General features: G+C 36.5%; 1 protein-coding gene across 2 annotated transcripts; it reads right to left on the reverse strand.

The window, feature by feature from the left end:
• Nucleotides 1-1985: 1985 nt before the first annotated feature.
• On the reverse strand, nucleotides 1986-119208 carry mesh (sushi domain containing 2 mesh). 2 transcript variants are annotated; one of them, XM_081737698.1, is made up of 21 exons: nucleotides 118886-119197; nucleotides 100238-100485; nucleotides 97609-97974; nucleotides 92738-92875; nucleotides 90369-90537; nucleotides 85809-85920; nucleotides 82465-82610; nucleotides 74497-74690; nucleotides 72417-72565; nucleotides 68664-68945; nucleotides 66249-66381; nucleotides 61832-61979; nucleotides 59927-60115; nucleotides 57989-58126; nucleotides 56408-56544; nucleotides 53220-53352; nucleotides 50439-50580; nucleotides 45256-45407; nucleotides 40412-40594; nucleotides 14587-14752; nucleotides 1986-3082 (listed from the first exon to the last, which is right to left on the reverse strand). In XM_081737698.1, exons 1-21 carry the CDS (start codon nucleotides 119085-119087, stop codon nucleotides 3004-3006), a joined length of 3606 nt encoding a protein of 1201 aa, XP_081593824.1. In that variant the 5' UTR covers nucleotides 119088-119197; the 3' UTR covers nucleotides 1986-3003. The 2 variants fall into 2 exon arrangements, with proteins under 2 accessions (XP_081593824.1, XP_081593823.1); XM_081737697.1 differs by lacking the exons at nucleotides 1986-3082; nucleotides 14587-14752 and adding an exon at nucleotides 34157-36861 and having other exon boundaries at nucleotides 118886-119208.
• Between the last annotated feature and the right edge of the window lie 24971 nt (nucleotides 119209-144179).

Genomic DNA, 144179 nt, shown 5'->3' on the forward strand with positions numbered 1-144179 from the left:
GTGATTCTGTAGGCTGTGCCTTTATAACAGACGAGGGTGGCTCAGAATTCAATTTGCATCGCCTGTGTTCCGTGTTCACTGCTGAATTGACTGCACTTAAGCTTGCCTTGGACCATGCTCTCACACTTTCATTACGACGGGTGCTCGTTTGCACCGATTCACAGAGCGTGGTTCTGAGTCTACAGAATGTCTTCAGTATGAACTCTCTCGTGCAGGACATTCTTGTGAGATGCCATCAATTGCAGCAACAGGATTGTGTCGTCGTTGTCTGCTGGGTGCCGGGTCATGTCGGCATCCGGGGAAACGAACGTGCTGACACAGCTGCCAAGAACGCCGAGTTGCACTGGAGCATACCCTTCCTTGCTCCGATCTTTGTCGTTATTTTTCCAGCTGGATGCGCTCTCAGTGGCAAGCTGATTGGGACCAGGCTCTTGGGAATAAACTTCACGCTGTTAAGCCGATTCTTGGAACGTGGTATACATCTTCTTCCTCTTGTCGTCGCGATGAAGTTCTCCTGGCGCGTCTGCGTATCGGACACTCTCATCTGACGCATAGTTATTTGTTGCGTGGATAAGACCGTCCGTATTGTGAGGAGTGTATTGTCCCCCTGAGTATTCAGCACATTCTTGTTGAATGTCCTGAATACTCAGATCTCAGAGAACGTTACGGACTGCCTTGTCTCCTTACCCTTGCTTTGGGGGATGATTGTGATGTTGTTAGCCGGGTAGTTAAGTTTGTTTCTGATTGTGGAGTTGCTCACGTTTTCTGAGCTGGTTTAGTCTGTTGTGATTCTTTTATCGCTGCTAAATTTTATATTATCTCTCATCTTTTATCTATTTTTTTCTGTATATTGTTATCGTTATATATTTTAACTTATTTATTCTTTTATCCTCTATTTTTACCTGTGTTACCTTTTGCTTTTCATTTAGCAGCGCTTTCGTTGTTTGCACAATATTTCTTTTAGTTTGTTTTCTTTTTAGGATGCAGTCCTGAGCAACGTTGTTAATCGAGACGGGGACATATAGCCTCGTTGCTGACGTCCCCATTAATCCCGCTACTCACACTTATACTCCTCAATATCTTTATTTGTTCTTCCATATAACCTTCTGTTCAGTATTCGGAGCAGAATTTTAGCTGCATGAGATATAAGACTAATAGTTCCATAATCCTCACATCTCTTTGGGTTCGATTTCTTAGCCATCGGTATCATGATCGTTTTCAGAAAGTCTTTTGGCCATTCTTCTGTTTCATATATTTCATTGCATAGTCGCAACAATTCTTTCTTTCCCTTGTCTCCTATATTTTTAATGCTAGTACGCCCACACTAGTGTGCACGATAGGATTTGTTGGAGTGAACGACCGCTGGGTTTCGTTGAAAAGTTTTGAATATGTATAGGAAAAGGTTCACAAAATTAAAAAAAAGAAAAACGTTGCAGGTTTTGGAAAAGTAACCTTACCGTTGGATTTCCCTTCGAACAAGGATGTTGTTTAATACGTCACACGACCATGTTGCCGTTTAAAATAAGTTGATTCCAATTTGGCGGCCACCAAGATGGTGGATGACAACCTTAACCACATCATAATGTTTCTCCCACACACCAACATTGATCCCAATTGACTTCGGATCGGCTTTTACAGTTTCTCAAATATTTAGCCCGGTACAGACTTTTCGCTACACCCTGGATGACTCTGAAACTTTCCACTTTTGAGCACAAGTCCATATGAATTTTTTTCTTATTTTGGTGTGAGGGAACTGTTCCCAAAATAATATGGTGACACATTTAGTGACCTAAATTTTAGGGATTGAAAGCAAGGTTAAGATAATTAGGAAATGCCTGCCGTGGTTTTGATTCTAATGATATTTTCAAATCGACACATTTTCTGATGAAATTATGGCGGATTTGTTCACAAATCTGGTGGAATTTTGAATTATCTCGTTGGTAACACTGATGGAATAAAAAACATGCATTATAATAAGAAACAAATTTACAAACAAAGAGTAAGATTTATTACAATTTATTTTACTTTCTAATGAAATGAACTGAATGAATGACAAGTCACTTTTCAGAAATCCTGAGTACAATTATGATATTGATAATTGTAAAATGAACACCACAACATAGAAAAAATAGCAACAACTGCAAAGATTAGCAATTCAATTCTACTTACAAAACAAATTAATCTGTAACTATAAATCAAACGTTCAACTTTTAACTTTCTAAAAATTTTATTTAATAATACAAAAATAAGCAATCACTGGAATTTAAGATTTAAAAAAAATACACTGATTCTGTTTCGTTTTGTATTTACATTAAAACTAAAAATAGCTGAGCAAACCGACGTTTTTAAAATAATTGTGTAACAGTTTCGCCAACTAACTAAACATGTTGGCTTCATCAAACACGGTCATCATTTGATGTCTGATTCGAAGACAGTGTCTAATGAAGCCAATATGTTTAGTTAGTTGACGAAACTGTTACACAGTTATTTTATAAATAAATGTTGCCATGCTCAGCAATTTGTATTTTTAGTGTAAGTTACTTAAAATAGCGAAGCTAGTATAAACCTGTTAGTTTTGAACTTACTACGATGGAAGTGATAGTGCATATAAAAATAATTTCAGGTACCTAAAATAGAAATGTAATAATTATTCCATGTAACTAATTCACATAAAATGTTTAATCTAGGACAGAGCAAATGCTTCATTGCTTCCTGATGTACTGTGATCAAAAAAACAGGTTATAATGATTTGAACCACTTAAGCATAGTCACGAAAAAAAAAAATGGAACTTGATTCTACATATTCCTTAACTTTTTCTTCTTTCCACAAACTCTTCAACAGTGCAATTTTCAGAGCAAAACCTCAGTAAAATTTTGTTTTATCTTCAAACACAACATTCATATTCATTTGTTCTTCTACTGCTTTAAATGTTCATTCTCTGCTTAGAATATTTCGGTTTTTCTACGGATTTGAATATCATTTTATCGTTTCTTTCTTTTCTTCTAATTTACTTCAGTCTCCTTTTTCAGTGGAAGTGTTGAATCGTCTTCAGGATGCCTGTGATGATACGTGTCTGTAGGTCTACAAGAAAAGATAAAGATTGTTTAAGTTCCCATGTATTTCTGTATATAACATTGTGTGAAAGTGTAAAAAAGTCTATTCCAGATAAAATTTAAATAAAAATCATTGTTCTTTCTTTTAAATGAAAAACTATACAAAACCGAATCTATCCATTTCAAAGTGGGAAAGTTTCTCAACCAGAGCTGTACTACGTACAACAGGTACAAACTAACTACAAGAAAAAAAACGAGAAGAAAATAACACAAAATAAAATAAGAATTCTATTCGTAATTTTTAAATAAACTTTTCCATTTAGAAACTGGAACGTTTCGTGATGTTTCTTGAACTCTTAAATATTAATAGAGCTTAATTTTATCCTCGACGTCAAGAGTTCTCTAACATCATTATAATAATAATAATAATAATAATAATAATAATAATAATAATAATAATAATAATAATAATAATAAAACTAATTTTGTGTGGCTGTGAAGACTTGGCGTTAAGAGCCTGACATACTAAAAATAATACAAATTTTACCATTTTTTCTTTTGCTTGTTTTTCATAAGTGAAAGGAGATAATGAAATGCAACTTACCACAATCATAAATAATGTTATTCTACAACAGAAAATATGAGCCTGAAGAATTTTCAGTGTTGTCATCCATAGAAATTACAGTGTTGCCAGAATAACATTTTCCCCCAAAATCTAAGTCAAGGCAGCAACTAGAGGAACGAACTCCAACCGCATTTGATTACGTATCATATTGTTTTGGTATCCTGTGAACTACTTTTTAATTAAATTATTATTTAATTTTAATAACTGTATGTTAAAACTATTTTGTTTATTACAAACTAAATACAACTATTATTTAAAAAGTAATTCACAGGATACCAAAACAACATGATACGTAATCAAATGCGGTTGGAGTTCGTTCCTCTAGTCGCTGCCTTAACTTAGATTTTGGGGGAATGTTATTCTGGCAACATTGTCATTTGTGTGGATGGCAACAATGAAAATTCTTCAGGTTCATATTTTCTGTTGTAGAATAACATTATCTATAATTGTGGTAAGTTCCATTTCATTATCTCCTTTCACTTATGAAAAACAAGCAAAAGAAAAAATGGTAAATTTTGTATCATTCTTAGTACGTCAGGTTCTTAAGTCGCAAGAATGCAGACATGATGTAAATTATGTTTTCAATTAAACACTTTTAAGGAACTTACTCTTGTTTATTTCATTATTATTCTGATAATCGTTTCGCTACCTACTCAATTAACATCCTCAGAAGAATAATAATATTAGATTCTCATATTATCCTTTCAGCGATGATGATCAGGGGCAGATACACGGAGTTATCCTGGGTCACATTATACAACCCTAAATTTTGATCGGGGGGCGCGGTGGCTCAGTGGTAGAGCGTTCACGTCCGGTGCTTGGGGTCCCTAGTTCGATCCCAGCTCGCGCCGTGTGGACTTTGTGGTGGACAAACACCGTGCTCGTGGGTTTTACCGGGGTTCTCCCGTTTCCTCCCACTTTCTTCATTCCACCATTTCACTCATCTCTCATCATCACCGTCTCCTTTAGCCTAACCGGCATAACCGTGGGACGTAAAACTTAAAGATTTCATTTTTTCTAAATTTTGATCCAATACATTATACGAGGGCAAATCAGAAAGTTCCCGGAATTTCGCTGTAACTATTCATTACTACAATATAGGCACTCATTCACTTAATGACGTCAAAATTAGCTCCTTGAGAACACACGTTTTTCATTGCTTCTGCAATTGCTGGAAACAACGCTGAAAGTCCTGTTTTGGTACGTTCCAAAGTTCAGCCATTGCGTTAGTTTGGATGTCTTCTACGCTGGCAAAACTGTTACCTTTGAGGCACTTTTTGATCTTGGGACAGAAATCCGCTGGTGCTAAATCCGGTGAGTAGGAAGGTTACTATAGGAGGATTTCTGGCTCTTCCGCAGCAATGGCAAAAGCGGTGAAACAAGCGTGTGTGTTCTCAAGGAGTCTATTTGGAAGACGTGTCTCACGGTCACCCTTGGGAGTAAATTGTATTCTCATACAGATTCTTCAGATAATAAAACACTGGGTAATTTTAGCTAACAGGAAATCCATTGCAAATACACATACAAAAATAAAAATTGCACTAAATTCTCAAAAATTAAATCAATCTCATACTCGCAAATAGAATTAACCAATATTGACTCATTTTAATACAGTACGTCATCAGCGCATAAATATGAAAGTAGACGTAAAGATAAAAATCCCCAGTAAATAACGTTATAAGAAAGAAATCCAGTCAATATGGGTATTATCTTACTTTCTCATTCTATATACAGTGAAACTTCTCCTAACGGACTCCTCTCAATAATGGCTACGTTTCAATTTCCCGGCAAAATATCATTCGGTACAATGGAAAAGTTACTTCTGAATAGCGGACATTCTCAATAACGGAAGCGGACAAGAGAACTATTCTCTAGCGCCTATGTAGAACTACCAAATAACGGACAGCAAGAATAGAACTCTCCTATTTTCTGGAATTTCAAACAATGACAAGCAGGATTTATAACATCATCGCTCACTGTTGAGTAAGGTGTTGTATTTCTTTTGTATTCCGTTCAGTTTTTTTTTATAAGTGCATATTGTTTAGTAGCAATTTTCAGCATAGCTTGAACAATGGAGTGATGTCTCGTGCATTTTATCTTTGTCTGGCTACAAGTGATCCATCACAGCATACATTACATCGAGTACAGTACAAGAGTAGGGAGAACACAATTGATCTTTGACTTGAAAATTAGAAGAACATATTGGGAGTTGAAAGAACAAGCTGAAAATGGGGAAACGTGGAGGAAACATTTCCACGCCCAAACTGGAAAAAAAAAAAAAAAAAAAAAAAAAACTCATTGTCCCAGGACCTGCCAATAGGTAGAATACTTAGTAATAATACAGTACAGTGTAAAGGGAGGACCTGTACTGAAATTTATTTTTGCTGAAGTTAGACAACTGCATTAGTGTACAATACGTATGTAAATAAACATCAAGATAATATTGCCTACATTTGTGTGTACATTTCAGTAATTTTTCTTGTGTTGCAATCTAAGCTTTTCCCCAATAGCGGACACTTCCAAATAATGGACAGTTTTACGTTCCCCGTTACTGTACGCTGTACAGAAGTTTCACTTTCACGGTGTTCGTAGAGGAGGGGGAGGGGAGAATATATAAAAGTACATAAATGTGAAGAATACTTTTATGTGAAAATACTATAAATGTGAATACATGAAAGTGAATACTTTTGTGACCGCACCGTTTGAACCACCCGACCAATCTCGACCTGTGATTTCTTTTTTCCTCTTTTTTTTCACTTCACTTTGATGGTGCAACTTAGCCGAAATTGATTAATATTAGTATCGAATCCATAGTTTCCGGGATCGCTGAGATGGAGAGTGACATTTCCGATGCTGTTTAAAACCAAATTGAGCCCGTAATAGTAATATTTAATTTTTACTATCATTTTTACTAAACACATGGCATATGGAGTTGTGCATTTATAAAGTCTTCATTTCAGCCCAGCGAAGGGTAATCAACGCTTGTATATGAGAATTCAATATGTCATTGAATATCAAAGTATGAATAAAGTATCAAAATATGAAGTTAAGAAGTCAAGGCGTGACATGAGATTAAAGACTAAAATTAGAAATTAGATTTCTGAGGTTTCAGCATCTATGGCTATGTTAGCCCGTCCTGGAAAATTGGTGAGAAAGAAAGGAAGGAAGCTACCATTATGGGACCATTATGTTAGGTATTTGCCTGGCATGAATGAGGAATACCTCACTTAGGATGACTAGCCTGTAAAAGGTGTTACACCTTTCCAACCGAGTGTCTCCATCGGGAATCGAATCTGGGACCACTCGCATCAAATGCGAGAGTTAGAGACTACACTGCGTAGTCCCGCTGATACGAGATTAAGATTTATATGATATGAACCAAAAACAGTGGCGCAATCAATTATGAGCTGGGGTGGCCCAGGCCCCTCCCTAAACTAACCTGGCCTATCTTATACAGCAGCACTGCAGACAAATTTTGGTGAAATTTCCACAAAAAAATCATTATTGCTTGTCATTTTTCCAGTATCTTTTAAAATATGCAAACTCACACACACGCACTGCGTGAACAGTGCTCTTAATCTTCATTCAGCCATGAGATATCACGTCCGAAATATCGTCTTGCGATAGTTCACTTATGTCCTTTTCGAATAACTGGACTTGCAGAAAAGCCAAGGAGGTTGGATATCAAACTGTAAATATGGGATACTTCTCGAATTGTGAATTAATTGTAAAATATTGTACAGAATAGCTTTAGTGATCATTTAATAAGGTATATTTAATTGATTAACAAGAACCCCCTCCATGTAGCGGACCGTCATCGTCGGGGAGGGGGTGGAGCTGAGAGGGCGGCTTCATAAGTCATTCATTTATCACCCCTCATCATCATCATCTCCTTGCATGCCCTCTCAGCCGCGAATACCGCTGCCGGACTCGCGGGTGGTTGGTGGGAGTCGGGAAGAGGCAGGTCTAGTGGACGTCTTCCTCCCCTTGGGGAGGACGTGCACCCACCCGGCCTAATGTTGTGTACGTCCAGTGTTTGTGTTGTCCGAGGTGTTGAGTCTTTGAACATAAACAAAAAACAAAAAAAATCGCAAAATATAAAATAGTTAAAAAAAACAAAAAATTTAAAAATACAAAAAAATCCGCACCTTTTTGTTTTGTTTTCTTTTTTCTGGGCTGGTGGGGTCTATCTTTTTGTTGGTCAGGTCTCTTTTGTTTTGTTCTACTTCTTCCTTTTCCGGGGCCACGCGTTTTTGTCGACGGGAATGGTCTTGTTGCACTCCCATTCCCCTTGACCGCGTCGGCCCCACGCTGATCCTAAGGTGTCGGGCGTGCTGAAGGGATGGCCAGGGGGTAGCGTTAGTTCCCCTATTAACGCCCCGGTGTGACCTCACACCCTTTTTTCCTTTTTCAATGTTCATTCCAACAAAACTTTTATGGGTACAAAAACATTACAATCGAATCCGGGCTCTCCCTCACGGAAGAAGCCCAAACAAACTGAAACTGAGATAGTGGAAAAGACAAGTATCGCGACCCCTGTTGTCCGATATCTTGTAATAAAAGATAAAGACGTAGATAGTGCCAATTCTGATGCCAACCGTCCGAGTGCTATTAAGGGCTTGTCCCCTTTTGTTATTCATAAAGTTATCACTTACCATGCCGGACAGGTTAAAGATATGAAGAAGCTGCGTAATGGCACTTTATTGGTGGAAACGACAGACGAGAGGCAAACGGCGAAGCTACTCAAGTTAACATCTATTGGTCCGGTGAACGTGTCAGTCGAACCACATCGTATGCTGAACGTTTCTAAAGGGGTAATATCGTGTTGGGATCTCCTCAATGCAACCGAGGAGGAAATCAAATCGGAGTTAGCGGACCAACACGTTATCGACGTAGCTCGAATCAAAAGTAAGAAGTCAGGCGAACTTGTCGCCACCCAGTCCCTGATTCTTACTTTCAGTTTGCCCACGCTTCCGGAGTACGTCAAGGCTGGATACTATCGTTTGAAAGTTCGGCCCTATATCCCTAGTCCCTTGCGCTGCTTTAAATGTCAACATTATGGGCACACCAGCACCTCGTGTAATGCGAGTGCTGCTCTTTGTGCGATTTGTGGCCAGGGTAGTCATGGTGCGGAACCCTGCAAAGCGGCCAAGCCCTTCTGTGTCAACTGCAAGGGTGAGCATTCAGCTTGGTCTCGGGACTGTCCAGCCTTTCAACGCGAGAAGCGTATTCGGGAACTCATGGTTGTTGAGAAGATCTCTGCTGCTGATGCTAAGCGTCGTCTGAAAGAAAGCGTCCCTTCTTCGCTTTCTGTTCCCTTCGCTACTGTTGCAGCAAGTTCCCGAAAATCTGTAGCCACCCAGACTTCCGACGTTTCCACCCAGACAGACTCGGTCCGAGAGAATAGTTGTGACACGAAGACCCCAGTTGCAACGACAAGCGAAATTCCCAGAACCCCACGTGTTTCTGTTAGTGGTGCTCTTCGGCGTACTCCAGCCCATCGCCGATCACCTTATATCGCCGGACTGAAACTTAGCCAACATATTCGTCGGCTGAACGAGACTGTTCTCACTCCCAAGAGAACAAAATCTACGCCAGTTCGTAAGCCTCCTGCCGTTTCTCTGAAATCTGACATGGTGGAGGACGAACTCATGGATTCCGAGTGGGCTGTTATTGGACCCCGTGGGAAAGTTCGCCTCAAACGTTAATCCTTTCCAGTATGGCGCTTCTTCAGTGGAACCTCAATGGCTTCTGTGGTCACCGTGAGGAATTGACCCAACTGATCACTGACCACTCGCCTGTACTTCTCTGCTTGCAGGAAACCCATTTTAAGCCTACCCAGTCCTTTCTTCTTTCTGGGTATACTATGTATCGATGTGATAAGCCAGACGCTAACCACGCTGCTGGCGGCGTGGCAGTCTGTGCCTCCGATTCTGTGTATTCTCAACCAGTTCACATTGTATCCCGACTGCAAGCCGTTGCGGTGCGAGTACACTTTTCTCGCCCGCTTACAGTTTGCTCATTGTACGTTCCTCACTCAGAAGCCTTTACAACCGCCGATCTGCTTCAGCTCTTCCATCAACTTGAGCCGCCAGTCTTACTTGTAGGAGACCTCAATGCCTACCACCGTCTGTGGGGTTCTGTCCGTACTGACGGTCGTGGCCGCGAGGTCACCGACTTTCTTGAGGAGAGTGGCTTGCTCATCCTTAACGATGGCAGTCCTACTCATTTCTCCACTGCCCATGGCACATATTCTTGTATCGACCTCTCCATGTGCAGTGCTGGTCTCTTGACCTCATTGACATGGAGAGTGCATCCTGATCTTTGTGGCAGTGATCACTTCCCGTTGTTTGTTGAAGGTCTCCCTGTTACTCCTCCTTTTCCTCTCCGCCGCTTCAATCTGAAGCGTGCTGACTGGCGTAAATTCCGTGAGCTCAGTGAGTTTCATTGTCGTGATGATCTCCCTGTAGCTGTTGTGGCTGAGGCTTTTGAGCAGACTGTTCTCGATGCTGCTCATGGTTCCATTCCAGAATGCGGTGGCGACGTTTCCCGTCGGCGTGTTCCATGGTGGTCTGCGGAACTCCGTGAGGCTATCCAGGCTCGTCGGCGCGCTCTTGCCACTTTTAATCATCATCCTACAGAAGACAATCTTCAGGAGTTCCGCATTCTACGTGCTCGTGCTCGACGTCTGGTAAAGCTCTCGAAGCGCCAAAGCTGGAAGAATTACGTTTCGTCCATCAGTAGTCGCACACCTATGTCAACTGTGTGGCGTCGGGTTCGCTCCCTAAACGGATCCGCTTCTTTACTTCTAGTTCCAGCCTTAAACGTGAATGGTGTTCTAGAGACCAATCCCTCAGAGATCGCCAATATATTGGGCCACCATTTTGCCACTATCTCTGAGTCAGATCACTACCCACCAGCCTTTGCTCGTTCCCGTCCTCAGCTGGAGCGACACCCGTTAAATTTCCGTACCGCCAACAGTGAGGACTATAACGCTCCTTTCACGCTCGTTGAGTTCGATTCTGCTCTCCGCGAATCGTCCAATACTGCTCCCGGGCTTGACCGTGTTTCGTATGATATGTTGCGCAACCTCTCCCGCGATTCTCAGCTTGCATTATTGCAACTGTATAATCGCCTCTGGGTTGAGGAGTTTTTTCCACCTGCTTGGTGCGAGGCCCTGGTTCTTCCCATCTTAAAGCCAGGGAAAGCCGCAACTAGCCCCACGAGCTACCGACCCATTGCTCTCACGAGCTGTGTCTGTAAGCTGCTAGAGCGAATGGTCAACAACCGCCTGGTGTGGTATTTGGAATCGCATTCCCTTTTGAGCACATTTCAAAGTGGATTTCGTCGTTTCCGCTCCACTACAGACAATCTCGCTTATCTTGAGGGTGAAATTCAAGACGCCTTTCTCCACGGCGAACATCTTGTAGCTATATTTTTCGACTTAGAGAAGGCGTATGACACTACATGGCGTTACGGAATCCTAAAACAATTATATGACTGGGGTCTTCGTGGGCATATGGCCCACTTTATTTCGAATTTTCTTCACGAGCGACACTTTCGAGTGCGTGTGGGCTCTACTCTTTCAGAGCGCTTTGTACAAGAAAATGGTGTTCCACAAGGCAGTGTTCTTAGTGTCACGTTGTTTGCTGTCGCAGTCAACAGCGTTCTTTCGCAGATCCAGCCTCCTGTGTCTGGTCTGCTTTATGTTGACGATCTTGTCATTTTCTGTCGCTCCCGCCACCTTCGCGGCATTACTCGACAGCTTCAACTGACTCTGAATCGTCTCGTTCGCTGGTCGAATGAGACTGGATTTCGCTTTTCCACCGAGAAATCCCAATGTGTTCACTTCTGCCGGCAGCGTACGTGCGTTGTTGACCCGGACTTGTACCTCGATGGCACCCGTTTGTCATTCGTTGATACAGTCCGTTTCTTGGGTCTGGTGTTTGACCGTCGCTTGTCGTGGGCACCACATTTACGGAATCTTAAATACTCTTGTCTTCGAGCTCTGAATCTCCTTCGTGTCCTTTCCCACCGCACGTGGGGTGCTGATCGTACTGTTCTACTTCGTTTGTACCGTAGTCTAATTCGGTCCAAGTTAGACTATGGCTGTATTGCCTACGGCTCTGCTCGTGATTCTTTGTTGCGCCAACTCGATACAGTGCATCACCTGGGTATTCGTATTGCTCTTGGCGCCTACCGTACTAGTCCTGTTGCAAGCCTGTACGTTGAAGCCAATGAACCTTCCCTAGCGTATCGTCGCAGGAGGCTCCTTCTTAATTATTCTGCACATGTGCGCTGTATTCCAGACCACCCTTGTAGACCACGTGTCCGTGGTGGTCGGAATTACGAGCGCTATGCTGCACGTCCTCTTTCTACACGTCCATGGTACATCCGGGCGTGTGGGAGTTTCCTTGCTGATGATTTCGTGTGGCCCTCTCTTTCTTTGGTTCAGTTTTGTTCTCTTCCACCATGGCTGCTTCGTATCCCTCGCTATGATACCAGTTTGTCTCTGCATTCGAAACAAGCTACTAGTTCCCAGGTGTACCAGCAGATGTTTGCCGCACTGTTAGATCAGTACCCCGATTTTAGTGTGTTCTATACGGACGGTTCTAAGGATGGGGATTCTGTAGGCTGTGCCTTTGTCACCGACGAGGGCAGCTCAGAATTCACTTTGCATCGCCTGTGTTCCGTGTTCACTGCCGAATTGACTGCACTTAAGCTTGCCTTGGACCATGCTCTCATGCTTTCATTACGTCGTGTGCTTATTTGCACCGATTCTCAGAGCGTGGTTCTGAGTCTACAGAATGTCTTCAGTATGCACTCTCTCACTCAGGACATTCTTCTGAGATGCCATCAGTTGCAGCAACAGGGTTGTGTCGTCGTTGTCTGCTGGGTGCCGGGTCATGTCGGCATCCGGGGAAACGAACTTGCTGATACAGCCGCCAAGAACGCCGCCTTGGCCGGGGTTGCACTGGAGCATAGCCTTCCTTGCTCCGATCTTCGTTCCTATTTTCACATCTTGATGCGCTCTCACTGGCAAGCCGATTGGGACCAGGCCATTGAAAATAAATTGCATGCAGTCAAACCACTCCTCGGTGAGTGGCGTACGTCCACGTCCGCTCGTCGTCGAGATGAAGTGCTCCTGGCGCGTTTGCGTATCGGACACTCTCATCTGACGCATAGTTACTTGCTACGGAGGCTGCACCGTCCGTATTGTGAAGAGTGTATAGTTCCCCTGAGTATTCAGCACATTCTTGTGGAATGTCCTGAATACTCAGATCTCAGAGAACGTTATGGACTGCCTTCTGTTCTCACCCGTGCTTTGGGGGATGATAGTGATGTTGTTTGCCGGGTACTTGAGTTTGTTCATGTTATTGGCGTTGCTCACGTTCTCTGAGCTATTTTTAGTCTGTTGTCCTTGTTTTATTGCTGCTATATTTTTATATTTTGTCATTTGTTTTAAGTTTATTTTTGTATATTGTTATTGTTATCTTTTTATCTTATTTATTCTTTTATCTTACACTTTTGCTTTTTTTCCATTTATTCATTTAGCGGCACTCTCGTTCCTTTGCACTGTCTTCGTTTTAACGTGTAATTCAATTTTAATTTTGCAGTCCTGAGCAACGTTGTTGATCGTGACGGGGACATATAGCCTCGTTGCTGACGTCCCCATTAACCCCCATTCATTCATTCATTCATTGATTAACAAGAATGTGCTATGTATGAAATTGTTGATCTGTCGAGGTTTATGTGCCAAATGATAGTACATTTATTTAACCTTTCTTACGTAATTTTGTGAAATTATGTACTTGAACAATAACTAAAATTGATAGCCTATATGTTGTTCATAATATTGTAGCATTTAACCGAATTTTCCTCGCTATTAAAGTGTTTGATCTTGGAAAGCACCTGCACCTATATAATAAGGTTTGAAAATTTCGATTAGTTCACGATTACATTTCAAGGTCCGTCGTTGTAAATTATAAAGTGTACTTTTTGTACATTTTATTCAGAAATAGTGTAAAGTTTGTAATGTGCCAATATACGTAAAATATATGAATGTATAAATGAATGTTGAATTTAGTCAAAGCACTGTACAGAAGGAAAAACCCAGTGAAAACCCTAAATTAATTTCTTAAGAGAAATAAATATTAATAAAGAGTGCATATTCACATACAAAATAATAATTAGAATGCAAGTTTTAAAATTTGTAACCGTTAAAATAATAGGGAATTTGTGGATTTAGATTTTTCTTTTAGGAGTCTTCATCCCGGCGAAATTAAAATACCGCTAATTTTACAGTAATTATGTGATATCTTCATATAGATAAAAGATAATCGAAATGTGGAACAAGAGCGTCCTAGACAATATTATTTTACATGAGAAACCGTTATCACGACTCACTTATCTGCTTTCTATTTCGAGCCATTTTGAAAATCGGCATTTATTTTCGCGTTTCTAAACAGCTGAAAACGGAAAGCCACTAGGTGACTTGTGATAACGGTACCTCACGCAAAATAATATTGTCTAGGACGCTCTTGTTCCATATTTCAATTATCTTTTATCTATTTGAAGATATCACATAATTACTGTAAAATTGTCGGTATTTTAATTTCGACGGGATGAAGACTCTTAAGGCCTTTCAGCATGTTAATAATAGGGTTAACTAAATTTCTTGTGGTACGGAGAGTTCAAACTTCCAATTTTTTTCCATATCAGATGGTGCGGCATGTCCTTTGCAGACTACTGTACTAGGTAGTGTTGGCCCCTCCCGAAATAAAATCCTGGTTGCGCCACTGGGTACAAGGTATAATGTAAATTTGAGAAAAATATGTCCACCTCTGTAAAGGTGTACACTCGAAAGTCTTGATATTAATAGCATACATATTTTGCTGTATACTTACTCTGAGTAAATTGGTTTCGGTGAAAAAGAAGTGGCGTCTTCATCTCCACCATTCTTGAAGATGATATGCCAACCGATGCACAAAAGAACCAAAAGGATTGGAACTATCACTGCCATTGCAATTCCTGTTGCGACGCCTGCCTGTCTTGCATTGTATTCCTGAACACCTATTAAAAGAACACACATAAACCAAACGATTAATTCAATCTATAGATGATTTAAATAAAAATTGTAGCCGTCGAACCGTCGTATTCTTATGATAACACCTGCCTCAATAGTTATCACAAGCATTTGCGCAAACTATTTCATCACATAATTGCCAGGATCATCATCAGGGCAAAAGGAAAAAATATTGTGATGAGAAACATTTATATGAAATAATGTTATCAGAACAAAATAGTATTTGGAATATAAAATAAAATACAAGGAACTAAGGTCTTTAAACACTTTTTACAGTTCTGCCATGAAGTTATTGTTGCTATAGTTTAGTCTTAGGTGTTCTATTCGTCTTCATTAATGACGGATTCTACTTATCTTCACTAACTTTGTCTCCACACAGAGTTCTTCCATTTCTAGTTTTCCGCTGCTGGCACTGGTGTCGTTGTGTTTTCCCGTACCTCTCGAAAGAGGAGGGACATGTTGCTGTGACCGAGATCCTTCAATAGTTGGCTGCGGACAGGAATGTCACATTGAATTATTTCACGGACTTCGCTGTGCTCTGTCTTGTTATCCATTCTAAGTAACCTACGATCTTCACTCGTCGAGAGCAAACGACTAAATGACAAATTGCCAACACAGCTGAGGTCATTCACTTCTTTTCCCTAAGCAAAGGGAGAGTTTCTCCGTAAGAGCGAGGCGGGGTGGCGCCGAAGTATGTTTCACATATTTTAAAAGAGCATACTTGAAATAGAAAAGCTCTATCTGTTACTTAACACTTGTGCCCACTAGATCTTTACTGCTAGAAGAACACCATATAAAAGAGAGTTCTGTTGGGTTTCTGAAAGAACATACTAATCTTTTGTGCTACCGATTGGTGATTACTGCTGCAATTCACCTAATTGACGAACGCAATCCGAAGTCTCCGGCCTCTGCCTTGTCGACCACAAAATGTTCTTATTTTTGTTTATAAAGTATATGGACAGGGCTCAAGAATGCGAAAGGGAAATCATTTAGTTAATACTGACTATTAACATTTTCGCAGAAATGCAGAAGTTCTCTTTATCCTTATTTTCATCTTCTACTCTTGAAAAGATCTGCCTAGTTTCGGTTCTAGTACTAGTGTTTCGAGCTCACATTTTGCATTTGGAGTTCGCTCACTTCAACTTCTTCTCCAGGAAGACTGTGTTATTCGTAAAGTTTTTTTTTTTTTTTTAATGTATTATTTCCAGAGTTGCATGACACATGCTTTTTCTGTCCTCCTTTTCTTGAATAATGAGATATCAAACCAATGCAAAAGAATTGACCAATAACACTTTTAAACTATAAGGTTGCCTCCACACTAGGATCTTGTGAGTCGCTCATGTGAACCTATAGCGTGAAGACATTGCATACTTCCAAGCCGCTTAAAACTTCATGATACCAAACTGGCAGCCATACTAGACCCAGAAGAAGCTGCAGCTTTAATCTTGGCGATAAATTGCAACAGAAAAAGAAAAAAAGGCAAAGGAAAAGAAGTTATAGAATAATCTGGATTCATCCTATAAATTGATCAAGACTGGAAGAACGTTCATTTTGCAGCCTGTTTCCTGAACTGAGAGAAAATGAAACAAATTTTTTCAATCACTTCAGCATGTCTATATCCTAACTCTATAATAGTACAAAGTGTGCACTTCGTCAGAGTAACACCAAAATGAGAAAATTTTCAACATCAAATAAATATTATATGTGCACTTTTTTCCATTCGAACTGAGTTCAAGCTCACGTGTGAAGGGCTCTCATAAGATTGCGTGTTTTTTTCTTCCCTACCAGCAGCCCGCTCGAGCCAGCTATTGGCGGGGTAATCTTCATAGTAGCTCAGAGATGTGGCTCACTTGCACCGAAGCGCATGTGTGAAGGCGTACATTTAAGACAATGTAAAGCTAGCAGCTGCAGCTCACGCGAACGACTCACATGATCCTAGTGTGAAGGCTACCTAAGGTGAACACAATGCTGGACAAGCACCTATTTTACAGTACTGGTGAATGTTTAAAGGGAGCTTGTATATTCATTCATCACATATTCGTAGCTGGTCTTAAAGCTATTGAGGCTTTACTGTATAACGAAGCTATTGTGTACAACACCCATCAGGCGAGCAAACGCGATCAAGCAATCAATCAATATTTCTATCTTGAGTTTGTCGAGTTTTTTGTCCTTCCACGAAACTATTTTCTTATTACCATACATGCTTTCTCCACATTCTTTGAGCACGTATTCCTCTCTTTCACTACTCCTATTCATTCTTACCTTCGATTTCCTTATTTGTTTCTTGCTTTATCAGGTTTCTTTTCTGCCTTCTACGTTCTTTCTGATTATCTAGATTTTTCATGTTTTATTTTGTTTTTGTTTTTATTGTACGTTTCAAAATTTCATCTGTTATCTATGGCTTCTATTCTACCTTTCAATTCGTGTGCTGTAGCATTACTTTTCTATTGTTCTCCACTTGGAACTGCTGTCACCTCCGCTGAAGCAAATTTTCTTTATTGTTCCTTTTTGGAATTCATTTTTAGTATCGTTGCCTTTTCCTTAATGCTTTGTTAAGCTCCATCTTCTATACAGCGCGCTTCAAAAAGAATTTCACAACTTTGTAAATTCATATAAGTTTAGAAAGATATGTAAGAAAAAAGCTAGTACTAAAAAAAATCTGTCAAAGTAGCGCTTTCGGAACATCCTCCTTCCATATTCAGCTTAAATCCAATTCGAAGAGGATTCAAAACATGGAGGAAAATGTGGATAGGTAATAAAAAAAATAAATAAATAAAAGAATTTTAAAATGTAAACCACAAGTCTTTCGTCATTATTTATTATTTTTATTTTATTTTATTTTATTTTATTTTATTTTAATTTTTTTTTTTTTTTTTTTTTTTGTACTAGCCTTTTGCTTACATTTCTTTCTAAACGTTATCACCGCTCGGAATATTGTGATATCATATAAATTTATTCAAACTACTTGCAGAGCTGAATTTTGTGTCTTTCTTTTTTAAAATATATAGCAAAGTGGGTCAACTTTTGATTGACGTAGCGCGCGCATAGTAACGAATAACCCCACCGCAAACGATAGTGTAGTAGTCCAGAGCTCGCTGTGTGTTTTGGTTTAAAGAATTTAAGTCTGTAACAATTGTCCAGCGTAATTTTCATACTGAATATGGCAAAGATGCTCCCAGTAGGTTTACAACAATTTATGAGGGGCGTAAGTATTTTGCTGCGAGTGTTCAGGATAGCATAAGAAATCTTCAGGGCGTCCCCGTTTATTTGGCAAGAAATAGATTTCGATAAGATACATGCAAAATCACCAATGGAAGTCATATTGAACTTTACTGACTAAAGTAAAGAACTTGATATATATTGCTACAGAATGCGCCAAACCGGCTCTGTAGTCTGAATAAATTTATTCGAATTTACAAAGTTGTAAAGCACTTTCTGAATTATCCTGTATATAATCAGTATGTCTATTTCACTTTACTGCTTTAGAAGTAGAAAACTCTTTCACACTAGGACTGAGTAGTAATGTGAACCAACGCCTGGGTCACGTTTACTCCTCTTCATTATCCTTCTATCATGGTTTCTGAAGTTTGTCTACACTAGTCAATCTGGCACCTAGTTTTGTCTCCCAATTCTTCTCTTCAAAGCCCTGTACAACTGGTTCGGTGGAAAAAGATTTGCATCTAATGAGCAGGTTATATTTCACGCAAACGCCTATTTTGCAGCACCGAATTTGGAAAGTTAAAAAAAAAAAAAAAAATGGACAAACTGTATGAGCTAAAAGAAGAATTTGTCGAAAAATAAATTGATTTTCAGAACAATACACAATCCTTTTCTTTCAAACTCACGGACTTACCAAGAGCCCTCGTAAACATTTTTTTTTAAAGTCAAGTTTTAAAATGAGTTCGAAAAATCTGGTTATTGTATCTTTGACCAATGTAAATATACCTTTTTTATATATATATATATATATATTATGCTTCATGAAAAGCGAATAATATATATAAGATGTAGTTTATTTAAATGTGTACACAGTGTAAAAATTACATATTTATCATATCACATTAGTAACCAAAATAGGTCAAATGAATGTCAATACTAGTGAAAGTACAAGTTAATTCGTAATAAATTGAACTGAATATGTCCAAGATAATATCTTCCACCCTTTCCGAGCCTGAGATCCACTTGAAAGGAGATTAAACTTCTTGGAACCATGGGCGTCATTTAGGGAAGGCAGGAGGGGGGCAACTTTCTCCCCCCCCCCCAAGAGTTTGAGGAATACATACTTTAGTCGATTGTCTACTAAAGTACAGAACGTCTAGTACAGAACGTAGAAGTTTTATGTCCGTGGTGCTGCCCCTTCCCCCAAGCAAAGTCTGAAATGACAAATCTGGAACTCAGAAACAGAACGTCTAGTACAGAACGTAGAAGTTTTATGTCCGTGGTGCTGCCCCTTCCCCCAAGCAAAGTCTGAAATGACACTCCTGGAACTCAGAAACATAAAGAATATGCTTATTATTTTCTAGCAACTTCACGAAATAAGTGTGACCATTGCGCGCTTTTTTTCTTTTTTTAAATAAGTTTGGTATGTAGTTCTAAAGATCGACAAAGGCAGTTTGGGTATCGATGTATATCCTTCAAATATATGATAGAATTGCCCTCCAGATGCCATTACTGTACAAGCAAATCGACAGGGATATGAACTGACAGAATGTGTATTTATTCTTCAAGAGTTAATTGTTAAACTATTTTTAAAAGCGTGTTTACAAAACCTAAAATTTTCTATTTCTCAAACCGCAGATCTATGAAATAGTAGAATCCCTGTCCAAATTAACGGTTGTGCATCTGGACTGTGTGGTAAGTAAATAATTAAATAGTTTCCTTTCTCGTTGCGTGATGGTTTGTTTGATTTCCTATTTTTTCGATCATCCATCTTTCTGTGATCATCATCAGAGGAAAGTATTTTTGGGTTTAAATCTTGAATTTTCTACCCTTCTGGGTGTTTTTTTTTTTTTTTTAACTTTTGTGTATGCAGGTAGCCAACGTCCTAGCTGCGCTAGTCAGAAAAAAGATTTGGTGACCGTTGGCATTTAGTAGACAGTGTTGGCATTGCGGCGTCTACCCAGCGTCGTGAGGACAAATGAGGAGCTACTTGAAAGAAGTAGCGAACTTCGGTCCAGAAAGCCAGGATTAACGGCAAGTGGGACGATGTACTGACCACACATCACGCGGATCGCACGAGTACCATAAACCGGCTGGTAAGCCCTGACCTCCTTAAGACTGCTGTGCAGATATGCAAGGGCTCGAAAAAAACCGGCTTTTTTTGGAAAAAAAAACTCGGTTTTTTCTGCTTCGCTTTTTTGCTTGGGAAATTTTGGGCTTTTTTGAAAATTCTGCTTTAAGTTGATAAACCAGATTTTGTTTCGCTTCTCTATAACACAAAAAGTCATTTAATTAGTGGTTGATGCCGATAATAATACAAAACCTCGAAAATGAACCATGAATTTCGAAAAGATATTTCAAACAGTTTTACTTCTCAACATATTTACATTATGAATTCCAAAGGATTAACCAATGTATATAATAAGATTTTTTTAACCTCCTACATACAAAAGTAAGCAGGGTTGGCAAGAATCTTGGTTGTTTTTGAAAATGCCAAAAACCCGTTTTTTGGGGGGGAGAGTTTAAACTAGTTTTTTTTTTTGTTTAAACCAGGTTTTTTGGATTTAGATATTTTGCTTTATGTATTTATATTACATATTGACAGAAATAAGTTTGTTTCGCCTTGGTGTTATTATGCAACAACGGGGTTATGCTGGAAGAGGTCACATAAGCTTAAAGAAGTCCGGTCAGTAAATTTCTTAAATTGAGAAACTCCCGCCCTGGCCATCGGGAAAATCCCGTCATTATTCTAAATGTAAAACAATAACGGGAAAATCCTGTTATTGCTTTGCATGTAAAATTTAAAGGTCAACGTATCAGTACGCTAAAACTGAGGTATTAAATTACAAATTTAGTACGTACATATCATTGAAAGTACAATCCAAGCTAGTGTTGGAAGCTACGTAGGCAATCGATAAATTTTGCCAATTTATATCAATATATTTAAGCAACCTTGGCTTCTTTATAAAACAACAGGCATTCAGGCATGCAGAAATATACAATTTAGTTTCGTTTCGTATGTTCAGGCTTAACATCCTTACGTAATACCGAGGTTATCAAGGAGAAGACTTTCGCTTAAAGCTACATCCGAACCGCTACTTCGTTTACGCATGAAAGAAGGGTTGTGGTTCGACCGAGAATTGAACATGGGACACCTTCATTAAAAGGTGAAAAGGAAATAAAACTAATGCAGATGGTTTGATGTGTGGAAACGTCACCATGAAGTTCACACGATTCGTATTTTTCGTTCTTCTTCTTCTTCTTCTTCTTCTTCTTCTTATTATTATTATTATTATTATTATTATTATTATTATTATTATTATTATTATTATTATTATTTGTTTAAACCAGTTGTTTATTTAAAAAAAGAAAAAAACAGCTGGTGTAAACCAGCCAACCCTAAAAGTAAATACTTCTTTTAAAAAAATACTCAAATAAGTAGCAAAATTCTAAGTAGTATTTTTACTTCAAAATATTCCATATCCTCTTTTGGAACAAAATAAAATTAAAATAAAACTTAAGAAAAATACTTAGATTTATATGACACTTAAAGGCTGCACATCTAGAGCTTTTGGTTTTGTATATTCTTGAAATTCTACAGTTTTATATAAGCACCATCACGGTTTACTCAGTCCTCAAGTTTTCTGTATTTTTAACAAGAGGGATTCAACATATGAAGGGTGTGAGGTAAGAACATGGTAACCCACAATTTTACTATTTTAAGAAATTAGAAATTTTTTGCTGCACAATCCATTTTGAAAGTCAGAAAGCTGATTTTTCAGATAAGACTATACATGAAGGATTAAACAAAGCGGTATGCGTTGCTGTCTATCTGGTGCTGCATAACTCAGCAATTGAAAATTTGTTAGTTACCATGTTCTTGGCTCACACCCTTCATATCATTATAGAACTCTCCCCACCCCACCATCACAAAAAAAAGAAAAAAAAGAACTACGGAATATATTTAAGTTAAGATAAATACAACTGCACAACAAACATGACTGAGTGGAGCTTTTGCGCTTCTATCGGGAAGTCCGGGATTCAACTCATTATTCGACCATTCTGACAAAACTTTTCTTCATTCCATCTATGAAGTAGAAATAGTGCGTGTACTGTGAGTTGGCCGACTTCATTTCTTATTGTTTTTAAATCGTTATTATTACTAATTACCAGCAATGACGGTTTTGCAAAGGTTAGAGGGACGGTCTTTCGGACTGAAGCCTGTTCCCCAAAATTACGGAATGTCTAAAACAAACGAAATATCTATTAGTTATGCCTTTACTTATAAACTTTAAGCTCCCGTCAAATAAAAATTACGAATGTTTAGAAAAACTAAACATTAGTAAGAAAAAAAAAACCCTCCCAAAATACTTTTCTAAATCCGCCACTGATTCTCAGTATAAAATGATCTTCAAGGTTGTATCCGGAAGATTATCTCTAAATATATAAACGAAACGAAATACAGTATTAGTTATGCCTGTACTCATAAACTTCAAGCTCCTCCCAAATAAAATTAGGACATTTTAGAAAGCGAAACAATCAGAGAAACCCGTCCCAAAGTACGTTTCTAAATCCGTTACTGATTATTTGTATAAATTAGTATTCAAGGTTGTATCCGGAAAATTATTGCTAAATCGTTGCACAGCTACAGTATAACAGAAATGTGGAAGTACGGTTAGACGGATATATTGAAAAACGTACGCTTTGACGGATATATAGAAAAACGTAAGTTTAACTTTTGCGCTAGAAGCTAGAGTACTAAGCTCTTAGAAATGAAACAAAGATGACAAACTGAAATGATCCCGAGAAGAAAAAAATGTCGATAACTCAAAAGTTAAAATAAAGTTAAATAGCTTCTAAAATTGCCCTCAAATACTACATTCTTCATCTTAGCTTTAATTCGTAAAACATGTGTTCCATCCATCTTGATGCTGAATTTTAGAGCGAAATATGGCATTTAGGTCATGGAATTCTTATCTAACTATAGAATATACTATAAGAAAGCTATTTAGATAGAAAAATCATGAAAATGAAAAAAGCCAAAATTTCCAAAATTCTCGTTTTTTTTCCCCAAAAAGCTCTTTATGTGAAAAAAACCATCGATTCAAAAAAGCCGGCTTTTTTGCATCTCTACTGCTGTGCCAGTTTTTTCCTTCTTCTTTAAACTTTTCTTCATCTTTCCAAGATAAACTGGAATTTTCAATGCCATTTTTAAAATGTATTTTGTCATTTTGGCTGCCATTTTCAATGATATATTTTGCCAAACTGCTAGTCTTTAGTCATAATGAAGGGCTGAATCAAAACAAGATTCCATTTTGGTCACATTGAAAGTTTATTTTATGCTCATTTCTCAAATGCGTGTTGCAATGCAATTGTAATAATAAAATATAACTTGTATATCTACAATTCAGACCTTTTTGTATGTGTGTTTTGGTATTATTCGTCCGTACGAACTGTAAAATATGAACTGTAAAGGTCCATAGCTCCTAAACTATGGGACCTACCGTAGTCGTGTCAAGAGTTTATTTAGTAACTAGTATGTGCTCTATCCAAATACCCATGATCCAGAATCCTGCAGTACTTCCGCAACAATTTTTATAGAGGTAGTTGGCGAGTAATTCAAATTATACACATATGTCTGTAGCCAAACTCCCTCTATAAAAATTGCTGCGTGAGTACCTTAGGATTATGAAACACGTATTTTTGGATAGGGCACATATTAGTTCCTAGGTGAAGTCTTCACTCGACTACGATATGTCCCATATATATATATATATATATATATATATATATATATATATATATATATATATATATATATATATATATATATATTATAAATATTTTTTCATAATATTTTGCTCAAGGACATATGTTGCCCAACCTGAAACCTCTTTTGCGTACGCCACTGATAAACATACTTCTATAAAATAATTGTACGTATATATATCTTACTATGGTATATATATATATATATATTACGCGTGTCCTGTAGATTGTGTCCTTGAACCTCCCCCATCGGTGAAATTCTGTATACGCTACAATCAGCACTATTTCATTATACTATTGTCGAAGATCGCCAATAAAAGATCTACGAGTGCGGGTATTATAGATATAAGATATTTCAATGACATCGTTGGTATATTCTGGTATTCGTGCTTTTTTTTCACTAATTCTTGAAAAAACAGATCGGCCAATTTTACCTTTATCTTTACTTTTACGCCTTTTCCAAGTGAATGAACTATTCTTCTCTAGTTTGCACCTGTTTTATTCCATACTCGAGAGTCCCTATTAATTGTCGATTTATCTTCAGACTCGACTGGAATATGTTTCAATCTTTCAGTTTTACGTTTCACGATTATGCCGGCTAGGCTAAAGGAGACGCTGACGATGCGAAATGAATGAAATGGTGGAATGAAGAAAGTACGAGAACCCCAAGAAAACTCACGCACACGGTGTTTGTCCACCACAAAGTTCACTTGGTGCGAGCTGAGATGGAACAAGGGACGACACTATGCACCAGAGGTGAAGCTCTAAAATTGAGCCACCGTAGCCCTTTCGTTTTAAGAAATTCGAATGTTTGAAAGAGCATTTTATATATATACATATATATATATATATATACACATTGATGCTAACATCTTAGGATAGGTTAGAATTACAGTGGTGTAAGTTAGTCTTTCAAAGAAAAAGACTTAGGCACAGAAACCAGATATAGATATGTCAATCTGTTAACAAAAAACGTAAGTCAGAGCTTCATTCAGCTGCCAAGAAATGGTAGTGGAAGTTCTAGTAATAAATGAAACAGCTGTTTTGTTCCTGAATTTATAACAGTAATGATGGAAACAGCTGTTTTGTTCCTGAATTTATTACAGTAATAAAGGAAACAGCTGTTTTGTTCCTGAATTTATAACAGTAATAAAGGAAACAGCTGTTTTGTTCCTGAATTTATAACAGTAATAAAGGAAACAGCTGTTTTGTTCCTGAATTTATAACAGTAATAAAGGAAACAGCTGTTTTGTTCCTGAATTTATTAAAGTAATAAAGGAAACAGCTGTTTTGTTCCTGAATTCCCCCTCCATGTAGCGGACCGTCATCGTCGGGGAGGGGGTGGAGCTGAGAGGGCGGCTTCATCTTTCATTCATGTATCACCCCTCATCTTCATATCATATCATTGCACGCCCTCTCAGCCGCTAATACCGCTACCGGACTCGCGGGTGGTTGGTGGGAGTCGGGAAGAGGCAGGTCTAGTGGACGTCTTCCTCCACTTGGGGAGGACGTGCACCCACCCGGCCTAATGTTGTCTGCGTCCAGTGTTTGTGATGTCCGGCGTGTTGAGTCTTTGAAAATATAAAAACAAACAAAAAAAATGCAAAACTCAAAATAATATAAAAAACAAAAAAAATCAAAACCCAAAAAAATCCGCACCTTTTGTTTTGTTTTTCCTGGGCTGGTGGGGGCCTATCTTTTTGTTTGCCAGGTTTCTTTTGTTTTGTTTCACTCCTTCTTTTTTCCGGGGCCACGCGTTTTTGTCGACGGGAATGGTTTTTGCACTTCCATTCCCCTTGACCGCGTCGGCCCCACGCTGATCCTAAGGTGTTGGGCGTGCTGAAGGGATGGCCAGGGGGTAGCGTTAGTTCCCCTATTAACGCCCCGGTGTGACCTCACACCCTTTTTTCCCTTTCTAAATGTTATTTAAAATACAAACTTTTATGGGTACTAAAACTATAAAATCAGATCCGGCCTCTCCCTCACGGAAGAAGCCCAAACAATGTGAAACTGAAGTAGTGGAAAAGACAAGTATCGCGACCCCTGTTGTCCGATACCTTGTAATTAAAGATAAAGACGTTGATAGTGCCAATTCTGATGCAAACCGTCCGAGTGCTATTAAGGGCTTGTCCCCTTTTGTTATTCATAAAGTTATCACCTACCACGCCGGACAGGTTAAAGATTTGAAGAAGTTGCGTAATGGCACTTTATTGGTGGAAACGACAGATGAGAGGCAAACGGCGAAGCTACTTAAGTTAACATCTATTGGACCGGTGAACGTGTCAGTTGAACCACATCGTATGCTGAACGTTTCTAAAGGGGTAATATCGTGTTGGGATCTCCTCAATGCAACCGAAGAGGAAATTAAGTCAGAGTTAGCGGACCAACACGTTATCGACGTAGCTCGAATCAAAAGTAAGAAGTCAGGTGAACTCGTCGCCACGCAGTCCCTGATTCTTACTTTCAGTTTGCCCACGCTTCCGGAGTACGTCACGGCTGGATACTATCGTTTGAAAGTTCGGCCCTATATTCCTAGTCCCTTGCGCTGCTTTAAATGTCAACATTTTGGGCACACCAGCACCTCGTGTAATGCGAGTGCTGCTCTTTGTGCGATTTGTGGCCAGGGTAGTCATGGTGCGGATCCCTGCAACGCAGCCAAGCCCTTCTGTGTCAACTGCAAGGGTGAGCATTCAGCTTGGTCTCGGGACTGTCCAGCCTTTCAGCGCGAGAAGCGTATTCGAGAACTCATGGTTGTTGAGAAGATTTCTGCTGCTGACGCTAAGCGTCGTCTGAAAGAAAGCGTCCCTTCTTCGCTTTCTGTTCCATTCGCTACTGTTGCAGCTAGTTCTCGAAAATCTGTAGCCACCCAGACATCTGACGTTTCCACCCAGACAGACTCGGTCCCAGAGAATAGTTGTGACTTGAAGACCCCAGTTGCAACGACAAGCGAACTTCCCAGAACCCCACGTGTTTCTGTTAGTGGTGCTCTTCGGCGTACTCCGGCCCATCGCCGATCACCTTATATCGGCGGACTGAAACTTAGCCAACATATTCGTCGGCTAAACGAGACTGTTCTCAGTCCCAAGAGAACAAAATCTACGCCAGTTCGTAAGCCTCCTGCCGTTTCGCTCAAGTCTGATATGGTGGAGGACGAACTTATGGACTCCGAGTGGGCTGTTATTGGACCCCGTGGGAAAGTTCGCCTCAAACGTTAATCTTTTCCAGTCTGGCGCTTCTTCAATGGAACCTCAATGGCTTCTGTGGTCACCGTGAGGAATTAACCCGACTGATCACTGACCACTCGCCTGTACTTATCTGCTTGCAGGAAACCCATTTTAAGTCTACCCAGTCTTTTCTTCTTTCTGGGTATACAATGTATCGATGTGATAAGCCAGACGCTGCCCACGCTGCTGGCGGCGTGGCAGTCTGTGCCTCCGATTCTGTTCATTCCCAGCAAATTCACATTGTATCTAAACTGCAAGCCGTTGCGGTGCGAGTACACTTTTCTCGCCCGCTTACAGTTTGTTCATTGTACGTTCCTCAATCTGAAGTCTTTACAGCCGCCGATCTGCTTCGGCTCTTCCATCAGCTTGAGCCGCCAGTCTTGCTTGTTGGAGACCTTAATGCCTATCACCGTCTATGGGGTTCTGTCCGTACTGACGGTCGTGGCCGCGAAGTCACCGAATTTCTTGAGGAGAGTGGCTTGCTTATCCTTAATGATGGCAGTCCTACTCATTTCTCCACTGCCCATGGCACATATTCTTGTATCGACCTCTCCATGTGCAGTGCTGGTCTCTTGACCTCATTGACATGGAGAGTGCATCCTGATCTTTGTGGCAGTGATCACTTCCCGTTGTTTATTGAAGGTCTCCCTGTTACTCCTTCTTTTCCTCTCCGCCGCTTCAATCTGAAGCGTGCTGACTGGCGTAAATTCCGTGAGCTCAGTGAGTTTCATTGTCGTGATGATCTCCCTGTCGCTGTTGTGGCTGAGGCTTTTGAGCAGACTGTTCTTGATGCTGCTCATGGTTCCATTCCAGAATGCGGTGGCGACGTTTCCCGCCGGCGTGTTCCATGGTGGTCTGCGGAAATCCGTGAGGCTATCCTGGCTCGTCGACACGCTCTTGCCACTTTCAATCGTCATCCAACTGACGACAATCTGCAGCGTTTCCGCATTCTACGTGCTCGAGCTAGACGTCTTATCAAGCTTTCGAAGCGCCAAAGCTGGATGAACTACGTTTCGTCCATCAATAGTCGCACAGCAATGTCCACTGTGTGGCGTCGGGTCCGCTCTCTTAATGGTAACACTCCTACTGTTGATGTTCCTGCTTTGTCTGAGAATGGTGTCTTAGTTACTCACCCTTTGGAGATAGCACACAATTTGGGCCAGTATTTTGCATCTATCTCTGAGTCTGATCATTATCCTCCAGCATTCGTTCCCATTAGGGCGCGTTTAGAGCGGAACCCGTTAAACTTCCGTACCGCCAACAGCGAAGATTACAATGCTCCTTTCACCCTCGTTGAATTTGATTCTGCTCTTCGTGAATCATCCAATACTGCTCCAGGGCTTGATCGTATACCCTACGAGATGTTGCGCAACCTCCCCCGCGATACACAGCTTGCTCTCTTGCAACTGTATAATCGCCTCTGGGTCGAGGAGTTTTTTCCACCGGCTTGGCGTGAGGCTCTCGTTCTTCCTATCTTGAAGCCAGGCAAAGTCGCAACTAGCCCCACGAGCTACAGACCCATTGCTCTCACGAGCTGCGTCTGTAAGCTGTTTGAACGCATGGTCAACAAGCGCCTGGTGTGGTATTTGGAATCCAATTCACTTCTGAGCAAGCATCAAAGTGGATTCCGTCGTTTCCGATCCACTACAGACAATCTCGCTTATCTTGAGGGTGAAATTCAAGACGCCTTTCTCAGCGGCGAACATCTTGTAGCTATCTTTTTCGACTTAGAGAAGGCGTATGACACCACATGGCGTTACGGAATCTTAAAACAATTATATGACTGGGGTCTTCGTGGGCATATGGCCCAATTTATTTCGAATTTTCTTCACGAGCGACACTTTAGAGTGCGTGTGGGCTCTACTCTCTCAGAGCGCTTTGTACAAGAAAATGGTGTTCCACAAGGCAGTGTTCTTAGTGTCACGTTGTTTGCTGTCGCCGTCAACAGCGTTCTTACGCAGATCCAGGCTCCTGTGTCTGGTCTGCTTTATGTTGACGATCTTGTCATTTTCTGTCGCTCCCGCCACCTTCGCGGCATTACTCGACAGCTTCAACTGACTCTCAATCGTCTCGTTCGCTGGTCGAATGAGACTGGATTTCGCTTTTCCACCGAGAAATCCCAATGTGTTCACTTCTGCCGGCAGCGTACGTGCGTTGTTGACCCGGACTTGTACCTCGATGGCACCCGTTTGTCATTCGTTGATACAGTCCGTTTCTTGGGTCTGGTGTTTGACCGTCGCTTGTCGTGGGCACCACATATACGGAATCTTAAATATTCTTGTCTTCGAGCTCTGAATCTCCTTCGTGTCCTTTCCCACCGCACGTGGGGTGCTGATCGTACTGTTCTACTTCGTTTGTACCGTAGTCTAATTCGGTCCAAGTTAGACTATGGCTGTATTGTCTATGGTTCTGCTCGTGCTTCTCTGTTACGACAACTTGACACAGTGCATCACCTGGGTATTCGTCTTGCTACTGGCGCCTACCGAACAAGTCCCGTCACCAGCCTGTATGCTGAAGCCAATGAACCTTCGTTAGTATATCGTCGGAGTAGACTACTCCTTAATTATTCTGCGCATGTGCGTTGTATTCCAGACCACCCGTGTAGACCATGTCTCCGTGGTGGTCGGATATACGAGCGCTATGCTGCACGTCCTCGCTCTACACGTCCATGGTACATCCGTGCGTGCGAGAGCTTTCTTTCCGACGATTTCGTGTGGCCCTCTCTTTCGTTGGTTCGCTTTTGTGCTATTCCACCATGGCTGCTCCGTCTACCTCGGCATGATTTACGTTTGTCTCTGCATTCCAAACAGCAAACTAGTTCCCAGGTGTACCAGCAAGAGTTTGCCGCACTGTTAGATCAGTACCCCGATTTTAGTGTGTTCTATACGGACGGTTCTAAGGATGGGGATTCTGTAGGCTGTGCCTTTGTCACCGACGAGGGCAGCTCAGAATTCAATTTGCATCGCCTGTGTTCCGTGTTCACTGCCGAATTGACTGCACTTAAGCTTGCCTTGGACCATGCTCTCACGCTTTCATTACGTCGTGTGCTTGTTTGCACCGACTCTCAGAGCGTGGTTCTGAGTATACAGAATGCCTTTAGTATGCACTCTCTCGTGCAGGACATTCTTCTGAGATGCCATCAATTGCAGCAACAGGGTTGTGTCGTCGTTGTCTGCTGGGTGCCGGGTCATGTCGGCATCCGGGGAAACGAACTTGCTGATACAGCCGCCAAGAACGCCGCCTTGGCCGGGGTTGCACTGGAGCATAGCCTTCCTTGCTCCGATCTTCGTTCCTATTTTCACATCTTGATGCGCTCTCACTGGCAAGCCGATTGGGACCAGGCCATTGAGAATAAATTGCATGCAGTCAAACCACTCCTAGGTGAGTGGCGTACGTCCTCGTCCGCTCGTCGTCGAGATGAAGTGCTCCTGGCGCGTTTGCGTATCGGACACTCTCATCTGACGCATAGTTACTTGCTACGGAGGTTGAACCGTCCGTATTGTGAAGAGTGTATAGTCCCGCTGAGTATTCGGCACATTCTTGTTGAGTGTCCTGAATACTCAGCTCTCAGAGAACGTTTCGGATTGCCTTCTGTTCTTACCCGCGCTTTGGGGGATTCAAGAGATATAGTTTGCCGGGTACTTGACTTTGTTAAAGCTTGTGGGGTTGCTCACGTTCTCTGAGATGTTTTAGTGTGTTTTCGCTTTTTATTGCTGCTAATTTTTACTTTTTGCTAGCTTTTATTGTTTTCTATATATTGTTATTGTTATCTGTTTTAGCTTATTTATTCTTTTATTTTCTCTTTTTCGTTTTCTCTTATTATTTAGCAGCACTTGTTTATTGTGCTTTGGTATTTTAAGCTTTTTCTGTTTACGTTTTTAGTCCAGAGCAACCGTGTCAGTCGTGACGGGGACATATAGCCTCGTTGCTGACGTCCCCATTAACCCGCCAATCATTCATTCATTCATTGTTCCTGAATTTATAACAGTAATAAAGGAAACAGCTGTTTTGTTCCTGAATTTATTAAAGTAATAAAGGAAACAGCTGTTTTGTTCCTGAATTTATTAAGGTAATAAAGGAAACAGCTGTTTTGTTCCTGAATTTATTACAGTAATAAAGGAAACAGCTGTTTCGATCCTGAATTTATTACAGTACCTTTTGCGTTAGTTTCTGGAAAGCAAAGAAAATGTTAAGTAGATCACTGTAACTTTAGCCCGCCCATTTAAGAAAGCCCAGAAGGAATTCATATATCTTACCCAGAGATGGCACAAAAATAAATAAAATAAAAAGACCCCACCATTACGTCCGTGGAACATATTGATTACGTTATACATGGGGTTCAGATACATACAATGCTTAGCATATGTAAGCAACCACTTCTAGAGATCACGTAAGCAACTGTTTGGACAGCAGCCGATCGTACAGATAATAAATACCCGTTTACGACATAGTGCCCCACGCTTATTGTGCATCTTAGCTGCTTCAAGCTCGTTGCGGTAGCCCAGCTGCCATTCGGTCGCCGTCCAACATTCTCAATAGCATTTAAATTTGGAGACCTTGCAGGCCATATATATATATATATATATATATATATATATCAATGAACAAGTAACAAAACCGTTTAAATGTGGAATAGAAAGTTTCCTTGGTAATAAGTGTGGAATGATGGGAAAATTTCCATTCCACATCCAATTGGTAAGTCAATATATCTTCTATTTAAACAGAAGTAGGAAATAAGCTATTGGAAATTCTTTCTTTTTTAAAAAAAAATAATAAAATATGCCGAACATCCTGGAAAGCCACGTAAAATATACCTCTTGAACTGAATGTGGAATAGAAACTTTACCTATTTAAAATAAAAAAGAAAATCTAATTTTAGTTTTATGTTTCTTATTTTTATTAAAAACTTTTGTTTGTAAGAAAAACATTTACTTAATTAAACAGAAATAAATGCAGTAACAGCAATGATAATGAAACGACAGAAGTATATTAATGCTTATAAAAGGGAATACACTTAAATTATGCATTGTAACACTTAATTAATAATTGTACATTGTTTCTTTGATATAGTTTACAATAAACCATAAACGTACTGCATTCCACACTAAATCATATTTTACCTAAAACAATACAGTAATTTCTAGCTGTTTTTACTTATTAATGAAAGTTACTTGAATTACATGTTGTGTTATCTTTGGTATTCTTCTTGCTTGTTTCCTGTTAATACGAGGGCTGCGCAGAAAGTAGCAGGCGTTTTGAAATAATTTTAAAAAGTAACAGAATGAACTAACCAAACTGTATTATATATATATTAAAGGTACATTCCTAAGCTATTTTCCCACATAATCGCCATGCAAATTGAGGCACTTATCATACCGTGGTACAAGTTTTTCATACTGTCGCGGTAAAAATGTACCGCCTGCGATTTCAACCACTGGCTTACACCGGCATGCACTTCGGCGTTATTATCAAAGTGTTGCGTTGCGAGCCATGTCTTCACCCAGGGTGTCTATCGGTCACGAAAGTCACGAATGTCACGAAAAAGTCACGAAATCAGAAAACGGTCATGAAAGTCACGAAAAAGTCACGAAATTTAGCTTTTGGGTCACGATTATTTTTAAACTGTACAAATGTAAGGACAGATCGAAATATTTTGTTCTATAAAACGTCAAAGTTCAATACCAAAAATGTCTATCGTCAGCTTTAGACGCTACTAAATCGCAAGCAAAGTACGTTTCTATCGCATGGATAAAAATTCGGCCTAATTCGCACCCAAATTCGCTCTTGAAAATATTAGGAAATTTTATGATTTGGTAAAGAAAAGGTCACGAAAAAGTCACGAAATTTCATTTTGGAATTTTAGTAGACACCCTGTCATCCCTAATTAGAGTTTATAGTCGCTCGACGCGAAATCCACACTGTATGGTGGGTGATAGAACACCTCCCATCCAAGAGCTCTTGGGTACGCTTGGCCATGTGGACGTGCGTTGTCGTGAAGAAACAACACCTTCGCGCTAAGTTTGCGATGGATTTCAATTGTGTTTTTTTTTCTTTCTTTTTTTTTTACCAACAAAAATCTAATCACAGAACGCGCCTCACAAGAGGCAGAATTTTGTATTGCAGCGTATATTGTAACACATCGCAGAAAACACAATAAGATCGTCACAGTCCTCACTCTACCACAGCTGGATGCGTACTCAGTGTGGCAACGTTTTGACTCGTGACTCTAGCCCCGCCCACTGCTACGATAGGCCAAAACGTCTGGGACTTTCGAGACAGCCCTCGTAATAATGAATTTACTTCGTATATTCAGCGCTTTATTCTATAATTTTCTAACCAAGAAGAATGTTCAAGTTAAGCAAGGGAAACACATTAACAACCACCAACACACGAAGATAACTACTGATGATACTTGTTAATCCCTATTATGCTTACCTACAAAGGAAGCTATGTCTTACATGCATGAAAGAACAAATATTAAAAAAAAAAAAAAATTGAGAATAGCTTCGTAGTTATGCAATAAATAATGGTAATATGAAGTTTATTAATCATAAAATGATACTAATATGTTGCACTTAAACCTATGAACTGTTATTTGTTATGCTTATGAAATGGTCTAAAGAAACATGAGACTCTTCGAACGTTATTTAAAAAGAAAATTTAGTAAATTTAGAACCATATTGATTATTACGCAGACTTTTAGACAATTGAAACTCATGTTTGAGTATTTACGACGTGTTTTAACGATTATTAGGTGAAAAAGTGCCCTGAAAATAGTCATGAAAAATTGTAGAAATACGATAATTTTAGCAGAGACAGTATTTATTTCCTTAGTAAACGAAAAGTGAAGATGGTCAACCGTAAAGTTAATAATCAAGGGTCTTTTTCACAGTCAACTAATAAGATGCATAATGAAAATTATTTGGTTAATATGACATATAAAGATACCAATTAGTAACCGCTCTTATTAATTAGGTACTTATATTTATGTGTTATTATCATGTATTTATAAGGAAATCTAAATTTATTCAATATTCAAATAATAGAAGGGTTATTATTGATTAAGTACTTATTTTATGCGTTATTATCATGTATTTATAAGGAAATCTAAATGTATTCAGCATTCTAATAATAGAAATGTTATTATTGATTAAGTATTTATTTTATATTATTACCATATATTTATAAAATTAAATTTATTCAATATTCGAATAATAGATGTTATTATTAAAATTAAGTACTTATTTTATGTGTTATTATCATATATTTATAAGGAATCAAAATTTAATTAGTACTCGAATAATAGACGTGTTCTTATTATGTACTTGTTTTATGTGTTATTATCATGTATTTATAAGGAAATCTAAATGTATTTAATATTCGAATAATAGAAGCGTTAAAATTCATTCGAAATTTTCTTCACACATGTAGTACCAAGACTAGATAAGTATTTATTGATTGCAAATACGAGCCAAACAAGCATGTCGTAAATATTCAAATGTTAGTTTTAATAAAGAAAATGTTAACAATTAACTGAATATTAATTTATATGGATGAAACACACCTGCATTTCAACACTTTTCGTCTTATAGATACTAGGTCAACGTATTTTCCAGTGGTTAGTTTTGCAGCTGATCAGAAATTCATAACTTTAGCTCTACATAAATTATAAGAGTAAAGCGGAGCTTGAATTACAGTATTAAATCTATACTTTATAACCTGGTAGCCTTAAAATGGTGTACTATTATGGCTACTGTACGAAAGGCTAAAATGCTTTAATAATATGAGTTCTGTACGAAAAGTGTTAAAATACCTTGTAAAGTATAGATAAACAGCAAGTTCTTTCCACCTAATCATATCTTAAGTATTTGTCACTAACCTTCTAAGTCTACACATCTACAGCAATGCTTAAAATAGGTTGGTATGCATTCACATTCACAAATCTTAAGCAAAATATACATTCACAAATTTTAAGCAATGAGTTTGTTTAGCATGTCATTCCTCAAAATGCGTTTAGATCCAAATCATGCAGTTTACTTATACTCTTAAAGTTCAGTTATTATAAAGAAATTTCGATTTGGTTTGATATAATTTTGAGTTTAACGCCCCTTTCAGCAGCTAGGCTATATGAGACGTAAGAAATTTCGAGATTCGTTGTAAGAAATCTGCTTATACAGGGTAATTCTTTCCGTACTAGAAATGTAAATAATTCAGCAAATTATGAACGTACAATTGTAAAGTTTTTATCATGTCTAAATTGCCTTATCATTGTGTTGTACGGTTGTAAAGGAGAACGTTATACACAACAAAGGAACAGTAGTTATAGCATTCTTAATGCTCATAACTACTGGATGACAAGTTTCTTTAAAATATGTCATGTTACATTTTTTAGGAACTATAACGGTAGGAAGGAAAAGAACTTCGACGTGAAAAAGCTGAAATTAGTGAAGAGATTTAATAGACTACTTTCACGAACATGAAGAGTCGCATTCGGGTCTGCGTGGACAGTAGTGGTGAACATTTCCAGCACGTCCTTTAGTAATGATATTGCTTCTCATAAAGCAAGATATGTAGCCATATATGCATCTCCAAAATCTAATGAACAGTCTGAAATACTTGAATGTTTGGGTTCTATACCGAAAGAATCAGTCTGTAGTACGATAAACATTACATCTCTAAATACGCTCAGAATTTCAGCAATGAATCTTGTTTTTAATGTTGATCTTAACAAGTGCGAAAAGGGAGATGCAGCATAGAGTGCGCGTGCTCCACAAGAAATAAAAGCACGGGTAAAGGTATGACTCTTGAGATATCTAGCAAGTATTTTTCCTATACATTATTAAGAGGCCTAATCACTGCGAAATTAAAATACCGCTAATTTTACAGTAATTATGTGATATCTTCAAATAGATAAAAAAAAAATAATCGAAATGTGGAACAAGAGCGCCCTAGACAATATTATTTTGCATGAGGTACCGTTATCACGAGTCACGTAGTAGCTTTCCGTTTGCAGCCATTTAGAAACACCGAAAATGAATGCCGATTTTCTAAATGGCTGGAAATCGAATGCAGATAAGTAAGTCGTGATAACGGTATCTCATATAAAATAATATTGTCTAAGGAGCTCTTGTTCCACTTTTCGATTATCTTTTATCTATTTGAAGATATCACATAATTAGTGTAAAATTTGCGGTATTTTAATTTCGCTGTGATGGATCCTTTTAAGATAAAAATCTATAATTGTACTACTGCTCGTCTACAATTTTCTACTAGGCATATGTGTTAATCTACGATATGCATACGAGTTGAAATATATTTTCGTATTACGAACACAAACTACTATTAGTATCTTTCATTATTTTCTGTAGCTTTTAACAGATTCATTGTCTTGCTAGAGGATTACATTCGGTGTATACCTGTCCTCTTTTAACCCATTTTAAGCATTAATCTTAAGTTTAACTGTGTGATACTGATTTGCTAATATTTATAACTCAGTAATTAGCACTCTGTCTGAATTTTGCTAGCAGTAGTAGTGGAATCTGACTCTGCTTTACTAGAAAGTGTATCATCTAAATCCCACACTTTATCTTCAAACTCTATGTTAGGCTTTCCAGGAAGTGGTTCATGCGTACGGTATACCTTATCATACCCTCTACGAAAGAAAGAATTTCCATTGCTTTTCCCATTTGGTCGGTCTTTGTATCTGCCTCCGTGACCAGATGCGCTGCTATCAGATTCGTAAGTCGTTCCGCGGAGGAACTTTTCTGAAGGACTATCAGGGCTTCTACTCTCATAGCGCCACGTAGTTTCGACAGGGTAATTGTTTTTCTTCTCGTGAATATACCAAAGCCACACGGCAAGAAAAACGAATAGAATTGGCACCATGACCCCCAAAATTATTCCAGAGGTTATTGCTGCCTGTTCTCCAGAATAAATGTAGTCACCTATGATAGACAACATTTCTCATTATAAAATGGACATTATTTTGCTAACAAATGTTTCTTAATCAATACAAATCACAACACAGCACAGTGTGTATATATAGGGTGGACGTGAAGTCTCTCCCTGATAACAAACATTAATAACAAGAAAACAAAGAATGATAGAAGCATGCGATTAAAGTCTCTCCCTAATAACAAACATTAATAACAAGAAAACAAAGAATGATAGAACTATGCGGTTAAAGTCTCTCCCTGATAACAAACATTAATAACAAAAAAACAAAAAAATGATAGAATAATGCGATTAAAGTCTCTCCCTGATAACAAACATTAATAACAAGAAAACAAAGAATTATAGAAGCATGCGGTCTGATAACATCGCTTGTATGATACTTCAAGATTTTGCCACAACCTGTGCTGACATCTACTGCAGCTGACTGCACCGCAGCAGTCATTTGTTTAAAAATGGCGTCAGCACAGCAGAAAGCGAAGTGTGTGTGTGTTTGTGGTATCACGAAAACAAAATCTCCCATCACAGTTCAACGAACATTTAGGAAAGAGAGTATGGAAAGCAGCCACCAGATGTTAAGAGCATAAAGGAATCGTATAACAAGTTTATTGCAACAGGAAGTGCTTAAGATCGTAGTAGAAGCGGTAGACCGAGTGTTAGTGAGGAATGTGTGGAAACTGTTCGTGTTGTTTTAACCCAAAGCCCACGGAAATCCTTGCGCTGCGAACTTCTTCCTATGAGATTATGGCAAAGACAGGGTTTTGTTCATAATATTCCAACACTCAAAAACAGGATAAGAATCGCAATAGACACAGTGACTCCTGAAATGTTGAGTAATATATGGTTGAAAATTGAATATCGCTTGGATGTCTTGAGGGCAACTAATGCAGCACATGTAGAAATTCTCTAAATCAGGAATATATATATATAAAATAAATAAAATATTTTTTTTAGTTTTCTTATTATTCGCCACAAACCGCATGCTTCTATCATTTTTTTAATTAATGTTTGTTATCAGGGAGAGACTTTATGTCCACTCTGTATACTGGATGGACAATTTATCCTGATACGCTCTTGCAACTTTTAAATAAATACATAGAAAACGCTGAAATTTTGTGTGATACAAATTTCAACAGGGGGACATTGTTTGATATCCTCTGCTATACCATTGGATTAATAGGATTGCAAACTTAATAGAAAGTTTAAAAAACTCAGTAATAAGTCAGTTAAGAAGCCAGCCGAGGCAAGTGATGATTATTTAACTTTAAAAATGGATTTCTGTTTCTTTTTGACCTAAATTATTTGTTAATTTGAATATAATTGCTAACAAATAAAGCCATTATGCAAGTTATAAATCTCTTATTAATACAAAAAAACATTTTACGGATACAAAAAAAAGTACATGACATGTGGGAGTATGTGAAACTATATATCAATGTGAAAACGCTTACATTAGTATGATCAAGAGGAATGTTGATATCAAATTTGTGTAACGAACATGTAAGTTACTCTAAAGATCAATATTCTGCTGTTTTATGTCTTTTCTAACGTCTACAGATGATATTGAAAGAAACGTATTGAGACAAGGGCGCCCATCAGGGGGGGCAAGGTGGGGCGCTCGCCCCCCTAGAAGAAATCGTACTTCGGAATTTTGAAAACTCAATAGAATTTTTACGTTACTTACAGTAAAATTTGAAACTATATTTGGAATATCGCTTATACTTGCCCTCCTTGGAAACCACAACATGGGCGCCCTTGTATTGAGAGGTAGAGTATTATAAAAGAACGAAAACACCAAAGGTGAATTTGGATGAAGGTAATCTTGACAAGATTTCCGACTGTATTATTAATGGTTTCACTAAAAAAATACTAAGATCCAGGCCCGTATTTAAGTGAGTACTATTCTGTGCTCGAGCACAGAATGGAAGAATTTAGGGGGAGGCAATTTTTTTGAATTTTTTAAAGATTCACAATAAAGAAATATTTATAACTAGCAACCCGCGAGAAATATGTTAATATGTTTAATTTGCTCTAATTATAGTAGTTACTAATTAGCTAGCTTATCTGATTATTTTTAAAAAGTCATCCTCTCCCATCCCTACGCCAAGGGGTGAGGATGAACTTCAACGTCATGAAAACTGATGCCACTAAACTCAGCGACCTCAAAATTATCGCACTCGCCCTGGGCAATGGAATATTACCTTGAAGTTAAATTGGATTAAAACTGTCACTATTCATCTCAGTGACCCCAAAAACTACGAATTCCTCTAATATTGGTCGTTTTCGATTTTTAAAATACCCCCATGTTATTCTTATGGGAACTTTGCACCCCTATATCCCAGACCAGGTGTGACGTATGAACCTGGAACAGGTCATTTGGATCATTTCTTTAAGAACGTTAAAACATTAAAATTTCATGTTTCTATCTATTATAGTTCTCGAGTTTTAAATCGCTACAGACAGACAACCTATTGTGTTATTAATGTAGATCCTATTAAATCATTACTGACGATGAATAATGTAAACAATTATTTTTCTTATCAGTAATCACCAATAATACTTATTGGTATCTCACAATGATGCCCAGGAATGGATGTCAGCCAATCCTAGCTTCAAAATATCGCTCCCATTAGATCTCTAGAGGCTACTCTCTGTGTTTGTGTGTGTGTGGACTCGGGTGTCGCTCCCCTTCCACTTCCAAACGACCATGGGTTCACCTTGCCCAGGGACTTTTGGGTCAAACACCTACCTTCGGGCAGAACACTACATCATAATAATCATTGAGAGAATTAGGTCTTTTAAAATGATGTTGCAACTTTTGTAACTTGTAATACTTAAACTGCTACTCAACAAGAGCTGGTATGGTTGCAAAATTACGGCTTGTTTCCTTGTTTGAGACATAAGTTTGTGCGGGAGGGCGGCAAATTATTTAGACGACAGGGGCGCACAATATATAAATACGGGCCTGCTAATTTGTATCAAGTTTGAACTTACTTATTAATTTACATTATGTATAAGTCCAAGGGCGTGATAGTGGATCAGCTGGTCATAGGGTTATAAAGCGGTAACAGCTGTGTGGGTTACATTCTGTGATGCAATGTCTTGATAGTAGATAAGTTTCAAGTTGTGTTTCTGTTATTTAGTTAAGATATTTTTACAGTATGTTGGACAAAGTTTTAATGTAGAACTCATGTGTATATATAAGTTTAGTGTATTCATCATTTTTATTACCTGGAGGATGTAAGCAACAGAGGCTTTCGAAAATACAAGATCACATTTTGATAAACAGAAAAAGGATGAATCAATATACTGTATGTGTACATTTAGGCATTACTTCTATGTTGTACAACCTACCTTAAATGTTTAAAATTGGTACAAATATTGGGATTCTAATTTACTACCAGTCCAATTCCGCTACTAGCGATGTAGACAGTTGATTAATATTGTAAACCAAGATTATTTAGGTAGATATAACAAGAGAATACTGCATGCTCTTTTAGTATAATATTTTACAATCAACACAATAAGAAAACTGAAACTTACGTAGGCATTCGGTATACCCATAGTCCGGAACATTCCACCTTCCATCAGCCTCACAGGTTCGCCGCTCATCACCAATCAATGTAAAATCTGTGTTACATTCGAAGGTAACTTTTGTACCAGGTACAAACAAGAATGTGCTTTTCCTTCCAAACTTTGGAGTCTCCAAAATACCACAGGAGATAACTAGCGTAAAGAAAAATTAAACTATGAGAACGGAATTCATCATATAAAACAAATAAATAGAAATAATAATAATGATTATGTAGACGCATGAGAAGATGACTCAAATTCACAAAAAATTGGTTACTTACTAATAAATCCTCCCTTGGGGAAACTAGATACTCTTCACACGTTTCGGAACAAACTAGTTCCATCTTCAGTGGTAAGGTAAAAAGGATAAAAACGGGTGGAAGAAAAAATCAGACACGCAGATCGGTGCAAGCCCCAAAATAGATATTTCCAAAGAAGCAAAAACGTGGATAAGAATTCCTTATTTTCCACAATTATCGACAAAAACTCAACATATTCTTGCAAAATACAGTATAACATATCTACTTCCAGTATTACCCCGAAATGTTTAGAGAAACATCTTACCGGATTTAAAAGTTATTTGCTTGATCCAATAAATAAATAAATAAATAAATCAGGTAGACAATCAAAAAAGTCACAAGAAGAGGGCATGTCGGGATTGGCGCTTTACTTAAAGCAACATACACACAATATAAAGCAGGTTAAGGTAATAGTTACAGCAAAACCAAACAAACAACGGGAGATTAAAGGGATAGCAACATGGCAGACTAGACCACATACCATTTTTACTGCCATTGAGTTATCTATGCCAAATTACGTGCTATAAGCTAAAGTTTGTCTTGGCAAAGTAAACTAATTCTGCGTTAAGTTGGTACCTTATTATAAGGCAGTATTCACTATGGTATCTATTGTCAAATATATTCTGAATAAAATATTTTTCAACATTTTTTTTTCCTGTCATGTAATGTCTATATTCCCTAAATTGATTGCAATATTCATAACTACGTGAGTAGTAATCTCTACTCATTTTACGAGGTAGTAGCTTAATGGAACATTTTTGAATTGATTCAATTTTGTTTGCCAGTGTTGCACATATGTTATTCTAAATGACTGCAACAAACTCTAGTCTTGATCTTGCAAGAATTTTATATAGATATACTTATGAACTAGCATTTTTAATTTCAGGCCATTGTTTGAATATGCACCCTATTATTCTTCTAGATCATGAACTAACATTTTTAATCTCAGGCCATTGTTTGAATAAGTACCCTATTATTCTTCTAGATCATGAACTAGCATTTTTAATCTCAAGCCATTGTTTGAATATGTACCCTATTATTCTTCTAGATCATGAACTAGCATTTTTAATCTCAAGCCATTGTTTGAATATGTACCCTATTATTCTTCTAGATCATGAACTAGCATTTTTAATTTCAGGCCATTGTTTGAATATGCACCCTATTATTCTTCTAGATCATGAACTAACATTTTTAATCTCAGGCCATTGTTTGAATAAGTACCCTATTATTCTTCTAGATCATGAACTAGCATTTTTAATCTCAAGCCATTGTTTGAATATGTACCCTATTATTCTTCTAGATCATGAACTAGCATTTTTAATCTCAAGCCATTGTTTGAATATGTACCCTATTATTCTTCTAGATCATGAACTAGCATTTTTAATCTCAAGCCATTGTTTGAATATGTACCCTATTATTCTTCTAGATCATGAACTAGCATTTTTAATCTCAAGCCATTGTTTGAATATGTACCCTATTATTCTTCTAGATCATGAACTAGCATTTTTATTCTCAGGCCATTGTTTAAATATGTACCCTATTATTCTTCTATATCCTTGCACTATAACATTAATATAATTGAAGCGCTTGGAGGATAAAGGTGTTATGTAACAATGATGGGAAAATTGACTTTCACAACTTTGTCCGTTAACATACCACCTTCATCGTTTCTAAATATCTGTACTCAGACGAGGACTCACTAAATAATGTGTTATATAGCATGACTAACATATAACACGTGTATGAACCGCCAGAATGTAACGTTTCAAAAAATGGAACTAAACACCTTTATCCTCTAAGCGCTCGAATTGATAAATTTCATGTTTCTATCAAATACAACGCCTGAATCTTTAATTTGTTCATCTTTCTGCAAATCTTACTCCATTAACAGCATATTTTCAATGTATAGGGTGGCCACAAACTTAGATTTTGGGAGAATTGTTATTCTGGCAACACTGTAATTTCTATGGATGGCAACGCTGAAAATTCTTCAGGTTCATATTTTCTGTTGTAGAATAACATGGTAAGTTGCATTTAATTATCTCCTTTCACTTATGAAAAACAAGCAAAAGAAAGATGGTAATTTTGTATTATTTTTAGTAAGGCAGACTATTAAGTATGAAAGTCACATTGAATCTATTGTTAAGGAACCATTCCTAACGCTGGTATTTGTAATTAGAAATGCAGTTGATTCAATGAATGTAAAGGCAGTAGCTAGACTGTAAAATAGTTTTGTAGAAAGTAAATTAGGATATGCACCTATAGTTTGGACATGCTGCTATTAATATTACATAGAAAGGATTGAGACATCTCTTCTACAAAAATATATAAAAGATCACCAAATTAAGAAAAACTATCTTGTGCAACACTACAGGGTGGCCACAACGTCCCGTTACCGCTTGATAAATGCTAATGAAATTTTTCCCTTTATTCCTTTATAAATGCTAATGTAAGGTTTTACATTGTTTCAGATTATGTGAACGATGGCTGATACTTCGAATTGAGTTGAGTTGATTTTGAGTTTAACGTCCCGTTTAGCAGCGAGGCTATATGAGACGTGGACCCACTGATTAACGTGGAAGCTGAACCACATGAGCTCCCGCCGGGAATCGAACCCGAGCCTCCCACAGGCTGATACTTCGAGTTACAGTATTGAAGAACATATTATTGCAAGATGCTGGGTGCATGAGCCTGGCCACCACGAAGCCCGGACCTCACCACCTGTGATAATGCGCTATGGGGTTTCATAAAGGGCATCGTTGCACAAAACCATTACGATACCACTGCCGAACTGATAGAAGCTGTGAAACAAGTTTTCACTCAAGTTACACCTGCAACGCTTCGCAAAATGTCGCACAGAACCTGGCGGGGTATTATCCTTTGTCATGAAAATAACGGTGGTCGACAGACTGACCCTTTAAACACTTTATGTTCCCTATCTCAATGAAACTTCTCGAAAGCATTGTTGTTCATGTCATTCAATTATTTCCGTGTAGTTATTTACATACGTGTAGTGGTTTATGTTACTTATTTTCAGCGGTACGGGACTTTGTGGTCGTCCTGTAGTACTGCGTTTTGTTAATAATAATAATAATAATAATAATAATAATAATAATAATAATAATAATAATAATAATAATAACTTTGTTTCCGTGCTGAGGGCAGCTGAAAGCAGAAATATAGCACTTTATAGTAACACTATTGTATATTATTGTAACACTATAATGTAAGAAAAGGGACAACCAATAATCATCTTCAACATAGATTAATTAAAATATATTCTGACACTACAATCTGCGTTAATTCGTAGAACATTGAGAAGTCAAAAATGAAAAGTAACAAGAATTTTAGGAATGGTCAAAAAATGGATCAAAAGACTGCGATTTTGCCCAAGAATTTTAGGAATGACCCCCCCCCCCTCAAAAAAATCGATTGCGATCTTGGCCAATAATTAGTTTCTGGAACAGGGGCCACAAAATTTTTGAACAGCTCCCAAATCGAGTTTTCGTATTTTTTACGGAATAAACATATCAAATGAGGTAAGTGATAATTTGGGTTTGGCCACACTGTATGTAGTTCTCCAGGTATAAGGCCTACAAGAACATTTTTTGACTGAAATATATTGGATCTTTTGATCCAAAAATGAAAGTAAAATAAGCACTAAATTATATTATTAATTCTAAAATAAAGTTCCATTCTAAGATACACTACTTAATTAGATCCAAGTTCCATTTTAAGATAATAGTTATTCAAAAGCCTAGAGATAAACAACTACCAAATTTGCTTGAGGAACTGAATTCGACAGATTCAAAAATTAAATTTAAATTGATTTTGAGAAAGATAATAAATTGGGCTTCCTTAATTTATCATTCACTGACTTGAACAAATTCACATTCAATTTATATAGGAAATTATTTCTACATTCACAGCAAATCAGCACATTCATTTCAAATTAAAGCTAGCTTAAACTTCTTTCTTAAAAGTTCTTTGTTTGTTGAAGTTTAGCATCTCTTTCCAGAACCAGGGCTAAATGAGAAATGAGTCTAATGTGGAATCCGAACTACTGCAACGCGTTCAATACTCTCTCACCGGGAATCGAGCCCGGGATCCTGCTCACCAAAGACACTTGTATTAGCCATTAGACCAGCAGAAAAAGCTGAGGCAAGTTTTAACTCTCCTGTTCATATGTAAAAATATGTTACGGACTACAAAAATATTGGTAAAGAATTGCGTACATGTGAGAGTTTATGAAGATATATGTCAGTGTGATGGCTCATACATCACAACAACGAAGAAAAACATCGACACCAGAAATATAAAGGCACTCCAAAGATCAAGATTGCGCGGTTACAGATCTTTCCAGATATTTAGAGGTGTCCAATCATGGAATCGATTCTGGACTATAATTTACTTTACCAAAGCTCTACCTACCCCTCCACAGGGAGAACTTTACAATACAATTTCGTTCAAGACTAATAAAGTTATATAATAATATGGTAAAATGTAGTTTCTTACCTCTTCTATTGTTAGCAGTTCTTATATTTATAAAACTGTCCTGATGTTTCTTTGAGAAAAATGCCAACTCCTTGTTTAAAGTAAGTGCATAATCAAACTGACACTGATAAGAATCTCCACATAGTGCATGCGCTTCTTGTATTTGCTGTGACCTGTGAGGATAAAAAGAAGTAATGCACTGACTAAGTCATGAATAATCAACTTCTCACAACATTATAAAGAAGTTTGAGTACAGATAATTTTTATAGTATATAGATAAAACTAGGTATAATAATTGCAAATTTGGAGCGAAACGATAAACCTTTATTGATTATTCTTGTTTTTCGGTTATTATTCCTCAATGGAATGTTCGATCGAGACATGCTACCACTTACGATACTCAGCGGGTGCTCTCGAGTTACTGAATTGGTTGTAAGCGGTTCAAGCATCTCGTAAGAGTATCCGGATAACCAAATGCCTAAGTCAATTAAAGAGAGGCTTCGCTCCAATAATATACAAGCAGTAATATCTGTGTTTGCTGCGTGAAAAGTGTTAAGTCCTAAATGTTCTAAACGTTTGAACTTAAAAACCTTTTTATAATACTTTGTGGGGAACAATTTATGCAGAGATTTAAAACACACAACACCTAGGGTTGCCAATTTATCCACTTTGTGGCTAGATCTGGCCACTTTGAGAACCTGGCTAGCCGCAAATTTTCCAAAAAGCCACTAGTGGCTTTCTAGCTTTTTTTCTTTTTCTTTCAGCCATTTTCTGAGTTTAGCCACTTTTTGATATATTGTGTTTGTCATTTTAGTATTTTCTGAAGTTTGATGCGATCTCTAAGTGATAACATTCTAAATCTCACTGCTAGAATTGCTCCCATGAAATATGAACATTGATGATTATATTGATTCTTCCTCGTATCTTGGTTACACAGCAGAGAATGAGCTCAAAAACTGTAGGTTACCAGTAGACGTTGAGTAAAATTTTCAAGAAAGACATGTAAGTTTTAATAAAAGCCTCTTTAAAGAAATTCAAAATAGACTTCCTGATAATTTATACATTTTTTTAGAAAATGTCTCTTTTCAGTGTCAATAAGGATTTGAAACCGGTGGAACAGTCTTCTACTGATTTAGCTTCTGCTTTCACTCTGAATTTTCAAGATAAAAATATCGAGAAAATTGAAAATCAGTGGCGAACATAAATTTCATGAAATAAATCTTCAATTGAACTTTTGCAAGAAGTAAATCGCTACACAGATGTTGGAGGAGAAAATCTATTTTCAGAACTAGTTTCGTTTCTTTTTTTCTTTTTTTTTAATTTTTTTAATTTTTTTTTTTTTAATTTTATGCTAATGCTTCCACATTCGAATGCGGAAATGAAGCGTATATTCTATCAGGTGAGTAAAATCAAAAACAAGCTCAGGAACAGGTTGAAAACGAAAACACACTTTAATTTTAATGGTGAGATTTGGGTTGTGCCGCGTGTAAAAGAGTTATTCTCTCTACGGAATTTCAGTCACAGTTTTGGAACTACATAGTTGAAACAAAACCAGTTCAGTACAAACAACCGAGATAAAAGAAGCTTGGCCTGAACTTGAAGAAGCAGGTGATGATATTTATCTCTGTGAGTGCAGTTTTGCTTTAATTTTATGTTGTTATAGGATTCGGATTTATTTAGCTTTGTCTCAGCGTGAAAGCTTTTTTTTTTTTTTTTCCTAGCCATTTCTGGCCATTTTTAGCTATTGATTTTAGCCACTTTTTCTCGTTGAGTATTGGCAACACTAACAACACCTCACCAGCAATATTTTATTTATTTATTTATTAAGGCTTTACACAAGCAAAAAATTTTCAATCCCAATCTTTGTCACGGGAGTACGATTTATGATTTTTGGACTTAACACTAGGGTGGAAAAAAATCATTTTTTTAAAAATATTTTTTTTTTTTTAAATTTAAATTAAACCTTTCTCCTCATATAATACAAGTCGCGAACTGAAGTAAAAACATTAGGAAATTAGTATTAAATATTAATTATACCATTTAAGTGAAAGTATTGGAATTGAATTTTGAATTAATCCCCAATCGTTAACCTATTTCAATTCCAAACAATATTTCTTACGCATTAAGAAAAAAGTGTAACAACGTTTATCAACATGACACTTTTTTTTTTTTCACAAAGTTACTGATATTTGGCAGGAGCATGTTTTTAAAAAAATCGGGACTAGCTTGCGAGATACATACATTTCGCCTAAAGTTATAAAATAAAATAAAAAGTTCCGGAGAGGGGATCGGACCCCTTCTAAATACGCTCTTATTATCTGGCAACACACAAACAGACACACACATAAAAAAAATTTTCTTAAATGTCTACGGCGACTTCCCCGTTGGATTAGTTAACGATTTAAAACCCTTATGTTACGAAGAGAAGAAAGCAGGATTGCCCTGTTACCTATTCAAAACGGATTTTTCGTAATCATCCTCCGAATGACACTCGTTTTCATACTGTGCTGTACATACATCTGAGTCTCATTGTATGTACAGCAAATACGAGGGGGGACCCAAAAGAAACCGGATTGAAAAAGCGCTGCCGTTCCTAGGCGTAGTAGAGAGTTCTCCTGCTAGGTGGGTGTAGTAGAGATCTTCCCAGATCAGTTGGCCGTCTGCGTAGGAGGTTAACGTTTGATCGCATTATTGTTTTTCTCAACTGTTCTCGTTTGCCGCCTGCGAAATCGTTATGGCAGATTCAAAGGAACAAGGAGTGTGTTTGCTTCCTACTTGGAAAATCGGAAACGAAATCTTACCAAATGCTTCAACAGGCTTTCAGGAAGGATACTATGAAGAGCACACAATTTTTTGAGTGGTTTGGGCGCTTTAAGTGTGGTGAGATGAGTCTTGAAGATCATGCTCGTTCTGGGTGCTTTTCATCATTTCGAAACGCTGAAAACATCAAACAAATCTGCCCCAAAATCAGCGAGGATCGTCGTTTCATGATCGATGATATTTCAAAACAGGCAGGAGTGAGTTAGAGCTCGTGCCAGCGTGAGGTTTTGCAAATGAGACATGTTGCCGCTAAGTTTATTTCTCGCCTGCTCACACAGGATCAAATCATTCGTCTGAATTTGAGCAAGGACTTGAAAAATCAGTTTGAAAGTGATCCAAGCTTTTTGACCAACATGATGACATTTTCCGAGAATTAAACAAAATCTAAAAGGAAAATGTTTTGATAGTGTAGAGGCTGTAAAAAAAACTTCGCAGAGCGCATTGGACGATATAAAAGTTCCAGAGTTCCACAGGTGCTTCAAACAGTAAGATGGGAGAAATGAATCGCATTTAATGGAGAGTACTTTGAAGGAGACTGAAAGAATTTTGTAAAAAATGTAATAAATTATTTTTTTAGAATGAAAGTCTGGTATCTTTTACGTCCCCTCTCGTATGATTATTATCTTCCATAATCGAAATAACAGATCAGAACCGAGATTTTACTGATTTTCACTTTAAATTAATTTATTTCGGAATCTGATTGATTTAAATCAAAGATTTTTATTTTAAAAAATCAAGTGATTTAAATCAGACTATTTAAATCAATCCACCCTGCTTAACAACTTTTACGCAGCAAACACAGATATTACATCGTACTTCAGATAGTAACAGTAGACTCTCTTTCAGGAATGAAATAAGTTTATTTTTTGTGTGTGTGTGTGTAGGTTTTTTCCTTGTCGTAAAATATTTCGCCCACTTTTGTTGCTGTGAACATCATTAGAGAAATGAAATTCTTTGAGATAACACTTAAGTGTCTACTCAACTTTTTTTTTAATTATACAGGTAAATACAATAGATCTTTTCTATGACTTGGACTTTAAATTGAGTAGAATACAAATTTATTGTTTAAATACTGAAAAAAATATATATATAACTAAGCCGCTACGAACAACATGAACAATGTGATGTGAAGGTTTAGTAACTTCTTTTTTTTTCAGTGCTGCAACAATGTCATATTTCTACACAATATTAGGACCAATTTAAAGAAAAATATGTAATTACTTGTATAAGAATTAAAAATAAAAAGAAACTTAGCATGCAAGAGGGCTAGATTTGATTGGATTTTGGTTTAGTTTAGCGTCCCTTCAGCAGCAAAGTTATATGAGACGTGGACCTACAGCGTAAAGTGGAATCCGAACCACATGAGCTCTCGTTGGGAACCGAACACTAAGAGGACTAGAAATTCAACTTTTATCCAAGGTCTTCGTAACTTAAGGAAGCGGATCAATGGCGGCTCCAAAGTTCTACAACAGAGAAGTCACATCGATGATTGCGGCGCAACAAATGTTATACCTTTTCCTCTGCAAAATCTCTATCAAAACCGGAAGTGGTTGAAATTTACTACTATTTCCGGTTTCAATACTGATTTTCGTAGAGCATAAACGGTCAAAGATATCGAGATGCACTTTTATGCAATTGATCCAGCGTCCCAGGAACAGGTTTTATATTCTCCGTTAACCCTATATTCAAACTGGAAGTGGTTTAAATTAACCATTTTCGACTTCAGCATGTATCCCCAGAGAACAAAATTGGTATTGGATAGCAACAAGCGGTTTTCTGTAAACGATTCAGAGTCTCAAAAGAACATGTCGCCACAACCTGCAACACTCTACCAAAACCGGAAGTGGTTGAAATTTACTACTATTTCCGGTTGCAATAATGGTTTCTTTTGAGCGAAAACAGTAAGAGATATCGAGATGCAGTTTCTTGCAATCAATCCAGCATCCCAAGTATAGGTTCAACTACTGCGTTAATCCCTTTATTCAAACCGGAAGTGGTTAAAATTAATCATTTCCGGTTTCAACTTTTATCACCATAGAACAAAACAGTAAGACATAGTGAATAATGGCCTTTTGATATGGAATCAGCATCCGAGGAACAGGTTCTATCTTTGACCCTATCCATTTATTGCAACCAGTATTTATAGATACACTATTTCAAATTTGAGTATTGAATTCCCATAGTTAGAAGTCTGTTGTAATTTTACACCGTGAAACGAAACTCACTTGTAATGTTTTTAAACAAAGCTAAAGAGAAATGCAAAATTTTAGCATCTGTTTGTTTCCTGCCCAAATATTCAAACGTTATGCACGGCATTCGTGCAGTGTGGTATTTAAATCGTAGAATTTAAGAATAAAGAAGAGGGAAAATATATAAAATCTTACCTATTCGCTGGAATTATATCTTCCGGCCGCCTCCTCCACTCCGCTTCAAACGTTTTGTTCGCGTAGTAACTCGCCGTTTTCCCGTTTTCGTGCACAAATAATGATACCCCTTTGTTTCTCTCCTCTCTGTCTTCTAGTAACCCTGCAAATATAAAAGTAGTGACGAAGGATGTATTATACCAGAGTGTTTGATATATGGAGAAAAATAGTGAATAAGTGTCATGTAAGATTGTGTGTATTAATAAGTTATTGCAATAAGGAGAAGGTTGGGAAATACTGACGTAGACACACGAAGGAGAAAACCTCTAAAGAACGATTTACTGTACGCAGTTGAAGAAACATTGTTCTTGCACTTATTTTGGGAAAGCTCAAATTCTAATATTCTAATATTATTAGTTAATGGAGAATTGTATGATAGACAGTTTTAGATTAGTTCTTGATATTCTTCTGTCAAAATTTTAAAATAAGATTATTAATTTCTTTTTAAATTAATCTTGTAAGATAGCTGTCCCAAATTTCCATGGCCCCCTTTCTTTGTATGTAATGGATGAATTGTACAGTAAGTGATAGAATTGTTACTTTTCTCTGAGCCATTCAATTAGGAATGGATTACTGGATTGATAAGTTCCGGATAAGTAATAACGAGGATAAACTGTAAATTCTACCTGGAAAGAAAAAGGTGACAGTAAAAAGAAAATATGATTTAATTATTACCTATTAATTTGAATAAGGTATTTTCTATAGATTTAAAACCTTGTCCTTCTTATTACTTGGCTCAATCTTACCAAATTTTTTAAGTTAGTGATCGTCAAACCGTCGATCGCGAGCTACAAGTAGCTCGCAGGGAGATTTTCAGTAGATCGCGTTAACGCCTCGGTTGGTTAACCTTGATTTCTTCTTCACTGAGCTGACGCTAATGACAGGGGTCGCTGACGACAACTACTGGTTGTTTTTCCCGCAACTGCCGTTGTCAGCTTCATCTCACAGTTGATTATATACGCGTGGGGTTGTGCACGTTATGTTTTTCTTGTGTATATTAGACATTTGCTAAACGTTATGTTTTTCGTGTGTATATTAGACATTTGCTAAATGTTATATTTTTCGTATGTATATTAGACATTTGTTAAACGTTATGTTTTTCGTGTATATTAGACATTTGCTAAACGTTATGTTTATCGTATGTATATTAGACATTTGCTAAACGTTATGTTTTTCGTGTGTATATTAGACATTTGCTAAACGTTATGTTTTTCGTGTGTATATTAGACATTTGCTAAACGTTATGTTTTTCGTGTGTATATTAGACATTTGCTAAACGTTATGTTTTTCGTATGTATATTAGACATTTGCTAAATGTTATGTTTTTTCGTGTGTATATTAGACATTTGCTAACTTGGATAGTTTGATATCATATTTACTAGAAATGCAAGTTTATACACAAATAAACAAATGTAAGATTTTTTTTTAAAGTTGGTAGTTCATTTAGTTGGCAGCTCACAGTAAAAATTTAAAAAACGGTACGGTATCTCAGAAACTTCATTAGTTTGGCAACCAATGATGTAAGTCATTTCTAGTTGAAAGGATGAGATGATGATAGCAGCCTCTACGAAAATTCAGCAATTTGAGTAGGAAAAAATCAGAGACTGGAAAAGGTAATTTCTAACTCGAATAAAGTAATGTCCAGTGCAATATTTCAAAGCTTTCTTTCATATTTATAACATGGAAGAATTTTAAATATCTAGATACCTAAAATTTTAGCTTCATTATTAAATTTTATTAGATAATTTAAATGAAAATCATTTTAGAAAAGTAGGATTGTTGGTATATAGAATAGAGTCCATTATTATTATTTTACATTAGAGTCCATTATTGTTTGTTATTGTTATAGTTCGTTATATGTCATCCATATCTCTGTGCATTATTACATTTTTCCTTGAGTGGTTTTACATGTCAACGACGAAAGTTAGCGTTCTGATTTATAAACCTTCATTTGTAAAATAATAATAATAATAATAATAATTACTTGCTGCATCTAAACTGCACATATTTAACATTTTACAGCAACTTGTACCACATTTACAACAATATTCTTTCTAAAATATATTCGGACCTCATGTTTTTCACCTTGTCCACACTGAACAGTGTCACCTACTTGATATATTCCGTTGATTACAAGAATATTAGTTGTAAAATTAAAAATTAAAAAATTATTAGTTGGCAGAGTGGTATCTGAAAGTGCATGCATTTGAGGTTCTTATATTAACACACACAAAAAAGACACAATTATATATATTGAAGGGTTAAAAGATATAATTTGACATATTTGTATAATTCGTAAAAAAAAAAAAAATAATTATAGAATCATGTATCAAATTATATTTATATTTATAAAAATGAAAGTCACTATGTTTATGACTTATAACTTTTGAACCACCCAACCGATCTCAATCAAATTTTCAACATAGATGAGGTTCGCCCTGGGATGGGTTTTATTATTTCACTTTGACGGTAGAACTTAGGAGAGAGGAAGGGAAAGATATTTAAAAATAATCAAAAATGACGTATATTAATGTCAAATCCATAGTTTTCAGGGTCGCTGAGATGAGCAGTGACACTTCCGATGCCGTTTAAATCCAAATCATACCTTTATGTCCGGAATAAAAGTAACTCCTCGTGCGAATAACGGGTATTCTGTTAGTCTTTAAATGAAGGAAGTTGCATTTATTTTCAGATTCAATTCACGAAATGAAAACTAAAGTCAAGAAAAAAAGGTTCACTTACAGTGTATTGCAAAATCTTTATGAATTGTTTCTAAGTTGTTCACTTGTCCTGCAGGTCCCAGTGTTCCATCAGGAAGCGTAAAATCGTCTATTATATCGTAGCTGAAGTTGCCGAACAACCCTCTTGTTTCGTTCTGTTAAAACAAACAAAATCAGATATAGTATTAATACAAATCTCCCAGTATTTCTAAACATGGAGTTGTCTATTGTCACTAGCTTCTTATTGTAATCTACCAATTGTAATCATAGAGTGAAGCTAAATAACTTCAGAATTAGGCATATTAGAAGGTTTAATATAGTACAAAAGCCGTCTAGAAAGTAAAGAAAGATTGCACATCGCGCGCGGCGCCGACCCCCACCATTGTGGCAGTTAGCTCCTTCTTTCATCTCAGTGTGGGCAGAGTCTCAATGCTATACGGTTACGCTACATGTTTTGCAGCAATTCAAAATGCCGGCGCCAATCGAAAATCCCGCCAACTGTGAAGTACGGAGTTCATGCCAAGAGGAGCAACAATAAACTCAGAAGCCTATTGTGGAACTCTCACGACTTGGATGCGCCATCCAAAACAAGAGACGTGGAATGCTGTAGACGAAAGTGTTGTTGATCTATGACAATGCCCGGTCTCATGCATCAGCACGAACACAACTGAAACTTCAACATCTAAAGCGGGAAATCTTTGGTCATCCTGCTTACAGCTTTGACTTGGCACCAGGTAATTTTCACTTATTTCCGAAACTTAAGGAATTTTGGGGTGGAAAACAGTTCGCAAACGATAAGGAACTCAAGCAGCAGTGACTGCTTGGCTCAAATCATTGGCGACAAATGAGTATAATATTGCCATTGAAAAACTGGCCCCACGTTATAACAAGTGTCTTGACAACTATGGTGATAACATAGAAAAGTAGAGTAAGGTCCTGTGACTTTGTAAATAAAGTTTTGTGTGGATATCTTTTGTTTTTATTTAACGATGAAAAAAAACTTCTTTACTTTCTGGACGTCCCTCGTATTATAGTTGAAATGCGTATCGTGTGTACATGATCTAATTTGAAGCAGAATTTAGATTAGAGCTATACAAGAGTACAATGGTAGGGGTATGCATACGGCTATTCCAAAGAATACCACTACAAATGAAAAGCTTAAACACCGTATTAATACAAGATCAGTGTGATATGGAAAATATGGCTATATTCAGTAACTTACGTCAAGTATAAATCTTTTTCAACACAAAAACAATCTCCATCTTCTATCAATATTGCAATATCCCCTGATATTTATAACAACAACATGTACTTCTTCAGGAGGATCATCAACCAGCCGACAGACCTTGTCTACGAAGAAGTACGAAGAGGACACGGAGAGCCACGAAGTGCCCCTACAACCCCTCCACAGGCTCCGACTTCAAATTCAGCTACAAAAGAGCACATCAAGACCCAGAAGATTTTATCATTCCAGCTGATCATTCCTACTTTCTCTTCACACTGCTTTGGGCAGGAGAGATTCCCTAACTTTACAGGGTGTCTATTGGTCACGAAAGTCATGAAAAAGTCACGAAATCAGAAAACGGTCATAAAAGTCAAGAAAAAGTCACGAAATTTAGCTTTTGGGTCACATTTTTTTTTATCTGTATAAATATAAGTACAGACTGGAAATTTTTTATATAAAACGTCAAAATTCACCGCCAAAAATGTCTATGGGTGGCTGTAGACTCTACCAAATCGCAAGCAAAGCATGCTTCTATCGCATCCACAAAAATTCGGCCTAATTTGCACCCAAATTCGCTCTTGAGAATGTTACCTTTTTTTTAAAACAAAGAAAAGGTTATGAAAAAGTCACGAAATTTCATTTTGAGATTTTAGTAGACACCCTGCTTTACCTCTGCGCTGTCTGGGCAAGAAGTTCCTATCCTATCTTCGCGCTGCATGGGCGGAAGATATTACCTACCTCCGCGCTGCTAAGGGCAGAAGGTTTCTTTCTTCCCTGCGCTGCTAAGGGCAGAAGGTTTCTTTCTTCCCTGCGCTGCACTGGCAGAAGACACCAAAACACCTCAGCGCTGCTACAGGCAAGAGATTCCTAACCGACTCAACCTCAAAGACCTTCGCACTGCTATGGGCAGAAGGTCCAAACTCATAAAGAATGAAGATACCTACATATTTGTAGCATAGTGTACAAAGAACTTGTATAAAACTTTTTATAATAAAAGATGAAGGAAAAAGAAAAACCCGTGCTCCGTCTCTACCATGCATTACAGTATTGGTACCGCAAAAATCGATCTAATTTGAATTTACTTACAACTCTTCCTGTACAAACATATTATTACGTAACCTAAATTCAAAGATCGTAAAAGCACATTATGTATATGTGTAAAAGGTAATTCTTATGAGATTTTATTTCTTCTTTACACATTATCACCTAGTTTTGTTTTAATTTGAATTCGAAATTAAATTCTTACATTTTACATTCGCATTCATTCCCACTTACACTCATTTGAGACAAGCTAATGCCATATAAAACTATTAACTGCATGGTACATATAATAATTTGCCAAAAGTTTCAAGTCTGTATTCAAAGAGTTGTATTTGGACAGATTAGATGCCTATATATATATATATATATATATATATATATATATATATATATATATATATATATATATATATATATATATATATATATATATATATATATATGTATAAATGAAAGACACTATGTTTGTTACTTAATAAGTCTTGAACCACCCGACCGATCTCGATCAAATTTTTAACATAGATGAGGTTTGGCTCTGGGAATGATATTATCATGTCCCTTTGACGGTACAATGTAGGGGAGGGGAGCAGGAGGAGATATATAAAAATTAATAGCTCTTGAACCACAAGACTGATCTCGATCAAATTTGAGATATAGATGAGATTTGAGCCTGGAATGTTTTTTTTTATCATTTTAGTTTGACAGTGCAACTTAGGTGAGAGAGAAGGAAGAGATATTTATAAGAGATTATTGAAAATTAAGAAATAATTGTTATATAACATGCCTCGAAAATTATTTTATGATTTCCCATTATTTTCTCTTATTGCTTATTAAGTCAAAAGTCTTTCAAAGACTCCTTTCCGCAAAACCTAGACATATTATGTAAAGTTAAATTTTTAAATAATTAGCAAGTCCTAAAAATAACGATATGAATAAATAATTACCATAAATTTCCACGGTAGATACACACGGGCAGTCATATAACCTTTCTCTTCGACCACTTCGACTCCAGCTCCAGACTGGAACATTATGATCACTTCTGATTGGTTCAAAATATACGATGGTGTATACACAGTGACACCTGTAAACAAGGATTTATTCATGATAAGATGAATGTAATTGATGTTGAGTAATTGAACTGACTTATCTAGAAGTAAAAGATACCTTGAGAAACAATGGGACTACATAATCAACAATCACAAGCACAATTATTAAGTTTTCAGCTACATTTTATGAATATATATATATATATATATATATATATATATATATATATATATATATATATATATATAGAGAGAGAGAGAGAGAGAGAGAGAGAGAGAGAGAGAGAGAGAGAAATAATAAACACTTCTGACCAGAGTATATACACTTGTTTATTAAAAACTAAATTCCAGTGTAACAGTTTCATCAACGTAACGTTCTCTTCATCAGACACTAACTGAAAGAGATATCTTAGAGCGCAGTTATTTATACTAAAAGTGAAAGTATAAATATTTATACTTCCACTTTTAGTATAAATAACTGCGCTCTAAGATATCTCTTTCAGTTAGTGTCTGATGAAGAGAACGTTACGTTGATGAAACTGTTACACTGGAATTTAGTTTTTAATAAACAAGTGTATATACTCTGGTCAGAATTGTTTATTATTTCTTTAGTAAGTTCCAGAGTCGTGATGGATAGAGTTATATATATATATATATATATATATAGTTATTTACAATATATACCTCAATACTCCGAATCCGTTTACCAACAATGCTGTATTGTTGGTATCGTAAAGATCCAGGGGAACAGACTGTGGCAACATTGGTTTTATATTTAACATAGAGCGCCTTACTAGTTTGGGTCTCAAACAGTTGGTGGGATTGGAAAAATTCCACCATTCTAGATTAAAAACCTCCTGTTTCCTACAATTTTCCTTTCTTTCAAGTTTTCGTATCTTTACTTATAATGGAGTTGGCCTATAGTAACGGACTTTGATACACCCTGTATATATAGTTTGTTAGGATATCAGCTGTTAGCGTAACTGAAGAAGAAATATATCACTTTCAACTTGAACCTTTAAAAAAAAACGCTTTCAAGTCTTACTACTACGAATTTGCAACTGCTCTCAGCCTTAGTTGTTATATTGATGTTATAATAACACAGGTTAATGATGTTATAATAATACATAGATTTGGATGTGAGAAGAATTTTGCGAGAAAATTTTACCCAGTGAAGATGATGAAACCTCCCGTCTAAACAAGTTCAACACGATGAATTTCTGGGTGTCAGTTCATTTAACATATATTCCTGTATATTTTTTTTTTGTTTGTTTGTTTGTTTATTATTACCTGTTTATTTGAACTTGACTGCGTAGTATTACGAGAACAATGTTGAACTTAACTGTAATACCTATTGTAAAGATATCAATAGCTCTGTACTAGGTAATAAAGATAAGAATAAATAAACGTTTTTAACGACTACGTAGAGTAAAGTTTGAATCGCACGTCTTGCAATGAGATTAATTTATGAATTCTTACCATGAAAATGCTGGAACTTCAGAGATGATCTATCAAAATAAACTCTTCTTTTATTCACGAACACATCTAAATGATATCGCCATCTTGCTATTTTTGGACGTAGCCGGACTTCAACAGTGGCCGAAGCATTCTCCTTTGCTGTAAGAATTTGCAAGAGTTTTACATATGCAAAATTAGTAGCAGAATAATATATGCACAGTAACATTTCAACTAGAATTGAAAGAAATTAGTTTGACTTAATGTGCATTTTACAAAGATCAATAGCAGAACCAGATATTCGAACAGCAGTAAATTTGGCCGAGTGTCTATGTTATCACGTATCTCTTCCTAGAAATCTAAGCGTTGCATTCAAAGTGTTTCCATAATATAGACACAGAATGTGTGGATATTATTTTCTTTTCAAATTTTCGAAGAATTTTCCTAAACTTACAACGGTTCAAACTTGAAGAATTAAAAAAAAAAAAAAAACTATTAAGTTTTGACTGTTCTCTAACGTTCAAGCTCACGTTAAATTTCTAAGAATAAAACAAACATCAAGTTGTACATTCGTATGTTCTCTTTTCAAAGTATCGTAACTTGTGAACAAGGGGTATCCATTTTATGCTGTTATTTCTTGATTTTTTTTTAATTCCTGCATGTCAAATTATGAGACATTAAAACCAATGAGGGGTGAAGAGTTAACAAGAGATTCCGTGTCATTGTTATAACTCCTGTATTTCGAACTCATGATGCTTAAACCATTTAAAAGTGCTGTGGTTCGCTACCAGACGGACTAATGACAGAAATGAAATCTTTGATTTTTACGTCCCACGCTTATGCCATGTGGGTTAAAGGAAACATTGATGATGAGAAATGAATGAAATGATGGAATGAATAAAGTGGGAAAAAAGGGAGAACCCAAGAAAACCCACGCACACAGTGTTTGTCCACCACAAAGTTCACTTGGCGTGAACAAAGATCGAACCAGGGACCCCACGCACCAGAGGTGAACGATCTACCACTGAGCCACCGCGTTCGGTTATCCGGATACTCCTCGAAGATGCCTGAATGATTTTAAACCAAATTTAGCATGGTGATTCGAGAGTGTGGGAAGAATGTCGTAAGGGGGTCGCATATCCCAATCGGACATATCACTGAGCAATAATCACCGAAAAACTGGATCTCCGAGATGCCTGAACCCTTCTTCATTAATTTGACACGGCAATTCGAGAGCGCGCGCTGAGTGTCTTAAGGGGTTGCATGTCGAGATCGGACATATCATTGAGGAATAATTACCGAAAAACACGATGCCCATGGACTTTACGTTGGGAAAGCATTTGGCGGGCGAATTGTCATTGTAAACAATGGAAAATAGAATTATCAGCATTACAAATAGGGTGAAGCCCTTTTCATATTGTTCTGCGAACACAATTTTTCAAAACGAAGCACCTTTTAACTCAACTTAGGCATTCATTTGACCGGATACTCCTCCGAATGTTTGAAACGTTCTTAACCAAATTTGACATGGTGATTCGACAGCGCGCGCTGAGTGTAGTTAGGGGTCGCGTGTTCCAATTGGACATAGCATTGAGGAATAATCACCGAAAAACGGTAATAATCGATGAGATCGATCGCTTCGCTCCAAATTTGCAATTATTGTATACCAAGTATTTATTTATATCTCAAATTTGAGGTCATTTTTCTAGGCATCCCATGAATGCCCATGTTTAAAAATGGTTCTGTTGGATTCAATACTTTAAATTTAGTAATAAAAGTGGAATTAGAAAATTATGCGCTGAAACGTTTTTACTAGTGCCATGATTCTTAGTTCTTTATGTTTTAAATATCGAACATACTGATAAAAGAAGAGAAAAAATAGAAAATGTGAATTATGAGGAAAAGTTATGACCGTTTTAACCTTTGTTAGAGAACAATATTAATAAAAACAAATTTACGTACCAGCGATTGCTGTTAGCAGAGTGGCTTTCACTTCACCATATTGGTTTCTAGGAACTTGCTCGAAGCGAGCTTGTACGTCGAACTTTTGTCTTGGGGAATCAGCATGAACAAGGACAAACTCTCCTTTGCCATTAAAAGTGTACTCTAGGCCATCAAATGTGATGATGTGAGGATCTCCAAATACAGAAGCTGCAATTATAATTAAAAAAAATAATAAAGAAATAAATTCTTCAACACCATTACCGTTTAATAGGAAAATATGTCCAAAGACGATATATATCAGCAGTTTGTCAGTTTTGTATCGCATTTTTAGTATTATAATGAGTAATTATAGATTCATAAAAGAAGTCTAATAAATACGGAAGTACTTCACAATTCCATTCATTATAAATGGCATTGTAAATTACTTTTGTATTTGTTGGATTTCTTTTATGAATTTATTATTATTATTATTATTATTATTATTATTATTATTATTATTATTATTATTATTATTATTATTATTATTATTATCCCTATCCAGTGGCGAATCCAAGGGGGGCTATAGACCCCCTTGACGCTCAGGTATATACTGGATAAAATGGACTTCAATCCTGCTTTACACTGGATAAAGCGGCAAAATATGGTTTAGCCCCTGTCTTGATCATATCCTGGATCCGCCACTGGCCCTATCTATAGATACACAACAATAAAAATAAAGAATTTTGGTAAATCCCAAGCAGTTGGTCGATTCATTACAATCTTAATAAATATGGAAAGTAAAGCATTAAGAACATAACAACGAACTAGAAAAATAAATAATTTGAAACCTGGACATTTTAAACAGTCCTTGCAACTTACAGCAAAATACATGCATTAATATTTGCTGACAACTTTTTATATATATATATATATATATATATATATATATATATATATATATAAATCTCTGTAAACTAACCATATCCAAACCCTTTCATGCTACATCATATATCAGCTAGGTCCAATGTAGTGTGAATTTGCTTTTTCTGCTCCCAATGCGCCTTTTCTTCAAGGGATATATATATATATATATATATATATATATATATATATATATATATATATATTTTATTATTATGCGCTCTGAAACAAGGGTAGGATGACCTGAAATCTGAAAAAATCTGGAGGACGATCCACTAGCAACAAACCGAGAAAGGGAAGGAAAGACAGAGTAAAAAACAGTTTTGTAACCCACAACGGAGTCATTTTTTTCTTGCAGTAACCGACCCTTCAAAGAAAAGTTTCTTGAAATAGTAGTAATATTTTTACAGCTTGCTCCTTATTTTAGCTTCCGTCGTAATAATGAAAGATGCATCACAATTTGCGACACATTTTCCAATTTGTATTGCATCCCCATGTTTTTGCATCGCAAATTGCGATGCGATACCGCTTTAGAAAACGCTTATATATATATATATATATATATATATATATATATATATATATATATATATATGTAATGCCTAGTGAGACAACATGTCTAATGAGATGTATCCCAAAATTGTGACTAATTTTTAAATTTTAGTTTTAATTTTAATTATAATACCGGTCAAATATGTGACACATATCAATAAAATATGATATCGAGCTGAACAAAAATACATTCTTTAGGATAGTTCTCGAAACAATCAAGAAAAAATAATTTTTATGGGGTTTAAAAGTACGCCGACTATCCTCTCCTACTACTGGAATGTAATTTTGTTTGCCTTTATCTTTATCTTATACGATCGACAAAGTTCAATATGTTAGAAATATACAAGAGCAGAGTGTTTTTAAAACGACAGTACCGGTACTACAATATATATTAATAGGAAAATCTCCATTAAATTATCAAATATTTTGTGAAAATAAATAATTTGTATAAGAATATATTCACATACTTACCCACTGAAGGAGCTTGATACGAAACACAATCCTGAGTTGGCCGTCTCTCGAAACGGAAAGTTTCACAAGTTGTTGCTTGTTCATGCTGCCACAAACAGCATGTATAAAAGGGAATCATGTCGTGGTACCAGTTAGACAATGTAGGAACCTGAAATAAAGTTTTGCTGATTTTAGTTACATTTTCTCACAATAGTATACTGTCACATTTACATTTGTCGATGACTGCACGTGTAATCTTAAGGTGGATCAGTAGGTGTTCTCGGTGCTATGCTAAACACTGCTTGAATAATGCGGCGTTGCCAGATAGTGTCGAGTGTTTACTGGTGCCAGATAATAAAGGAAGTAATCATGAAATTCTGCTTGGGTACTTATTGGAGAAATTAGTTTTCGACCCTTACCGCAATTCACAGCTAAGTTCCGCTTCTCGAACTGCAACGCTAGAATCCAGGGATTAAACGTACAATTTAGCAACAACGCATTATGGCGTTCTGCGCAAGTTTCTTCTCAAAATCTATTTCCTTAAATGTAAATTAAATATTAAATAAAATTATGAAACATAACACGAAAAACTGTCAAACAATATATCTATTTCGTAATAAGATCGTTACTTTAAAGTACTTTTTCAAATTCAAATAAACATTTCATAAAATTGAGCACTTCTAATAAGATCTAACAGCAAGTGCCATCTTGTGTGCTCACTGTAAAACGAATCTTTTTTTTTTTATTTATTTGTTACCTTTTTCGATATCTGAAGACACAACCAAATGAATCAGTGTCTTGTGTTGTAGCTGAAACATAACTTTATCTTATATTACAATATTTATAATATGTAACGATTCATTGCGCAGTAGTTAAGGGAATGAACTAAAATATGTACTGATTTCTGAGTGGTGATCCACCTTAAGTTACAATTAGGTTCTATTTTCTATTCAGATAAATGAAATTCAAAAGAAAGTACCACAGTTCAAGAAATACACTTTATTATGTTAAAGTTTCGGAATCGTAACAATGCCTTTATCAGGCTCATTGATTGTATTGTATTATAATATCTCACCCGTAGCACTGCTTTAAATAAAGTATTATGTCCTTTAGGCTAAGGGAGACGATGATTAATGCAAGTGAATGATGATGAAAGAATTGGTGGAATGAGAAAGTAGGAAGAAAGGTAAGTATTCCAAGAAAACCCACGAACACGATGTTGTCCACCACAAAATTACTTGGCCGGAGACAGGGGCGGATCCAGGGGGAACGATCGGGGCGATCGTCCTCCCCCCGCAGAAGAGCAAACTTTCTTATTTTATATATATATAAATAAAACTCATCCCAAAGTTTGGAGCCTTTAAAAGTAGCAGTATGACAACCCACCGCCCCCCCCCCCCAGAAATCGATCCTGGATCCGCCCCTGGCCGGAGATCGAACCAGGAATCCCACGCACCAGAGATAAGCACTCTACTACTGAGCCACCGTGCCCCCTATTATGGACTGAAGATAAGGGAGAAAGTGATGATGAGATTGATGATAATAATAGTGGAGTGATTAAAGTGGGAGGAAACGGAAGAACCCCGAGAAAACCCACGTATATAGTATTTGTCCACAACAAAATTCACTTGGAGCGAACTGGGTTCGAACCAGAGACCTCACGAACCAGAAGTGAAGGCTCTACCACTGAGCCATCAAGGTCCCAATGTTATGTTAATAAGAGAACACAAAGCTAAAATATAAATATGCAAGCTCCTTCTTTTGGAAACCATTCTCGAACCAAACTTGTCTCTGATTCAGTACCAAGTTAAGAGAAATATCTTTTAATTTTTATTAAGGTTTAATTATTGATTACAGAGTTTGTAGAATGTGTTATACAGATATGAACTTTATTTACATATATAAATATGTAATATTTGGGCACTGTAAAATTTTGTTTATTTATTTATTATCTTTGGTGTAGATAATTGATAATTGTAAATCTACACCAGAATCGCCACTTAGAGAATTAATTGTATATATGTAATTCTTACATTAACTCAAATAAGTAACAACTGATTTCATATAAATATATTAAATTTTATTTATGTATTAAGAAATGGTTTTAGACAAAATTAATTCTAAAACTTTGCCACTTAAAAATTTCTGCATAAAAAAGAAACTACTGTAATAGGACATCTTTTTAACTCTCTCTTATAAAACTGACATTTTTCTATTAGTTTTAGAAGTGTTGCTAAATTGTTAAATAATTTAATTCCCGTCAATATGAAAAAACATTTGCTGCAAAACTAATGAAACATAATTCATATCAATGTCTAAGAGCTATAGAGTGCGGTAAATAAGTGTATACACATTTTCTTTTTCAGATTTCATTATGTCTATTTTCTAAGTATGGTTTAATAAACAATAATAATAGACAACCTTTGAAACACATGCAATAGATAATACATTCAATTAATTAAAAAGTCACTTACATGATCGTCTTTGAGAAATATTGTTAATTATACGCAAACGTTCCTTTTGACTCTTAAATATTATTTAGGTTATAATAAAAGTGGATATTGAGAAAAGCTGAAATATCCAAGCTGGAAGCATTTGAAATATAATGTTGGCGTAGAATGCTGCGCATATCATGGACGAAAGGAAAAGGAATGAAAACGTACTAAAGGAAGCTAAGGAAGAACGACAGATCATGAAGCTAATAGGAAAAAGAAGATACAGCATGCTTGGCCATCTCATTCGGCACTCCGATTAGATCACTGTGCTGATAGAGGGAAAGGTAGAAGGAAAACCAGGAAGAGGAAGACCAAGGATAGAGTATCTGGGTGCAGTTGCAAAATTTTATCAAAGTATAAGACAACTCTTCTAAGGGAGAGAAAAGTTTTAAATTTCCCTGTTGCCCACAACCTATGATTGAGGTGAGAAAGAAGAAGAAGATTAAAGTACCCCCCTCCCTAAAAAGAATTCTATATTGAGCCAGAGACGGAAGTTGTGGAAAATAAACTTTAATGAAATTTTCTTTATATATTTGTTAAATGTGTGAGCAAATAAAGCTTTGAAATGGGAGAAATATGTTCATGAACTTAATATGTTGTCCTTTTTGACTCTTAAATATTATTTAGGTTAGATCAGAAGTACCCTCCAGAAGAATTCTTTATTGGACCAGAGACTAATTGTGCAAAATAAACTTAAATTAAAGCTTTTTTATATATATTTGTTAGGTGTGTGGGAGAATAAAGATGTGAAATTAGAGAAAGATATTCATGCCGCAATACCTCGTCTCGTGTCTATTGTATGTTTAGAGTTTTAAGAAATAAATATATGAAATATATAAAAGAGAACGTACAATTTTTTGTCCGCTCATCACGCTAATACGGCTGAACCAATTTCTTTCATTTTTGGGTGGTTATTAGGATTTGGACCCTAGATGGTTTTTATCATATCACTTTAATTTTTAATTACCAGTGTCTTGAGATAATTGACCATTCAGGTGTCCATAACGTACAAATCCTTTGTTATTAGTTCATCATAGGTAAAAATAAACGTATTTATATGCAACCCGCATGACCGTGTCACTCGGCGGGTTAACATAAATGACAGGCGATATAGAGCGGAAAATAGCTTGAATCTTCTGTTTAAAATTTTTTAATTGATTTGCTTATTTTTACAGACACTTTTACAATATGCCAGCACCGGGATGACCGCAGCGAAGCGGGGCGGGTTAACATAAATGACAGGCGATATAATGTTAAGATTTACTGCAATCTTCTATGGTTTTTATCATATCACTTGAAAGCGAAAAAGTAAAAATTATCTAAGTAACAAAGTTTATTGCGTTCCGGGGTGACCGCAGCGAAGCGGGGTGAACGCTGCTAGTATGAAATAACATATTGAATTCATAAATATATTTCTTCCATTTGGCATCTTTAACTACTCACACACCTAACAAATTTATTTTCGCTCATAATGCGAAAATTTTCACTATACCTAGTGTAAATTAGGACTTATAGTAACATATTAGAGTTTCCTCGTAGCTATATTGATTGGATACGCATCTTTGGCGCTGGAGACCCGGTTTCGACTCCCGGCGGGCGCTCATGTGGTTCGGATCCATGTTAAGCTCTATCCCCTTGTTTCATATATCTTTGCTGCTTAAAGAAGGCTAAACTCAAATCAAATCAAAATCAAAAGTAATATATTAGATATCGTATGAAGCTTTCTAATTTCAATGTAACGTACTTAATGAAAACGATTCTTTAAAAAAAAATGGTTAGTGGGTACTTAAAGATGAAAGATGGATAAATATCTTGTAATTTGCTTTCTTATGAACAAATTTATCACAGATTAAAGATAAGAATAATATATACAAAAGTTTCAACCCTTTAGATGATAATAATTGAATCAAACAAAATAGTAAATAAATAAGCAAAACAGTTACCTTGTTGGCTTCGTTCCATGGTAGAAGTCCCAAATTATGAGATCTTGCTGGTCTGGATCCCCATTGTTGATCATACGTCATCATCAAGTAGTTATTTTTATCATAGCAACACTGTTGATCAGAACCATCAAAACTACAATTTTAAAGAAACAAATAGTAAAATTAACTCATGTATGGAGATATGTCATTGCAGTGGATTCAGAATGGAATTGCAGTCGTAAAAGCAGTTTCAAAATAGTGAAAAATACATGTATTTTTCATTATAAGTAAAAATATGTACATCAATTATTATTACCAAAACGAAACGTTATAGCAGAAGTAAAACGTAATTTACCATTATTGAATTGAAGTTATTGAATTTACACATCTCAATCGGATTGCGATAATCCACTTCTGAATTTTTATTAAATTTCCAACCTGTTAACTTTATATTACTATTTTTTTATTATGTTGTTGTTGTTCTTGTGCAATAAAATAATGACATTTCCCAAGATGTTAGAAAACTTGAAGAAGGACTGTGAAGAATATGGGATTAAAATACATGTTAGAAAGACAAAATCAATGGTGATTGGAACGAAGTGGTGGGGGAGAAAATAGAACAGGTCACTAATTTTCAATACCTGGGTAGTAACATCATTAATGATACGAAATGTGAACGTGAAATTAAAGCAAGGATAGGAATAGCGAAAGAAGCTTTTAGGAGGAAGAAAATGCTATTTTGTGGGACTTTGAATAAAGATCTGAGAAAAAGACTCATAAAATGTTTCGTGTAGAGTATTGTACTGCATGGGTCAGAAATATGAACAATACGCAAAAATGATGAGAAACGAATGGAAGCTTTCTAAATGTGGGTGTGGAGAAGAATGGAGTGAATTAGTTGGATTGAGCGGAAAATGAATGAGAGGGTGTTGAAAAAAGGTGGAGGAGAAAAGAACAATTTTATATATTACTAAGAAGAGGAAGAGAAACTGGTTAGGACATTAAGAAGGAACGGTATCATGAGGGACATGCTAGAGAGTGTGGTGGCAGGAAAGAGAGGGAGGGGCGAAGGGGACTACAATTAATGGACGATATCGAAACAGAGAAATCGTACGTGAAGACGAAGAGCTTAACGGAAGACCGTGGAGAATGAAAGCTTCTCAGCTCCGACAAGTGACCTGCCAATAATGGCAGAATACCTATGATAATGACCATTAGCAAGCGACATATATATATTGAAATTATGATTTTTTTCTTATCTCAGCTACTATTAAAGTTAACAGTATGTGATTTTGAAAATGCGTTAGACAAATAATGAAGTATATTTTCAAATGATTTCGTCTGCTCCAGTGACAATATTTCCACATGAGAATCAACAAGAGGTTAGAAAAACGGAAATTTTAGAGGGAAGTTCTAGAATTTCTCTCCGTTACTTACATGGGGTATAAGTCTCTGATCACCACAACGTAGTTAACAAGCCGAGATTCTAAACTCAACTTCCATCTACATGACTCTGTAAATATTCATAGTGTAGAATTTTGTGCTGAAGTTGACTGTTGATATTTCAACATAGCTAACAATAAAACCTTTGTTTATAAGTTTGCGTTTTGAAATTCCCTGAATTCTGTTTATTTGAATTATTGCCCTTTCATATGTTAGTAACCTTACTTGTAATATCCTGTTAAAATACCCCAAGTAATCTATATATTGATATGCTAGAAAAGTTTATATGTTTGTGGCTAATCTTTTCGACAGTGAGTTCATGGAAACCACAGGCTCTAGAAAGATGCTGTTTTCACTGATCGATTGCAAATTTTGTGTAGATTGTTCAGTTCTGATTGAATATTTAAAAAATGGCCTTATTTCTTTATTATATGTTTTAGGGACATACTGGAAGTATTGAAATAAAAAATCTTCATATTCTACGAGTTATACATCCAAACACCACATATTTATATACGGGGTTAGTATATCTCTCAGGCGTTTGTTTCATAGCCAAATGGTAATGAGAAACGAGGATAATCATTTTTCCAGTCTAAGATGAATCTTTATTGTTTGGAGTGTTTTGCCCATTGAACACCATATATCACTGACATTATAATTAATTGTGTGTGTAACGTATTTGCTTATTACATACTGAATACAAGAAAAAAGAAAACACTGATCATACATGAATTAGAAACTCCAACTGGCTTTAGGCTCAGATCTTACTAACGGTGCGAGACATTGAAAAAATAATCGAAAAAAAATTCCCTTTTATGATACCCCTTGCCGATTTTTATCAAGACGTCTTTTACTTGTGTCTCTAAAGGGGCATGTACGGATGTTGTGAGAAATGACAAGGAGATTCATGCTCATATGTGAATGATGCGCTGTGTAGAGAGCGCAGGTTCAGCTAGTATTTTATTAAAATGTAATCCATGATAATATACTTACGAAGGAATGCCTAGTCTAACGCAGTGCAGAGCTCCCTTATGATAGATACAGGAAGGATTGGCATCTCTATCGCAATGTTGATCAGGAACAAATCTACCTTTATCGGACAAAGCTTGTTCTAATGTGCACGGACACATTGGCAAGTCTGCAGCGAAGTTTTTCAAGTAACGATCGTCTCTTATCCATCGATTACAACGTATCCTCGCCCAGTCTTTTCCATCTTGTCTTTCCCATTGAGGAGCAAAGTACCAGCCCAATGGGATTGGTCGACTCCAAATGACCCTGAAACAGGAATGTCATACAAAACTTTACAAGAGCAAATTAAACTTAACTTTTATCTTGTTAAAAGACGAAAAATTTCAAACATAACGAAATTATTTGCAGTATTCACGGTGACATTTGCCTAAGAATTTATTCATGGCCAATAGATTTTTTTCTTAAGTTGAAAAATTTCACTTCTTTACCGTTGACCGACTTTTACCCCAAACCATTACAACTAATACTTAACTCCTAAGAAACATACACTATGTTTTACGATTACATTTCGTTTTCAAAAAATAAAGGTTTACCAATAAAAATATCAGAATTTTAAGAAGCCTAATCACTGTGAAATTAAATTACCGCTAATTTTACAGTCATTATCTGACATCTTAAAATAGATAAAAAATAATTGAAATGTGGAACAAAAACATGCTAGACAATATTATTTTGCATGAGATACCGTTATCACGAGTCACCTAGTAGCTTTCCGCTTGCAGCCATTTAGAAACGCGAAAATAAATGCCGATTTTCTAACTGACTGGAAATCGAAAGCAGATAAGTGAGTCGTGATAACGGTATCTCATGTAAAATAATAATGTTTAGCGAGCACTGGGGACTTCCTTTACTTTGTTCCACTTTCCAATTATTTTTGTATTTATTTGAAGACATCACATAATTACTGGAAAATTAGCGATATTTTAATTTCGCGGTGATGGGGCCTCTTAAAATGTTCATAAATGTAAAAAGTTAATAATTCAAATGACATTGATAATAATTCAACATTAGGGATGATTTCGGTTACCCGATATTCGTTTAAATAACAAAAGTCTAAAGCACTTAGAACATGGTCTATTCTTAGAATTGTATATTGATATAAACTGAATTGTAAAATGCTAAACATATAAGTAACCCTATTTGTAATTAAGTTGCCTTTGCTAATTCATCTAGAAAGAACTACGGCTTTATATCACACGAGTTACTATCCAACATTAAAATGTTGTAATAATAGGAAAAGTAGCATCCTTATATTTAAACCCTTTTTTTAAAAAAAATAATAATAATTTTATGTGGGGAAAGTAAAAGTGCCTCTTGTCGATAGTTGTTTAGATCTTGGTATTATATCCCTACAAATGTTATATCACGTTATAGTATACACGAATCTGAACTCTGAAGCAAACCTGTTAGAATTGGAATAATTAATTATTCGAATATTCGAATAAGGGATTCTTTGAGTATTTGTAATTCAAATAATGATTCGAACAATTCTTCAAATAACATATAATGATTCGAACAATTATTCCAATAAAAAATAATGATTCAAACAGTTATTCTGATAACGAATAAGTACTCGAACAATTATTCAAATAAAAAATAATGATTCGAACAACTATTTTGGTAGCACATAATTATTCGAACAATTATTTAAATAAAAAAGTATTCGAACAACTATTCCAATAACGAATAATTATTTGAACAATTATTCGAATAAAAAATAATGATTCGAACAACTATTCCGATAACGAATAATTATTCGAACAATTATTCAAATAAAAATAATGATTCGAACAACTATTCCGATAACGAATAATTATTCGAACAATTATTCAAATAAAAAATAATGATTCGAACTATTCTGATAACGAATAATTATTCGAACAATTATTCAAATAAAAATAATGATTCGAACAACTATTCTGATAAAGAATAATTATTCGAAAATCATTCAAATGAAACATAATGATTCGAACAACTATTTCGATAACGAATAATTATTCGAACAATTGTTCAAATAACGAATAAAGATTCGAACAACTATTCCGATAACGAATAATTATTCGAATAATTATTTGAATGAAAAATAATGATTCGAACAACTATTCCGATGATGAATAATGATTTGAATAACTATTGTGATTAGAAATACTTATTCGAACAACTATTCCGATAACGAATAATTATTCAAACAATTGTTCAAATAACGAATAATTATTCGAACAATTGTTTAAATAACGAATAATAATTTGAACAACTATTCCGATAACGAATAATTATTCGAACAATTGTTCAAATAACGAATAATGATTCGAACAACTATTCTGGTAACGAATAATTATTCGAATAAAAAATAATGATTCGAACAACTATTCCGATAACAAATAATTATTCGAATAATTATTCAAATAACGAACAATGATTTGAACAATTATTCCGATAACAAATAATTATTCGAACAATTATTCGAATAAAAATAATGATTGAACAACTATTCCGATTAGAAATACTTATTCGAACAACTATTCCGATAACGAATAATGATTTGAATAACTATTCCGATTAGAAATACTTATTCGAACAACTATTCCGAATAACAGCAAAGTAAATTCCAGTATTTAGTTGAATAACGAATATTTGAATAATGTTAACAGTACTACTCTGAAGAGTTCATATTAAATAGAAATGTATATACAGTGAAACCTCTACTAACGAACACCTCCCTTAACGGACATATTTTGTAATCCCAAACACTGTAATAGGAAAAAACATATTGGCAAACCTCTCTAAAGTGGACACTCTCTAGTATGGACACGGACAGTCTTTTCTGTCTTTTATAGGTATTATCTACCTCCGGTAGTAAAAATACATTTTTAGTAATTCATACATGTGTCACCAAGGAAGCACTGTGACAACATTTTGCCTCCTCAACTGTCTGCTCAGCAACCCAGATGAAATGCCTATGTTTAACCACACTCTTATGTCCTTTGCTTGCATCCCACTCCCACCTCAGCTATTTTAGACGCAAAAGTGATTGACAGTTGCCCGCCATTAGGGATGACACGTTATGCTACTGTCCCATTGGAGTCTCTAACCAACCAGAAAGACAAGTTTAGTATTTTTTTGCCCTCAGGTGTATATATATTGTCTCAAAAAGGACACTTCAGGAGTGCAATTACCCCACAAATTAAAGCGCCATACTGAAAACGAAGGAAGTACTGATAAGTGTGTAAAGTGCAGAAAACTATAACATGTTATTTCCATGTTGTGCCTCGAACATAGAGTATTGGATGACAGATGATAATGCAGGTAATATTCGTAAATACGTGATTCATGCAAAAATATTTTTTTTCTAATTGTATATTACCTTGCTCACTAATTTACATAACAAAATACTGAAACCTCTTGAAGGCGGACACCTCTCTATAGCGGACAATTTTTGATTCCCCATGGCTGTCCGCTTTAGAGAGGTTTCACTGTAATTATCTTAAGCGTAGAAGAAATAATTTCATTTAATTCAACATAGAAGCAGTATATGTAAAAAAAAAAAAAAAATGTCACAAATATAGGAGACAAATGGTATAAGATGCTACTTGCTAGAGCAAAAGAAAAATCCTAAAGTTTTAAAAACTGCTCAAAAAGGATCTTCTGAAAAACAACAAACACTTTGAACCTAACAGGTAAAATAAGAGGTAAATAAAAACGGAATTCTTTACTTACGGTGTAACCGTTAGATTGTTACTATAGTGTTGAGGATTAGTGAGATTAATTTGGATAAAACCAAATTCTACATCGCGTGTTGCGTAATTATTTCTGCTTTTGTAAAGATCTGGTCGAATTGTGTATTTCCCTGAATTGGTTAAACTGGCCTATAAAAAAGAAACATTAATTACACATATGTGGGTTGATTGGTAAACAAGATTATCGTATACATTTTTAACTTTATGAATTTATAGGAAAATCAAGCCAGAAAAAAAAAGCACGTAAATGAAAAACTAAGAAATCTGAAGAGAACAAGTACGTATGAAAATATTATTAATTTGGAGTTATGGTACTTGAAAACTTAATAATAATAATAATAATAATAATAATAATATTATTATTATTATTATTATTATTATTATTATTATTATTATTATTATTATTATTATTATTATTATTATTATTATTATTATTATTATAGAAATACCATAACAATTTTGTACGGACATAAAACCAGTTGATAATGCTCCAAGAACATTGCCAGAATGAACTTAAAAAGAAGTAATTTTTGTTATTAACTTGTACATGTTTTATACCAATTGTTCTATATAGTTTATTATTATACTCATTAAACAATTCTTGTAATATTCAATCCATTTATAATTTTCTTGAGTGCTAAATTTTTTCCACATGTTTTGTTTAAGAGTTCTGTTAAAAGTTCTACGATATGTTGTTTTACAAAGACGACAAACATTATAAATGAATTTAGCAAATATGCAAAATATTGCAAAGTATAATAATAATCACAAATATATATATATTATCTTGTATTGATATTTTTTACGATATGCATATTGTGTTGCGTTTAAAACAAAGAAAGGTCCTGAAATTGTAAAAGCAATAACAAAAATTTAAGAAAAATTAAGGTGCCCGTGTTTAATATACCAGATTTAGGTGGTGATTTTTATAATCAACATGTAAAACGGCTGCTTAGTGAATATGAAATTAATCATTATAGTGCTCAAAATGGAGGGCTCAAATTTGAAAAATTCCCAAAATATCATCTCTCTATGACTTACGGTTCCGGAGACTCTATGACTTATGGCTTCTTAAATCTCCCGAAATCGGAACTTTTTTTTTTTGGCCAATAACTTGGGAACGGTAAGAGTGACGCGAAAAATTTCATCACTTCTGTCACATAGTTTTTGATGCTCTATCGAATGGAGGGCTTAAAATTGAAAAATTTTGCAAATAACACACTCACACGCAGACGTAGAGAATTCAGTAACGAACTTTCTAAGTTCGTTGATAACATAGTAATTATTTTATTGTTCCTAAAGTCAATTTAGATGAGCACAAATAATCAATAAGATTTCATTTGAAATATCTTATAAATTGTCTGACGCTGCTTCAGTTATTTCTATTAAAATTTTCTAACTATTTCAATTGAATCGTGTTTATTTTTTATTTATTTTACAATGAGAAATTTAGCTAGTCAAAAGTTTTTTACAAAAATCTTCTCCTTTATCACCTCACGACAAATTAAAAAGTCTTGAATGAACCAGGTGAAAAGGGATGGAATATACCAGTGCATTATTGGTATTGATGAGTGGATAATACATCAAAAAAAATTTGTATTCATATTTGTGCATACATTTCGAAACCAGTGATAAAACCAAGAATGTTATAAAATAGAGGATCTGCCCATATGTATCTTCATAATATTAACAGAATGAAGCCAAAAAAACAAACGTCTGATTGGCTACTCTCGCTTCCGCCATGAATGTTGGCTCAAAGCCTTGCGATCGTATTGCGTGGAGTGAACAGAGTGGGGATGGTGAAACTGTGACGTATGGCTTCACGATTTTGTTGTATAGGTAGATCCACTATTTTATAACATCCTTGGATAAACCAGTGTGCACAGAGAGTTATGCATTTTTGTGCTGACTGGTTCAAATGTAAAAGTATTGTCATTGCAATGCAATGAATCGTATCATATCCAAAGTAAACGAAAATTTTAACGAAAATATATTTCAGAATCATTATTGCTGAAAACGTAAGAATATACAGGATTTATAATCAGGTTAAAAATATTTACCTCAATAATATCGATGTAAAGTAGTTCGGGTCTGATAGTCGTTTCTCTGTATCCCCAAAGCGAGATACGGATTTGAGCATTACCATTAGTTGTTAAGTTATTTCTTTCCCATTGGATCTTTATCTCTTTTGGATAAACTTCGTGGATGTCATTCGTCTCAAAATGGATCCTCTCCGGAGAATTGGCAGGAGATTCTAGAAAATAAAAATAAATCAATGAATCGAAATATTTACTAACACCTTGTAACATTGTACAAAAGACACATTTTAACTATAAAAATCCATTACTTTTTTCTTTTGGTCCTGTATGACAATTGGATTTCAGTTATGTTTCTGTTTCTACTTTCCTCCGAGCATATGTCTAGGAACAAATTAGGATGTGGTGAGTTTTGGATTTGTTGTGATAGAGGAAATGTACAGATTGCGTCACAGAAAATGATACAAAACTTAGTCACGTAGTTTTGCAGGTGCATAGGCAACCCAACTTACAGCATTCTATTAAGAACTCAACTTCACAATTCTATTAAGTGAACTAATAGGAATTTAGAAAGTGAGGCAGATAGTGCGTATAAGTGAGATAATAGAAATTTCCAGGTCTTTTCTTAAAGGTGAAGAAAATGATATACAGGCTAATACATAACTTTATGGTTAGTGAATAACTTAAAGAAAAAATATCAAAAATTTTTGAAGTGAGGCAGATAATGCGTACAAAATTCTATTAAGTGAACTAATGAGAGTTTCCAGGCTTTTTCTTATAGGAGAGGAAAATGATATACAGACTAACACATAACTTTACGGTTAGTGAATAACTTAAAGAAAGAAATATCAAAAAAATTTTAAAGTGAGGCAGATAATTAACAAAGAATTGGTTACTTAACCAATAAATCTTCCCTTGGGGAAATTAGACACTCTTCACGCGTTTCGGAACAAACTGGTTCCATCTTCAGTAGTAAGGTAACAAGGATAAAAACGGATGAGAAAAAAAAAAGGTGTAGGAAAAGGAATACATACCACAGAATAATTAAACATTATGTAAAGGATGCTAAAATACAACCTGCAGATCACTGTGCGAAAGAATGAGAATGGAAATACAGTTCTGCAAATATTTTTGAAAATTCAACACTCATCAGGTTCACGTTCGAGGGTGAACTTCGGCCTAGGATGCTATTTTTTTCATTTTTAGATTTACTGATTACCCGTTCACACAATAAATTTATAACAAAAGTACGGTGTATCGAAAAACTACTACGGCCACTACTTACGTACATCAACATTTAGCCCATCCATTACTGTACAAGGCCAATATTTGGAAAAATTTCTTTCGTAGAGCATTATTAATTTGTTATAGTCCAAATGATCTTAAGGATAAAATACAGTTTTTATACGAAATAGTACAAAAAAGGTATAAATTGCGTACCTTACTAAAGTGGTTTAATCAAACACGCAAATCGGTGCAATCCACTAAAACAGTTATTCCGAAAGAAGCAAAAATATGGATAGGAATTCCTTATTTTCCACAATTATCGACAAAAATTCAACGTATTCTTACAAAGCATAACATATCCCACGAAAAGTTTAGAAAATCATCTTACCGGATTTAAAAGTTATTTTGTTGATCCACTAAATAAGTCAGGTATTTATCGTGTTCAATGCGAATGTGACTTCTCATATGTAGGTCAAACGAAACGCAATATTAACACCCGAATTAAAGGACATATTAGATAATCAAAAAAGGTTACAAGAGGAGGGCATACCGCGATTGACGCTTCACTTAAAACAACATACACAAAATATAAAGCAGGTTAATATAATAGGTTCAGCAAAAGCAAAGAAACAACGGGAGATTAAAGAATCTTTCTTTATTCATAAATATAAACCGACTTTAAATCTGGATATTGGCAACATTGATAGAGTCTGGTTACCTACCTATGACATATATTTTTCGAATCTGACAACAGTGACGTAACATAGACATCGCGCTTCGTTCAATTCAGCTCATTCTTTCACACTGGGCTCTGCTCGTGCTCTTTTAGCGTCCTTCACGTTATATTAATCTATTTTGTGGTATGCATTCCTTTCTCTACACTTTTTTTCCTCTCATCCGTTTTTATCCTTTTTACCTTACCACTGAAGATGAAACTAGCTTGTTCCGAAACGTGTGGAGAGTGTCTAGTTTCCACGGGAGGATTTATTGGTAAGTAACCAATTCTTTGTTAATTTGAATCATCCTCTCATGCGCATTCATAATACTTTTAATGATTCAGATAATATCGACAAAGTTCTACTAAGTTAACTAATAAGAGCTTCCATACCTTTTCTTGTAGACGAGAAAAGTGAATGCTCAATTTACGTCGTTTCAATTACAATAGTACCGGTACTTCATCAAGAATACATATTTTCTATGGAGGTTATTTCGCACGTTACTTCGTCAAAAACACAAAATGTAAATGATATTTTTGACGACATTTTTGTTAAACAGAAGCATGTGCATATCACAAATAAGATATGATAATGTGAGGTAATTTCAACAACTAGTTTCATTAAGTAGTAACTCATGCGAAATAAACGCTGGGAAAAATATGTGTCATTGACGAAGTCACGCATGCAAAATACACACCATAGAAAATATAGCAATATGATAATTTATACCAGTTTATGACAGAAATTATATTCATATATTTTTTATGATTGTTATTTCGTCAAAAATTCATATTTTCCATGGCGACTGTTTCATTAGTGTTGTTTTGCCAACAATATAAAAGATAAATTATACCTTTTTATGCCTAATTTATCAATTTATTTTAACGTATAATTTATTAATCTGAATAGGGCTGGAAATCTAAAGATGACACAGTAGTAAAATGAAACAGACTTGTTAATTTTAGACTTCTAAACTCCTCTTAGTTCTCCCTTTCCAGAGAATGATTACGCCGTTTTTTCTTCATCACTGTTAAAAGTTAAATTCACATGTCTATCCTTTAATACAATTTAAGACCCATAGAAACTTGAACTACCTTTTATTATACTGGTAAATCTCTAAACCGATATTTACCCAAGAGAACTAATAAACATCATCATCATCACTCTAAAAAAGTGTTTGAAAAAGGGCACCAGGAAATAACCAGTTTGTGCCATAAATGCTAAAAAGAATAAAGTTGTGAGTTAGATAATTTCTTCAGTAAGCACTAGGGAGATCAATAATCGTTGATATACCTTTTTTTTATACAATGTAATTCCGTTTTTTTTTTAAAGAAATTGTATTAATGTTTTGTTTTTTTTCCTAGAGAATATGATAAACTTAGTTTTTTCCAATTTAAATCCAATCCATTCTTGGTCATCCATTTATTGATTTCTTGTAAATGATTTTCCACCTGTGGAATTGATCGTTCAATGTTTTTAGAATATGAAGTCAGCAATATGTCATCAGCATAACTAGTAATCTTACTGTTCTGCCAGTTTCTATTTATCAGATCCACTATATAAATATTAAATAATAGAAGGCTTAATTTGCTCCCTTGAAGGAGACCTAATGAGGTATTTCTTGACTCTGAATAAGTATTTCTTACTTTGATGAATACCTGTCTGTTTATTAAAGTATTATGAATAATTCTGATTATTTTACTTGAAATTTTCAATTTATGCATTTTTTCTATTAAAATATCTAAATTCACATGATCATAAGCACCAGTAATATCAAATGAGATAGCCAGAAGATCTCCTCTTTTAAAAAGGTTTTATAAATGTCTAGTGTTAAATTCGTTAATGCATCATACGTAGAGAAGTTCTTTCTAAAACCTGTAATTTGCGAAGAAAATACTTGTGAATATTCTAGGAACCAATTTAATCTATTAAGTATTAAATTTTCAAAAATTTTATATGCGCACGATAACAATGCAATTTGTCGAAAATTATTTGAAGTGACTGAATCTTTGGAGTTCTTTGGAATAGGTAATATCAGTATTTTTTTCAGCTTAAAGGAATATGTCCAGTATTCCATATATGATTGTAATACTCTAATAGAGATTCTAATCCTAAGTAAGGAAGATTTTTATAATGAGAGTACGAGATTTCATCTAGACCAGGCATAGTATTTTTATGGATATTTTTTAGCACCACTTCTAATTCTGCTATTGTAAAGTTTTTATCAAGTTCTTCATTATTGTTGGAAAATAAATATTGTGAAAGAAGACGACGATCATTATACGGTACATGGAGTTAATTTATTATGAAAAAACGGCAACCATTCTAAATTTTGCCAATGGATTTGAATATCCTGATGTCTATGATACAGTTGAATTTTTTTCCAAAAATGCCAAATTTTATAAGATGGTGTACGATCCGAAATGTTATTACAAAATTCTTGCCAACTAGATCTTTTAGTATTTTTTTTTTTTTTTTTTTTTTTTTTTGTTTCAGCTTTTTGTTTTTGATATTGAAAAAAGGATTCAGGAGTATGTGTAGATACAAATTGTTTAAATAATATAATCGTATTATTTACATACTTTTGACAAATATTATTCCACCAGATAGGTCGACGTGTAAATTTTTCCTTTGATTTATTTTTTCTAAAATATTCCTTATGATTCTCATTACGTAAATATGAAACTGTTTTCTTTATGATTTTAAATAAATTATCAGGGTTATTATTTTGTGATAAATGCATTTGAATTGTGTTTTGATATTCTGACCAAGAAATATTTGCAGAGATTTTTTTGTAATTTAGATTTAAAACAATTAATATATGCTTGGTAAGTATTTTCCTTTGTTTTTCCATGTGAAATGTAATGAGTTTTGAAAACAATAGGGAAATGGTCGCTGGAACACGTATGATAGTAAGTTTGCCAATCTGTTTCCAAATAATAAACATTTTTCGTTAACGTAAGATCTGGTGCTGATAAATTATTAAATTGTATTCTGGTAGGTGACCCATTGTTAAGAAATATGTATGATGATTTCAACAATTCTGCAAGAAATTCCCTTCCTCCTGTGGTGGTTTTATTTGATCCCCATATTTCTGAATGGATATTCAAATCGCCACCTATATAATCAAAATTATAAGTAAACAATTGTTTCCAGAAAGACACATCTACATGAATTTTAGGGGGAATATAAAGATTTAGAATTTTTAACTTACCAATCTTGATACTAAGATATTGTATATGCGGGTGTAAATTTTGAAAGTGAACATTTATGGTTTGAAAATTTAAATTATTTTTTACACATATTGCAATTCCTTCATGTGAGTCGTGACGTATTTGATTTAAACATTGATAACCTTTAATTCGTAAAGGTATTTTTGGAGTACACCAAGTTTCTTGTATTAATATGACATCAGGAGTAAAAATACTTATTAAATTTATTAAGTGATGTAATTTACCATAAATACTTTGGGAATTCCATTGTATGAAGATGAGTCTGTCTTTCCTACCTATATCCATTTTTTTAAGCTGTAATAAAGAACATAGGTTGTTAAAGATAATATCAGATGTAGTTTGTATATTATCCCCTTCATTTGATATCATAGCTGAATGAATTATCTTTCTGATCCCTTCTTTTAACTTTTGTTGAGGTTGTGGAGTAACTATTGGTGTTATCATAGATTCTTTATCATTTCCGGAGAATTGTATTAGAGCCGGCACCGGATGCTCTAATTTATGAGGATTCTTTCTATCTATTCCCTTCGAATCTTCAAGGGTGAAGTTTTGGTTTCCAGAACATTCAGGTACCGGAGAAGCCACTTTTCTCCGTAACATGTATGAATTATCTTTATGTGGGAAGAAGTTATCAGCTTTTTTATATGTATTGTCATTTCCATTTGAAGATATTTTTATCTTGTTAAACTCATCATTTGTTGAAGAGATTGAGTTAAATTTTATATTTTTATTATGATATTTCCCCTTGACTAGTTGTGAAGACGATTGAGGAGTGTTCCATGAAAATAATTCCACTTGACTTTTGCGTCTCTTCTCCGGTGGAGAGCTAGGAAGGTCTCTTGTCACATGAATTGTTGGGGTTATTTGTTTCGGAGCAGGAGTTACCAAAGGAAACATATGTTCTATATTAAACAAAGATGCATAAGTTGTATGACTCATATTTGAATTATATTCCTCTGTTGACCGGAGGTTAACTATTGAGTGATCTTGATTAGTATTTGAGTTAATGTTGATTGAATTCATTTTTTTCAAAATAGCATTCGCTTCATTAAAAGATATTTTTTCTTTCGCCATTAATTCCGTAAGTTTACCTTGTCTAATTCTCTCCGGATAATCTTGAAAATCAGCAGGATGATTTCCACTACAATTGATGCAATGAGGAGGGTTGTTACATGTGTCTGACGGATGCGGAGCGCCACATTTTAAATTTTATTTGATCTACAATTATTCTTACGATGTCCGAATTTATTGCAACCTGAGATACATTGTCGAATAGCCGGTATATATGTGTGAACCAAGCGTTTAATATAATATAATTTAACATCATTAGGGAGTTGCTGAGAATCGAATGTCAAAATTACTGCGGAAGTGGGTTGTAGTTCACCCGTTGAAGATCTTTTGTAAATACGTCTAGCTGACGTAACTGTAAAGTCACATTTAATATCATTTAATAAGTCCGATATTTTTATATCTGTTTCTATGCCCTGTATCACTCCCATCGTGTAAATGAGATGATTCGGGATAAATGCTAGCCAGTTATTTTGAGTCAGAATTTCATGATCTAAAAATGAATTGGCTTCCTCGCCCGATCGAAATTTTATTTTCAGTAAGTTCCGACCAATTTTGTCCACACTTTGAATACCTGGAATGTCTGCAAGGTATAATTTTCTGCTAAGTGCCATAATGTCTAATAAACAGTAACCTAACATAATCGCATCACAGACTCAAACTACATAGCAACATTTTTCAACCTTATATCATGAATACAGACCCATTACCAAGTTACCCATATTCTTGAAGTTTACTTCCTAACAATTACAACACAAAGGCCTGGGTATTGACCACAAGTAACAGAAAATGTTTGGAAGTAAACTAAACTTCACATTTCGATTTGCAACGTCACAGAAATTTTCCTTTATATCTAACGTACTGACTATAGGATTTCCTTGAAGCGGTGTTGCTTGAACTTGTGATGTAGTTGGATAAAGAATTTAATGATGGTTTGACAGGAAGAAATTTATAAATTTAAAATACTCCTGAAGTGAAATTGAGACAAGCTAGATAAAGGTTTTGTAGATTTTTGAATACTAATGGCCAAAACATACACTTTTTACGTTGAATACAGTCGTAACAATACATATTTCTGATTTTTTACTGACAATTTCTATTCTTACAGTTATATTTTATTAAGAAGTCTGATAATAGTTTTCTTGTCAATTCGTAAACTTTTTAATTCTTAAGTTTTCGAGAGAAATTACAAAAGACATTTGTTATGTAGTAATCAGTAATCGGATAAAATTGATTATATAGTAATCAGATAAAACTGAAAATCTAATCCTTTAAACAACTGATCAGAACTTTCTTCTGTTGTAAGATTTGTGGAGGGAGTATTTTCGCTCTGGAAGCGTTCTATAGTAATGGTTGTTCTATTAATAAGATTAGATTTTATGAATACATTGATGTAAAGTAAAATAAAAGGATGTTAAGCATAATGTAAAGATACTTAACTGAATTTTAGCGAACTATGTAATAATAATAATAATAATACATGAAAAAGAATATTATAATGTTCAAAGTAAGTAGTTGAGTTGATTTTGAGTTTAACGTTCCTTTTAACAGCGAGGCGATATGAGATGGGACCTACTGATTAACGTGGAACCCGAACCACATGATCTCTCACCGAGAATCGAACCCGGGTCTCCCACGTCAAAATAAGTAAACAATTAGTTAGTATAAGATATGTTTCTTGAGTAAAAAACATGGTGCTAAAACTAATTCAACAAAAAAAAAAAAAAAAAACTAAGCAGAAAACTTACCCACAAAATATTTTCCTTTCCAATCGTACTTGCCGTCACCAATTGCAACTTCAAAATTGACGTATCCTTCAGCCATTAAGAAAGGTTGAATGCAGATAGCTCTGTTTCTGTCGACGACAGCACCATTTACTTCTTCGGTATCAAATCTAATATAATGATAAGAGAGAGAGAGCTTAGATTAGGCTACATCAATATAAATAAAATGTTCAGTATTTTAATTCGTTTTAAAGAGTTTGGTTCACCAAAACCCTTTATATATATTTACTTTGTTCGTCCGTGTGTTAATCTGTCCATCTAGAAAAAAAAAAAAAAAAAATGTGTCCGTCTGTTCAGGAGACAAAATAATCTCAAGAATTATTGTATGGCTTGCCATCAATTTTGACCAGGATATACAGAGTAAAGAGTCAGGAATCCATTTCGTTCAAGGAGGTGATTATCCCACCAGAAGTGATAGAAATCAACCATTTCCGGTTTTAACCTTGACTACTATAGAGCAAAGAAAGAAAAAAAAAAGGTAATAGCGAGAAGTATTTTCTTGCAATTAAGTAATCTGCCCGAGAACACATTCAATCTCCATCCTTAAGTCTCTACTAAAACCGGAAGTGATAAAAATCCATTACAACTTCCGGTTTCAATATTGATCTGTGTACAGCAAAAACGATAAAAGATAGAGAGAAGCGGGATTTCAGAATCCATTTAACATTCTAAGAATAGATACCATCTTTTCTCTTAACCCTCTATTCAAACCTGAATTGTTAGAAATCAACCACTTCCGGTTTTAATGTTGATCGGTAAAAACGATTTCCTACAATCAAATAAGCAACCTAAGGATATATGCCATCTCCACTCTAATCTATCTTCTAAAACCACAAGTGGAGAAATATACTGCCACCACTTACGGTATCAATAGTAATGTAGAAAATATGACGTCATACAAACCAAACTTCTTCACGTGGTGTACATCAGTCACTGTTACTTGTTCAGATTGAAACAGTCATGAAATTTTAGTTCTAACTTCAACATCGAAATCTGAATTTGTTCCTACGTGTTAATTACGTGTTAGAAACAACCAAGACCAGAAGAAGGTGAGGCGAGAGAAAGGGTGGACGGACAGAAAGAAAGAGGAGTACCTTATTTCTTCTCTTTTTTTTTTTTTTTTTTTTTTTGTTTGTTTGTTTGTTCTCAAACTTTTTGAACTGAATTGCACACCGTCAGTTACAACGAAAGTGCAAGGATCCAAAGTTGCATTTTCGGTTCCAAACAATATGGTTGCTACATGAAGAAGATTTAGGCAGGTGTATGATTCACTTTTTTTTTTTAATTTCATGTAATACATTTCCTTGCTTTCCTTACCTTTCATGTATTCCCTTTTATTATTATATTTATAGGTTAACTCGAAACATAATCTAGTTAACTTCTAAATGTAGCATACGTTTGAAACTCACCGGCAATAAATGATGCCAGTAGTTTTGGTGGAAATACCTCATTCCAGACCCATCTACTGGAAATTCTGTATGTAGCACATTCTTTTGGAGCCCACCGGAGACAAATTATGCCGGAAGTATCTCATTCCTGACATATACATTGGAAATTCTACATATAGCACATTTCTGAAGAACCCACCGGAGGTAAATCATGCCGGAAATATCTCATTCCTAACCTATCCATTGGAAATTCTATATACAACATATTTCTTAAGAGCCCATCGGAGACAAATTTGCCGGAAGTACCTTATTCCTGACCCATCTGTCGAAAATTCTACATGTAGCAAATTTCTTTTGAAATGAAATGAAATCTTTAAGTGTTATGTCCAACGGTTATGCCGGCTAGGCTAAAGGAGACGGTGATGATGAGAGATGAATGAAATGGTGGAATGAAGAAGGGAAGGGAGGAAACAGAACCCCGAGAAAACCCACGCACACGGTGTTTGTCTACTACAAATTTCACTTGACGCCAGCTGGGATCGAACCAGAGGTGAACGTTCTACCACTGAGCCACTGCGGGCCTTTCATTTCTTTGGAGCCCACCGGAGATAAATTATGCCGGAAGTATCTCATTCCTGACCTATTCATTGGAAATTCTATATACAGCACATTTCTTTGGAGCCCACAAGAGATAAATTATGCCGGAAGTATCTCATTCCTGACCTATTCATTGGAAATTCTATATACAGCACATTTCTTTGGAGCCCACCAGAGATAAATTATGCCGGAAGTATCTCATTCTGACCTATTCATTGGAAATTCTATATACAGCACATTTCTTTGGAGCCCACCAGAGATAAATTATACCGGAAGTATCTCATTCCTGACCTATTCATTGGAAATTCTATATACAGCACATTTCTTAAGAGCCCACCGGAGGCAAATTATGCCGGAAGTATGCTATGCTTGATCCGTCCATGTATGGGTTAAGATTAACGTATTTCTGCATGGATGAGTCAAACATGACACACTTCCGCCATCATTTCTTTCCGCTGAATTACAAACAAATGCACTGCGTACTGAAGTTACAATTAATGAGTTTTGTGATTGGCTATAACATTATAACGTAAGTCTTGTTTAAATTTCGAAACTTTTAAAAATAAAAGGATGAAGATAAAGGTGAGGGAACGTACCTGAAATAAAAATGAAACATATACCGGCCTCTACTTTCTTTCCCTTACAACCATTTTGTTTCCATATAACTCTAGGAACTGTTCACCTTCGTTCACAGTGGAAGTGACAAAATTGAGTCACCCACTGCGAGCACATAGCTGGTAAGTTCGTTCAACTCAGTTGTAAATCACTAATATTTAAATGCTCTTTGGTCAAGCGGATAACACACGTTTTCTGTGTGTGTGAGGATGGATTCAATACCAACTGGAGGTACCAGCCTCCGATGAAATCCGAATAATGTTTTCCTAATCAAACTTTACCAAGTGTTGGCCAACGGTTGATTTTTGGTAGAACCACCATTTTTCAATGGTTACTAATATGCTGAATGGACATAAAGTCTTAATTAATTAATTACCTATAGTGCACGTCACCCGAAATGGCGTGTAGCATCAGCCAATAAGTTCGCACTGTGCTGTTACTAAATCTTCAGAGAGGAATCTAATCATTGACAATTGTCCACAAATGCGAACAAAATCAATTATGAATGATTAGGTTCATCCCTGAAGGTTTAGTAACAGTGCAATGCGAGCTGATTGACTGATGCCACAAGCCAATTCGGGTGACGCGAACTTTAGTATTAATATGATGTTAGACTGTTACCTAATATAAAGTGTTTATACTTATTTAAGTTTTGTTTTGAAATACATAAATAATGTTGTAATATTTAGTTATAGAATTGTAGCATACCTGCATCTGATCCTTTGATTAGTATCGAAACATGGTCCTGTAATATTAACGACTGTTCCTCCCAACATATTTCCACTTTCAGGAGCGAATACCAACGGAAGGTTAGCACCAGCTAAAACATAAGAACGCAGATCATTAAATAAATGATTCTTTCTCAAGAAAATCCAAAATTAATATTTCTACTAAGATGTGAAAAAACTGTAGCCATTATTATTTTAACAAAGCTTTTAAGTCACTTTTCTAAAAATATTATTAACTGATGTAAGAACTAAATATTTCTAGTTTGCGTAATTTTGGTGTTTATATTGCATAACGTGGGAGTTATGTTTTAATTAAGTATTTTAGGTGAGTTGGATATTATTTAAATTCAGTGGCGTTTTTAGGATTTTGTTTCGGGGGGGGGGCTATGCACAGCACGTGAATAAACACTTATATTTTTTCTTTTGGGTGCCGAAAAATTTTAATGAAGTTGTGCATATAACAAATTTATGCCGGGGGTGGCTTGAGCCCGATAGCTACCCCCTAAATACGCCATTGTTTAAATTGTGTACAAGAGAGCAAATATCGTTATCTATGTAGTACAGCTTCTTTCGAAGCCTTTAGAAGAAAGAAAAGACTATTTTGTGGGACCTTGAATAGAGTTGAGGAAAAGATTCATAAAATGCTTTGTGTGGAGTATTGTGCTGTATGGGGTAGAAATATACACATTACGCAAAAATGATTAACAACGACTGGAAGCTTTCGAAATGTGGGTGTGAAGAAGAATGCAGAGAATTAGCTAGGTCGAGTGGGAAACGAATGAGACGGTGTTAAAAATGGTGAAGGACAAAAGAAGAATTTTAGATATTATTAGGAAGAGGAAGAGAAACTGGTTGGGACATTGCCTAAGAAGAGATTTATCATTAGGGACGTCCTAGAGGGTATGGTGGCGGGAAAGAAAAAGAGGGCGTGAAGAAGACTACAATTAATTAAAGATATCAAAACAGAGAATTCATACGTGAAGAGAAAGAGATTAACAGAAGACCGTGGAGCCTAGGAGCTTCTGAGTTGCATCAAGTCAGGCACGTAGCCAAGGGGGGGGGGGGGTCCGGGGGGTCCGGACCCCCCTTCGAGACGAGAAATGAAAAAATTAGGGAAGGATGAAACATAATGAAATGAGAAAAAGAAGGAGCAGCATTAAAAATAAACTACAGGAAGCTTTTGGTTACTCTTTCTTATGAGGAAATTTGTATTACTTGCAATACATGGTTGCGAGATGAGCGAGATATCCTGGAAGAGTCAGGGAATTTGAAATTTCTAGAAAAATTGCGGAATTCTCAGAATTTCTGCTACTAGTCAGGGAGATTTCAAGCTTCCGAAAGCATAGTGCCGTTGTGTAACAGCGTGTACATTTTTTATCATAATTTTTCGTCATCGCATCCTTGCAATATCAAACATGTTATTTCAAAATAATTTTCTACTGCTCCTTTAACCTGTCATTTGAAACAGACATAGTTGACGGAATAATAAAAACAAAAATATATGTGGAAAGAAAGTTCTGTTAACATTTGATTCAACAGAGAAAGGAACGCAGATATTGCAAACTATTTTACAAGACATTATTGAGTATGTACTTTCTATAATAGTGAATAAGTACTTTTTATAATAGTTGAGGTCATAATGAAAGGAGAATTGTTATATTTGAATAAACAGAGGAAGGGTGTAAATATTGTATAATCTTTTTCAATACGTTTTTTATTATTATTTTACTCGAGATTTCTTCATAGTTTATTAAAATATTTACCAACATATCCTCACAAACCAATATATGTTCATAGTAAAGTAGTTTAGATTGATCGAGCTCCTGGGCCTTCAGAATTTCATGTTACGCCCCCCCCCCCCCCCGTTACGAAATCCTGGCTAATCGAACCAATATATGTTTCAGTAAAATTGTTTAGAATGATCGAGTCCCTAGTGTGATGACCACAGTATTTTATATCACGGACCCCCCCCCCCCTTCACGAAATCCTGGCTACGTGCCTGATCAAGTGATCTGCCAACAATGGCAGAATACCTATGATAATGATGATGATGATGATGATTTTTCTTTCTTTTTACGATACCATATTTCGCGACATCGTGTTTGCTTATTTATGTTGTCCTAATCTCCTGGTTACTTTTTGAACTACTTGTTAATTCATGTTTTCGAGGAAAGAATAACTTCATCACATAACGTCGAAACAGTAGATTTGCATGTCTTTTCAATTTCACTTTTTCTTTCTCTCTGTCTGTCTGTCTGTCTGTCTACCTTTTTAGAATTGATAACTGAATATTGAAAAATTTAAGATGGTCATAAGGTGTCCGCCATCTTCCTATTTTTGCTCCCTTTAATATAAATTACTGTATTAATATGCATACGTTGAATCATTATTTAAGTTATTTGGGTTAAGAGATTGGTTGAAATTAACTTGAAATCACCCTTTAGAGTTTAGAGTTCCCACTTATTTAGTGGGCACGAATTCCCTGACTTTTCCAGGTTTTTAAGATGTATATATAATTACTATAGAAAACAACTATATTTTTCCTGACAAACGGATTCCTAACCGAAACTGTAATTGATACTACTTGTTCCTTCTGACAGCTCGCTGCACGCATGTGGTGCTCAATGCTGTGTTGCCAGCTTTTGCGTCCTTTGTTGAAACGCTAAATTATTCATTGCAAATAAAGCTCAGTTTTATAAAATTAAATGACGCAAAAGATAACTAAAAAGAATTCTCTCAATAACCACCAGGTCCACTAGTCAAGTTAGCATTCGACTGAGACAATGTGCATTTGATTATATTCAAATTGGCAACGTGCGGAAAGGGTAGAATGTTCACCATTGCAGAGCGAGAGAAATGAACCACAGCAATTGGCTGAACGTGCTGTTGCCATAGAAACAGTTCTTCTTGCCTGATTGTTGTGTCCTCGTGCAGGAAGGAAACAACAAAGGAAAGCAACTGTCAGAAGGGACAAGTTGTATAAAATGAACTGTACTATGAGGGTGCGCACATGTATATATGTGTGTAGGTAGAGAAGTTCTGCAAAGCAAACTAATTTATTTTGTGAAACATCCTATACTAAACAGCCGGCGAGGGCAAAAGGAGAAATGAATTCGAAGAAAAGTAAAAATCCGTACTTAAAATTCCCTGACTTTTCTATGATTTTCCAGTTTTTCATGAAATTCCCGAACTTTTTATGAGTAAACTGAATTCCCTGACGTTTCGAGGATTTCCAGGTGGATGGAAATACTACCGTAGATGGGACTCATATGAAATTAGCATAGAATGATGGATACACATAAGACGTATAGATTGATAGATACAGAATCAGTCATGTCATTTTTCAATGAGATGTTTTTCGGAAATAGCCCTATATTATGAGTACGAAACGAGAGAAAAAAATCGAAATGTTTCTCACTGATTATATTACATAATGTAAACACTGAGGAACACTTCAAAAATTCAATATAATATTGAAAGGAGGTAATGTTTGTTTGAGAGAACATATCAGGTGAATATAGGGGATATGTCACGGACCAGAGGAAAGGGGCACTCTGTCTTTCCCATAGGTACTGTTATTCTTAAAGTGGGACGGCCAGGGCTAAATGTCAATCTGTGAATCAACTTCAAAGTGACGGTGAGGCCTGACGATCATGATAGGTCAATCAGGCTTAAGGCAAACGGAACCTATGAGGAAGAAATAAAATATAAAAAGTAAAATAGAAATGTGAGCTTTGGTTTGGAGATTTTTTTTTTTTTTTACATCGTCACTGATGAAGAAAACACAAGTGTTCATGAAAAAGTTTCACAGGATAAATATATACAGGCATAATAATGTCAGTTTCTAATTAAGTTAATAATAATATAGCAGACATTCTTCTTATTACACATTAGAATTTATTCCCTAAATGGTAATCACCAAGATATATTTTGCTTTTGAGAACAGTAGAAAAAGCCTATCCGGTGTGTCATAAGAATCAGACTGCGTCATATGATCAGGTCAAAAGTCACATTGAGTGCTAAATCGAGTCTGGACATTTCAAATCCAGATCTGAGATATTTGAAGCACGTAACCTCCGCGTGGGATCCCTGAGTAATTTGAAGAAGATGCATTTACTTTATCATTATTATTGATTTTACTCAAATAACTCGACTTTTGACAATGTTTTATCCATATTTACCTTACGTGTTATACATCGTTTCTAAGCTCTTCATTATAGTCTTTTCAATTAGCCATCTCCTTATTATAGTTTTTGAGATATGTCGACGACTTCATTTTTTTCACTGATTTTCCATTGACTTTAATGTTCATGTTTCGTGATTTTTTACTATGTTCCATCCATTTTAGGACAATTTGCTTTTCGAATATAGAATCTACACAGTATTTTCTAGATGATTTAAATTTCAGTCATCCCCCCCAAAAGTTTATTCACATCATTGGAACCCTTTATTCTTTCCTTGCAATTCATACACGAGTTTCCACTATATATCGTAAGTACGAAATCAAATCAAATTAAACAAAGGGGTAAAAAAGACTAACCAATATCTTTGTTGCATGTTCCTAACATGATTTTTTCATCAATTCGGAAGATGTGCCTTCCAGGGAAACCATTGGCCCAACCTCGAATTGGGAGATCTCTTACAGTTGTCATTTGAGAATACGGATGATATTCCACTGCTTGGGTGCCATTACCAGCATTAAATCCAATCTGAAAATTATAAATAAATAAATAAAATTCAGTTAAGTACAATCAATCATTTCAAATTGTATAGGGTGTCCCATAAGTAGTGACTCACTTGTTATGTGTGGTAGGTTAGGCTGTATGATTGATGTTGTTGTTTGTTTGTTTGTTTCTTGTTTTGTTTGTGTTGTGGTGTAATGGCGTTTTTCCTTTTTTTTTTCAATTGGCAACATTACGAGATGGCGGCCCGCCTGACGCTTGAGGAACGTGTCCAATACGCTCGCCTATTTTGTGAGACACACAACACAATGTTCGCAGTCCAGTGACGAATAAAGGAGCTGTGCAATGATCCAGCGCCACAACAAAAGACAATAATAAAGGTAAACAAATTCTTCAATACCACTGGTAGGCAGGCCCGTAGCCAGCCCAAAAGTGTAGGGCTGAAGTTAGGGGGGGCCGATCCAGCCATATGATAGCTCATCACCATATTATAGTTCATTTGCAAGCCTACCGTAAAAATTTTAGGGGGGCAGCAAAAATTTAGGGGGACGGCCCCCTAGACCTCCCTGGATACGGGCCTGCTGGTAGGGTAATTGATGCCAAGAGCCCAGGTAGGACTAGGTCCGTCAACAATCCCATAAATACGGTCGGATACAGGCGGAACTTGCAAGTCAGCGCAGAAGTGGAAATCGATTTGACGGTTGTCCCAGATGGACCTCCTAAACGAGGAACTACATAATTTATAAGGTTTACCAAACATTGTTAGTGTCATCAAATGTAGGAAGTTCAGGTGGGCAGGTCATGTAGCCAGGATGGAGGAAAGTAGGAACGCTTTCACAGTTTTAAGTGGAAATCAAATCGGAAAATGACCATTAGGAAGACCTAGGCGCAGTTGGGAGAACAATATTAATATGGATCTCGCAGAAATAGAAATACGAAGTAGAAACTGGTTCCAGTTTGGCTAAGAACAGAAGTCAATTTGAGAGCTTTTGTGAACGAGGCATTGAACCTTCTGGTTCCATACGTCATAGGGTTAGTTAGTTACTTAGTTAGTTAGTTAGTTAGTTAGTTTGGACCTCCAAATGGAGAATAGGAATTAGATACATTCAAGCAGTTGATTTTTATATCATTTCTCTGTACCTACAATTTTGTTCATGCCGTTCTGGTTTACAATAAAAATGTACTGATCACTGAAAAGGCGAGTCACTACTTCTGGTACACCCTATACAACATTATTAGCGGATGAGATACATACTAATTAATATATCTTACTAAGTTGAACAATATTGTGAAGCAAGTAGATAACTTACATAACAGTAATATGTAAGTTAATTGTATATACTTATAAACTGATGGTATCAAATCATCTGATCATGTTATACATAAACTCACTAAAAGAATATGTATGATATACTAGTAATAAGATGTACAGTATATAAAGTATTTTGTGTTATTCATATAGAAATAAACTGGCATGCAGTAGCGTAGCCAGGATGTGTGTTTGAGGGGGGGGCAAGTGCTGTTATAGGTACACATAGAAAAATTACAAACAAAAAATATATAAACATAAAATTATATTAAAAATTACGAACATAAAAGTACCAGAGTACATTGTCGGGCCTCTTTGGGGGGGCCAGGGACCCCCTTCCCTACGCCACTGCTGGCATGTAGAAATGTGCAACACTGCGGTTTGTTGATGGTTTCTAGCAGTAGTGAAAACGAACACAATGCAGTAGAGAAGAAAAAGACATTGGGTTAAATCGACACTTGTGCTCTTCAGTTATTCTTCTGTCTTGTACTTTATATATTATTTATTTATTTATTAAGAAAAATATCGGCTTGATGGCAGTGTTCTGTATTGTAGAACAGGTAATTTTACAATAATACGGTAACTTCCCTTTTTATTTTAAAAAGTATACAAGTTCGACATTTGCTTCATACAATTGAGATTTTTTTTTTTTTTTATCGTTCCAACATGCTCTTCCATTTTGTGAATTATATCTAGTAACAAGGAAGGATTGTTTCCTCCAAATAGCTCAATTTTGAAGCCAAAATGTAACCTCAGAGTTAAGTATAATAGATCCGCTGTCGTACTTTACAATAATTTGCTGCATATCAGAATAATTAAAGTAAAGTAAAGCTTACAATATGTAAAAATTGAACTAAAATTAATTTATTTACTTGTAAATAAATAAATAAATAAATGTTTTTTTTTCTGAGTACTTACATAGGCTGGAGTACCTCCTTCTCCTCCAGTGGTATCGCCACCAGCTTCAGTATGTGATGTCCATTCAATTGTCAAGTAATTAAATATGGCGTAGGTAAAAACTTCATCAGTAGCGAGAACCATTTGGAACGTGTTTGTCTGTAAAGCACGAGAACAATTGTTAAGTTAAGTTCAATCTTCATTACACTCCTTTTGTTTTGGCTACAATGTATATTTATTTCTCACATTATGTTTTCCTTACCATCTCTTATCGAATATAATTAATTGTATTTTGTCCATCTTTGGTATATGTAAAATGTAGAAGTTTAAAGAAACAATTGAAGAAATTGACGTAGGAAACAATTCTACTCTCTTTGTTAGCGTTTAACAACAACAAAAAAATTTTCCTTTAAAGAGTGGGTATTAGGATTTTTTTTTTTTTTAATTTATGGATTGATTTATTGTCGTTAACACATAAGAATGTGGTGAGCGATGAAATGATGTTAGCAACAGGGCCGCTTTTCTGCTTAGGCACGCGCCTAGGGCGCAAAAGATTTGGGAGCGCAAAAAATTGGAGGGCGAAAAAAAGAGAAAAATTAAATTGATGCAGAAAACGTCATTTCCGTTCCGGTTGAGCTACCTGGTTACAAACAAAACTAGATCTCGGCGGGTAATGTAAATGCGATACGTATAATTTTAGTTTTGTTAATTGAAAATAGAGATTTATATTACTTGATAAATAAGAATACTTAACGACAGTTGTTTGAGGATAACTGGGGGGGGGGGGTGAAAAACTATTTACTGTACTAATATTACTAATACTGTACTAATACTAAAACTCTGCAAAGACTCTCCAAAGAGCAAAAACAAACAAAAGACAACATTAAGAGACAAAAGAAGACATTAAGAGAGTTAAGGGAAAATCCCTCCCGAACCAAAACGGGCAAGGTAATAACTGAAGGAGGGGGTTCTTTGGAAATAGTGGAGAACGTAGATATTTGAAGTGCCTAGGGCGACAGGGAAGTAAAGAACGGCCCTGGGTAGCAATGAAGTGTTGTTCACATAACATAAAGACACATTATGCTATCTGAGACAAAAGTGTTACTCTTCTGCTCTGGAGCTACTCAGTGCGCGTTGAGACAATGGGACCCAGTGAGTAAGAATAAAGGGGTGAAGGAATGAATTTATGCGCAATAGATGTGCGGATGATAATAGTAAATGCGGCAATGTGGGTTGTAAAGAGGAATGGCCTGATCACGTTCATGGAGTGGAAGAAGATGAATATGCGTAACGTAGCACAGCTGGAGTCTGATCTAATAGCTCACGAAGGGTCGAGTGAGTGACAGCGGAGGTGGTAGAGATACTGTCAAAGAGTACGGATACTTGTACAGCGATAGATTTCTTGTATTGGAATTGGTGTAGGTAGTGAGTAGGCAAGGCAAAAAACATAACATTCGAGGACCTGTAAACTGTCATAGAACTTTCGTGAAGTGGATAACCAGTCGATATGTCCATGAGTAAGAGCAGGACGAACAAATACCTTGTACATATAAAATATGAGGGTGATACTGAGGCCCCAGTTGGTTCCCCATAAACCCCGCAACAAGTTGATTCTTCGGCGTATATTACCTTCTAGATTGAAGAGATGAGTTTTCCAACTGAGGTGTTTAACTCCAAGATAAGTACTTAACACTAATTTGCGAACATAATAGTGAATCTAAGAGATGTCGCTCAGGATTTCATGTTGGACAATATTTTGCGAACATAATGACCATGTTGGACAATATTTTGCGAACATAATGACCATGTTGGACAATATATTCCGAACATAATTTGCGAACATAAGAGATGTCGCTCAGGATTTCATGTTGGACAATATTTTTTGTGTTTGAGGCCAAACAAGGTCATTTGAGTTTTTAGACGTATTTAGTTTGTTTGCATTTGAGACACCAGCTGATAAATTTGTAAAGTTACGTTTATACGATCTACCGACGAACATTGATCGAGGTATCGTCTGCAAACTGTAAGGAATAGATTGGTGGTGGAGGTTGGGACATATCATATAGGTTGGGGCTATTTAAAAAAAAAAAAAAAAAAAAAAAAAAGAGAGAGAGAGAGAGAGAGAGAGACTGGTGGAGACAAAATGTGAAACAGTGAAGCATGTGTTCATTTATTTTAATGAGGAGTTCTATGTGCGAATTCGAAATCACAAATTTGAGACACACTATATTTGGCAAACATTTTCAATCTCCTCCTCCCGCCTCTTCACGTTCTCAAGATACGTATTTTAATCAAAGTGAATTTATAAAAAGAACAGCTCAATTCAAGAACTACGTTGAAAAATTCATTTCACATACTTCAACGTTTTGTCGTGAAAAGGCAATATTATATTTCCCTTTTCTTCCCAGATAAAATCATCTAACTTCTGGTCAGCCGTTCAAAGTGTCAGAACTCCAGTTCTGTCTGCGAAGAGAAAAATCCGGCGTTCCCAAGGTTAACCAATAGATGATGCCCCAGGCCAGTAGCCAGGTCAAAAGTGTAAGGGGGCTTTCATCACCATGTTATAATTCATTTGCAAGCTTACCGTGAAAATTTTAGGAGAGCCAGCAAACATTTAGGGGGACCTGGCCCCCCTAGACCCCCATGGATACGAGCCTGTGATGCCCTACACTTTAGAGCAACACATTTTCATCTTCAACCGCCAGGAAACAGTTCGCTGAGCATTCTAAAAGCAGTATGAGGTGAAACAGGACTCAATACCGCATTCTGTCAATACTATGATCGGGCAGTTGTATTTGTAGTACTGTTGGAATATGAGTCTTTGCTCCAAAGTGTGTGGCGCCATCTATTGGTTGGCCTTGAGAATGCTGGGTTATTTTCTTGGCATGCAGAGTTGAAATTCTGACACTTTCGGCTGCGGCTGCCCGTGAAGTTAAATGTCTTTACCTGGAAAGAGGAGGAAAATGCAAAACTTTACTTTTGGATAGTCCCTTTTTTAACACCCTGTATATAACTAACTAACTCTATGGCCTATGGAACCCGGAGGTTCAATGCCGCGTTCACAAAAGCTCTCCACTGACTTCTATCCTTAGCTAACTGCATCCAGTTTCTACTTTGTATTCCAATGTCTGCGAGATCCATCTTAACATTGTCCTCCCATCTGCACCTAGGTCTTCCTAATGGTCGTTTTCCGATTGGTCTTCCAGTCAAGACTTTGAAAGCGTTTCTACTTTCTTCCATTCTAGCTACATGACCCGTCCACCTAAGCCTCCTAGACTTGACGACCCTAACAATGTTGGGTAAATCATATAACACCCTGTATATAGATTTATAATATAAAATAAATTAGTGGAAATTTTGATAGTTGTTTAAAGTGAAAAGGACTGTGTAAAGAAAGTTTTTGATCAGAAAATGGTTGAACCAAGCTGTAGGAAAGAATTATCTTATCTCCAAAATGTTTCTTGTTATAGATTAAAGCGTGAGTTACGATCTTATCAGTCAATAAAATATTTCGTAAGCTTTGAAAGGAAAAATTTCTTTATTATTTATTGTTCCATCATAAAACGTTACTAATAAAGTTGTTCCTAAACCAGTGTCCTAAATTTCTACTTTAAGTAAAATTATCTTGAATAAATTTCTTTACTACACTTGTAACTAGCATGGAGTGAATATCAGCAGGGGCGTCATTTAGGGGGCAGGGAGGGGCATTTGACCCCCTGAGTTTGAGATTTATATAGATTTTATCAATAGAATAGTAGTAAGTCAGTGAAAAACACGAAATTTTACTTATATCAAGGGGTCTTGTCCCCCCTCCCAAGCCAAATGTGAAATGACGTTACTGAAGATCAGGAAATGCTGATAACCAGATTCAGAATTCTTTATCCGTTCTAGTAGCTATTTGTGGCCATATTACCTACATATAGGCTATTTGTTAGTCATCATCCCGTCTAAAGGCTGGAGAGATGTACAGTTTGCGTAATAGTTGGATAACGACAGAATAGAACGACATATCTTAAAAAAAAAAGTCCATGAGCTATAAATATAGAAGTAGGAGGGGAGAGATAGAAGAGGTGACTTGTTTTCGATACCTGGGTGGTATTATTAGTAACGATATGATATTTGAATGTGAAATAAAAGCAAGGATAGGAATGGCGAAAGACACCTTTAGGAGGAAGAAAAAACTATTTTGTGGGACCCAGAATAAAAAGTTGAGAAAAATAATCATAAAATGCTTGGTGTGGAATGTTGTACTGTATGGGTCACAAACATGGACATTACACAAAAATGATGAAAAACCACTGGAAACTTCGGCAATGTTGGCGTGGAGAAGGGAATCCAAATATTGCCAGTTCGTTACGATAAATCTAGAAATCAGCAGAGAAATTACGGAGAAGAAATTGAGGATTGTAAGTTCAGAAAATAAATGTTTTTGAACCATGTTTATTTGTTTTGCTTTTATTGCAAAATGGACCTTTCTTAAAAGAACAATCCTCGTACTTAAGAGCCTGACATACTGAAAGTAATACCAAATTTATCATTTTTCTTTTGCTTATTTTTCATAAGTGAAAGGAGATAATGAAATGCAATTTACCACAATCATAGATAATATTATTTTACAACAGAAAATATGAACCTGGAGAATTTTCAGTGTTGCCATCCATAGAAATTACAGTGTTGACAGAATAACATTTTCCCTAAAATGTAAGTTAAGGCAACGACTAGAGGAACAAACTGAACTGCATTTGATTACGTATCGTGTTGTTTTGGTATCCTGTGAACTACTTCTTAAATAACGTTATTATTTAATTTTAATAACTGTATGTTAAAACTATTTTGTTTATTACAAACTAAACACAATGATTATTTTTTTAAAATATTTTTTTAATGCTTACTTTTTGCAGAGCATTGCCAATCCCACCAGCAAACGATATGTTTTTCCACGTGACTATAGCCACGTGTTTAGGATCAAACGTTTCAGAACCAATCACGCCTTCTCTTATGTCCCATTTGACACGTTCCCTAACTTCAACACCAAACTGATCCTTCCTTCCTTGTAAATCCCTCTCCAACCGGAAGTACACGCCTGGCTTTCTCTGATCGATATCTGTGATGGGAATCTCTCCAATCCTGCATTTGCTGAAGAAGATTCCAATAAAAGCCGGGTCGTTCTTTTGGGGCCATTCTCTCACTGGAAACACCAAAGGATACTTGTAGTTCTCTGGAGGGTCGCTGAATTCTAAGTAGCCGTTCATCGAAAGCTGCAAGAAAAGAGGCATTGAAGTAGCTTAATTATTTTTACAATGGAAGCGTATTCAATACTATTTACAACTGAATTTACCAAAAGCACCCAGATTATAAATCCACTGTTTTTTCAGTGAAGTAAAAATGGATCACAGGTGTAGTGGTGGATTTTGCCTGGGACTAGGGTACCTAAGCCTCCTCCAGTTTTTTGAGTGACAAAAATAATTTAAGCTATTATTAGTACAGTATATATTTTTGAGTTTATAGTAAACTCATGATATACCTATCATAGTCTAGGGCCTGAGAGTGAAGGAGAAACCATTTTGGTCTATTTGCAAGAAAGACATTACCAGGATTTTAACAGCTTTAAAGTAATTTCAAAATGGCAAAATGCGCAATAAACTTCCTTCTTTTTGTGTGGTATACGTGCAAAACAAGTCCAACTATTTTCTCTTGTTAGTGAGTTGCACTGAGATAGTATTTATTTATTATTGCGCCTTAAGAACTCTGAGTTCATGATTTCGTTAGTAGGTGGGCACTACCTCAGAGACTAGTTGCTCAGTCTTACTTACTAGAAAATCCCATTTTCAGCATCAAGCTAGTTTTTACCCAGCACAACTTCAGTATTTTCTCTTACTAGATCCAAGTACAGGTAGTGGACATTGAAACTGAAACACCTGCACAAATAGCATAGAACGTTCGCGGGGCTCGTTTAATCTTTGCAGTAATCTGGTAGTTTATAAGATACTTCTGGACAATGAGTGATTTGTGCGGGTCGTTGGTAGTTACTTCAATAGGTTCGTCAGTGAACTTCAAATCGTGTTTGTAGAGCGGTGTAATAGGGGACACTTCTGTCTTTAATAGAGGGCAAGATGTAAGGGCGCGTCTAGCAGGTGCATCTTTGTCCAAAACTGCAACACTTTATGACGTCTCTACAATATCCAGGGTGATGTGTGCATATGAACAGGAAGGACGAACCACATCCAGGAGGAGAAACTGCAGGGTAAAAACGGATGTTGTCTGAAAGGGACATTGACTAGAATTGTTGCACGAAAATGGAAAACCACCGCATTGGCAATCACCGCAGAAGTGAATACACACCTCACAGAATCTGTGTGAACAAAAACAGTCCATGAAACATAAGGCCAACATTCATGGCAGAGTTACGATACCCAAACCTTTTCACCAGCTTAACAAATGCCGCAAAGCGGGTTCAGTAGTGAAAGGAGCATAAAAATGAAATGAAATCTTTAAGTTTTACGTCCCACGGTTATGCCGGTTAGGCTAAAGGAGACGGTGATAATGAGAGATGAGTGAAATGGTGGAATGAAGAAAGTGGGAGGAAACGGGAGAACCCCGAGAAAACCCACGAGCACGGTGTTTGTCCACCACAAAGTCCACACGGCGCGAGCTGGGATCGAACCAGGGACCCCAAGCACCGGAGGTGAACGCTCTACCACTGAGCCACCGCGCCCCCAGGAGCATAAAACTTGGACGTTGAATGACCTGAAATGTCATATTTTCAGGTAAGTCCAGCCATACTGGTTTCCAAACAAGAGGGAGAGTGTTCGCCTGAAGAAGCCTCTCTGATATATACAACCCAGACTGGTTGGTACAGGCGGATATATGATGTTTTGGGGTGCAATATCATGGCAGACTTTGGGCTCCCTAATTGTGCTAGAGGGTAAAGTCACTGGCAAGGACTACAGGGCAATTCTGGAAGACCATTTACATCCAATGGTTCGAATACTTTTCCCAGACGATGGTACAGTGTTCCAGGATGATAACTGCTCCATTCACACTGCTAAACTTGTCACAGAGTGGTTTGATGAGTGTGATAGTGAGGCTGAATATCTGTCGTGCCCTACTCAATCGCTGGAGCTCAACATTATTGAGCCTGTATGAGGTTTGTTAGAGGATCGCGTGAGGAAACGGTTTCCTCCACCATGTGTACGTGCTGAACTTGTCACTATACTTCAAGAGGAATGGCTGGAAATCCTTCTGCAATGATGCAGGATCTCTATCTATCAATACATTATTAAATACAAATTATAAGTTTCTACCAGGTGTTTCATTTCAATTTCCACTACCTGTAAGTCCATATGATAACATTCGTTTAATGTGTTTGCAATAATACATTGCATGCTGTGTTGCTTGACATATTTGTATGAAATGTGTCATATTTGCCAAAATATTTACATAAACCATCAGCTGTTAAGTTTCAGTAATTTCTTGAGAGGTAGTTTATTTTATCCTAAGGTTTCATCCTGTATCACTTACCCTTGTATAGTTGTAACGGAATCCAAAGAAAGGCAGCTGAAAGTTGAGATTTTTGTGTACTTGGGGAGTGGATGCATGAATGTTCTCCTGCCAATCGCCAAACCCGCTGCCATCGTATTCTTGATCGAAATACCAATACATAAACTCATTCCTGATCTGAGCTAGTCGAGCCTCTGGGATGACGTAAGGCGTGTCTCCTTGAGTGTTTTTGTAGTCCTTTGGCGGTGCCCTTCTCGTTGTTAACGAATCTGGTAGAACAAGAAAATAAGACTGTCACTATGTAAGATAAACATATAATCTATCTAATGAGAAATATCTTATATTTAGCCATTTTATGACTATGTCTTTTTCTGATATGTTCATTAGCTAGTGAAGACGTGCTTCAGATATCAGCTATAGTTTTTTAACTAATTCTGTATTAGAAATTATCAATCTAACCATCCATAATTAGCAGTAGGCAGTGGCGTATTTAAGGGGTGGCCATCGGGCTAAATTCCCCCCGAAATAAATTTGTTATATGCACAACTTCATTAAAATTTGGCCACACCCAAAAGAAAAAATATAAGTGCTTATTCATGTGTTGTGCATAGTCCCCCGAAACAAAATCCTAAATACGCCACTGGCAGTAGGCTATCTGTTAAATCTCTTTCCAATAAAATCGAAGTCTTGCATTCTATAATAGCACAAGTTCACTTTTTGACACTATATATATATATAGTAAACCCTCGTTAATACGAATTCCAAGGGACTGAAAAATCAGGAGTTTGTGTTAAAAAAAATTCGTGTTAACCGAAGACCCAAATTTTATTATACGAATACATTTTCTCCATACATACGAACTACAGTATACAGATTATATATACCAAAACACTAGAGATGGTATCGAGACGAGACTGAGTAGTCTTGGTTCCAAATTCGAGACGAGACCAAGACTATTCTCCGTCTTGATACCATCCACAGAATTGTATCGAGACGAGACTGAGAATTTTGCTCTCGTCTCGATTTCGAAAAGCACGGCTCGGTCTCAAATTCGAGTTAAGATCGAGATCGAGACTAGTTTCGGTCCCGGTACCGTCCTCTGAAAAGTGAAACCACTACAATAAGCTTATTATCCTATCTTCGAAGATTAAAAAAAAAAAGTTTCCACGCAGGAAATCCAGGTCAAGTTATAAAATTGATAACTCTGCTAGCAGGTTGGGTACCGCTAGTAACGGAAAGGTATTTATGACTGCTGTAACCAGTTTAGAGTTACAGGGGGGAGAAGATGTCTTGTCTCGAGCTGTCGCCAGCTCGTCTGCCAAGCACCTGCATGTTCAGCGCTTGACGGAAAACAGAATCAACACCTCATAACAGAGGAAAGATACCCGTTTCTGGTTTTTCTCTTATTTACAAGGCAACTTTCGTCTTATAAATACTGTATGACAAAAACTGATCTGGAGTGAAATCTGAAATAAGAAAAATGATCTTTAAAAAATAACCAAAGGATTGAAAGTTCGTGTTAAATGAAAACCTTTACTGACTCAAGGGACTAAAAATTAGTTCGTAATTCGTGCTAACCGAAATTCGTGTTAACCGATAAAACTTCCCATAAGATAACGTACAGCGATGCCGGGACCGAAATTTTGTTCGTCCTAACCGAGTGTTCGGCTTAAGCGAGTTCGTGTTAACGGGGTTATACTGTATATATATATATTTATATATATAGTGCCAAAAAGTGAAAGTATATATATAGTTGTAATCGTCTGATCGAGCCCTATCGTTTGGTATTCAAAACAACACAAGTTCTATCTTCAGCATGTTACTGACGTGTTGGGTTTCATTAGCACACAAGTCCATGAACCTGTGTTGTTGTGGAACGTTCCACTGTCGCCGCATGGAACAAAGTGTGATTAAAGATTTTAAGTCCTTTAAAAAAAAAAAAAATTAAAGAATCGTCTCCACTTACTGAGACATTTTATAAAATAATTGAATACAGATCAAAAACCATAATTGCAATCAAGACCTCAACAGAAACAGACATGATGACAAGAACAGCAAAAGCTAATGAAAAAAGCTTGGAGAGAGCCAGTGGCGTATTTAGGGGGCTTCCGGGCTTAACCCCCCCTGAAAATTAGCAAAGCCCTCCCCGAAACAAAATCGTAAATACGCCACTGGAGAGAGCACATAGAGCTGGAATTCCCCTGGAAGCTGCTAAAGCCAGAGATATTGAAAAATACCTGTCCTCAATTTTACCTGCAGAGCAACCTTACTTACAGAGACATCTGGACCAATATGGTAAAGATCAGACTGCCAGTGCTGAGAAATCAGGAAGTGAAGTGTGGGATTCTGATTAAGTGACGGAAAGATATGAGTAAACTAGAAGTATTGCTTGTTGTATTACATTATTGTGAAAATTGAGACTGGGTTTATGCACAGTGACTGTTTACCAGAAATTATTGCTTAAACATCAGTATATTCGTTTTCCAAATCAGATATGCAGTACCTAAAATCAATGTAACAGACTAATGAGTCCCATAACACAAGTCCAGTATTTTCATTATTTTATTATAGACAAATTACTTGTAATACTCTTTATTTTAATATTTAAAGACATTTGTTATTCAGCTAAGTCTAACTAAGTATGAAAGAAATCTGATTTCCAAGTTCAAAGGGAATCTCCAGTGTCTCCCTACTTTCTTGATGGGTGAGTTCCATGGCCGATATAGGTATGTAGAGAACCGATAGGCTCTGTAGGTCACGAATACGTTAGTTTCAATGTCTCAAAGTGAGGTGTGTTCGAACAGGAGTCGAAAAATCGACCGACGATCCCGACGGTGTTGTGGCCACTTTTCGGGTCACCGTGCGCCACTAGAAAGGCTTCCAGTGGAGATCAGTGAGTCTATTCTCATCTCCTAATAGAGATCTGCACGGGCCGGAATTTTTTAGCCCGTGCCCGGCCCGGCGCGTGAATTTACAATGTGAGGCCCGACCCGAGTCCGAAATATGTTTTAGCATTTAGGCCCGAGCTCGGGCCGAGTTCGTGTGATAACCAAATGAGCCCGAAATAAGCCCGAGTTACATAAACTTAATAACCAACGCAAAACTGTATTTTTATTTACAGGAATTAGAAGTTTAATTTTGCAGTTATGCTTTAAAAGTTCTCCAGAAAGAACGGTGCAATATATATCGCTGTACTGTATATTTACAAAGTTAGACCCGAAAAGGCCCGAGAAATGTGGTTGTATAATTTAAAATTCACGGCCCGAGACCGGCCCACAGGCTCGGCCAAAGCCCCTGCAGACCTCTATCTCCTGAGTCTGCTCCGTAATTCTATACCACACATTACCCATGAAACTACAGAGATCCACCAAGATCGTCACAAGGAGTGACGAGAATCCGCTGAAAAGCACAGATTGCTTACTTGTGGAGGCGCCTATCACTGGTGACCGACGGGCTCCTCGGGCAATGTGGCTATAGGGAGAACATGTAGACACGTAGTTTCCGAATGTGCATACCGCGATGTCGCATTTGAAGTTCCTCCAGTGCTAGGGCCCAAAACAGCCAGACACTGTTGATCGCTCTCGGCTGTTTCGACTCATGAGTCAGCTGAGTTTGGTTTGTGTATGTGTGTGTATCAGGGAACACATTGAACTGTGCCTCCTCCATAACACATTCCTAGTTACAGGTCTGCTGGATATCACAACTAAGCCCAAGAATGGGTTCCAAGTGGAACCAAACCAAGCTCAGCTGACGCAATGGTCGAAATAGTCGAGAACGATCAGCAGTGTCTGGCTGTTTTGAGCTCTGGCACTGGAAAACTTCAAATGTGACACCAGGGTTGCATATTCGGAAATTAACGTGACCTCCCATTCTCCCCAGATCCACAATACGCGAGGGGCCCGTTGGTCACCGGAAATACGCTCCCCACAAGTAAACAATCTGTGCTTTTGAGCCGGTTCTCGTCACTTCTTATGATGATCCTGCTGGATCTCTGGGGTTTTATGGGTAATATACGGCATAGAATTACGCAGCAGACTCAGGAGATGAGGATAGACTCAAAGATTTCCACCGGAATCCTCTCCAATGGCGCATGAGAAGTGACTACAACACTGTCGGGACCGTCGATCGACTTTTCGATTTCTGTTCGAACACATCTCACTTTGCCACACTGAAACCAACGTATTCGTGACCTATAGAGCCTATCGGTTCTCTACATACCGATATCGACTCTGGTACTCACCGGTCAAGAAAGTACAGAATCAACAATGGATTCGATGGAGATGCCTTTTCCAAGAAATATTCACTTTTTATTGATTTTTTCAATATCTCTTCAGCTGGGCTTATGTGGTTATGCAAGTCACGGCTTCAATTGCATTTTAGGTCAACATAACTTATGATGTAAATTGTAACTTGGTATGTCTTTTCTAACCTTTCTTCTTCCAGCAGCACTTACATTGCCATATAGCGTAATAGATAATTTAATTTGTATCATCCCAACCGTTATACTAAAGTTAGAAAATATTTTGCTTGCTTTATTGCTAAGTTCCGTTACTTATAAATGTAACTATAATTTATAATAAATTAACTCTTCGTTTCAAAAAAAACATAGTCTACATACATTCTAAGCTCATTTATTTCATTAACCGTCAGACGGATAACAATGAAATTTGCTGTCATTCACAACAGATAGAACTGTTTCATTGTGCAGTGTTGGAAATTTCTCTACATAGCCTAGTTTATTTTGATATTAGCGGAAAATATTTGAGAGCAATTTTCTCAAAAACCCAATCGAAATGAGTTTTTCTTTTACAGTGTGTAATACATCTCAATTAGCTTTGTCGATTGCACTAATTAGTTTGACGCAACTTCATGGCGAATCCACTTACTTGTCTTGTTAGTTGATATATGATCGATTCAGTTAACTGATTACATTTTCGGCTCAGTCGACTCAGTAAACCGAACTTCGATTGAGCGAATGCAACCAACTTACTGTAAATTAAACTGAAAGACGTTCTTTCTGAAGTCGATTCGATCTAATCGATCAGGTGTATCAATTTAAATGAATTTTAGTTCTAATCTTATAGGTTATTACGTGTTATTGGCAAGTCTGAAGCAAGCTTGGTAGTAGAGGAACTAGCAAGATTTGCTGTAGCATTGGTTAGATCTACAGCCGTGTAAATACAAGCTTGTGCAAGCCTACAGGCTTAGCCTTGAGTAAAGCTAATAAAAACCTGGGAAACATATTCATTATTTTTTAAAAAAGGCTTATTTTACACCCAGACTCCAGATATAGAGTATCAATTATGACTAGGATATAGAGTATCAATTATGACCAGGATATAGAGTATCAATTATGACTAGGATATAGAGTATCAATTATGACCAGGATATAGAGTATCAATTATGACTAGGATATAGAGTATCAATTATGACCAGGATATAGAGTATCAATTATGACTAGGATATAGAGTATCAATTATGACCAGGATATAGAGTATCAATTATGACTAGGATATAGAGTATCAATTATGACCAGGATATAGAGTATCAATTATGACCAGGATATAGAGTATCAATTATGACCAGGATATAGAGTATCAATTATGACCACAGGATATAGAGTATCAATTATGACTAGGATATAGAGTATCAATTATGACCAGGATATAGAGTATCAATTATGACCAGGATATAGAGTATCAATTATGACCAGGATATAGAGCATCAATTATGACCAGGATATAGAGTATCAATTATGACCAGGATATAGAGTATCAATTATGACCAGGATATAGAGTATCAATTATGACCAGGATATAGAGTATCAATTATGACCAGGATATAGAGTATCAATTATGACCAGAATATAGAGTATCAATTATGACCAGGATATAGAGTATCAATTATGACCAGGATATAGAGTATCAATTATGACTAGGATATAGAGTATCAATTATGACCAGGATATAGAGTATCAATTATGACTAGGATATAGAGTATCAATTATGACCAGGATATAGAGTATCAAAAGTTAGGAATCGAAAAAAATGAAATGAAATCTTTAAGTTTTACGTCCCACGGTTATGACGGTTAGGCTAAAGGAGACGGTGATGATGAGAGATGAGTGAAATGGTGAAATGAAGAAAGTGGGAGGAAACGGGAGAACCCCGAGAAAACCCACGAGCACGGTGTTTGTCCACCACAAAAGTTAGGAATCGAGTTCGTTCATGGAGTTGATATTCAAACCGGAAGTGTAAAAGATCAACCATTTCCGGTTTTAATGGTGATCATTATAGAGCAAAAACGGTAATAGATAGAGTGAGAAGTGGTTTCGTGCAATCGATTAAGCGCCCCAAGATGCATTTCATTTCCAATCCTTAATTCTCTACCAAAACCGGAAGTGATAGAAATCCACTACGACTTCCGGTTTCAATATTGATCTACATAGACCAAAAACGATCAAAAGATAGCGAAATGCGGTTTTCTTGGAATCGATTTATTGTTTAAGAATAGGTACCATCTCCTCTCTAATCCTTTATTCAACCCGGAAGTGGAAGATATAAACCATTTCCGGTTTTAACGTGGATCGCTATAGAGTAAAAACAGTAACAGATAGCCAGAAACGATTTTGTGCAATCAATGAGGAGTCTCAAGGATACATTTCATCTCTACTCTAATATTTTCACTAAAACCGGAAGTGGTAGAAATGTGCTACTATACTAGCAGACACAGATAAAGATACTTTTTTCCTGGAATCTGGAAAGTCCAGAAAACTCTCCCTCCTGGTCTTTGAGACATTTGCTAGACATTTATGACCCCTGTTACCTGAAAATAACGCTCTCCACATCACTCTGTTGTCCCTTTCTTTTATCTCTCATTCATTGCTTTTTTTTAAAAAAAACGCTGAATTTTATTCAGTTTATGAAAGGTTACGGAAGTATGGCAACATTGAAGAGAATGACAGCGCACGTGCTGCCTAAGACCAGCCGACGGTTGTGTGGGGGAAAATGGGTAGTGGTTGGTGCAAGAGATCTCTAAGTTTGTCTCCAACAGTACTTCCAGTTTCAATATTATGTGAGGTAATACCACATCATATAAACCAAACTTTTCCATGTGGTGTACACGTGATGCTACTTCTTGTTTGAATTACAAGTGCTTATTTGCATGCCTATTTCCATGTTTTTAGTACTTAAACATCCAGTCTCTAATAATAAGTTTCTTGTACAAACAGTGGAGATCTCAGATATTTTCACTCCCCAGGATAGGAAGGAAGACTATACATTAATACTTGGAGAAAGCAGAATTTTTCCCTTTATTTTATTTATTTATTGTTTCAGTGAATTTTCTAAGCTTTATTTACCTGCGAAAATTTTCCTTTAAAGGGGAAATTGCCTCGAGTTTCTTCCTCAATTTATCTCTACATTTTTTTCTAAAGTGAGTTTATTGCAACTCATTTGTTACTTCACATTTATGATTATGTAATATATAAATCGTATTCGTCTACTCTTGAAGAACAAAATCTCTCGGCATTCTGTTAATCGTTCGGTTCGTCGGGAGCTCATCGAACGAAATCAGTTGATTGCGAATGCAAGGAACATCAGTGGTGGCTCTTTAGGGATGTCATATCCAGTGATGATACAGAAATGAGTCATAAGTCTTACAATATTCTAGTGCACAACATAACTTCCTTTCATTGTGATGTAATAAATAGAGGTAACATCAAAATATCGCCCCTCGTATTGAACTATCTACAGCAGCGTTTCCCAACCTTTTTCAACTTGCGGCACACTACGGGTGTAGCTTGAATTCTCGCGGCACACTCATAGATATTATTATTATTATTATTTGCAAATATAAAATACTATGGTAATTTTTTTCTGTGATTACTGATCTTCTCACAGAGATGAAAGTTCGATCACTGGTTTTCCTCTATGCTAATTCATTATCCTTATTTTTTTATTCTAATTTTAAAATAGAAAACAATTGCAATGAAATATAGGTCTCAGATTTTTAAAAATACGCTTTTTTTTCGAAAACTGTATCCAACCTTTCACTAAGAACGAAGATCACTAAATAACGTACGAACAAACAAGTGTCTTGTACTTTTAACTTTGTTGTTTTAACCAAAACCGGTACATATTATTGCATTCACACAGCTTGCGATGCGTGGAAGTCAAAACACAGCTGTTGAACAAAGTGTTGTTCTGTCATTCACGTGCGAATGAGTGTTCTATGAACGTTCACTTGACGCGTACCGTACAAGTGCTTCCATTTCTCGTTGTTAGTGTGACTCTCAATTGAAGCATAACATAGCAGCTAACCGTGGAAATGTGTACGAGCCGAAATACTGTCTGCTACACAGTAATAGATGTAGAATAATATATTACAATTACAGTAATTTTTTCCATGGTAGAAATTCATAGTAATATGAAATACAAAAATATACATTTTTTACTATGTCTTGCAATTTGGTTGCTATAGAATTAATAATTTTGTTTCGATTTCCTCGCGGCACACCGGTTGGAAAACGCTGGTCTACAGTCACTTCCTGTCAGTTCCTCGAATCCACATTAATATCATGTCTTACTCTTAAGAGATAAAGAAGTCATTGCTGTTTGCACCTCCTGTTGGCTGGTGAAGCATCCTGACCTCAAGCAGTATACCATGGACCGAAACAGGTAGTAATCCGAAGGAGTAAGGTCAGGACTATATGCTGGATGTGGCATCAACTTGATACTACAAAGTGCCTTTTTTTTAAATTGCGTTTTTCGAGTCGAGTGTGGTTTTGCGTTATCCTCTTGCAGCAGGGCACGCTTTCGGTTCACAAATGCAGGATTTTTTTTTTTTTTTTTTTTGACGTACTGCAGAATACATCCTCTTCAAATGTTCAGAATAAAGGTTGTAATTGATGGTACGATCATTAACAACGAGCAGAACTGAATTACCTTCTTGTAGTTCCGCTACTCACAGAGCATGACTGTATGCTCAAAATGGTTCTGTTTGAGACTAGTTCTGGAAGTTTTCCCTTGCTCAACCACTATTTTTGCACATTCGAGTTCCGGGAAAACACCCATTTGTTTGTTTGTTTGTGAGAATTTGCTTTAGGAAACGCACATTTTACGTGGATTTTGCAGCAATTGTTGGCACACATTCACTCTCCTCTGGGCCTGAGCTGGGATCAATTCATGTGTTATGGTGTGGCAGCTCCTGGCGGTTTTCTCGAGTTCGTGAAGATGACACAGTACAGTGGGCTGGAATATGCTGCGTTGATTTGAGAATCATAGTGTGCTGGTAGATGGATGTTTTTCAATGGTGTGTCGTATGGCCACAGAATCTGTTACTCTGAGGCGATTGGGCTTCGGTTGATCTTCGACATCTTTACAATCTGCACGAAATTTCTGGAACCAATGAGTTACTGTATTGTGGTTCACTGCAATTTCCCCTTTCGCTTTACAAATATTTTGGGTTGGTACCGTACTGTTATGTCCAAGTTCGACCTCGTACAGTAACAGTTCATTTATCAAACGTTGTTCAGCATTCATTATCACTGCCACCAGTCTCGGACTGGGGGTATAGGGTCCCGGCAGAAGCCTCACTTGGAGGAACCCATATTATTATTATTATTATTATTATTATTATTATTATTATTATTATTATTATTATTATTATTAGTAGTAGTAGTAGTAGTAGTAGTAGTAGTAGTAGTAGTAATAATAATAATAATAATAATAATAATAATAATAATAATAATAATTCAAATTTAATAGTCTTGTAAAATCTTTGTGATGGAGGGATGGCTTTTCTTCATAAAGCTGTCAACTTCTTTTACGAGTAGTAATGGGGGCCCAGGGTGGGGACATGTTCTGTTTCTTTATAGTGTTGCAATAACTTGTCAAATGACTTACAAAAGGTCCTAGAGGACTTTATGAAAGTCAGTCTCATTTCGGTATTCATGGAGGCCCCAATACACATTTAGAAAATATGATGCTAGGGCCACATTCTTCATATTGTTGAAATATATTCTTACTACCGCACAAACAAAGGGCCCCAAACAGGAGTTTTACAATACTGCTAGTTTCATCCCAATAATGGGACCCCAAGACTACATTCAGTGCCAGAGTTGGCGTGGGTCAATGAAAACTTGACCCACGACCCACTGACCCACCACCCACGGTGACCCACTCTGACCCACCACCCACGGTGACCCACTCTGACCCACCACCCACAGTGACCCACTCTGGCCTATCACCCACCATGAACTACTCTCATCCACTTTGACCTACTCTGACTCACCAAAATCCATCGTCACCAACTCTGAACACGATCCACGGCCTCTTCTGAACTGACTAAAGAGTTTACACTTGTAATAAAACAAGAGTGCGAAATTATCACTAATCGGAGTTTGAATTTCTAGTCAATCACTCAAGCACAACTCTGTTACAATAACGGTGGATCTGACCTTTACGATATAAAATGGTAAAGTGTTTGTCAGTGAGGAAATTGAAGCAGTTCGAGGTGGGGGGAAATTAGTGTATGCCTAAAATATACTTGTACTAAGAGAGTATTCTTGCAAGTGTTAATTTCTGAACGCATTCCCCAAGAAACTTCTATTCGCAGGAAAATATCCCTGTACAATATGGAAAAGGTTATGGTTTCTCAGTTCACAGTATTTTTCTCACAAAAAAACTTGAAAAATCAGTTTTTCATAGTGTATAAAGGTGGTCTGGTACCCTATGTGAGAGCATTTCCATAAAGCATGCTCATAATTGTAATTTGTGTAATCACTAAAACACCACGTTAAATATAAGTTACAAATATGCATAATTGCAATTATTATGAATATTTATTCAAAGTAGTTTACCTAAAGCAAAGAAGAGACTTACTAAAAATTAGGTACAAAGTTGAATAACATAAGTAATTAGCCATTAGTAATACAAGTATACATTTTCCGTAACTCGTAATTTTCCACCTTAAAACAAATCTGAAATCGGATTTATTTCCTGTTGGTAACTTTTTCGTGGTAAATCGTCCGCAGCAGAATGATGTCCATCCTTCAGCCAAGAAATAACTAGCTCGTCTATTTCGAGCTTGTCTAGCGGTGGGTCATTAACATTGATGAGCAACAAGTTAGACAATGTTTAAGCACTTAGTCTATTTCTAATATGTCATCTGTAAATTCATAAGGAGAAATCCCCGTTTGCACTCTGTCGTGGAAATTGATAATACTTCTACCCGATTTCTGCAACTTCTCATCGACAATCTACTTGTTAGACTCAAGTCTGATAACGATTTTTCTTGGTCAGGTTTAAAATACTCAGCAAGAAGTATCATCTCTCCATCACCATACAACATCTTTTCCATATCGACCATGTCAGTTGGCAATGTCGACCCATGTAGAACAGAAACTTCATTTACCACACCTTTGATAGGGAATCTTGTGAATAAATTATCAATTAAATAAAGCCTTATAAACTGATGATTTCTTATTTGTTTATAAATTTAATTTTTGTAGTTACACATGAAGGTTTGATACCATTACCAGGTTTCCTCCCCCGTCTAGAAAGCGAAAGGGAACGACGTTCCTGGAAAGTGTTCAGAGGTGAATGGGAATTTCCCTCCTTCCCCTTCAATTACCACACTGCTGTTTGCCATGTGCCAAATTACGATGAATTTCAATTAAATTATCATAATATAATTATTTCCTTGTTGAATTATCAATACTTTTCAGTGGAAAAAAGGATGAAATTTCAAAGTTCCAAATCAAAGTAAGTAGACCAACATAAAGGACAAAAAGTGTAAAATTTCCCATACAATTATGCGTACAATCCAAACTTAAAAGTTCCGTGAAATGAAGCTTACAGTACAAATTTTATGCCTATTTTTCTCACATATTTATGGGTTGATTGCCCTGTGCTGTAAGCGCTCCATATAATAAACATAAGCTTCAGCAATTATTATAACAGAAAGCAATGTATATATGAAGCCAAGCACTGTATTTTTTGTTTCTGATTTTTTTTCTTAAATAACATCGTTCGTTTTCGATCATTTTTACTAGAGGTGGGCACGAGTCGAGCTGAAAATCGACTCGAATTCCAGTCGAGTTTCGAGCTGAGTTACTGTTTTTGAGATCGAGTTTCGAGTCGAGTCAAGTTTGGTACATGGCTCGCTCGTTTAGCTCGTTTTAGCTCGATTTGAAATCATGGCCTGATTAAACTGTAAAGCGAAAGCCATGAGAAATGTAAGCCGTACTGTGGAATACTTTTAGTGTTGCTCTCGAGAGGGGACACTGCTTGCATCTCATCTCGTCTCGATAACGAGAGCACAATAGAATTTTTTTTTTTTTTAAATAAAAGGACAGCCTCAAATGTCGTGAGCACCAATATATGTATATACTGTAGCTTTTACCATCAAGGATGAGACCTGCACGGTCGTATTTCTGAACCTAAGCAGAAGCCCAACCCGGGTACTGATGTCGGGTACTCGGGTACTCGGTTCAACTGACAAGTGAGCAAACAGCTCGAGCCGGCTCGGTCGGAATGAGCCATCGGCTCGGCTCAATTGAGCCGATGGCCTGAGCCGACTTGTTCGGGATGAGAACCGAATCGGTTCGGTTCGGCCCTGGTGAGCCATCGGTTTTTGCCGTCTCGGTTAGGTGAGGTGTTGACTCGGTTCGGCTCGATAGTAGATGAGCTGTGAGCCGAGCCACTCGATCCGTTGACAACCCTAAATACGGGCGGAGCACCGCGGTGATTCAGATAACTGCAGATAACTCCAGAACAGAAAAAAAACAGGGTTTTCGGGGTATTCTAAGATGGATATGGGCCTATACATGATGTGTCTTATGTAACCCCTCTTTAATCAAATTGATGTGGGCATCAATTTATCTCCTGGTATACACCTTTATGCTATAGCCGTGTTGAAGCAGCTCTCACGTTATGAATACTCGTAATTAATTAATTAATACATAAAATTTCCATATTTTCCAATATTTTATCATATATATCTCGAATAACCCCTCCAACCATAATTATCAACATTAAATCTCCTTGTCTTTATATATGTGACTGTGTATAGCTGTGTTGAAATGGCTCCCATTATGAATGATTAATAAAAGGGATAATTGAAAATTGATCACTTTTCTGAATATCTTATCATAGGCTATGTGGAGAAATTACTAATTTTTCGGTATTAACATATTGGTTTATTAGTCTGTTTTTCTGTTAGTATCAATCATTATAAAGAATTCTAGTGACAAAAGAAATCATACTTAACTTTAAATTATCTTCATAATACTCTTTAGTAATATTCCTATATTGTATTTAGCTTTATAATTTTCCTATGTTTTTTTTTTTAAATTCCTCATATTTAGAATTTCTTGCGAGAAGAATAATCGTCATCTAGTTTCTACATATTATTATTATTATTATTATTATTATTATTATTATTATTATTATTATTATTATTATTATTATTATTATTATTATTAACAATATTATAAAAAGCCTATTCCCGATAACAATGTTATTTGTATAATATGGGCAGCTCGTGGAAACATAATTGTATGCCACATTTTTTGACTTTCGAGTAAGTATGAAAAGAAAGTTCATCATTCCTATGCAATTCGATACAATGACACATACCAAACAAGTTTCCCTTGTGGTTTAATACCAATCCGGTCCACCTAATAACTTAATTTTACCAGAAGTGACAATTATCATGATGTTCGCTAAATCCTCTCGTATCATGGTAAAAACGAAATGAATCTTTAAGTTTTATGTCCCACGGTTTTGCCGGTTAGGCTAAAGGAGACGGTGATGATGAGAGATGAGTGAAATGGTGGAATGAAGAAAGTGTGGGGAAACGGGAGAATCCCGAGAAAACCCACGAGCACGGTGTTTGTCCACCACAAAGTCCACACGGCGCGAGCTGTGATCGACCTAGGGACTCCAAGCACCGGAGGTGAACGCTCTACTACTGAGCTACCGCCCCCCCACACACACACATCATGGTAAATAAAGTGATGACTTTGCTTGATCATATTTTGTATGGCCGGAAATTCTCTTTTATCTTATTCATTGGAGGCAAACGTTCTTACAGATTTAGACTGGACTGCAACTGAACACGTGTGGTTTATTGTTCAACAGCCCTGCAACTCTGCAAGTAAACAAGTTACCACCAAACGGAATCTGTAATCAGAGGTCCCTCCCTACAGAGGTTCAGACTTTTCTTTACTCAATAGTTTTAAGCTCTTTCCTTTTTTATAGGAGGCAATAAAAATAGGAGAAGAACAATATTACTTTTCTGCGGCAGTGTGTCATTTATTTGAGCAAAGCTATGGTAGTCAATATTTGCAGACACTCCTCAAATAACAGGAAGAATCGCAAAACTATTTACAAAGGCAATCGGAAAAACAAGTTCATTTCTCTGCTTTCACGAAAATATTTACATGTGTGACACTTTGCGTGCTGAAATTAATAATAATAATAATAATAATAATAATAATAATAATAATAATAATAATAATAATAATAATAATAATAATAATAATAATAATAAGTAGTAGTAGTAGTAGTAGTAGTAGTAGTGTCATTGATAATAATTGTATTGTGTATGTATAATACTTGAAGAGAGTACTTGAACTACACACACGATTAGGCTCGATTTGGCTCAACTCGAAACTCGAACCAAATTCGAGTCGAGTTTCGAGTCGAGTTGGAGGAAATTTTTCGAGCCGAGTTCTCGAGTCGAGTTCAAACATGTCTGTTTCGAGTCGAGTCGAGTTTCAAAGGAAACTCGCTCGAACTCGCTCGTGCCCATCCCTAATTTTTACAAACCAACTCACTACCAATTTTCCATATATAGAAAAGTGCCCCTCCCCCACATAAAGGAGAATTTTAAAAATGCTAGGACACATTCTGTTTATTTTCAATAAAGAGTTAATACACTGAATTTCAGCTCCGTAAGTTTAACGGGTTGCGAGAGACTAATTTTTTTCCGCAAAAAAATTTTATCCTCACTACCTCCTTAGGATATTATGCATTATAATAAAAGCAATATAACATCCTAATTTGGATTAAGGCCGAACTATATACCAAAAGTAATTTCATTTGACTTGGCAATTTGACCGTGATGATCAGGCACATATAGTTACATGCATTTTTTTTATATATTACAGTGATTCAAAAATGTATTTTTTTCCAGGTCTCGAAAGCCAAGTTGTAGTGTAAGTCCTATTGCTATTATTACAATTAAAAATATCAATATCCAAAAGTGCCTGAAGTTCTTTTTTCACTTGGTTAGATATACTCACCTCAGGTAAGTAGACAGAAACAAATGGAAAAGAAAGGGAAACGAAGATCTTGAAAGTAAAACGGAGACAAATTTACCAGCCTTTAGAAGATATTCTCTACAATGCAGTGAGCAGAGAGGGTCGGTAGATCATACTGAGTCGGTGGGTCGCAGTGGGTCATTGCGGGTGGTGGGTCGCATGCTGTTGACCCACGACCCACTGACCCACTCAGAAAACTTGACCCACTCAGAAAACTTGACCCACCGACCCACTACAACTCTGTTCAGTGCAGAGCCCACCGAACTCTGGGAACGGAACTAACTACAACGAGTAACTATGCTCCAACACAGCAGACATGTTTTATCTTACTTTGCATGTTATTCAATATTCATTACTATACTGTATATGAGAGAAAGGGGCCCCGGCAGGAATGCCTGCCCTCCTGCCCTGGCTATTTCGAGCCTGACTGCCACTGACATATTGATGAATTAGCAGTCTCCGTGTTAAGTACTACGCTTATCACACTACTTCTTGATAAAGTTTGATCTTACACTTACAGTCGATCACGACATACGCATGAGCGTGCGGTTTGGGTTGTGTTGGGGAAGCACTGTGGCTCACGGTAGTAGAATGCTTACCTCTGGTGCGTGGGTCCGCTGATTCTATCCCCAGCCAAGTAAGTTCTTGGTGGACAATATCGTTCCCATAGGTTTTCTCGGGGTTCTCCCGTTTCCTCCCACATTCTCATCCCATCAATCCTTCCATCATCATTCACTTGCCTTAATCATTCGTTTCTCTTTGCCTAAAAGGGCATAGTCGTGGGACCTTAAACTGAAAGATTCCATGTTTCGATTGTGGAAATATTGTAAGACTTATGACTTATCCTTGTATATGATGACTTAACTCGGGGGTGACTTTTGTTACACCGGGGGTGAAAAAAGTACTGCGAAAATACTGGTAACTCACGTTGAGCATGATTGGGGAAATTTCCTCCGAGCCGCCCCTGTTACTATGACTAGTCACGTTGGTAAAACATTGTTTTACTGCTAGAAAGTACGAGAAGAAAGCTTATACATCTTTAGAATATTATATTTACATTTAATAAAGTTTCTTTCCTAAGATAGCAGCGACAAAATTTATATTTTTACTGGTGTGACTTCCTGCAAGAGCCTCCATTGACATTAATTTTAGTAGTTTGAGTGGAAGAATTGAAGTATGAAGTGTAAGTCACATGTAAATGTTATTACTTACAAAAACAATGAAAAGATAGTGAATTATATGGCCATGAGCAAGGCCGTACTGGTCAGGTAGAAAACCGGGAAATTTCTCAGTGGGCCCTGGACGGTGAAATTTTTTTTTTAGTGGGCCCTCCGTCTCGTATCGTAAGTACCGGTATATGTACAAAAAGGCACACGTCACGCACTCCTCGCATACGGGAGTAAGGGAACGAAGGAAGATAAGGTCGAGTACCAGCAATACAGTCAGCTAATCCCAGATCAGCGTTGCCAGCCCATGATGTTGAGAAAACAATCTTTCAAATTTTTCGTAATTCAGCCCTAGTAAAATTCCTGATTTCCCACTCTGCTTTATACTTTTGCTAATATTGAAGTATTCAGCTAAATTGAAATTTCAAGTGATGCCATAATTTGCAATTAAATAATAATTTACATTTTACAGCACCGTTGTTTTTCGTATAGAAAAGATAGGTCTACAGGGCTGGATTAAGACCATTGGAAGGCCTGGAGCGGGAGACCCCATCAAAAACTTCTATTAGGGACCCTCTCTCAACATGTTCAAAAAGTTCCATGAATTATATAGGGATAGCTCTTGTCATGTTTTTTAAATGTCTATGGAGAAAATCTTCTCAGTAATTTTTAAAATTTTGGGGACCCCTTGATTATGGAGTCCTGGAGCAAAAAATGAAAACTCGATCCAAGTGACACTCTCTGACTCCCTTTTGTTATCGTGGATGGGGCAGTACGTACATGTGAGTAGGCACTTGAAAGTACTTTCCTGGTTGGCCCCTGGGTTGCAGTATGGCCCTGGCTGTGAGCTTTCAACTACATTCAAATTAGAAACATAAAGGAAAATAAAAGCTTTGCAAATGTTGTAACTTCTATCTTGTTTGAATTGTATATCGTGTTTCTTGTGGTTAGCTAATCAATAATTTCTTATCTTTATTGCTTACATCACATAAATAGTACAGATATACGTCGTTAATCCATATACGTTATTCGATTCTTAAAAGATATTACGAAATTCATTTTATATATGCTATTACTAAAATTTGAATAACCCCTTTAGCTTAATTGTTAAATTACAATATGAACACTGTTTTTATGCTAGCGCCTTTTTAATGTTACTGTATTATTCTTTTTTAATGTTCAAAGGAAAAAGCATTTCCTCAATGGTACCCACCCGCCATTTTGTAATACTACCGCCATCTTATTTACTTGAGTAGCAAACATAAAATAAATTTAAAAATCGAAGCATTCAAGTTGTATATAAAATCAAGAGTTAATTTCTTCTAATTCAAACATTATAGAGCCTAAAAGAAAGCTACTTTGTGGCAAAATCCAAAACTAAGCCAGAGCTAAGGTAATACATTGTTTTCTAGTTTGTCTCTAGAATACATTTCCGTATTTATACTTCCGATTTCTAATTGTAAAACACAAAATTATCTTGTACATGAAACAAAAAATTGTCTAATTGTCTATTAACTTCAAGAAATAAAAAAAAAAAATTGAAAGATAATATCAAATGTATTTGCGCAGTAGAAAATTTGATTTTACAACCTTGCAAGGATTTGTCAATGGGATCACATGCTCATCAACTGTAAGAATATGTTACAAGTAATATTAAGTACAGTATGTGAATGTGCTCAAAAAAGAAAGAAAGAAAAAGAAAAAAAGAAAGGAATAAAATGCAAAATAACGTATATTACTTGTAGCATACGATTGAATCTGTTTCTCTGACAGAGGCACGGATGTATTTGATTTTTGCCGAGAAGTAGATGGACCCTTCGATACTAACTTTATTTATGCCCACTTTATCAGAATATTTATCAGAGGGAAAACGTAATGTGTACAGGAAACATAGACTGTTATATGAAAAATCTAATTATCAAGGTGCCCTTGTAATATTGAATCATATTTAATTGAATAAAACTGAAAATATTTATCTTCTTGCAAATAATATAATGGATATTGGCTTTCTTTAGCAGGTGGTACTAATCCTAGAAACCGCCACGAACCACAGCTATAAGAAAATTATTACAGCTGTTAGCCAAGCTCATATCCATTTTTTAAATTTTTATTTATTTATTTATTTAATTTTAGTGAATATATATGAAAAAGCTCAAAATATGAGCGAACACTTACCATAGTTATTTGGATCGAACGTAAGTTTTTCATCTTGGAAAACGCGTGGTTTCTTCTGCTTGATAAGATTTCCAAGTTTCTCATTTTCTTTGGCAGCATCACCCACAAACTGCAGTTCGGTTGTTGCAAATACATTTTCACTGACACAAACCACTAACAATAATCCTATAATAATCCTGTAGTCTCTTTTCAACTTCGCCATTTTGTCCACAAAGAAAAATTTATTAGAAACTGATGAACACGCCCAAGTTACCTGCACACTTGTTCACTGGACACTTTTTTTTCTTTTCTTTACTCTTTACACTGACTGATATCAAGTTATCTGGTATTTCAACCCAAGCTGTAATGTTTGCTGAGTGATCTCAATCGTTCAAAGCCGGACAAACTTTTGATAAGATAGCAGCTACGAAAGACAAAAACCTGACAAAAGTAAAACGGATAAAATATTTTATTGTAAGAGGACAGCTACATCCCACGCACTGATTTTTTTAAAGTATGAATCAGAGCGTTATTATTACGAAGCATTAAGAAACAATTTATGTGATTTTTTTTTAGAAATACGTATGAATTATATGACACATTCCTTGTTAAGAGTTTAGTCAGTGGCGGATAGGTAGGCTTTCTTCCAGAAATTTGCTGGCGGATGCAAAATCAAAATATGAACGGCTACACTAGGAAACTATTTGCGGGAGGACGTGTCTTCCATAAAAGTCACATGAAATTTATCTTACTAGAGGCTAACACCTCTCGGAAGTATGCGTGGAAGAAACACTAATGACAGATATCATCTCTATCGCATAGGGTCCCTGGTTCGAACCCAACTTCCGCTAAGTTGGTGTTAGAATATAAGAATACATAGATAAAAAGTGTTTAAAAAATGTGCACTAGCCGTTCCTAAGGTAATTTGGGCATGAGTATGTGCAAATAGAAAGTTACAAGATTTAACGAAGATATAGATTATGGATGTTATGTAAGATATGATTTATGATTTCAAGATTACAAGAAGATAGGATAATGATGAGTAATATGTTTTAAGAGATTTATATGCAACTAGGATAAAGGTACAGTTAAAGAATAAACAAGATTCAAGAAGATTGAATAAGTATTGATTTTGTGTAGATTACTGTTGTAGTACAAACGAAGTGATCTAGATACTATATAAAGATTTCCGATTAAGCAATTTAACCTAACAGTTGGGTTTTGTAGTGAGCATGTACCGTGTACGTAGGTTCAGGGCTCTACTACTTGTGCAACACGTGCATTCGCACGAGGTGGATAACTATATTATTTAAAATAAATATTTATTGTTGGAGACAGACTTCATAATGATGGTAGTTAAATTACTAAGCTGGCCTTCTATTTGAATGTTACATTCATAAAGCATGTTCAGGTCGATTTAGTTTAAAGTCACACGGACAGTGAGTGGTAAAAGCAAACGGTCAAACAAATCCCAGTATCAATTGCTTGACTGTTGTCAAATACAAGAACTCGATTCTCGAACAGTAGCGAACATTTGTACCATTTACTTAGTTATCACAGTTTTAATATGAAAACTAGTTTTGCTTTGTCAGAAAAAATTTCCTTATCATTGAAGGTGGAAACAATTTCTTTTAAATTTAACAGATGTAGAAGGAAAATCAAGAAATAAAGATAAAAGAGCTAGTTGCACTGGAAAAAATAAAATATTTCAGTTTTACATCCCACACTTATGCCGGCTAGGCTAAAGGAGACGGTGGTGATGAGAAATGAATGAAATAGTGGAATGAAGAAAGTGGGGAGAAACGGGAGAACTCCGAGGAAACCCACGTATACGGTGTTTGTCCACCACAAAGTTCACTTGGCGTTAACCGCGATCGAACCTGGGACTCCATGCACCAGAGGTGAACGCTGTACCACTGAGCCACCGCGACCCACTTAGTTTCACTGGAATTGCAAACTGATATATTGAGATTGAAGCTCGATATTGAATTCTATAAAAAGGATTACCATCTTTCCTCTGCAGGTGTGTTTGCTTTATCTTTCACTAACATAATAGATTATTATTTAAAGAGAAAAACAGGCACAACGAGATTTATTTGTAATGTGTAGGCCTTTCTGAGTGCGAGTGCACTTTCCTTCTCCTCCGTTGTTCATGATGGGGTAGCATACTTAAAATCGTAGCTCTTAAGATTTGTTCTTTCTGGAGAAAGGAGGGGCAAATGATGCTATTGTACGATGCAGCAAATTGCCTAGGGCCTGCCCTGCGTGGGTTTTCTCGCGGTTTTCCCGTTTCCTCCCGCTTTCGAAATTTCACCATTATACTCCATCTCATCGACACCGTGTCTCCCTTAGCTTCAAAGCATAACTGTAGGACATTAAACTTCAAAAAAGTCATATATATTCCCAGCAGTGACACATTTAGTGTATTTATCATACAAACTTTGGGGTGGGAGACCCGGGTTCGATTCCCGGCGGGAGCTCATGTGGTGCGGATTCCACGTTAATCAGTAGGTCCCGTCTCATATAGCCTCGCTACTGAAAGGAACGTTAAACTTCAAATCAACTCAACTCAACTATTTATACTACAAAAATATTTCAGTCTGTGAGTAGTGGTAATATAGAGACCTCATAACATTTAAGAGTTACGGGTTGCATAAATTAAGGATACCCTTAATCTTTATTCTAAACACGTATAAGTCTGTTAGTCACATGAATTTCCAGCAGTTCGCAGTCAGGTTAAAATTGTCGCTAGCTGCGGTGCCTCCTACCTGATGCCAACAGATGTCGCTAGTATCCATGCAATTTGCTGATGGGCCGAAGGCTTTGGGGAAACAACTAATAAACCCAACAAGATTATTTATTACTTCTTAGAAACCAATTATAACAACCTATGTTATGAAACGTTCTTAATCATAAATTCTGATTTTAAACTGACACAACCTATCTCTAAAGTAAAAGTTTGTATTCTGTATCACACAAAAATGGTATAAACTCACATATAAGCCTAATAGAAGTGACCGAAAAACTGGCTGTTCCCAATATTAATCAATATAAGACAAACAATTGTGTTTTCTTTCTTCCAAATTAAGTTTACTATAGAAAGTAATAATAATACAAGAGAAGTAATGGGTTCCCAAGAAATGAATGATGTATATTTATTCTCTCTAACGTCACCTGAGATGGAAAGCTATAAATAAGCACAATTGTGCACAACTTTTATCTTCATTCACAAAAGTATGATTGTTATGAATAACCATATGTCAATCAATTAAGCTATTTACAAAAGGTGGGAGAAACAGCTTCCTTTTAAAGTTATCATCTTCTTGTAATTGAATATTTGAATACACATTTACTTAATTGCGTTCAATTCATCTAAGAAAGTGAATTACAGTAAACATTTGATAATTCGAATTGGATATAACCTAGGTTTCTTCTAATTATTGAAGAATTCCGTACTATATGGAAACGGATAATTTTTTTGTTTGTTTTTAATTTTAAAGATTTTCTACAAGTACGGTATACTACAAACGAACTGTAGTAAGTGAAATCTACGTTGACCACCATCAGTTCCACTGAAAAGTGACCACTTCGACAGGCTGCCAACTTAGAAATAAGTTTATTTTGGAATACTAACTGTTATTGAGGAGCGTTCACCTCTGGTGCATGGGGTCCCTGGTTCGATCCCAGCTCGCGCCAAGTGAGCTTTGTCGTGGACAAACACCGTGTGTGGGGGTTTTCTTGCGATTCTTCTGTTTCCTCCCACTTTCTACATTCCACCACTTTCATTCATTTCTCATTACCGTTTCCTTTAGCCTGGTCGGCATAACCTTGAGACGTAAAACTTACTGATTTCTAATGCAATAACTAGTTGTTTCCAGAGGTGCCTATCCTCGCAAGTGCTTGGGAGCAATCCCACAAATTTATCATTCCCTCCTCGAAATAGTAAAGGATACGGGAGTTGGTTGTAATAATATAGAAATAACTTGCTTTGAAGGCAACATTTTTGTTCAATTTCGGAACTTTTTACCGTTCTCAAACGCATTATTATGGTGTAATTTAAGTTTGATTGTGTTGTTCCTAATGAAAAATTATGTTCTCGCTTCAGAAAATCTCATGGACGTAACTTGCGCTCCAGGAACCCACCTGTAAGCTCCCCTGTTTTGTTACCTACGTATCAATTTGTATCTTATAAATACGTGGTTCAGATTTCACATTAAGCTGTAACGCCTCATGTATAGGTCCCCCAGAGATGGCGTGGTCAATGAAAACTTGACTCATGATCCACTGACCCACCACTCACCTTGACCCACGATCTACTGGAACCACAATCCACCTTGACCCACCACCCACGGTGACCCACTGACCCACCATGACACATTCTGACGTACTGTACCCATTCTGACCATCACCCACCAAATACGTTACATGAGAGTTCCCTCGTGGTTAGATGGTTAACGTACGCTGCTCTCGTAATGCTAGAGACGTAGTTCGATTCCTGATGAAAGCTCATGTGGTTCAAATTTCATATTAAGCTGTAACGTCTCATGTATAGGTCTCCCCAGAGATGGCGTGGTCAATGAAAACTTGACTCATGACTCACCACCCACGATGACCCACTCTGACCCACCATGACACATTCTGACGTACTGGACCCACTCTGACCCATCACCCACCAAAACTCATTGTCATCAACTCTGACCCATGATCCATGCTACCTCTCCACTGATTAAACATTGTACACTTGTAATAAAACAAGGCTATGAAATTATCACTAATCGGAGTTTGAATTTCTACGGTCAATCTTTCATGCACCGCTCTGTTACAATACCGGTGGATCTGACCTTTAAGATATAAAATGGCAAAGAGTTTGTAATGGGTCATTACGATGAATTTCAATTTAATTATCATATATAATTATTTTCATTTTGAATTACAAGTACTTTTCAGTGAAAAATAGGATGACATTTGACAGTCTGAAATCAAGGTAACGTAGGCCAACGTAATAAAAAAAAAAAAAAAAAACCTAAAATTCGACTGTGCCTCGGAAGCTAAGAAGTAAGTTCTATTGCTACTATTACAGTTACAAATATCAATACCCAAAACTGCCTGAAGTTCTTTTTTCAGTTTGATACACTCACTTCAGGTAAGTAAATAGAAACAAATGAAAAAGGAAGAAAAATCGAGGTCTTGAAAGTAGACAAATTCACCAGTGTTCAGAAGATCTTGTATACAATGCACTGAGCAGAGTGGGTCATAGTTGGCCAGTGGGTAAAGGTGGGTCATGGTGGTTTGGTGGGGCACGGTAGGGCAGAGTGTGTCACGGTAGGTGGTGGGTCGCAGTGGGCCACGTCTTGTTGACCCACGACGCACTGACTCACTCACAAATCTTGACCCACTTGACTCATTTCATCTCTGGGTCTCTCGTATTCCTAGAGCAGTTGAAAGGATACTCTGCACCGAACCAACCAACCAGTGTATGAAATATCTGTCTCAGCTTACCATTCACACTTCATGATTTAAATGCTGTAATTTGAACATATTAACTATGTACCTGAATCACTTAGACACATTCAGTGGCGTATTTAAGGGGGGCTTAAGCCAACCCTCAAAATTGTATTTACTGTACTAAAGTAAATGCAATATCTTGTAGAATTTTCACATTTCCAAGAACAAAGTTAGCCAAGCTCGCCCCCGAAACAAAATTGTAAATAGGCCACTGGCCACATTCCTTACTTTTTTATTCCTTCCATTTATGACAATAGATGAAGATAAGATCGTCACTTCTAAGAAAAATGGAACATCTATGTCCATGGGCGCCCGAAGGAGAGGGCAGCGAGGGGGCTCACGAAAATATATTAAATTTCTTACGATTTTCTTAATACTAATAAAAAATAGCAAACGTAATATAGCAACCCGCGATTTGAGCCCCTCCCCCTAGAAAATTTTCTTCGGGCGCACATGTCTATGTCCTTTCACTCCAACTGACCCTTAGTTCTGAATTCAGAAACACCTACATTCGGCATGTTGTAAGGTTTCGGAAGCTACCAATCAATGGAAAAGATTTGTGATTATTGTTTTCTTTTTTTGTATACACTTAGCAACATGAATCGGATTGTAATTTTTCACAATCTAAATTTTTTGCAAGTTTTGCAGGAAGAAAAGCTTTCGAACACGAGACAAGCTCAAAAGCTACGTATAGGTCAATAAATCCCTCTTAACTGAGCTAATGTGTGAAATATGAATGAGGCTTTTCTAAAATAAAAATAAAATGAAATGAAATTTTTGAGTTTTACGTTCCACGTTATGCCGGTTAGGCTAAAGGAGACGGTGATGATGAGTAATGAATGAAATGGTGGAATGAAGAAAGTGGGAGGAAACGGGAGAATCCCGAGAAAACCCAAGCACACGATGTTCACCACAAAGTTCACTTGGCGGGGGCTGGGATCGAACCCGAGACCCCAAGCACCCGACGTGAACGCTCTACCATTGAGCCACCGCAGCCCCCTTTTCTAAAATAAGTATTAATTGCGTATAATCGGTTTGTAAAATTCTCCTATTGCTTAATAATGTTATTGAGTTATTTAGAAAGAAGTCCTGCAAAGCGTAATTTTAAAAAATAATAATAATTAGTGAGACGTTATTTAGTGAAATTAAGAAAGAGTGTGATCTGTAGCATTGGGAGATCTTCATAAACGTATGGCTTATGAAATTCAAAGGTTTATTACGCAGAAAGAAAATCTCGTCTTGTGGATTATCCTGTGGAAAGCTAACTTCGTCTGAATTCTTACTAACCAATTTTTGGAGATCCTTCTCCATATTATCTTACCCCAAATACAGGATACGATTTCATATACAAGTATCTAAATACATGATAATTATTATATTCCCCACCATGATGTATTTGGCTTGCCACTGATATCTGGCGTACCTCCATCACAGTTATTAATATTCTGCGTAACATTGTTCAACGTCAAATTACAAAATGCTGCCTGACTTTTCATTACAGTAGACTTCCGTTAGTAACTTACGGCATCCAACAGTCCGGAATGGCAGGTGGTCTGGCACCGGCATGGTTGAGTTTTTTTTTTCTTTTTTAAATTTAATTTATTGTAAAGTTACAACAGTACAGTAATTCTGCATCAGTCTATATTCTTTAAAATGTAGAATTAAAGTCAAGTTTCGTTTCTATTTGGGTTGAATTATAACTAAACAGCGGGGCAAATCTGTCTTCAACATTGGGGGAGACAGGAAGGACCGTTACCAAAATCTCTCTCTCTCTTTTTTTTTTTTTTTTTTTTTTTTTTTTAAGCGCTGTTCAAAATATTTATGAAGTTAGAAAACAATGTTGTGGAGGATCGGGGAAACAGAGTTGTCTTCAACAATGGGAGGGTGGCAGATTTGAGTCTTACTCTGGGGGACATCAATTTAATCTTACTTTCCTTTGTGGCAATCGGACACAAATCATCACAATTCTCCCTTTAAAAAAAAAAAAAAACATTTCAAATCGAATTATTGGGGAGGAGAGTCCCCCATTTCCAACATTCGAGGGGACATGTCCCCCTCACCTCCCTAGGATTTGTGCCAGTCCTAGTAAACAATATTTGCTACCAAACATAATGCTATATCTGTATTCAGTCTACGACTTAGCGTTTAGCCATCACGGGAAGCACTGCCCGGCAATCCGACATCGGCCAAGTCCAGAAGATGCCGAGTGATCGGAAGTATACTGTACTTATTTTCATCTTGTAACACTTTTTTTTTCTTTTCAGTTTCGATGTATATTTCACATAACTTAAACATTTTTACCCCGCTTCAAAACAAACCTACTGCGTCCAGATGATCTAAAATGCATAGCATAATATACGTATGTTTTGTTACAGTTAGTATTTCAAGGGAGGTATGGGAGAAATTACTCTTCCCGGATCCTTGAAATCCGCTCCCATGCATATTGTGCTGAAGTGGATTACCAATGTTTTTGCAACACTACTTTCATTCATCGTGTACTGGAAATCCTCCCCCCCCCCACCACCACCACCTTGAAATCACATTTTTTTTAAAAATGTATTATTTATTTATTTCTGAGCATAGTTCGGTATTCGTGACTAAGAAAGACATGTTGAATTATGGCTAGGACAGGAAATACTTAAAGTACGTATTGCAAAGTAAAAAAAAAAAAAAAAATTAAAAAAAATCTTGTAACACATTAAATACTTTTCAATTACATATCTTATCTGTGACGACACAGGAAGCGTGGGTAAACAATTGTACCCTACTGATAATGATAAAATGTATTTCCAGAAATCGTCTTTTATAGAAGTATGACTCAATTAACTTACTAAAAGGTTCATTTTCTTTCAGTCCTTCTTTTCTTTTTATTAGTATATTCAAATATTACAAATTCTTTCATGCTGCCCAAGTGAACTTTGTGATGAACAAACACCGTGTGCGTGGGTTTTCTCGGGGTTCTCCCGTTTCCTCCCACTTACTTCATTCCACTATTTCATTCATCTCTCATCATCACTCTCCTTTAGCCTAACCGGCATAACCATGGGACGTAAAACTCAAAAATTTCATTTCATTTTCTTTCATGCTGCTAGGTTTAACGGGAAAAGAATTATCCAAACACGAATCAATGAAATGAAATACCAGGGAGGACCCTTTTAAAATATGGTGCCTATTTTTAGGCACTAGGATAGTGTCTTCATTATTCGATTAAAAAAAGTACCAACAAAGCTTTTTATTTCGTTTTTTTTTCAAGCCTGGAGGCGTTGTAGAACACGTTACGTATGGTTTCATACCTTTCTGCGTCGAGACATAGGAGGTGATGACGTCATAACTTTAAAAATATTTTGTTATCCCTATTTTTGGATCAAAATATCCTAATATTTCAATCAAAAATTTTCTTGTAGGCCTTATATCTGGTGAACTACTTACAGTGTAGCCAAATCCCAACTATCAGTTAACTCAGTATGATGTACTTATTCCGTAGAAAATACGAAAGCTCGATTTAGGGGCCGTTCAAAAATTTTGTCGCCCCTGATCCGATGGCCAAGATCGCAATCCTTTCATCCAATTTTTGGATCATCCCTAAATTCTTCTTCTTCTTCTTCTTTTTTTGACGGGCTTACTTTTGCAACTAGAAGATTGAAATTTTCCGAACACATCCAGTGTACCCCTTAGAATTTTAAAAGATTTTTTTTCAGATCTCTGCGTTAAAACAGAGGGTCCATTAACAAGGGGAACAGGGTGTAAAAGGGAAAAAAGATATTTTTAACAAAAAAAAAAATCCTTTTTCGCAATTTTCCCGCTTTAGACACATGCTGGAGGCATGTAAATGATATCGTTTAAAAGGGTGTTCTATTCTGAAGAGAATGAGGTACAAATCACGATCCTAGGGTAAATACGAAACATGCAGTAGCTACGTGACTGAAAGTCTATAATTTACCTTTAAAAAAAGCCATAATTTAAAGGCAAGTCAAGGATGATGGAATAATTGGTGGAATCAAATTGGCAGAGGCAATGGGAGTACCCCAAGGAAATCCATGGACACGGGGACACCACAAGCTAACTTCGCTGGAGATCGAACCCGGAACCACACGCACCAAAGGTAAGCGCCCTATCACTGAGCCACCGTGTAGCCCTTATCCAAAGACGAGATATCTACCAATCGGTCATTGATGTGAAACAAAATTATATATGTCAGTACAAAAGTTAATGGATATGCATAGTTTCCGAGAAAATTTAGAAAAATGAACATTTTTTAAAACCTAAAAATGATGCTGCACAAGAACCACGCTATCTATTAGCTTGAAGGTAATATTAGAGTATTCTGTCATCAATCTCAAATAATTATGAGGCTAGCAAGACAGTGGGGTTGAGTATTTATACGACTTCCAGAAAAGTAAGTAAAAGATACCGGCTAGCGCACTGAATTTTACCACTCCTATTTCTTACACGAAATCATATTACATTACAATTAACAACGAAAGCCTTTCTTGTGAAATAAGAAACTAGACCATACGATATTTTCGGAAAACTTCGCGTGAAAAATAAACTCATCTTCACATTTAAACTAGCCCTTTTTTGGATTTTTCATAAAAGATAACTTATGCCATTTGTTAGGGTTGTTAAGGAAATATTTGTTTATCTAATGTCAACAAAAACGAATGAGTCTTATTTCGGAAAACTCTCAGGGAAAAAAAAAAAAACGAAGATTAAACTATTCCATTGTGGATATTTTCCTAGGAAGTAATGTATTCATCCCAGTAGCGTAGCCAGGATGTGTGTTTGGGGGGGGGGGCAAGTGCTGTTATAGGTACATATAGAAAAATTACAAACAAAAAAATATAAACATAAAAATATATTTAAAAAATTACAAACATCAAAGTACCAAAGTACATTGTCGGACCTCTTTGGGGACGGCACTTCTACCCCCCTTTCCCTACGCCACTGATTCATCCTTATTTATGAAATATGAACAAAACCATCTGAGATGTTCTTGAAGAATTTGTTTTTTTAAAAAAGAAAAACCTCACCATCAAGAATAAAATATTCCTCGTGTACTTTTTTCTAGGACAAATGAGGATTTAGGATTTCGATTTCTGGGCTTTCGGCATCTAAGGCCATTTAGCCCTTCACGTTTTGAAGGACGGCGTCCCTCGGCAAGCACACTATCCGGGGAAAGGGAAGGAAGAAGAAAGAAGGGAGGAAGCGGCCTGGGACCTATAAGTTAGGTACCACTCCGGCATTTGCCTGGTGTGAATGAGGAAAACCCAGGAAAACCTCATTCAGGGTGGCTGGGCGTTTTTATACTTTTTCGACCGAGTGCCCCACCGGGAATCGAACCCGGGGCCGCTCGCACCAAAAGCGAGAGGGTTAGCGACTACGCTATGCAGGGCCACCTAGGACAAATGAGTTATGTCATATTGTCAGGGTGGTAATCAAAGATTTAGTTATTGATATATGTTCAAAAGTACCCGACTTATTTGTGAGAAAATTTTCCGACCAAAACTACTGCTTTCCGGAGATTTGTTCAGAACAAATAAGGTATATATTGTCAGATTATTAATGAAATATATATTTATGAAAGATTTAAAAAAACAAAACATCTGAATCTATATAGAGTAAATAATCAAAAAAGTACTCATCGCCATGAATAAACTAATACTTGTAGATTTTCCCCAGAAGAGTGACCAACACCACAATATACCTATGGAGTTGTTAATGCAGTATTTGTATATGAAAAATGAAGAAAATTGTTAGATCCGTTTTCGAGAAAATCGTATCATTTTATTTTCACCTTTCACTAAACTTCCCTTATTTTGGGGTTAGAAAGAAAATTCAAGAAATTTGGAGCGGATTCATTAAATGAACCGCTCGTCAGGTTAGGCGAGTGAACACGTCAGATTAGGAAGGACGAAGGATATTCAAAATAACTTTTGCGGTATATACAGGCTATGAAACATGTAAATCAGTTGAAATCTTCAATTTGACTTTTTTCTTCTTCTAGATTATCACATTTCGTCCTCTCTTTCTGCTTCACAATAGGTTTTGTCAGTCAGACATGACTGAGTTTGCGATGAATAATTGGATGCAGTAGCGTAGCCAGGATGTGTGTTTGGGGGGGGGCAAGTGCTGTTATAGGTACATATAGAAAAATTACAAACAAAATATATATACATAAAAATATATTAAAAAACTACAAACATCAAAGTACATTGTCGAACCTCTTTGGGGGGGGCGGCCCCTCTGGCCCCCCTTCCCTACGTCACTGATTGGAGGGTTACAGTTCTTTCAACGTATAAAGGTACTTATCGCATAAGTCAAATTTTGTTTTACATAACAATTACTTACGTAAAACAGAACCCATAAACTGATGGGAACTTGGAATGAACGTTAATAATATTATTATTAATAAAGCAATAATAGAATTGCGTTAACAATTACCTAAATAATAAAATTTGATAAAAAATATTATTGACAGACTGGACTCGAACTCGGATCTGCATCTTCGTAATTTCTTACAATATCATTGACATTACAAGTTCTTCGTGTAAAAGTGACAAATTAAAGTACTAGCTACGTAGGTATTACTTTGCTAAGTATATTTTAGTCTAAAATATCTCGAAACTTAACTAATGTTCCTGGGCCTTTCGATACAATTTAAATAATTACAAAATAATGTCTATCATCTTTTCTTCTTCCTGAGGCTGCAAAACCAACATTAAAACCTCAGCCCCAATTTGAGAAACGTTTCGAGATATTTTCCTCAATGAGAAAGGTCTACTTGACTTGTTTCTGAATTGACGAAAGAAAGTTATGAGTAACTCAACTAATGATAGTCTCTTCATACAGGCCTTTGTGTCTTTGACTAGTCTTACACTAAAGAAAATGAAAAGAAATCTTTGAGTTTTACGTCCCACGGTTATGCCGGTTAGGCTAAAGGAGATGGTGATGATGAGAGATGAATGAAATGGTGGAATGAAGAATGTGAGAGGAAACGGGAGAACCCCGAGAAAACCCACGCACACGATGTTTGTCCACCACAAAGTTCACTTGGCGGGAGCAGGGTTTGAACCCGAGACCCCAAGCACCAGAGTTGAACGCTTACACTAAAGATTTTCAACTGGCTAACAGTTTCTGTGCAACAACAATCATCTGCTTTGTAGGCAAGTGTTTACCTTATCGGCTTCTTACCAACGCAGTTCGAGTTCGAATCCTCGTACGTGGCCCCGCGTAGCGTAGTCACCAACGATTTCGGTCTTTAGTGCGAGTGGTCTCGGGTTGGATTCCCGGTGGAAACACTGAGTCAAAACAGTGTGAAAGCTTTTTCAGGCTTGCCATCCTGAGTGATGTTTTCCTGGGTTTTCCTCATTCATACCAAACAAATTTCAGAATGGTTCCTAACATGCAGATCCCAGGCTGCTTCTGTCGGATAGGTGCTGATTGCCACGGGTGCTGACAGCCACAGCCAATTATCGGTGCTGATTGCCACGATTGTCGTTGATTGCAAATATGAAGGTGCTGACTGCCACGACGGCGTGCTGACTGCCACGAGCCTGGGAGAAACTGTATTTGGAAAGAGAGGATACTAAATTTATGATTATTAATTAATTTAGTACGGATTAATTAGGGATTAATTTAGTAATCATCACAGCAAATCTATGTGGCATCCTATAAGTTACAAAGTTGCTCACTAAGTGGAACGACATACATTTGGATGTTTATAAAGGGATTGTCTTTTCTGTTATATGTACAATTTGCACATTTCATTGTTTATATTAATTGTTTTATTGTATTATTTAATGGATATGATGGTCTGAAGCCAGCTGACAAGGGAAGTTTGAGAGAAGCACTCGCCTACAGAGAAATAAGCATGTCATTTGAAGGACCAATTCATGCTGATTACAACAGGTAATAAAACTCCTGTACGTTGAGAACTGTTCGAGATATTCAGCTTTGGAAATTTATATAAGAAAATGAGTGGATGCACGTTTCAATGCGTTAAATATTCTCTCCCATGGCGAAGCCTGATGGTTTGAACTTGATATTGCTTGATCACTGGGGTCCATTTACAGACAAATTGTCCATTACAAGTTGCATGACGGATGGCAAAGACCTAATGGTTGAGAAGATACCGAAGAATTGCACACGGTTTGTGCAACCATTTGATGTGTTTTGATTCCGATCAACCAAAGATTCGTGTCCATATGAATCACTTCCGATCACCGCGATACATTGGATTGTTTCAGTTTGCGTTCTACAAGACAGGTTACGAACAAATTATAGGCCTATAACTTTTGAATCACTTGTCGAAATTGCTTTTTGCTTTGGTTCTGCGAACTGTTTCCTTGACGGATACAACACAATTGCACATATAAGATGTTAATGGTGCAAGGGAGTCTTTTGCCTGCGTCATTTCTTCATAAAACAGAACAACAGTGATCAATTTTCATCTCTAACCTATGATTATTGTGAACAATGTAATGACTAATTGTATCTAACAAATCCGTTAGTTATTGCGAAACACTTTTTTTCTGTTACTTTGGATAGCTTTCAATTTGTATGTCAATATTCGTTACTAATTATGTTGTACTTAACGCATATAAATGCGCATGTCCTCATTTTCTCATATAAACTTCCAAGTTGAATATCTCGAACCGTTCTCAACCGTACAGGAATTTTATGCTGATTACAAACGGCTAATGAATTGGGACTTCAAATGGCATGCTTAGTTTCTCTGCAGGCGGGTGCTTTCTCCTGAACTTCCCTTGTGAGGGACAGCCAGCAGCAGAGTTGGCGTGGGTCAATGAAAACTTGACCCACGACCCACTGACCCACCACACACCGTGACCCACGACCCACTGACCCACGACCCACTGACCCACCACCCATCATGACCCACTCTGACCCACCACCCACCATGACCCACTGTGACCCACCATGACCCACCACCCACGGTGACCCACTCTGACCCACCACCCACGGTGACCCACTCTGACCCATCACCCACCATGAGCTACTCTCATCCACTTTGACCTACTCTGACTCACCAAAATCCATCGTCACCAACTCTGAACACGATCCACGGCCTCTTCTGAACTGACTAAAGAGTTTACACTTGTAATAAAACAAGAGTGCGAAATTATCACTAATCGGAGTTTGAATTTCTAGTCAATCGCTCAAGCACAACTCTGTTACAATAACGGTGGATCTGACCTTTACGATATAAAATGGTAAAGTGTTTGTCAGTGAGGAAATTGAAGCAGTTCGAGGTGGGGGGAAATTAGTGTGTGCCTAAAATATACTTGTACTAAGAGAGTATTCTTGCAAGTGTTAATTTCTGAACGCATTCCCCAAGAAACTTCTATTCGCAGGAAAGTATCCCTGTACAATATGGAAAAGGTTATGGTTTCTCAGTTCACAGTATTTTTCTCACAAAAAAACTTGAAAAATCAGTTTTTCATAGTGTATAAATGTGGTCTGGTACCCTATGTGAGAGCATTTCCATAAAGCATGCTCATAATTGTAATTTGTGTAATCACTAAAACACCACGTTAAATATAAGTTACAAATATGCATAATTGCAATTATTATGAATATTTATTCAAAGTAGTTTACCTAAAGCAAAGAAGAGACTTACTAAAAATTAGGTACAAAGTTGAATAACATAAGTAATTAGCCATTAGTAATACAAGTATACATTTTCCGTAACTCGTAATTTTCCACCTTAAAACAAATCTGAAATCGGATTTATTTCCTGTTGGTAACTTTTTCGTGGTAAATCATCCGCAGCGGAATGATATCCATCCTTCAGCCAAGAAATAACTAGCTCGTCTATTTCGAGCTTGTCTAGCGGTGGGTCATTAACATTGATGAGCAACAAGTTAGACAGTTAGTTAGTTTGAGCACTTAGTCTATTTCTAATATGTCATCTGTAAATTCATAAGGAGAAATTCCCGTTTGCACTCTGTCGTGCAAATTAATAATACGTCTACCCGATTTCTGCAACTTCTCATCGACAATCTACTTGTTAGACTCAAGTCTGATAACGATTTTTCTTGGTCAGGTTTGAAATACTCAGCAAGAAGTATCATCTCTCCATCACCATACAACATCTTTTCCATATCGACCATGTCAGTTGGCAATGTCGACCCATGTAGAACAGAAACTTCATCTACCACACCTTTGATAGGGAATCTTGTGAATAAATTATCAATTAAAGCCTGATAAACTGATGATTTCTTATTTGTTTATAAATTTAATTTTTGTAGTTACACATGAAGGTTTGATACCATTACCAAGTTTCCTCCCCCGTCTAGAAAGCGAAAGGGAACGAGGTTCCTGGGAAGTGTTCAGAGGTGAATGGGAATTTCCCTCCTTCCCCTTCAATTACCACACTGCTGTTTGCCATGTGCCAAATTACGATGAATTTCAATTAAATTATCCTAATATAATTATTTCCTTGTTGAATTATCAATACTTTTCAGTGGAAAAAAGGATGAAATTTCAAAGTTCCAAATCAAAGTAAGTAGACCAACATAAAGGAAAAAAAGTGTAAAATTTTACATACAATTATGCGTACAATCCAAACGTAAAAGTTCCGTGTAATTAAGCTTACAGTACAAATTTTATGCCTATTTTTCTCACAACTTTATGGGTTGATTGCCTTTGTGCTCTAAGCGCTCCATATAATAAACATAAGCTTCAGCAATTATTATAGCAGAAAGCAATGGATATATGAAGCCAAGCACTGTATTTTTTGTTTCTGATTTTTTTTTCTTAAATAACATCGATCGTTTTCGATCATTTTTACTAGAGGTGGGCACGAGTAGAGCTGAAACTCGACTCGAATTCGAGTCGAGTTTCGAGCCGTGTGAAAGGTTGTTTTCTCGAGTCGAGTTTCGAGCTGAGTTACTGTTTTTGAGATCGAGTTTCGAGTCGAGTCAAGTTTGGTACATAGCTCGCTCGTTTAGCTCGTTTTAGCTCGATTTGAAATCATGGCCTGATTAAACTGTAAAGCGAAAGCCATGAGAAATGTAAGCCGCACTGTGGAATACTTTTAGTGTTGCTCACGAGAGGGGGACACTGCTTGCATCTCATCTCGTCTCGATAACGAGAGCACAATAGATTTTTTAAAATACAAGGACAGCCTCAAATGTCGTGAGCACCAATATATGTATATACTGTAGTTTTTACCATCAGGGATGAGACCTGCACGGTCGTATTTCTGAACCTAAGCAGAAGCCCAACCCGGGTAGTGATGTCAACGGGCTCGGCTCGGTTCAACTGAGCAAACAGCTCGAGCCGGCTCGGTTGGAATGAGCCATCGGCTCGGCTCAATTGAGCCGATGGCCTGAGCCGACTCGTTCGGGATGAGCCACCGAATCGGTTCGGTTCGGTCCTGGTGAGCCATCGGTTTTTGCCGTCTCGGTTAGGTGAGGTGTTGACTCGGTTCATTTCTCGGTACGGCTCGATAGTAGATGAGCTGTGAGCCGAGCCACTCGATCCGTTGACAACCCTAAATACGGGCGGAGCACCGCGGTGATTCAGATAACTGCTAACTCCAGAACAGAAAAAAAAACAGGGTTGCCGGGGTATTCTAAGATGGATATAGGCCTATACATGATGTGTCTCATGTAACCCCTCTTTAATCAAATTGATGTGGGCATCAATTTATCTCCTGGTTTACACCTTTATGCTATAGCCGTGTTGAAGCAGCTCTCACGTTATGAATACTCGTAATTAATTAATTAATACATAAAATTTACCATATTTTCCAATATTTTATCATATATATCTCGAATAACCCCTCCAACCATAATTATCAACATTAAATCTCCTTGCCTTTATATATGTGACTGTGTATAGCTGTGTTGAAATGGCTCCCATTATGAATGATTAATAAAAGGGATAATTCAAAATTGACCACTTTTCTGAATATCTTATCATAGGCTATGTGGAGAAATTACTAATTTTTCAGTATTAGCATATTGGTTTATTAGTCTGTTTTTCTGTTAGTATCAATCATTATAAAGAATTCTAGTGACAAAAGAAATCATACTTAACTTTAAATTATCTTCATAATACTCTTTAGTAATATTCCTATATTGTCTTTAGCTTTATAATTTTCCTATGGTATTTTTAAATTCCTCATATTTAGAATTGCTTGCGAGAAGAATAATAGTCATCTAGTTTCTACATATTATTATTATTATTATTATTATTATTATTATTATTATTATTATTATTATTAACAATATTATGAAAAGCCTATTCCGGATAACAATGTTGTTATTTGTATAATATGGGCAGCTCGTGGAAACATAATTGTATGCCACATTTTCTGACTTTCGAGTAAGTATGAAAAGAAAGTTCATCATTCCTATGCAATTCGATACAATGACACATACCAAACAAGTTTCCCTTGTGGTTTAATACCAATCCGGTCCACGTAATAACTTAATTTTACCAGAAGTGACAATTATCATGATGTTCGCTAAATCCTCTCGTATCATGGTAAAAACGAAATGAATCTTTAAGTTTTATGTCCCACGGTTTTGCCGGTTAGGCTAAAAGAGACGGTGATGATGAGAGAAGAGTGAAATGGTGGAATGAAGAAAGTGTGAGGAAACGGGAGAATCCCGAGAAAGCCCACGAGCACGGTGTTTGTCCACCACAAAGTCCACACGGCGCGAGCTGTGATCGAACTAGGGACCCCAAGCACCGGAGGTGAACGCTCTACTACTGAGCTACCGCCCCCCCCACACACACACACACATCATGGTAAATAAAGTGATGACTTCGCTTCTTCATATTTTGTATGGCAGGAAATTCTCTTTTATCTTATTCATTGGAGGCAAACGTTCTTACAGATTTAGACTGGACTGCAACTGAACACGTGTGGTTTATTGTTCAACAGCCCTGCAACTCTGCAAGTAAACAAGTTACCACCAAACGGAATCTGTAATCAGAGGTCCCTCCCTGCAGAGGTTCAGACTTTTCTTTACTGAATAGTTTTAAGCTCTTTTCTTTTTTATAGCAGGCAATAAAAATAGGAGAAGAACAATATTACTTTTCTGCGGCAGTGTGTCATTTATTTGAGCAAAGCTATGGTAGTCAAAATTTGCAGACACTCCTCAAATAACAGGAAGAATCCCACAGCTATTTACAAAGGCAATCGGAAAAACAAGTTCATTTCTCTGCTTTCACGAAATATTTATATGTGTGACACTTTGCTTGCTGAAATTAATAATAATAATAATAATAATAATAATAATAATAATAATAATAATAATAATAATAATAATAATAATAATAAGAAGAAGAAGAAGAAGAAGAAGAAGTAGTAGTAGTAGTGTCATTGATAATAATTGTATTGTGTATGTATAATACTTGAAGAGAGTACTTGAACTACACACACGATTAGGCTCGATTTGGCTCAACTCGAAACTCGAACCAAATTCGAGTCGAGTTGGAGGAAATTTTTCGAGCCGAGTTCTCGAGTCGAGTTCAAACATGTCTGTTTCGAGTCGAGTCGAGTTTCAAAGAAAACTCGCTCGAACTCGCTCGTGCCCATCCCTAATTTTTACAAACCAACTCACTACCAATTTTCCATATATAGAAAAGTGCCCCTCCCCCACATAAAGGAGAATTTTAAAAATGCTAGGACACATTCTGTTTATTTTCAATAAAGAGTTAATACACTGAATTTCAGCTCCGTAAGTTTAATGGATTGCGAGATACTCATTTTTTTTTCGCAAAAATTTGAATCCTCACTACCTCCTTAGGATATTATGCATTATAATAAAAGCAATATAACATCCCAATTTGGATTAAGGCCGAACTATATACCAAAAGTAATTTCATTTGACTTGGCAATTTGACCGTGATGATCAGGCACACATAGTTACATGCATTTCTTTATATATTACAGTGATTCAAAAATGTATTTTTTTCCAGTAGTTAGCTCTAAAAACTCACACGTCTCGAAAGCCAAGTTGTAGTGTAGGTCCTATTGCTATTATTACAATTAAAAATATCAATATCCAAAAGTGCCTGAAGTTCTTTTTTCACTTGGTTAGATATACTCACCTCAGGTAGGTAGACAGAAACAAGTGGAAAAGGAAGGGAAATGAAGGTCTTGAAAGTAAAACAGAGACAAATTTACCAGTCTTCAGAAGATACTGTCTACAATGCAGTGAGCAGAGAGGGTCGGTAGACCATACTGAGTCGGTGGGTCGCAGTGGGTCACGGTGGGTGGTGGGTCACAGTGGGTCATGGTGGGTGGTGGGTCACAGTGGGTCATGGTGGGTGGTGGGTCACAGTGGGTCACATGCTGTTGACCCACTGACCCACTCAGAAAACTTGACCCACCGACCCACTCCAACTCTGGCCAGCAGTGCTTTTTTGATGGAACTTTCAAGAGCTACTCGAAACAATTTGTGCAGCTGTACACAGTTCTTGCTGACATAGGGAGTTCAAGTGAGAACACACAAATCGTACCAATTTTGTACGCACCGCTCCCTGACAAAACTGAAAGTACACTCATGTCCAAAATTATTGTCGCATATCTATAACTGTCTTCTTGTAAGAATATAATTTGATAATGATTTTGCAAAGTACTTTTAATACTGGTACTATGTGTATAATCAGGAAATGTATATTTGTGGTAAATTTCATAGCAAAAGAATTATAAATACGAAAATCATAATGAGTAAAATAAAATGTAACTAAATGGACAAGAAAATTTTATTTTGCTTTCATTGTTCTTATTTACTGCTCTTTTGGCATGAAATTTACCACATACTTGTCTTTGCCGATTATACACATACTAACATTATAAGAAATACCGGGCGAACTCGTTATCAAATTATATTACTAGAACAACATATTTATAGTCATGCTTAATTTTGGACATGAGTGTACACACAGAGACCTGTTTACCTTTGTTAGAAGTTGGTCTGAACAACATGATCCTAAGGTTCATCACGTTTCTTTCATACTTCTTGGCGTCCGGTAATGTTACGTCTAGCAACTTTCTCTCAGACTCGTGGCAGTCAGCACGCCATCGTGGCAATCAGCACCAATAATTGGCTGTGGCAGTCAGCACCCCACCCTTCTGTCCTTCCCTTTCCTCAGATCGCCGAGGGACGTCATGCCTCATATGTGACGGGTTAACATGGTCATAGATGCCGAAAGCTCAGAAATCTAATTCCTAATCCTAATCCTAGTGATGGTCTAATATTGCCATAGATGCCGAAAGCCCAGAAATCTAATTCCTAATCCTAATCCTAGTGATGGTCTAACATGGCCATAGATGCCGAAAGCCCAGAAATCTAATTCCTAATCCTAATCCTAGTGATGGTCTAACATGGCCATAGATGCCGAAAGCCCAGAAATCTAATTCCTAATCCTAATCCTAGTGATGGTCTAATATTGCCATAGATGCCGAAAGCCCAGAAATCTAATTCCTAATCCTAATCTTAGTGACGGTCTAACATGGCCATAGATGCCGAAAGCCTAGAAATCTAATTCCTAATCCTAATCCTAGTGACGGTCTAACATGGCCATAGATGCCGAAAGCCGAGAAATCTAATTCTTAATCCTAATCGTAGGGACGGTCTAACATGGCCATAGATGACGAGAACCCAGAAATCTAATTACTATAATCAGTGTTTTTAGAAATTTCTTCTCAGATACAGAATGTAGTAAAATGATACATTAAGCCCACAACAAATTATAACGTCATTGCTATATGGCAGTTATTGGACAACACACTCCGAACAACTAAATTAACTAACTCTATAGCCTATGGAACGAGGAGCCTATGAAAAGAGGTTCAATACCGCTTTTACAAAAGCTTTCTATTGACTTCTATCTTCTTTCAAATAACAGAGAATAATATTAAAGTGGAGTTTTATTTCATGCATGATTTCAACAGGATAATCCTGTTTCCTTGCTTCAGAAGCTTACTCTCTGTTGACTGCTGGTTGAAATGTTAGGTGTAAATTGGGTTGCATCTGTTCAGGCGTTTGCGATAGCACAAAAGTACTGGACCCGACCTAACAAGTCAGGGAGAGTTACTTTTGCCGTTGACTGTACCTGTACAATTTATATGAAAACAGTTAAGCGTTTCTTTTTTCTTTTTTTTTGTCTCCCCGAAGCGTTATTGACGTAGATTTGTGTTATCGAAAGCTAATGTTTATTTTGCGATAACATCTTCTTTACTTATTATTTTGTACTCAAGAAGCGAGGTGTTCTTGATGAACAAGGAAAGCGGATATGGTGAAATATTTAAAAGTAAAGAATAAATGTAATGGAAGTCAATTTACTCGTCTTTTTTGTGGGTATCTCAACACAAATATATATATGTGTAATATAGTCAACGAGTACGATGAGTCCAAACGTACACTCTTAAAAATTTCCTTGCTCAGAAATGAGAAAAATGCATGTTCAAAACAAAATAAGTAATTTTTACTCATATTTGAGGAAAAATGTCTCATTATTTCCAAATGTGTTTTCATTTATGAGCTCAAGGCAAATTTTCAGGTTCCCATTTATGAGATTTTCTCACTTCTTAAAAATGAGAATGGAATAGTGCGTGATTTTCAATATCATAGATGATTTAAAAACAACGATAGCAATCTTACCGAAATAATATTACTATGTTTTACTAGGGAGTAATATTATTAGGCTTAATTACTATTCAGGAAACGAGATAAAGGATTTTAGCTGTAGCAGAGTGAGAATGGATATGAGTACGCAGTAGGTGATGCAGCTGAGGTGGCGTATGAATACACGTCACGTGACAGCGGCGAGGAGCAGCGTAATATCAACTTTCGAACGTAAGTTTGGGTGAATTGTAAATACTACCATATAGTAAAAGTTACTCTAGTATACTGTAGTATAGTAAAAGTACTGTAGTGTAGAACGCTGACCCCCCCTCATACAGGTTATATAGGCTATAGCAGTCAGGTTGGCTCCTTTATGTATCAAAGCTCAGTACTCAATTTACATAATAACGAGTGCAGCAATAACAAGTGAAGGCGGGTTAGAGCCCCGTAGGACACGTTGTTTTCTATATTACAATAGAAAGGGGAGGCATGTCAATGTTTACACCCTTCGTCATTCGATATAATGTGCAAAATAGCTTATGTACGGAAACAAAGAATACATAAGTCATCTGTGTAGTTAGAAACAGCGTTACAAAAGTGTGATTTATTATTATGGAATTGTAATACAAAGGTATTTTGTACTGATCACCTAGCATAGCTTAGCGCCTCCGTTCTTTCACTAAAAGTAATCGTTTTAATGACACGCGTTTGCAGGTTATTTATGACATAGTACTGTACGCATTTGCGCTTGATTTAACGTAGAGGCTGCGGTAGCTCAGTGGTAGAGCGCTAACCTCTGGTGCGATGAGGCCCTTGGTTTGATCCCAGGATTTCCAGCTCGCGGCAAGTGGGCTTGCTGGTGGATAAACACAGTGTGCATGGGTTTTCTCGGGGTTCTCCCATTTCCTCCTACTTTCTTTATTCCACTATTTTTTTCATTCTCATCATAATCGTCTCCTTTAGCCTATCCAACACAACTGTGGGAAGTAAAACTCAAAGATTTCATTTATTTTTTTAAACCCAACGTCCCAGAATTGTGCTCCAGGGCTAAGAGAGACAGTGATAGAGATGGATAATAATGGTGTAATGAAAATGTGGACGTACGTTTCTTGGCAGTTTTTGCATGGGTTTGTGACCTTGTTTCCAATCTGAATTGAATCCTAGCAGTGGAGTTTCAGCACATTTATGAGGGGCACAAACTGTCGCATTCCCCTGCAGTAATGTAGAAGGTGGAAGGTAGGAGGTAGGTGAGTCCTGGAGCTCCGGACCTATCCCGAAATCGCTACTTTTATGTAAATTTTATCTAATTTTAGGTACAATTTTACATGTTTTAATACAATTTGTCCTCGTATTGAACTTGGAGCATCTCCGAAATAAATTCCTGCGTGCGTTTCTTGTAGGAGGAAACTGAAGAATCCTGGAAAAACCCACGAACACGGTGTTTCTCATGTAGGTAACTTTTTTTTATGGTACAGAAGTAGGCATATTGGACTGCGATAACTCAGTGGTGGAACTAAACTCCGATGCATGGGGTCCCTAGTTTGATTCCACCTCCGTCAAGTGGGCAGTGTGAGTAAACATATTATGCATGTTTGCTCGGGATTCCCTCACTTTCTTCATTACAGCATTTTCGCTCATAATCATCATAACGTCTCCCTGAGCTTCGTAGCATAAGCGTGGGACGTTACACTCCAGCAGAAATTGTTCTGTTATTCTGAAGTAGACGGATAATTCTTGAATCTGAATTATCAAGAAGTTGGTATAATGTTGGATCAAACGGGACAATCTTGAGTAAACCACGTCGATGAAAAAGAAACGTCTTGAGAAAGTGGACAGTGATGAAAAGAAAAATGTTCAATTGTCTGATGCGGTAGGAATAAGTAACGCAACTAAAATACAAGTCATCGTGGTATTCGTGGAATTTTCATAAGTTGAAGTGAAGATTAAAATGTTATGTTTTAAAAAATATCTATAACTGTAGGTGTTTATTTAATATAAATTCTGGGTGTACTAATAGTTTGAATTTTTTGCAGGTTTATATTTTGTTTATATTCTTTTCCTTTCTTCTCGTATTTGAGAACCCTGTTTCTGTGCACCGTTTCTCGCTTTTGAAGGAGATATTTCTCAAATCTTTTTGAGAAATGTGTTTCTCAAAATTGGGGTTATACGTCTCATTTCCTCAAATGTTACTTTCTCAATTTTAAGAAAAAATACATTTTTTCTCAAATTTGAGAAAGCATTTGCACCCTCAGAAATGAGACATAATTCCTCCCATTTGAGTCTTTATTTCTCAAAATGATTTGAGAAAATCGAAATCTCACTTTTAAGAATGTATTACTCGGTGCACAGATAAGAAACGGATGTTCTCAAATACGAGGATTTTTTTCTCGAATTTAAGAAACCATTTTTAACAGTGTAAAAAATCACGGTTGTTGCATTGAAAATTTTTATTTGAAATTATTTAAATTGAAAAGAAAGTATGATACAATGTTGACGATGATAGAAGCCATGATTTGTTTTCATGTAGTGATAAATTTTCGTTTCTTTAGAAACTACAGAAGTCGGCGTTGTAAGTTTAGATGATAACTTATTCAAACACGAAGTCTTCGCCCTAGACTCTTGTTTATTGATTTAGCTCTTAGGCGCTGGGTTTAACATAACCTCAGACCCGTAGCTAGAGATTTCGGCGCCCGGAGCGAAGTAGAATTCCGCTCCCCGTAGAGTCACCTTAGAGCCTGTCTATTCCACCTGTGCTCTCGGAAAATATGCGAAGTATACTTCGGCCCCACCCATGCCACCATCTGGAAGATAAATTCCTCCTTTGCTTAGGGAAAAGAAGTGAATGACCTCAGCCGTGTTGCCAATTTGTCATTCAGTCATTTGGTCGTGACGAGTGAAGATCGTAGGCTACTTAGAGCGGGTAATAAAATAGAGCGCACCGAAATCCGGGAAATAATTCATTGTGGCAACGCTTCCGCATCCAACTATTGAAAGATCTCGGCCGCAACAACAGGTCCATATCCAGGGAGGTCTAGGGGGCCGCCCCCCTAAATTGTCGCTGGCCCCCTAAAATTTTCACGGTAGGCTCGCAAATGAATTATAAAAAAAAAACTTACTAGAGCTTTTCTATTTCAACTGTGCCCCTGCTGGTGCTGCTGTCGATATGTGATTTCCCGTACCTCCCTTGAAAGAGGAAGGAC

This window comes from Thermobia domestica, chromosome 14, assembly GCF_964235325.1.
Source record: "Thermobia domestica chromosome 14, izTheDome1.hap1.1, whole genome shotgun sequence".
NCBI lineage: Eukaryota > Metazoa > Arthropoda > Insecta > Zygentoma > Lepismatidae > Thermobia > Thermobia domestica.

What these genes read in the sequence shown, in the direction of transcription:
- mesh (XM_081737697.1), bottom strand. Translation starts at nt 119,087, where the DNA reads ATGGCGAAGTTGAAAAGAGACTACAGGATTATTATAGGATTATTGTTA. An exon ending in GTTAGACTAGGCATTCCTTC is followed by an intron (nt 66,382 to 68,663) that starts GTAAGTATATTA and finishes TTAAAATTGTAG; the next exon opens with TTTTGATGGTTCTGATCAAC. An exon ending in TAAAGATTTTGCAATACACT is followed by an intron (nt 50,581 to 53,219) that starts GTAAGTGAACCT and finishes TTATATTTGCAG; the next exon opens with GGTTACTAGAAGACAGAGAG.